This window comes from Hemiscyllium ocellatum, chromosome 3 (genome assembly GCF_020745735.1).
Source record: "Hemiscyllium ocellatum isolate sHemOce1 chromosome 3, sHemOce1.pat.X.cur, whole genome shotgun sequence".
Taxonomy (NCBI): Eukaryota; Metazoa; Chordata; class Chondrichthyes; order Orectolobiformes; family Hemiscylliidae; genus Hemiscyllium; species Hemiscyllium ocellatum.
This window is the reverse complement of record NC_083403.1, coordinates 79859158-80003336: the sequence shown is the minus strand read 5'-3', so window position 1 is coordinate 80003336 and position 144179 is coordinate 79859158. Positions and strand designations below refer to the sequence as shown.

At 40.4% G+C, this 144179-nt stretch overlaps 3 protein-coding genes and 1 pseudogene across 3 annotated transcripts; all 4 read left to right on the top strand.

The window, feature by feature from the left end:
• Positions 1-10541: 10541 nt before the first annotated feature.
• Positions 10542-11573, top strand: LOC132835669 (trace amine-associated receptor 1-like). The gene has a single exon (XM_060854841.1). The coding sequence runs from the start codon at positions 10542-10544 to the stop codon at positions 11571-11573; it is 1032 nt and encodes a 343-aa protein (XP_060710824.1).
• A 52063-nt stretch (positions 11574-63636) lies between these two features.
• LOC132835653 (trace amine-associated receptor 1-like) lies at positions 63637-64572 on the top strand. Its single transcript, XM_060854840.1, has 2 exons — positions 63637-63847; positions 63920-64572. Exons 1-2 carry the CDS (start codon positions 63637-63639, stop codon positions 64570-64572), a joined length of 864 nt encoding a protein of 287 aa, XP_060710823.1.
• Positions 64573-82821: 18249 nt separating this feature from the next.
• LOC132835637 (trace amine-associated receptor 4-like) lies at positions 82822-122307 on the top strand (annotated as a pseudogene).
• A 17391-nt stretch (positions 122308-139698) lies between these two features.
• LOC132835621 (trace amine-associated receptor 3-like) lies at positions 139699-142317 on the top strand. Its single transcript, XM_060854839.1, has 2 exons — positions 139699-140257; positions 142262-142317. Exons 1-2 carry the CDS (start codon positions 139699-139701, stop codon positions 142315-142317), a joined length of 615 nt encoding a protein of 204 aa, XP_060710822.1.
• The last annotated feature ends 1862 nt before the right edge of the window (positions 142318-144179 follow it).

Below are 144179 nucleotides of genomic sequence, written 5' to 3'. Positions count from 1 at the left end.
GGCTCTCAGTTCATTCCTTGCTTTGTATGGGCTTACTTGTTCTTGGTCAAGGCATCTTCAATCAGCCTGAGTCTAAAGAGAGAGGAAGGGGAAACATAACTCAATACCAGTAATCATGTGACTTGTACAAAAGAACTGAAATATTAAATGCAAAATTGGGATTTTGCACTTTGGTGTGAACCTTGTCAGTCTAGGTATTTTCAGGGTGTATCATAGCATATATGATTTTCCAACTATCATAAACACTCATTACTGCCATACACTGATAGTAGGGTGGGGGGGGGGGGGGGGGGGGGATGGTGAGGGCATAGATATTTCTCTCAACTGGACTGAGGAATAAAATACTTCAAAGTAAAATCAAACCTTGCTAAAAGAGCAGCTGTAGCTTACGTTTTGCGTTAAAACAATCAATTGGGTTGAGATGCATTTTGTACATTAAAAACAAGAACAGAAATACTGTGTGCAATTCTGGTCTCCCTCCCAGAGGAAAGATATTGTGAAACTTGAAAGAGTTCAGAAAAGATTTACTAGGATTTTGCCAGGGTTGGACAGCTTGAGTTATAGGGAGAGGTTGGGATTGTTTTCACTGGAGTGTTAGAGGCTGAGGGGTAACCTTATACAGGTTTATAAAATCATGAGAGGCATGGATAGAGTAAATCAGCAGGGTCTTTTCCCTGGGTGGGGGATTCCAGAACTAGAGGGCATAGGTTTAAGGTGAGAGGGAAGGATTTCAAAGGGATCTAAGGAGCACTTTTTTCATGCAGATGCTGGTGCATGTCTGCAATGCGCTGCCAAGGGAAGTGGTGGAGGCTGGTACAATTACAACATTTAAAAGGCATCTGGATGGGTATATAAATAGGAAGAGTTTAGAGGGATATGGGCCAAATGCAGGCAAATGGGACTAGAATAATTTAGGATATCTGGTCGACATGGACGAATTTGATAGAAGGGTCTATTTCTGTGCTGTACATCTCAAGGATTCTATGACTCTAAATATGTAAAAAAAAGTTGTACAGAAAATAATTGCAGATGCTGGAAATTAGAAACAAAAACAGAAATTGCTGGAAAAGTTCAGCAGGTCTGGCAGCATCTGTGGAGAGAAAACAGAGTTAATGTTTTCTCTCCACAAAGCTCAAAGGGATTAAGTTGTTTAACTTAATATCTCTTCATAATCGTGTACGGTTGACAAACACGAGTTAGCTCTGTAAGCGTCAAACAGGGCGTTCATTTCTCATAAGCACCAATCCATGATTTTTATTTGACAGTGATGATAGATCATGGAGCTTTCACAGCAGACAAAGGGGCCCTTCGGCCCATTAGGTCTATGACTGTTATTAAGCATCTATCTCCTCTCATCACATTTTTCAGAACTTACTCCGTAACCTTGGACGTTATTGTAATATCGAATATGATGAGATTAGATTCCCTACAGACCCTTTGGCCCAACAAGTCCACACTGATTCTGGGAAGAGCAACCCACCCAGACCCATTTTCCTCTCTCTAATGCACCTAACACGATGGGCAATTGAACATGGCCAATTCACCTGAGGAAGGAAACCTGAGCACCCGGAGGAAACCCACAGGGAGAATGTGCTAACTCCACACAGACAGACACCCGAGGCTGGAACCGAACCTGGTGCCGTGAGGCAGCAGAGCTAACCACTGAGCCATCGCGCCGCCCGAGTTTAGTTTGTTTCTTCCTTCAGTTCACGGAACAAAAATGAACTTCGAGCTCTGAATGAAAGTTGATGTACTGGAAAAAAACAACGCATAAATTGCAAGTAGACCAGTTTTGAAGAAAGGCTACGCAGGTTCCCTAAGAATTTCCCTAAGAATTTAGGGAAATGAAATGTTCCCTAAGAATTTCCCATTTTGACTTGTGACAGTTGATTCGATTTACATTGTGAGCATTGTTAATAAGTATGTAAAACATTTCGAAAGAATAGTAAAACTGATTGCATTTCGCATATGCACAAATTTAAAGAATAATGCAAAACATTGCACAACTTATTTGTACTCCTAGTTCCTACAAATTCAACACAATATTTTGTGGATCGCTTTATTAAGCTGCGACGAAGCTCTTTTAAGGGCATCATTAACTTACCGATGATTTTAGAACATTTTAACAGAGGCTCCTTTCATAGCAATACCTCACCACACACCAAACACGACCAATCTTCTGTCACCGAGCTGCCCACCAGTTGTTAGGCTGCTGAATTCTTTTTTATTACTTCCTGGTAAAGTTGACTAGTGCCTTTCTATTTGCATGTTTATCTCCAGACCATTAATTTTCCCGTCCTAAGGATTGGGCGGGATCATTGAATAAATTGAATTTGAATTGCGATTCTGGGTCATTATTCGTGATGGCAGCTCTGGAGTAGATCTCAGTAATTAGCAATGTCAGTAACTATTTCTGCTTTATACAGTTTCGGAATGTCTTGGATTTGTGATAGTTAGTGAGAAAGCTGCTTAATTTTTGAACCATATTCTGGGTTCGTAGGGAAACAATAAACTGTTCACAAAACACTGGTCATTAGTTTTGGGCGATAACCGATCCAGGAAACAGCAACTGCCACCGTAAGTTTCTTTTTGCTTTTTCATTTCGGTGTTGAACAAATTCTTTGGATTCTGGTTCACGTGTTAAAGCCCAAATCACCTTTTTTTGTCGTTGATGCGGTGCACGAATTGTTCGTCTTTGTTTGGAAAGCATTCATATCGCAGACAGATTTGAGTGTGAAAGCTCAATACAAACAGAAAGCACCGTGACTTGTGTTCTGTCTTGATAGCGTTTCACATCCTCGTAAGCAGAGGGTAACATAGAATCGACCTTTACCAACCCAAAACGCAACAGACGTTTATTTGCACCATTATTCCTTTCATGTCGATTTTATCTCCCAGGAAAGTACTTTTCTACACTTACCTTATGATTCTTTTGTGCTCCACGTTTCCCGTTTGGTAGCTCCGATCCATTTCGTTCATTTGGAAGGAATTTTTTTGTTGCCTTGGAGTTCTTCCAACCTTGACATCTCTATTAGCAGTTTGCTGTCTCAATTTTTGTGCCCCATTTAACTGATCTTCAAACATAGGGAAAATAGCCCTTTGTCAGTAATTTATTGTAAACACTTTTAGAGCACTTAATTTGGCGGCAGCAGGCTATATAAGATAAAGTTGAAAATAATTCTGGATTTTAGTAAGTTTGGTAGTAGGAGGGATTGAGACATTTGGTGGCTGAGGTAACATTTATGTTTGGCAATGTTTAATCGAGATCTAGACAATATGACTTTGATTGTCCCTATACTTGTTAGCTCTTGTATCAGAAATGATTATACTAACCATTCGCTAGAATATAAGTTGCTCTGGCAATGTTGATTTGATCCTTCATCACTCAAAGATGACCATTCATCCTGATGTTTCCAATTATATCTGATACTAATATCATAATTTCAATTCCTATATTATTGCACACAGTTGGGTTAGACTTAACTGGAAAACATTTGCCATTAAGTGTTGAATGTTGTTGCAATGACTCTTATTTATGACAAACCAGAGGGGATGGTAATAACCTTTTCTGTTTATTTTCCAGGCTGAAAAAAAATCACCCCTGGGTAAGAGTACACAAGCAGTGGGCCCTAACATGCTGTCTATTATCAAGTTCAGGATGCTGAGTGATGTCCCCAGTGCAGAGATGATAATCTTTAATCCCTGCTGTAGCTGTGCTTGGAGCTAGAATCTTAGTTATCATAATTGGTCGACTGATGAGACCATTCAAATTTACTATATAAATAGCTGGTGAAAATCACGAAGAGGCAATTAGTGTTAGTGAAGGTGTGAGACAGAAATGCTGGTGTTGATGGTGAGTGCTCTGTTCTGATATTATCAGAAGCAACAATGAAACCCTAACAGTTTTATATTTTGCATGTCTGATTTCCTAACTGAAACTTCAGATTAATTGAAAGATTTATTTTCACTGCTGTAATCACTTGAACCATGATGAAAGGCAGTAACCAAGAAATTAAGATTAAGCATTCTATTTGAAGATAATTTAAGTATATATTCTAGTATAAGTAAGAATATGTTTTGTGTAAATTTAACTTTCCCAGCAGAAATGCTGAACATCAGTGAACAGTTTAAAGTCTTCTAATCTTTTAAACGACTTTTCTTCTTTCAGATGTTGTTTTTTTTCTCTCATTTTGGTTTTGGTACATTAACAAAAAGGTACTAAGATGTTAATATTTTTACTCAGTGTATTTCCCAGCAAGCTCCTGCCCAATTAATAGCTTCAGTGAATCAGAAAGAGAGAAAATGCGCAAGTCATAGAACCTCCAACTTTTACAGGGAATTGGAGTTTTAAATTATTGAGTTAGATACGGAATGTTTTATACTCAATTTTAATACTATTCTACCATTCAGAACTATAGAATCTATACAGTGCAGAAAATGGCCGTTCGGTCTAGGAAGTCTGCCCTAACCCTCTGAACAGCCTTCCATCTCTGCTTTTATCTTGGTTAACCCACCTAACTCACAGATCCCTGGACACAATGGGGCAATATGTTTTAACATGGCCAATTCATGAAACCCGCACATTTTTGGACAGTGGAAGGAAACTGGAGCACTCGGAGGAAACCCATACAGTCACAAGGAGAACATGCACACTCCACACAGACAGTCGCTCAAAGCTAGAATCGAACCTGGGTTCCTATGAGACAGAAATGCTAACCACTAAGCCACCATGCTGCCTCTTGTCACAATGAATGTTATAATTAAATAGATAAAATTATAATGTGCACCATATATGCTCCCGTAAAAGTCAAATTTTTCAGACTATTCTTTAGAGTTAAATTTATGGGGTTGACTATGACAGGGATACTACTTTTGGGGGGGCTGAATTCATTCTACAATCCAAAATACCTACCATTAACAGAAGCCTAATTGATCTCTAAATGAATATAGAAAAAAAACCACAAGGAATTACAATAATTCCATGAGTGCAACATGGAAACTGAACTCAGCTGAACTACACACAAAGGGAGGTTATCACCTGACTCTGACCTGATGGATCTTAAACTTTCATGCCAAATTCTTCCATTCCCTTCCATTTTCTCTCATCTACTATTGTTTTAGTTTTTCAAACTAACATTTTAAGCTTTTATTTCTGATAAAAAATTTCAGACGTTTGACTCTCATACAATCACGAGAAATCATCAACAGCTACATGGTAATTATAGTGAAGTAAATGCATACAGGCCTATTTCATATAGGAAATGATGTTGTGATAAACTTTGTATTACACCACTTACACTATTTATAGTGCTCATTCAACAATGAACTTAAGGTCTAATGTTGGCATGTATTGTACATTAAAACACATCATAGCATGAAAACATTCATGAACAGAATAGTACATTGACTCACAAATGTTGATCTGTTATCTGTGAAGAATTAGGGTTGACCATTATGCAAGATATACGAAACATTCCAGAAAACTTGGCCAAAAATATGTGGGCGGTTTTTACATGAGAACGACTTGTATTCGAGTATATTTGGTAGTTATAGAATAGTTGTGCCCTGTTGACACACTTAAATATTGGCTGATCTACTGATAATAACTGTGAATGTGCCAGTATTGTCTGGCATATAATGGGCAATGTCTAATGTGCCTTTCCAACTTAGTCTTCAATCTGCTTTCTGCTGCTCACTCCAGCAACAATTGTTCGAACACTCAATTTTTCTAACCTACAATTAAAGTGATCACGACTATGTGACCGAAGCTGTATATTTTCCATGGTAAATGACTTTGTAGGAATTTTGATCTTAATGGAATGGAGGCTTGAAGTATTCACCATCATTAAAAACCATTGAACAATCCATAAAATTTGCCTCACCTATGGCTCATGAGTTTAAAAAAAAACGAATATGGATTTTCTTAGCAGTTGTTATGTCGATTGATCACCTAACTTCAGAGTGAATGGATGGAGATGGAGTTGAATGAAAGTGAGGACTGCAGATGCTGGATATCAGAGACAAGATTAGAGTGGTGCTGGAAAAGCACAGCAGGTCAGGCAGCATCTGAGGAGCAGGAAAATCAACATTTCGGACAGGAGCCCTTCATCAGGAGCTGAGAGCATTGTGAAAGGTGTGGTTAAACAAGTGGTTATGTGTGGGGTAAGCCAAGACAGGACAGAAGAAAGCTGATAATGAGAGCTAAGGGTAGTCCATGCTGAAGGCAAACCACCCAATGTGATAATAGGTCCGAGAGTGGGTGAAAAAGCGTTAGCTTTACCACATCGTAACAAGACTAAGTGTGGGGGTGGGGGAAAAACAGAGAAGGATGGAATCAGGATCTAAAGTTATTGTAGTAATGTTGAGTCCTAGAAGTTGCAGGGTCCCCAAGCAGAAAATGAGATGTTGTTCTTTGAGCTTGTGCTGAGACTTGCTGGAAAACTACAGCAGGCCTGTGGCAGAAATGCTGACTAGGGAAATGGTGGTGAGTTGATATGGCAGGCGATTGGAAGTTCTAAGTCGTTATCAGTTATTCAGCTTCTCTTTTGTGCTGGTCTGCCATCCATAATCCCCTCATTTATTTATGCCTTTCATTTTGCCTCCATCTTCCTCTATTCATTCAGCTCTCCTCCCACCCCTCATTTATCCAACAACCCCCTCCCTCCCCACTCCACTGACAAGTTCATCCTCAGCATAAACACCAGTTTTACTAGCTGCTATTAGTTCTGATGAAGGGTCACCAGATTCAAAATGTTAACTCTGCTTTCTTCTTGCAGATGCAGCCAGACCACTTGAGTTTCACCAGCAATTACTGTTTTTGTTTCAGTTCTCCAGCATCTGCAGATCTTTGTTTTAGTTGAGGTTGGGGTCCATTTGGCCTTGACCTTAATGAATGTCAGGGCAGGTTTAAGGAGCAGATTGGCCTACTCCTGTTCTTATTTCTTAAGTCCCTGCATTTTATCTATTACTCTGAATGCATGCATTCTAGCAATTAACCATAATTAGTCTGAATTGTTAAATTGATGCAGTTTAACTCGATAGGAGATATCAAGCTCCTAATGCCTTCTGGTAACTACACAAAACAGGATCGCTTTCTCTTATGTGTGCACAAAGTAATTTTAGTTTAAACATTGAACTATCAAACTGACAGATCTACAGACAGTTTAGAAATGGGAATAATTTCAGGTGGAGTCTGCCAATTCAATATCATCATTATGCACCACCCTAAACCAATTGCACGGCAACCATTTACTGGGTGCACTTTTCCAAATGAACCCATTCAGAGATATTATTGTACACCTCTGGAGGTGATGAAACTCAAACCAAGGCCTCTTGGCATAGACTAATCTGACTCCTACTGTACATCTGATCTATTTTTTGCATTCCATTTAATTGCTGACCCCATAGTGGTAGATAATTGTCAATGTTCAAACCATTGAAAAGGAGAAAAGTTATAGTATTTAGAGGAGACCTTTCAGGCAGTGCAAACACAATGGGCTAAATAAATTAGCCACCCATTCTAATCCCACTTGCCAGCACATGGTCCATAGTCTTGCAGGTTAAAGTGATTTCAGCACAGATCAAGGTTCATTTTACATGAGTTGAAGATTCCAACCTCAATCACCAAATTGGACAATGAATTCCAACTATCCCCAATCCCTTGGATGACAAAGGTTTTTCCTCATGTACCCTGTAATCCTTCTGTCAGTAAAGGTGTCCTCACTGGTAATTAACCTCTCTACTACAGGAAACTGGTCTTCCCTGTCCACTCTGTCCAAGCTTCCCCTTAAGTGACCTTGATTAAGTCACCCATTAGCCTTCCCTTCTAAGAAAAAACAATCTTGATCTATTCAATCTTTCCTCATCCTGCAAAATTCACACCCTGGCAGTATTCTTCTAAGTCTCCTCTCTATAGCAATTATCTTTCCATAATGTGGTGAGAAAGAGCTGGACACAAATTCCAGCTGTGCCCTGACCATCACCTTATAAGTACATTCCTGGTTTTTTTTAGATTAGATTAGATTCTCTATAGTGTGGAAACAGGCCATTTGGCCCAACATGTCCACACTGACCCTCCGAAGAGCAATCCACCCCCTCTGACTAACGCACCTAACAATAAGGACAATTTAGCTGGCCAATTCACCTGACTGGCACAGCTTTGGATTATGGGAGGAAGCCCATGCAGACACAGGGAGAACGTGCAAACTCCACACAGGCAGTTGGCTGAGGCTGGAATCAAACCTAGGACTCTGATGCTGTGAGGCAGCACTGCTAACCGCTGAGCTACCATGCCGTCATTTGGTATTCCATGCATTGCCTCATGAACAAAGGCATCCCATATATCATTTTCAGCAACTTACCTACTGGTTCTGTCACATTCAGGGGTCTGTGGACATGCCCTTGAGGGTTTCTCACGTGCTCTACTTCTCTCAGTACCCTCTTGTTTATTGTGTATTCCCTTGTTTTGTTTGCCCTCAATACATAATACATAATTCCATTTGCTACTTTTCAGCCTGCTCAGTTAAATTACTGATGTAAACCGTCCAAATTTTCCTGTAGTTAACAGCGTTCCTGTGTACTATAAAGTACGAGTCTACCTTTTCTGTTGAGTCATATGGAACACCTTTGAAAAACATCTGAGCAGTAAGCTATTGTGGCTATTTGAACTAATTGAATTTTCATCCCATCAATTTCAATGGAATGTACTTCAGGGTTATTTGACAATAGACATGCATTTTTTATGTTATTACTAGCCAGGTGACCCCTCCCCCCCCCCCCCCACCCCCCACCACTTTGTTGTATCTATATTTTTCAAAATACATTCTGAATGCCTTTAAAAATGTGCATATAAGGATGTAAAATTGACTTATTGTTGAGAATTGAAAAAATACAGCCAAGGAATTGGATCTGGTCCACAGAATATCTAATACACAATGCTAAATGATAGAGCTCCTAGGATAGATTGAAACAACTAGGGTGTTTTAATAGGTTAAATGCAGACTTTAAAGCAGACACAATTGCGATTTATAAAATTATAATGAAGGCAATGGATTCCAAACTGATGGATAGTTTATTTGAATTTAATACAGGTGCAGATGAACATACCGACATATGAATAAGGAGCAGGGGAATGCCACCTGGCTCCTTAACCTTGCTCTGCCATTCAATAATTGATTATTCCATAATCTCACCTAACCTTGATAACATTTCATCCACTTGTTGATCAAAAATATTTAAACAGTAGAAGTATTCAAATACTCTGTTTCGGCCACCTTTTGAGAAAGAGAGTTCTGAAGAGTCATAGCCCACTGAGAAAAAAACAATTCCCCTCATCTTTGTTTTAAATCGGTGACCACTTATTTTTTATGCTTGGTTCTAGAATAAGCATAACCTGTCCAAACTTTCCACAAAGGACAGCACATCAACTCAACACAGCCACCCATTCATTTGATAAATTTTCTTTGAATTGTTTGCCTTTCCTTAGACTGATACTGTGCACAGTAATACCAGATGTTGTGTCATCAATGCTCTGCAGAGCTGAACCATAATCACCACCCTACTCCCATCTTTTACATTCAATTACTCAAAATAAATGATATCATTCTATTAACTTTTCTAAAGGATAGTTCTGAGTCGTGAATATAAAATTTGAAAAATGTCCCCTTTTTGACTGAGAATGTGGTAAACACAAGACCAGGAGGTGACAACGGCTCTTGGCAAGGTGCGACCACTGGGTTTCACTCATCTGATCATATTCTACTCTCCTGATGAAAACAACCTAGTAGTCAGCTGGAAGCAGGTCTTTGTAACAAATTGAGGATGGCACTGCTGCCTTACAGTACCAGTAACCTGGGTTCAATTCCAGGGTCAGGCTGTGTGAAGTTTGCACATTTTCCTCGGGTGTGCAAGGGTTTCTCCCTGGTGCTCCAGTTTCCTCCCACAGCCCAAAGGGCTGCAGGTTAGGTGGATTGGCCATGCTAAATCGCCCGTAATATCCAAGGATGTATGGGCTAGATGGGTTAGCAATGGGAAATGCAGGATTACAGGGATAGGGTGGGGGCTGGTTCTGGGTTTGGGTGGGATACTATTTGGAGGATCAGTAAGGACTCAATGGACTGAATAGCCTGCTTCTGATTGATTAGATGCATTTGCTAGTGACTGGGATGGTGTGGGGGGGGGATGTCTGAGATTTGCATGAGGAACATGTGGCACAAAATTATTCCTTGACACTATCCACTGATACAAAATGTATGTTCTGTAAAATAACACAAATAGAACAAATTTCTACACTTCTAAATGACACCTACACTTAAGAAAACAACATTGTGAAATGTTGGGATAGCTCTTATGTGAACTGAATCTGAAACAACTATTCCTCTTTGAAAACTTCGATATTCTCTGTTTGCAGATGGAAATGAAGGTTGTTGAAAAGGATGAATCAGTGATCTTCTGGAATTAGAAAAGACATTTAGGAAAGGATTTGCTGGTTTTTGAAGCTATAACGACAACACAAAGACCAAGCACCTTGAAAGAAAACTAAAATGAATTCTAGCCTCAGGAGCACAGAAACGGTTGAATATTGCTACAGTTTTGTGGACCAGTCTTGCATGAAAGCCAACCGATCAAATGGCCTCCGAGTATCCCTTTATCTGTTTGGTGTGGTGGCAATTCTGGTGACAGTAGTTGGTAATATGTTGGTGATCATTTCAATCTCGCATTTCAAAAAACTCCACACACCCACTAATTATCTAATTCTTTCGCTGGCAGTTGCGGATTTTCTGCTTGGATGTATGGTTATGCCGTACAGTTTGGTGAGATCTATAGAAAACTGTTGGTACTTAGGGGAAATGTTTTGCAAACTTCAATCAAGCTTTGATTTTATGCTTTGTGCAGCATCAATATTCCACCTGTGCTTTATCTCTATTGATCGATATTATGCAGTATGTGACCCGCTGAAATACAAGACCAGAATCACACTTCAAATTGTCCTCATGATGATCTTCACCAGTTGGATTCTTTCAGCATTTGTCGGTTTTGGCATGATATGTTTTGAACTGAATTTAATTGAAATTAGGGATTTCTATTACCGTCAAATTTATTGCTATGGTGGCTGTATATTGCTGATGGGGAAATTCTGTTCAGTGATTTATTCACTAATTTCTTTTTACCTCCCAGGATTTATAATGCTGTGTATTTATACAAAGATTTACTTTGTAGCTACAAAACAAGCTCGAGCCATTAATGACATTGCAAGGCAAACCCAAACTATCAAAGACAGTAAAAACATAAGTTCCCAGACAAGTGAAAGAAAAGCTGCAAAAACTCTTGGAATAGTGATGGGTGTATTTTTAATTTGCTGGTCTCCATATTTCACTTCTAATTTCATAGACCCTTTCATTGAACACTCAACCCCGCGCATTATGTTTGATCTCTTTTTTTGGTTTGGGTATTTAAATTCTGCATTTAACCCAGTGATCTATGCATTTTTTTATTCTTGGTTCAGAAAAGCCCTAAAAAATATGTTAACCTTTAAAATATTTACAACTGATTCCTCAAGAATAAATCTATTTTGAGTTAATTACATCAAAATAGTGTAAAGTTTGTGAAGCTAGAAAAGAAGGTGCTGCTTTTCTTAATATAGTTTCTTTTTACATTTCTATAATTTATTATTTTATGTCAATGTGCTTTGCAATTATATCTTTGAAACATATAAAATGAGTTGTTGCAATGAGCACCATCAAGTTCAATTGGTTATCAGCTGCAAGGATTTGTCAAATGTGATTCAAGTGTTTTAAAATAATATGAAAAGTGATTATGGTGTTGTATTATGATCTTCTACATGAATAAAAGTCTCCTTTAACCTCACACTGAAAGATATATGAAGTTTCCACTTGCATATTCAGCCATCAATCAGTTTGTTTGCACTGCTGTTCAAACATTGCTCAGTTGGCAAGGTTTTAATTTCTGTTTTTGAAGATGTGTTTTACATATAACCCATCACCTAAATATTAAATATCCCTCCAATCTTCTTGCAGTAACTTTGTTGGAAGTACTGTGGAAGTCCTGAAATAATTGAAACTCTCTCTCATCAGCTGAACATTTCATGTTTAACAGTAATCCGATGCTCCTAGAAGAGGAGGGACATTTATGATAGTTCAGTGTGGTCAGGTTCATTAATATATTTTAGGCAGGATTCCTAGTCACCTAAAGGGACTCCCTTCAAAGGCAAATTAAAGATTGGCTGTAACACATCTCTGGAACTCTAGCAATGATGAACGGACCAGCTTTCTTGGTGAAGCTTTATACAAAATTATCTTATTTTAAAAAAAATATTAATCCTAAACTTTAAATATATTAAAGTCTGTCCAACAATTGTAACATGCAGGACATCAGGGATAAATAGACATCCATCGTGCTCAGAGATATAATGACATAAATGATGGCAACTATATTTGATACATTTGACAGGTGCCATATGTTTGACCATAAAATGGGTAGACAATTTTTACAACCACAACAAAAACATTTTGAAATAATAAGTGAGAGTTTGGATTCAATAGGGAAACTCTGATTTGCTGTATATTCAGTTATATTGGAGGTTTGGCATAATATGGGCAGAAACTTAGCGATAAAATCTTGCCATGCACTTCAGTAAGAATGGAATATAGAAGTGCCACTGTTTGAGATATATTAAATCAAGTCTGTTCAGCTGGGCATTAAAAATCCCAACACATCTCACCATTCCTGTTGTCAGTACAAACTGCTGCACAGATAAAGCTGTCACTTCTCGATTTACACTGAGCCAAGGAAACTGGGATTGGACTCTTTTCAAGATTAGATTCCATACAATGTGGAAACAGACCCTTCAGCCCAACAAGTCCACATTGGCCCTCTCAAGAGCAGCCCACCCTGATCCATCTCCCTCTGATTAATGCACCTAACACTCCAGACAATTTAGCATGGCCAATCCACCTGACCTGTACATCTTTGGATTATGGGAGGAAAATCACACAGACACAGGGAGAATGTGCAAACTCCACACAGACAGCCGCCCAAGGCTAGAATCAAACCCGAGTTGCTGGCATTGCGAGGTTGCAGTGCTAACCACTGAGCCACCGTGCCAATTTGTTTAGCTAGAAGTAACGATGAAACAAAAGCTTGCTGTATGATTTCTGAAAGTAGCAACTAATTATTGAATGATTTTTTTAAAAGTTTTTTTTAGATTAGACTTACAGTGTGGAAACAGGCCCTTCGGCCCAACAAGTCCACACCGACCCGCCGAAGCGAAACCCACCCATACCCCTACATTACCCCTTACCTAACACTATGGGCAATTTAGCATGGCCAATTCACCTGACCCGCACATCTTTGGACTGTGGGAGGAAACCGGAGCACCCGGAGGAAACCCACGCAGACACGGGGAGAACGTGCAAACTCCACACAGTCAGTCGCCTGAGTCGGGAATTGAACCCAGGTCTTCAGGCGCTGTAAGGCAGCAGTGCTAACCACTGTGCCACCGTGCCGCCCAATTCTGTTCCATTCTGTTTACTGACAGAATTTCAGCCATGTTCTTGCTCTTGTAAAATTTTAGCCTGAACCTCCACTACAACAAAGCCAACAGCCTAAATGATTAATGCAATTCATTCAGTTTGTTGGTCTTCATTTTTCCCACGTGGAGTGCTGTAATGAACTCTATCACTTTTACATTAGGACACTTAGAAGTACTACATTCTTATTTCAAGGCCATTGCTTATCATATATGATGGTGTAACTAGTAGAGTGGGTGATTTACAGTTTCACTTACACAATTGGAAATTCACCACCTGTCTCATAAGCTCATTCATTTCTTTGATCTGTGAAGCAACAATATGCTTAAAATAGCAAAACGTCTTCCAAATTATTTTGATTCTAATGATTAATGACCTGTTAATTTTCAATATTCTATATAAGGTTGGGAAACTCCACATAAACTTTGGTGAGTCCACTATTTTTTAATTACTCAATGTAAGCACATATCCATTGGCAACTCGCACACTTATTCAATTCACATGAAATAGTTCGCATTCCTTTGCACCAGTTTGCAGATTATCTCACACTATTTATTGTTCAATTTTATGAAGTTATTACACAAGATAATTTTGATATTCCCTCAAATACATATCATAAATCTTCATTATGTCACTTAACCTTTACTAATATCTAAATTAATCTAAACTCACATATACTGTATGTGACTGCAATAACCAAAGAGAAAAGAAATTTCAATGAGTTGGAGTTTATATCCTGCAAAGGTATTATTTGTTCAATGAAGGAAACCGGATTCACATTGTTATTGATAAATATGACACCTCTCTGTTGCAAATAATGTTGTAAAGCAATCCTATGTAATAGGTTAATTGTCTGATAACTTTTTACTTATCTAGTTATCCACTAACAACAACAAGATTCATTATCCCCTCAAAGCATCTTATCCTAAATTAATCCACTTGGAGTGGAAGTAAAGTGATTCACTGGGAACTCATGTTCAGTTTGACTAGTTTCTTAAGAATAAACAACATAGCTGCCACTTCACATTACAACAATCATTCTTGATGATGGATATTATTTTTGTTTGCTATTGTGCAATACCCTGCATCTTACCTTTGTTGTTTTTACTCTCCCAATGGTTTACTTTTCAGTCTCTCTTCATCTTTTGGTTTTGTTCTATTTGCAAACACTAAGTTTTAAAACTTTACCTTACAACAGAAGATAATGTTTCTTGGAATATAATTAGATTCACAGTTTACATTTTTCCATGAATTTTTTTTCAGCTGATTTCCAGCAAATAAAGTGTTAATTGTTGCAAAGATGTTCCACATTTAAAAGGTGATAGCAATAGTAAACGCCAAAGTAAGGAAAGAATATTTTAGAAATATCACACTAATTACATAATAACTAAAATTAAATAAAAATCTTTATTGAGAAAAGGAAGAACTTGAGAAAATGGAAACAAAAAGACTTGATGTTTATATGATAATATAAAGTAGATGTTTAAACAAAGTTATATTTTGCTGTTTAATAGGTTAACTTATTTTTGATAAAGTAATATAATAGCTTGCATATTTCTATTTTATACTGCCTTCAAACTACAATGATGCTTATAAAGCAAAGTATTATGAAAAATCAAATGTACACTTACAGGCAACGTTTCTATATGTTAGCACCAACATGTAGATCTGAACAGCTGTTGCAGATTCTTCACTTCACTTTATTGTAGCTGTTGTACCAGTTGCAGTGTAGCTGACTACATTTCATTGCTGCTTTCCAATAACTGATATAGTTATTTGTTTTCTTTTTTACGTATTAATCACTAGAAAATCATTTTCCAATCCTGAAATCTCAAATTTCATTATTTATGATCGCTGCATTGAAGGAGATTGTGAAATACATCCAAAACGTCTACCGATGTATTACTTAGCTGAATTTGTTGGATTTGCGTCTCTTCTTATTTGCAGTACCATGAAGTACAAGTAACATTTGTTTTGTCCTGTTAAGTTACTCCCAGAAAACATTTTCCACAGTAACTTATTTTATCCACATCTGAAGCATTAATCAAGCTCTTAATTGAAGCTTCAAACCCACAGCAATTGACGTCAACTTAAAGACTAGAAATCAAACCATTGTTGATTTTATATTTGAACCATTTGTGCTGGATTAGGAAGTGCTAAGGATTGTTCAAGCCTAGTTTGACAAATGATATTATTTTTGTATTTGCATCTTGTATTTGCATAAGCTGGTTCACAATGAATTAATTGGTTACATACGCATTCAGTTTATTTTCATGGCTAGTTATGAATCAATGGTACAAAGATGAGGAACAGATTTTGTTGTGCTAGGAAATCAGGAAACTGTAAGTCATATTTACTCAATAGGTTTACACATTAGTCATGTAATATTTATCTTTTTTGTGTCTTTCATTCAGCTCATTGTCAGGAAATACCTCTCAGAATAATCCAGCCTTGTAATCAGCATGAGCATCTTACGGGCTATAGGCTTCAACTACATGTTTTACATTCCCAGTAATATACATGTTCAAGATCAAGCAGCATACAGTATCATAACAAATAAAATACTCGGAAAATATCTATCATATAGATATGATAGATATCGATATGCCGTGGGCGGCACGGTGGCACAGTGGTTAGCACTGCTGCCTCACAGCGCCTGAGGGTTCAATTCCCGACTCAGGCGATTGACTGTGTGGAGTTTGCACGTTCTCCCCGTGTCTGCATGGGTTTCCTCCGGGTGCTCCGATTTCCTCCCACAGTCCAAAGATGTGCGGGTCAGGTGAATTGGCCATGCTAAATTGCCCGTATTGTTAGGTAAGGGGTAAATGTAGGGGTACCGGCGGGTTGGTGTGGACTTGTTGGGCCGAAGGGCCTGTTTCCACACTGTAAGTAATCTAATCTAATCATATTTTTAAATGATTTCTCCTAATATCAACAAAAATAGGGATTTCAAAGTGCATTTAAGAATAAAAGAAAATAGCAGCACAGAGAGATAACATAATACATAAAGATCTCAACCAAACCATACTGGACAAGTAATAAATCAGTCAGGAACTCCTACAAAGTTCCTTGGGTTCATGATAGTGAAAGATTCAGATCAGCCAACTGCTGTTTCACCACCTATATCCTGCAATGCATGTCCCCTGCCCATGGACGATTGCTATTGACCACTCTTCCTCCTTCCATTTGACCTGCATGCAAAATAGCAGGCAGATTTTCATGCCATCCTTTCTCCAGTCTTGGTTCTTTCCCTGGACTCTCAATTTGGAAGGTTACTGTGAGTTCCAAGAGGATTGGGTCATTGCCCTTGGGAACGAAAGAAAAACATTGCAGTTTCATTTCATCCGAAGGGAATTTAAAAGGTTGGTAAAGTGCATGTAATTTAGTGCTGTCATGTATTTTTAATGGAGAAATAAAGATATTGAGTCATAGGGGGAGAAAAATTAGCGTGGTTTGCATGAAGTCATGTGGTTGATTTAAATGCCCAAGTCATTCAATTGTATCAAACTGTTACCAAGTCTGAGAAACAAAAGAGAATCCGGTGTACAATTCACTATTGATCACTGCATGAAAAATGACAATAGCAAATCCAGCCCTGTTGACCCTACCAAGCCCTTCTTACTAATTTTTGAGGGCTTGTGCAAACATTTGATCAACAATCCAATAGATAAGTCAAGCACATCCTGAAGTGGTCATGCACTTGACTTTCAAACCATACAGGAAATGTCCCATGCATTAGCATCAGAGTCCATGGGTATCTCCAGATACACCAGCAAGATAGAGAGATGAGGGAGTAGCTTTGGGGAGACTGGATGCGTTCTCGCAGAGTGCTTTACAGTACATCACTGGAACATAATCACCAATGAACCCCACCACCCCATGGCCAAACATTTCAACTCCCCTTCCCACTCTGCCGAGGACATGCAGGTCCTGAGCCTCTTCCATCACCGCTCACTCACCACCTGATGCCTGGAGGAAGAACGCCTCATCTTCCACCTCAGGACCCTTCAAACCCAGGGCATCAATGTGAACTTCACCACTTTCCTCATTTCCCCTCCCCCCACCTTACCCCAATTCCACCTGCCAGCTCAGCAATGTTTTCATGACCTGTCCCACCTGTAAATCTTCCCACCTATCTGCTCCACCCTCCTATCCGACCTATCACCTTTACCCCACCTCCATCCACCTATTGCAATCTCAGCTACCGCCCCAACCCATCCCATTTATCTCTCCACTCCCGAGGCTCCCAGACTCATTCCTGATGAAGGGCTCTGGCCCTAAACATCAATTTTCCTGTTCATCGGATGCTGCCTGACCCGCTGTGCTTTTCCAGCAACACACGCTCAACTCTTCTACCCTGACGTTGAGACCAACATCAGCACAAAGCAGTCAGCCAACTTCGAGGCCCTTTGATTTGAAACTAAGTCACCATTCTTCAGCATCATTTGTGATGAGATCAGTGTGGAATGGATGAGAGGCCAGGACCTGAGGAAAACTGTAGTAATGGAGTTCTGTAGGGGTAATTAGGTTAGATTAGATTACTTACAGTATGGAAACGGGCCCTTTGGCCCAACAAGTCCACCCCGACCCTCTGAAGAGCTACCCACCCAGACCCATTCCCCTACACTTACCCCTTCACCTAACACTACGGACAATTTAGCATGGCCAATTCACTTAACCTGCACATTGTTGTACAGTGGGAGGAAACCGGAGCACCCAGAGGAAACCCACGCGGACAGGGGGAGAATGTGCAAACTCCACACAGATAGACGCCTGAAGGTGGAATTGAACCTGGGTCCCTGGTGAGTTAGCAGTGCTACCCATTGTGCCACTGAGAATGTGATAGGCAAGCCCTTGGAGGGATGTGAGAACACGAGTAAACCATCAACCAATACAGGTTAGCTAGCATAGTGATAACAAATTTGGTTCATATTTATATTAGTTGGCAGAGGTCAATTTCAGGTCATCCAATGCCATGCATGCCACGATACCTTGAAGGCTTCTGATCAGATGTTGAAAAGAGCCTTCACATCTGTTTGGCACAAGAATTCTCAGCAAGCACCCATTTAGGTTTGCCACCTAGCCTAACAAGATTTCTGTCATTATACTTTCCAAACCTATATTTTTCTTTGCAGTTTAATTACTCAATTGATTTGTTCCTTCGATATTTTTCCAGAAGCAGACTTAATAGGAAATTTCTTAATGTTGAGACCTCATCTGCCATATGTGCCTGTTAATAATTGATTGTGTGTTGTATGTGTAGGAGCTGCTGATATCCCTGTACAGATCTATTTGCAGCTGTGGTTGTGAAACAAGTAGAAGACCTGCAGTGCCATTTCAGAGAAGCATTTTTACACCTTTGGCAATCAATTACACCCACCCTTATATTACTATTAATATTTACAGATTCAGGCAGTGGGACCCGGATATGGCCAAAAGAAGCTCACACAAAGATTATGGTTCCCCAGGAGCCAACCCCATTGGTTAGCTCCAACATGGAGATGGAGTAAGTAGCACAGCGTTCGGTTCCTGAGCACAGGAAGCTCAGCCACTTTTTCTTCATTTCTCTTTTCTTTTTCTGTTTCTTATTTACCTTCTTGTGGAAAACTCGGCATTGGTGGAGAGGTTTCCAGCATGTCAGAGGCAAGTTTGTCTTCGTGGTAGTGGTAGAGGGAGGTGTGTTTGGGCCCAGTGGCCTGTGTGGGACTTGACAGCATCAGCAGTGGCTGCGTCAGCATGGTGGGCCTAACGTCTGAGCCCATTTGGGATTCAACAACAACAATGGCAACTGCATTGCTTAGATTGGCCAAGCATGGACTCATTGTGGTGATGACATCAATGGTATCATTGGTGGATGACATCTCACATCCCTCCAAGGGCTTGCCTATCACATTCTCCATTACCCCTTCAGCCCAACAGAACTCCTTTACTACAGTTTTCCTCATCCATCCCACACTGATCTCATCACAAATGGTGACTGTGCTATCTGCTGAATAGACCCTAAGATCTGAAATTCCCTCAATAAGTCTTTTGTCTATCTCCTCTTTCAAGATTATTCTTTCATTTAATGTTAATATTTTGTCTGCTTGCACTTCTGTGAAACCTCTCGGGATGCTGTCTTAGATTAAAGACATTATATAAAAGCAAGTAGTGCCTTGTGGAAGTTTTGTAATATGTACAACTTGACAGCCAATAATCACTGGATTTTTCTATAAGACTATTTTGACTATAGGGGCAAGAATACAAATTGTGGATAAGCTTTAGAGTCATAGAGTCATAGAGATGCACAGCATGGAAACAGACACTTCAGTCCATGCCAACCAGATATCCCAAACTAATCTAGTCCCACCTACCAGCACCCGGCCCGTATCCCTCCAAACCCTTCCGATTCATATACCCATCCAAATGCCTCTTAAATGTTGCAATTGTACCAGCCCCCTCCACTTCCTCTGGCAATTAATTCAGTACACATACCACCCTCTGCATGAAAAAGTTGCCCCTTAGGTCTCTTTTATATCTTTCCCCTCTCACCCTAAACCTATGCCCTCTAGTTCTGGACTCCCTGACCCCAATTGTCTATTTATCCAATGCATGCCCCTCATAATTTTGTAAACCTCTATAAGGTCACCCCTCAGCCTCCAATGCTCCAGGGAAAACAGCCCCAGCCTGTTCGGCCTCTCCCTATAGCTCAGATCCTCCAACCCTGGCAACACTCTTGTAAATCTTTTCTGAACCCTTTCAGGTTTCACACCATCTTTCCGATAGGAAGAAGACCAGAATTGCACACAATAGTCAAACAGTGGCCTAAGCAATGTCCTGTACAGCCGCAACATGACCTTCCAACTCTTGTACTCAGTACTCTGACCAATAAAGAAAAGCATATCAAAAGCCTTCTTCACTATCCTATTTAACTGCAACTCCACTTTCAAGGAGCTGTGAACTTGCACTCCAAGGTCTCTTTGTTCAGCAACACACCCTAGGACCTTACCATCAAGTGTATAAGTCCTGCTAAGATTTACTTTCCCAAACTGCAGCACCTCTCATTTATCTAAATTAAACTCCATCTGCCACTTCTCAGCCCATTGGCCCATCTGGTCAAGATCCTGTTGTAATCTGAGATAACCTTCGCTGCCCACTACACCTCCAATTTTATTGACCATCTGGTTTTCAAAATGTGATGTAATTGGAGATAATGGGCTGAACTGATTGAACCATGGATTGAATGCTTGATTGCAGTGTGCTACCATCCCCATGGTGGTCAGCATTCCAACAGTAAGAATAAAAGTAGATTGAGGATAGACTGAAAATAGTTCCGTTAGAAGAATGTTAGACTGAAACTGTTAAGGTCCCTGCTTCAATCCCATTATTTAGCTGTGAATTAACTTTAGAGCCTGAGTAACATAGTGGTAGTGTCCTTATCTTTGGGCTATGGATGCTGTTCCCTGTTTTGTACAGTAACATCTCTAAACATCTCTAAACAGACTGATTTAAAAAATACAGACAAAAGTGGATTGATCAATGGGCCCTCTGGTACAGTGATAGCGTCTCTACCTTGTGGCAACAAGACCTGAGTTCAAGTCCCACCTAATCCACATGTGTGTTACAATCTGCCTGAACAGATTGGTTTAAAATATGTATAAAAGTGGATCCGTCGAGTGTCAGTGACTCAGGAGGAGTCACATCTCGAAGGCAGCAGAGTATGAGTCCACATTAAGTCCAAACATTTGAGCACACAGAAAAACACATCTCACCAACAACTCTCTGGGGCCCTTTTGGTACAATGGTAGTGTCCTTAGCTCTGAGCCAGGAAGCCTGGGTTCAAGTCTCATCTATTCCAGAGTTATGTCAAATCATTTCTGAGCAACTTAATGAAAAACATCTATAAGATGAGTTGATAAATAATGAATTCAAAATAAATAAAGATACTTTTATCTTTCCATTTCTATTTTGATTTAGCCTCCCTCGCTCCCCTACATCTTCACTTTTGATGATTTCCATTACCCTTACTGTAAATTAATCAGTTGGAAGACATGGATAATTTACTGGGGATGGTGAATAGTTGAAAAATATCCTGGTGATTTTGTGATGGGGAAAAGGAAATCAATTGTGTGTAAGAGAACCTCTGGATACAAAGAACAAAAAGAAAAGAGCAAAATGGGGCTCAATCAATGAGCGTTGTGGTACAGTGGTAATATCTCTGCCTCTGGGTTAGATGACCTGGGTTCAAGACTCATCTGCTCCAGAGGTATGTTTTAACATCCCAGACTAGGTTGTTTAGAAATAACTAGTAAAAGTGGATTGCACTTCCCGTGAATTACATGTAATTTGAATAATTGGAAATACAGGTAATTGTGATGCTGGTGGATATTAAATGAAAAGGACAATGGGGATTTGGTGATGGGAAGAACAAAGAAAATAATGGCACAGGAACAGGCCTGCGCTGACCCAGATCCTCTATCTAAACCTGTTGCCTATTTTTGAATGATCCGTATCCCTCCATTATCTGCCCATTCATGGATCTGTCTAGATACATCTTAAATGAAGCTATCATGCCCGCCTCTACCATCTTCACTGGCAACACGTTCCAAGCACCCACCACCCACTGCATAAAGAACTTTCCACTCATCTTAAACTTTTCTCCTCCCACCTTGAACTCGTGACCCCTAGTAATTGGGAAAAAGCTTTTTGCTCTCCACCCTGTCTATACCTTGCATAATTTTGTAGACCTCCATCAGCTCATCCCTCAACCTTCATTTTTCAAATGAAAATAATCCTAATCTACTCAACCTCTCTTCATAGCTAGTACCCTCAATACCAAGCAACATCCTGGTGAACCTCCTCTGCACCTTCTCCAAAGCATCCACATCCTTTTGGTAATGTGGTGACCAGAACTGTTCTCAGTATTGCAAATGTGGCCAAACCAAAGTCCTATACAACTGTAACATGACCTGCCAATTCTTCTACACGTCCGATGAAGGAAAGCATGCCATATGCCTCCTTGACCACTCTATCAACCTGCATTGCCACCTTCAGGGTACAATGGACCTGAACACACAGATCTCTCTGTGCATCAATTTTCCCCAGGACTTTTCCATTTACCATACAGTTCACTCCTCAGTTGGATCTTCCAAAATGCATCACCTCACATTTGCCTGGATTGAACTCCATCCGCTATTTCTCTGCGCAACTCTCCAATCTATCTATATTTTGCTGCATTCTCTGACAGTCCCCTTCATTATCTGCTACTCCACCAATCTTAGTGTCATCTGCAAACTTGCTAATCAGACCACCTATGCCTTCCTCCAGATCATTTACGTATATCACAAACAACAGTGGTCCCAAAATGGATCCCTGTGGGACACCATTGGTCACAGGTCTCCATTTTGAGAAACTCCCCTCCACTACTAATCTCTGTCTCCTGCTGCCCAGCCAGTTCTCTATCCATCTATTTAGTACACTCTGGACCCCATGCAACTTTACTTTCTTCTTCAGCCTACCATGGGGAACCTTATCAAACACCTTACTGAAGTCCATGTGTATGATATCTATGCAATCAACTTTGTCATTTTCTCAAATAATTCTATTAAGTTGGTAAGACATGACCTTACCTGCACAAAACCATGCTGCCTGTCCCTTATAAGTCCATTTTCTTCTAAATGTAAATAGATCCTATCCCTCAGTATCTTCTCCAGCAGCCTCCCTACCACTGACGTTAGGCTCATCGGTCTGTAATTACCTGGATTAGCCCTGCTACCCTTCTGAAACAAAGGGGCAACATTAGCAACTCCCCAGTCCTCCGGGACTTCACCCGTGTTCAAGGATGCTGCAAGATATCTCTTAAGGCCACAGCTATTTCTTCTCTCACTTCCTTCAGTAACCTGGGATAGATTCCATCCAAACCTGGGGACTTGTGCACCTTTATGCCTTTTAGAACACCCAACACTTCCTCCCTCCATATGCTGACTTGACCTAGAGTAATCAAACGTCTATCCCTAACCTCAACATTTGTCATGTCCCTCTCCTCAGAGTATACTGACACAAAGTACTCATTAAGAATCTCATTCATTTTCTCTGACTCCGCACATAACTTTCCTCTTTTGCCCTTGAGTGGACCAACTCTTTCTCTAGTTACCCTCTTGCTGTTTACGTATAGATAAAAAGCCTTGGGATTTTCCTTAACTCTGTTTGCTAAAGATATTTCATGACCCTTTCTGGCCCTCTTAATTCCTCATTTCAGATTGGTCCTACTTTCCCGATATTCTTCCAGAGCATTGTCTGTTTTCAGTCACCGAGACTTTATGCTTGCTTCCGTTTTCCTCTTAGCTCATCTCACAATTTCACCTATCATCCATTGTTCCCTAATCTTGCCATTTATAACCCTAATTTTCACAGGAACTTATCTGTCCTCCATTCTAATCAACCTCTCTTTAAAAGCCTCCCACATAATCAGATGTGGATTTATCCTCAAAACAGCTGCTCCCAATCCACATTCCCCAGTTCCTGCCAAATTTTGGTATAGCTGGCCTTCCCCTAATTTAGTACTCTTTCCTTAGAACCACTCTTGTCTTTGTCTATGAGTATTGTAAAACTTATGGAATTGTGATCACTATTCCCAAAGTAATCTTCTACTGAAATGTCAACCACCTGGCTGGGCTCATTCCCCAATTCCAGGTTTAGTATGGACCCTTCCCGAATTGGACTATTTACATACTGCTCTATAAAACCCACCTGGATGCTTGTTTCGAATTCTGCTCCATCCAAACCTCTAACACTAAGTGAATCCCAGTCAATGTTGGGAAAACTAAAATCTCCCATCACCACCACCCTGTTGCTCCTACATCTTTTCATAATCTGTTTACATATTTGTACCTCTATCTCAAGTCGCTGTTGGTAGGCCTCTAATATAGCCCCAACATTGTTACTGCACTCTTCCTATTTCTGAGCTCTGCCCATATTGCCTCACTGCTCGACTCCTCCATAGTGTCCTTCTTCAGCACAGCTGTGATATCCTCTCTGACCAGTAATGCAACTTCTACACCCCTTTTGCATCCCTCTCAATCCATTTATATCCTGAAATATTTAGCTTCCAATCTTGCCTTCCCTCAACCAAGTCTCAATAATAGCAATAACATCATACTCCTAGGTACTAATCCAAGCTCTAAGAAAGCCATTCAGTTGTGTGTAATAATACTTGGGTATTAGGGAAAAAAAACGTGAATCAGATGGCTCTTGTGGTGCAGTGGTAATGTCCCTACCTCAGAATCAGGAGGCTGGTGTGTAATTAACATCTCTGAACAGATTGATTAGAAATAACTAAAAAACAACTGTGGGTTGGAGTCTGATGACGGGAATGAGCAATATTTTTGAAAGAGATCCTCACCGTCAGTGAAGATAACCTGGATACAGGATTGGCATACATTTTTAATGCTGTTGGGTTTTAAAGTTAATATTTTCACAGTTAATGATATGGAGCTGCTGGTGTTGGACTGAGGTGGACAAAGTTAAAAATCACACAGCACCAGGTTATAGTCAAATAGGTTTATTTGGAAGCACTAGCTTTCAAAACGCTGCTCCTCCATCAGGTAGCTGTGGAGCAGGATCATAAGACACAGAATTTATAGCAAAAGATCACAGTGTCATGCAATTAACACAATATATTGAACAAACCTAGATTGCTATTATGTCTTTCATCTTTTAGAATGGATTGTAGGTTTGGTTCATTGATATGTAAATCCCAGAACTTCTTTCAAGTCACATTCTTGAGATAACTTAAGATTTTATAACAAAAGGTAACATCTCAGCTCAGACAATTAATGGAAGGTATAAGGTTAGAGTCTGTCTGTATCTTAATCTTGAGACAGACTGGTTCTATTTCCAAAGTAGGAATTTATAAAAAAAAATATGGATTGACTGCCTGCAGATTATGTTTTTTGACCAAAAATAGAATGCATCTGCATCTACAATTCTGCAAATGCAAATTCACTCATAGATGTATATGTGTGTGTGCATGTGAGGCAGAGAGAGAGAGAGTATGAGCATGTGCATGTGAATGTGTGCATATGAGTGCATGTTAGAGAGTATGTGTTTGCATGTATGCATGCTTGATAGAACGTGTGCGTGAATGTGATGGAGGATCAGCCTGTGTGAGAGTGTATGCATGAGTATGAATATGGGGTGTGTATGTGTGTGTCTGAGAGAGAGTGTGTGTATGGGAGAGAGTCTGCATGAATGTGTGAGTATGTATAAGTGTGTATGAGATTATATTGTGTAGTGGGATCACCTGTAGTGTGACAAGAACCCAAGGTCCTGGTTGAGGCCATTCCCATGGGTACCAAACTTGGCTATCAGCCTCTACTCAGCCACTCTGCGTTGTTGCATATCCTGAAGTCCACCTTGGAAGATGGTCACCCGAAGATCTGAGGATGAATGCCCCTAACCGCTGAAGTGTTCCCTGACTGAGAGGGAACATCCCTGCCTGGTGATTGTTGAGCGGTGTCCATTCCTCCGTTGTCTTAGCATCTGCTTGGTCTCGCTAGTGCACCATGCCTCGGGGCATCCTTGCCAGCAGAGTTATGAGATAGACAACGTTGGCCGACTCACATGAGTACCTGCTGTGTACATGGTGGGTGGTGTCCCCAAGTGTAATGGGGGTGGTATCCATGTTGACACTCTGACACATCTTGTAGTGGTTTTCATGACAGGGTTGTATGGTGTTGTAGTTGATGTTGTCCTGAAGGCTGGGCTGTTTTTTGAAAACAATGGTCTGTTTAATGCTTGACAGCTGTTTAAAGATGAGAAGTGAAGGTTTGGGAAAGGTTTTGGCGAGGTGCTTATCCTCATTGATAATATGGTGCAGGCTGCGAAGAACATGGCATAGTTTCTCTGGACGATAAAGGGTACCCTATTGGTTGCATCCTGTGTCTGGCTCCTGAGGAGATCACTACGGTTTCTCACTGTGGCACATTATAACTGGTGATTGATGAGTTCAGTATCATAGCCTGTTCTTATGAGGGCTTCCTACAGCACCTTCAGATGTCAATGCGGTGAGTTTGCATTTGCAGAATTGTAATTACAGATAAAGCTACTTTTGCTCAAAAAACACACAAACTGCAGGCAGTCAATGTGGGCAGTCAATCCATATAAGATTTTATAAATTCCTACTTTGGAAACAGAACCAGTCTGATTCAAGATTGGGATACAGATTGACTCTAAACTCACACCTTTAATACATTGTCTGAGTTGGGATGTCGTTTTTTTAATATATTATGAAACCTTAAGTCATCTCGAGAAGTTCTGGGATTTACATATTTATGAACCAAAACCTAGAACCCATTCTAAAAGATGAAAGACTTCACAACAAACTAGGTTTGTTCAATGTATTCTTTTAATTGCTTGACACTGTGATCTTTTGCTAAACATTCTGTGTCTTATGATCCTGCCCCACTCGTTAGCTGATGAGGGAGCATTTACCTGTTGGACTCTAACCTGGTGTTGTGCGCTTTTTAACTTCACAGTTATTGTTCTTGTTGCAATGGCTGCTGCGACAAATTTGCCACCTTCTCCAACCTGCCTTTTCTTTCCCCTTTTGTTCATAATATTTCCTCTGCTCTGTTTATGGGTGATAATGCAAGCTGAAACCAGTCAACCAGCTAGATTTCCTACTCTTGCTGCCGATAAGGATTAGGTTGCATTTTGGTGGCAAGTTACAAGACCTTTCATGAAAATGGTGCACAAACCAGGCTGACTACCTTGGGGAGGCATAACACTTAGGATATGTATCACCCAGCTGCCTGAAGAGAATGGACAAAGTTGGTTTGTTGAGAGTTTAATTTTATTTGGATTTCAGCTATCAAACATAATTATTTCTGATGAATCAGAGAACCTCTGCAGTGCAGAAAGAGGCCATTTGGCCCTTCATGACTGTACCAACCCACTGAAGATCATCCCATCTAGACCACCGTCTTATTCTATTCCTGCAACCCTCCATTTCCCATGGCCAATCCACCTAATTTGCACATCCAAGGACTCTGTGGGCAATTTAGCATGGCCAATCCAGCTAACCTGTAATTCTTTGGATTGTGAGAGGAACTCGGAGCACCCGAAGGAAACTCACGCAGTCACGGGGGAGAACATGCAAACTCCACACAGTCAGTCACCCAAGACTGGGATTAAGCCCGGACTGTGAGGCAGTAGTGTTGACCATTGAACCACCATGCCACCTGTGATGGCGAGTTGTTTATTTTTAAAAACCCTCTAAAAAACAGCTGCTACCTATTTCCAACATTCTATTTCTCATTCAGATTTCCAACATCCGCAGTATTCTGTTTTTACAATCTGCTGTCTTTTGTTTTGCCACTTTTAAACGTTGCAACACTATCAATTGGACACTGTGGGAAATTAGATTCACAGAAATTAAATGTTATCTGTCTTAAAGTGTTAATCATTAATCCATGCTAACATCTGTTGCATCAAATTTATCAAGATTACCTCTGTGCTCTGTAGAAACCTGTTTAATAAGTCTCAATTGCATGTTTTCACAAAGGCAAAAACATGGCTACCAGTTTGTGACAGTAATTGATTAGTCATAGATATATGTTTATTTTGTAAGTGGAATGACCAATTTTAATTGAAATTACTGAAAAGATTCAAAACTCAGACTCTCCAACACTTGTCAACATTCACTATGTCAAATAAAACTATCTGCCATATCCAATAGGTGAATCTGATTTATCAACCAAGATGGTTCAGTGAAAGTAAATTAAATTTTAATGGCTCCAATGATTTTAAAAATAATCCTTCTAATATATAAAATTATGTTTCAATATAATGTTGTGACAAAGGGTTATAATAGTTCTTTAAACAGTAACAAGATAGGTGTTAAAATCCATATCATCACGAACAACAGAATTGTTATCAGTATTATTTTCGTAAAAAAAATGAATCCAACTCTAACAAAACACACAAGACTAAAAGAAAGGCTGCTGCAAGTGATCTGATCAAATAGACACAAGTTTAATTGGATTGCAAAGAGAAGTGCTCTTATATGTAAAATGATTTGGAGATGCCGGTGTTGAACTGGGGTGTACAAAGTTAAAAATCACACAACACCAGGTTATAGTCCAACAGGTTTAATTGGAAGCACACTAGCTTTCAGAGCGACGCTCCTTCATCAGGTGGTAGTGGAGGGCTCAATCCTAACACACAGAATTTATAGCAAAAATTTACAGTGTGATGTAACTGAAATCACAAAACCTTTTTTTTAAAAGTTGCATTCTCAGGTTAGCTGTAATTGGTGTTAGCTAGACAATATGCTGAAGGTGTTTTGTGATTTACACATGAAAGAAGTGAAATTATCATGGTATTTGAACAGATGAAAGACTCAACAGACAATCAAGGTATTTTTCAATGTATAATTTCCGAAAGCTAGTGTGCTTCCAATTAAACCTGTTGGACTCTAACCTGGTGTTGTGTGATTTTTAACTTTATATGTAAAAGGTTCTCCAAATACCAGGAGTTTGCCAACAGACAATGGAGATTGAGAACTGTAACTTCAGAAAACAGCAAATGAGCAAAAGAACTTCCAAGTTACTCAGCCTAATTAACTTTTTTCCTTACTGGAATCCTTGATTACTCGAAATTAACATACAACTTTGGTTTTGAACTAGCTATGAGCAGCAAATCTGCAGAACCTCAAGATGTCTTTGAGAATCACCCTCGGTGAGGAGTTCTGACAAGGAGAAATTCTATCTTAAATCATTCCAGATGAAAACACCTCTACAGTTGGAGAAAGAGTGAGGAAGGAGGAGAAAGAGAAAGAGAAAAAGAAGTCTTAAAACAACCTTCTTTCTTTCTTTCTTCCTTTGTCTTTGTCTTTGTCTTTGTCTCTCTCTCTCTCTGTCTCTCTGTCTCTCTCTCTCTCTCTCTCTCGGGAAGTTTCAGTAATAATTAGTAATACACTATCTTTTAATCTGTTTCAACAAAAGCGTCACTGATCTGCATTTACTTGTAACATTACAAGATAAAAAGGAGATTAATCCACAACTCACTTAGTGAACACTTTCTGGTCATGTGATTTGTAGAGTGAGAGGAGGAAAGCTATAATAATTGTCATCCAGGGAAATTGAGAAGAAAATTGGCCATTGTTTTATCCTCTCAGTATACTTCAATAGGAAGCATTATTGTTCTCTTGTGCAGTAGTGGTAGTATCCCTAACCCTAGACCAGAAGGCCCTGGTTCAAGTCCCACCTGTTCTTTCCTCAACGTCAATGAACAGGTTGATTAGAAAAATAGGTTAATAAAAAATGTAGAAGGCATTGTTCACTAAAGATAAGATTAGACTTGACTCTGATGGTACCCATGATAGATTACCTGCTGATCATACATTAGGTAGTCATAGCAGTTTGGATGTGATACAAATGAGAAACAGGTATAGACAGAATCAAATCTCAGAAAGGAACCACCACTTTTCAGGTTAGGAGTGAAAGATTATGGGACAAACAGTGTTTTATGTTGACAATATAGACCTGATTAAAGTTTCACAGTTCACTGCCAGCACATATGTCTATCAAACAATAAACTAACTTTAACAAGGCTTTTTGCCCATTAACAAGAACAGGTATCTATGTTAGCCTTAAGTGATTTCACCCTCGTGACTGGGTCCCCTTTTTCGATGGCGTACAGCCTCTTAATTTCTTCCTTACTAAATTTCGATTTTTGTTCTGTATTTTGTGCCTCAGCATAATTAATGAGTAATAATTTGCTGCAACAGAGCATATAATTGTTGTAAATATGCTTTAAAATGGCGCTGGAGCAGGTCTTGGTAACCAGAGCTGTTTGTTGAACTATTTATATTAGCTTCAGAGAAGACTGTGTTGGAACAAGTCTGTGTACATACTGTCACATGATCCATGTTACTTCCTGTGATATAATCAGCTGACGTATCAATATCAGCTTCATACTACAGCTTCTCACAAGTACCCATCTGGTTCCTGAACGTTTACCCAGTCCCATTATTAATGTATTTACATTTTGCCCTCATTTACATTTCTACACTTGAATTTGTTAACCTGTTTACGTCTTTCTCATCATTGTTAACCTGTATCCTACTCGCCCTCCTAGCACATTTGTTGTAACGAGGCTCCTGTATTGATGTGTTCTTGATGTCCTGAAGGACAGAGAAAGGACAACCCTTTCTGTCCATGTGCTTCCTTCTTAAACACAAAAGATGAATATTGGCCAGTCTTGTTTCTTTGAGGACATTCTCCTTGATGGAAAGTCACAAACTACTCTTGCTGGTAGGATGAAACTTTTCTCATGTTCCATCAAATGTTGCTTGGCTAAATTTGACTGAGCTTCTTCCAGTCCACCTTGGGTTTGTGAAGCTATAGGGTCAGTTGTCTGGTAAGAGCTGGTTGAGGGCCATCTTCTCATCTGACAACCAAGGTATTGTGACCCAGTTCTCAGGGGAATTAATCGGTGTAACACCTCTGGAGATTGAAGGGATTGTTTCTGCCTGGCACATTCTCTGGTGTGTGTCTGCTGGTGAACTAGAAGGTCCTTCTGCTCCCTGTGAATTTGTTTATAGTTTTTTGGGAGCAAGTTTCTTTTGCAGGCTGAGGCCTTGTCTACTGGTGATCCCATCAATATCGTTGCTTGAAACTGGTTGAAAATATTCTCCTATCTTGTAGTCTGTTGCCTGCTACAATGGTTTTGCAGAAATTCTGTTGTTACTTATGTCAAGTTATTTTATGTCACATTGTGTGTTTGGATCAGTAACTGGACAGGAGTTGAATGCTGTCCTTCAAGGTTCCTCATTGGTTGTTGGCACATGGACAGGATCATTATGCAGGGGAAAGTGATGGCCTAATGGGATTACCACTAGCCTGTTAACCCAGACACCCTGGTAATTTCTGATTTATGGGTTTGAATTCAACCATAGTGGATGCTGAAATTTGTTTTCAATAAATGTTTGGAATTAGGAGTCTAGTGATGACTATGAAACAATTAGACAAAAGTGAGGACTGCAGATGCTGGAGATCAGAATCTAGATTAGAGTTGTGCTGGAAAAGTACAGCTGGTCAGGCAGCATCCAAGGAGCAAGAAAATCGATGTTTCAGGCAAAAGCCCTTCACAAGGGAGCCTCCAGGGTGGAGAGATAAATGGGGGTGGTGGGGGGGTGGGGCTGGGGCTGGGTAGAAGGTAGCCAAGAGTACAATAGGTGGATGAAGGTGGGAATGAAGGCGATAGGTCAGAGAGGAGGGTAGAGCAGATGGGTGGTTAGGAAGATTGGCAGATAGGACAGGTCATGAGGATGACGCTGAGCTGGAAGGTTGGAACTGGGATAAGGTGGGGGGAGGAGAAATGAGGAAACTGGTGAAGTCCACATTGATGCCCTGGGGTTGAAGTGTTCCAAGGCAGAAGATGAGGCATTCTTCCCCCAGGCGTCGGGTGGTGAGGAAGTGGCGGTGGAGGAAGCCCAGGACCTGCAAGTCTTCGGCAGAGTGGGAGGGGCAGTTGAAATATTGGGCCACGGGGCAGTGTGGTTGATTGGTGCGTGTGTCCCGGAGATGTTCCCTAAAGTGCGCTGCGAGAAGGCATCCAGTCTCCGCAGTGTAAAGGAGACCGCATCGGGAGCAACGGATACAATAAATGACATTGGTGGATGTGCAGGTGAAACTTTGATGGATGTGGAAGGTTCCTTTGGGACCTTGGATGGAGGTGAGGGAGGAGGTGTAGGTGCAAGTTTTGCAATTCCTGTGGTGGCAGGGGAAAGTGCCAGGACAGGTGGGTGGGTTGTTGGGGGGCGTGGACCTGACCAGGTAGTCATGGAGGGAACGGTCTTTGTGAAAAGTGGAAAGTGGTGGGGAGGGAAATATATCCCTGGTGGAGGGGTCTGTTTGGAGGTGGCGGAAATGTCGGTGGATGAAATGGATTATGCGAAGGTTGAAAGGGTGGAAGGTGAGGACCAGGGGGATCTGTCCTTGTTGTGGTTGGAGGGGTGGGGTTTGAGGGCAGATGTGCGGGACATGGATAAGATGCATTGGAGGGCATCTTCAACCACATGGGAAGGGAAATTGCAGTTTTTAAAAGAAGGGGGCCATCTGGTGTGTCCTGTGGTGGAAGTGGTCTTCCTGAAAGCAGATACGGTGCAGATGGAGAAATTGGGAATATGGGATTGCATTTTTGCAGGAGGTATTGTGGAAAGAGGTGTAATCCAGGTAGCTGTGGGAGTTGGTGGGTTTGGAAAAAATGTCAGTGTCAAGTCAGTCATCATTAATGGAGATGGAGAGGTCCAGGAAGGGGAGGGAGTTGTCAGAGATGGTCCAGGTGAATTTAAGGTCAGGGTGGAATGTGTTGGTGAAGTTGATGAACTGTTCAATCTCCTCGCGGGATCACGAGGTGGTGCCAATGCAGTCATTCATGTAACGGAGGAAGAGGTGGGGAGTAGTGCCGGTTTAACTACAGAAGATGGATTGTTCTATGTAGCCAACAAAGAGACAGATATAGCTGTGGCCCATACAGGTGCCCATGGCTACCCCTTTGGTCTGGAGGAAGTGGGAGGATTGGAAGGAGAAATTGTTAAGGGTGAGGACCAGTTCAGCCAAACAAATGAGAGTGTCAGTGGAAGGGTACTGTTGGGTACGTTGGGAGAAGAAGAAACAGAGGACTTGGAGGCCCTGGGTCATGGCGGATGGAGGTGTAGAGGGACTGGATGTCCATGGTGAAAATGAGGCATTGGGGGCTGGGGAAACGGAAGTCTTGGAGGAGGTGGAGGGCATGGGTGGTGTCTCAAACACATGTGGAGAGTTCCTGGACTAAGGGGGATAGGACAGTATCCAGGTAGGTAGAGATGAGTTCAGTGGGGAGGAGCATACTGAGACAATGGGTTGGCCAGGGTGGTCAGGCTTGTGGATCTTGGGAAGGAGGTAGAATCGGGTGGTGTGCGGTTCTCGGACTACGAGGTTGGAAGCTGTGGGTGGGAGATCTCCTGAGGTGATGAGGTTCTGTATGGTCTGAGAGAAGATGGTTTGGTGATGGGGGGTGGGGTCATGGTCGAGGGGGCGGTCGGAGGAGGTGTCTTCGAGTTGGCGTCTGGCTTCAGCGGTATAGAGGTCAGTGCGCCAAACTACCCCATACCCCCTTTACCTGCTGGTTTGATGGTGAGGTTGGGATTGAAGCAGAGGAAATGGAGGGCTGTGCGTTGTGAGGGCGAGAGGTTGGAGTGGGGGAGAGGGGGTAGACAAGTTGAGGCAGTTAATGTCTCAGTGGCAGTTGGAAATGAAGAGACCAAGGGCGGGTAATAGGCCAGCACGGGGTGTCCAGGTGGATGAAATGTGTTAGAGGTGAGTGAAGGAGTCCTTGGAACTTGGGCGGTGGTCCTGATTGTAAAAGTAAGCTCGTAGGCCAGGGAAGAATCCATTTGGTTAAATAAAGACCTTTAGAGAAGGAAATTGTTGTCCTTACTTGGTGCAGTTCACATGTAACTCCTGACCCACAGCAAAGTGGTTGACATTTACCTGCCCCTGGGTAATTAGGGATGGGCAATAAATGTTGGTCTAGCAAGTGATGCCCTTACACCATGAATGAATGAATAAATGATATTTGTGGTCTTCCTGAAGAGATAGTTGTTGCATCGGCTTGCGGCACTTCTTGGCAGTTGTCCATCCCCTTCTCAAAGAGCTGTGGAAAATCCAGAGTTTCTTCTTGGTCCTTGGTGGTTGTGAACTTCACTGTTTCCTTGAACAGCACAGCAAGGTTCAGAGTATCCAGCTCTGGCTGCTCATTGTAGTTGGCAGCTCTCAGTTCTGTATTTTCATCTACCAGTTCCCTGAAAGGCAACATACAGTTTGTGACATTTATCCATGACTGCCCGTGTGAAATATCATCACTAGCAGGTGTCATGATGTGATCTGGATTCAGTTGAGGTTTCCTTGCTATCAGTGAGTACAGAAACTATAGGCTGTACTTACTTCGCTGCTCAACAAACAGTACAGTTGATTTGATGGAACTTCAAGGGTTAAAGTTTGTGTCCGCTATGTTGGATTTTTGCAGCCATCTGGCCTACAATCCTCAGTGAGTTGACCCTGGGCTCATGGAACCATACAATGGAAGATTGGAGGAACTCTGGCATTAGCCTCTATGCTGCACCTGAAGGAAGGAGACAGCTTCTCACTTATTGAGCCTAAACCTGTCTCAAGTCCATTTACAAAGAGTGCCTGTGTTCCAGAAATCGTCCGATTTAAGCTACCTCTCCTAGAAAAGGCTCTTCCAAGAGATGGGAACCTTCTACTTCCTGTGTGCTATCAGATTTATGTAGCTCTGGTGGGGATCTGTGCCTTGGAGATGGAAGCTTTTTGCAGTGACACGTTGTGTTGAAATAGTCCCTTGTGCCATAACCATGACAATGGCAGTAGGTACGCTTTCAATCAGTGAGTACTTTTGACTCTACATCTGGAAGATGAGTGCCAGTGATGCTGCCTTCTGGTCAAGGATATGTAGTTGAAAGCACATTGAAGCCCCTTTGGTTAACAAACAGCAACATAAACTCAGCGGATGAATCTTGTTCTCCCGTAATTAGGGTGTATTCTGCTTTCACAGTTCCCACTGCCTAGCCAGATGCATTCATTTCAATTGCATAATGTTGTCTCTGCACTTCAGGGAGTGGTCATGGTCAAATAACAACGCTCATCAAAACCTTCACTACCTGGCCGGATGTTAAATCTTAACTGATCCCATCTCTTGTCAATATATCAACAGCATGGTTTGTGCTGACTTGTCATTCTACCAGTCACATTAACTGCTTGGAGATGGCTGCCCAACATTTTACTTACTGCTGTATTCTGCCTGGTCCACACTTGCTGGTTTCTTTCCCGAGTTCATTAGTCCTCACCCAAGATTGCTATGGCCTCCTTCACTTACCTTATTTGATCCTCCTGTTTTTTTCTCTCTCTCGTTTAACCTTACTGCAGCATTGCACTCTCATCCTGCTACAGTTGTTCAACTTCACTTTAAGATTTTGTGCCCGTGATGTGCATGATTCTTGCTTCTTATTCCTGATGACACTGTGTTGTAACTCCACTTAGGTAAATGTCGATCTACTGACAGCTGCTGCTTTATGTTACAGTAATGACATCTACCATTAGTTAAACTTGAGGCATTTATACTTCCTTCATGGCAAGATGTTGAAAGTATGAGCTGATGTTGCAGTAATAACATAGGGATATCTAGAACCTGAGTGAACAGGAAGTGAAATATTAAGAATTTAACTGTGTGTTTAGTGTGTTCAGTACAAGTAAAATGTATCTGTAATAATAAGGTTTATCAATAGTTGTAAGGTTTATTAAGTTGTAAGGATGGCATGCCAACTTCCTGATGCCATGGTTGAGAATATTATAGAGAAGCTAAAAGACATTCTTCCTGGAGAGTGTGAACAAAGAACCATAAGACAGAGGAGCACATCAAGTCCACTCCACCATTCAACGAGATTATGGTTGATCTAATAATCCTCAACTCCACATTCCTAAGTTTTCCCAATAATCCTCAAATCCCTTACTGATTAAAAAAAATCTGTATATCTCAGCCTTGAGTATATTTAAAAAGCCCTCTATGGTAAAGAATTCCATCAATTCATTACCCTCCGAGGCAAAATGTGTCCTCCTCTCTGTCTTATATGTGCAACTCCTTATCTTGAGATTAAACCATCTGGTTCTGGACTCTACCAGGAGGGGAAACAATCATTTCATGTCTACCCTGTCAAATCCCCTAAGAATCAAATATGTTTCAATAGGTTTGCCTGTCATTTTCTAAACTTCAATTAGTACAGTCTCAACCTACTCAACACCTCCTCATCAGAAAGCCCCTACATACCCAGGATCAAACTCATGAACCTTCCCTGGATTGCTTCTAGTTTAGCTTTCCTTAGATAACAGGCCCAAAACTGTTCACATTATTCCAGCTGTGGTCTAACCAGTGCTCTATATAGTTTTAACAAAATTTCAGTATTTTTATATTCACTGTCTTTGAAATAAAGGCCAACATTCCATTTGCCTTCCCAATACCTTCTGAAGTTGTTTGCTATGTTTTTAATGATTTATGAACATGGACTTGCAAATCCCTCTCTGCTGCAACATTCTGCAGTCTTTCTCCATTTAAAATAAAAGCTAATTCCTTTATTCTTCCTGCCAAAGCACATGACCTCACATTTTCCCACTGTATATCTGTCAATTTCTTTTTTTTGCCCACTCGTTTATCTGTCTACATTCTTGTGGGGGTTCTTTGTATTCCTAACCACTTGCCTTCATAAGAATTTGCAAGTGAGTATTAATAGGTTGAGCGAATTGGTTAAAACTTTGTCACAGAGGTTTAATATAGGGAAATAGCGAGGTCATGCATATTAGAAGGAAGAATCAAATGGCATACTTTACTTAAATGGAGAGTGAGACTTGAGAAAATGCAGCAGGGAGGGAATGGGGTTTTCTTGTGAATAAAACTCAAAATGTTAATACACAGATATAGCAAGTAATTAAGAAGGCAAGTTGAATTTTGGCCTTTATTGTTAAGGGTTCATAGCTTAAAAATTTGGAAGTCTTGTTACAACTGTGCAGGGTGTTGGTGAGGAAGCACCAGAGGCACTGCGTGCAATTTTGGACCTGATATGAGAATTACAATGGATTTTATTGTCACATATACTCAAGTACAGGGATAAAGGAGGACAATGAAATGTTTACAATATCATCATATACAGTACCATCCTAGGTACAAGATACTTAAGTACAAAATCTTAAATAAAATGTAGAAAAATAAAGACATAAGTTAAAACATTACAATTCTAGTTAATACAAAATAGTGTTAATAAGATGTGGGTGTACTTTAAGAGAGTTAAAAGCAGCAGAACTACCGTACACAGCACTGAGTGTTCTCAAGAAGGTAACAATGTAAAACTTGTTCAAATAATTCACTTAGCTTGTTGCCTGGAGACAAAAACAAATTCGAATTCAGCCATTCAGTTTAAATTGTACCCCAAAAAATAACAAACTCCAATCAAGTTTGAATTGAGTATATTGACAATCTTAAAGCCATTGACACAATTCACATGCTTTGGGGTTATAAGACCGGGAAAATTGCACAGTTGAGAGGAAAACTGACAAGCCCCAGCATGTAAACAAACTGCTTGAAAAATAGAAAAAAAGAGAGAAGAAAGGGAGAGAGAAAGAGAGAGGGAAGAAAGAGAAAAAGAGAGAGAATTTGAACTTGAGAAGTTGCAATTTAGTCAGCAAACTCAAGTAAACAGAATGGAGATTAAAAGGGAAGGTAGTGATCTATATAAACATGTCGAAACTCTGCCACATTTTGATGAGAAAGATATTGAAGCCTTCTTTATTTCATTCAAACAATTGGCTTGGCAGATGTAGTGGTGCAAGGATTTATAGGAAATACTAGTTCAGACTAAACTGGTAGGCAGAGCTAGTCAGGTATTTGCCGCGTTGTCAGATGAGGTGTCAAGACATTATGAAGAGGTTAAACAGACTATTTTAAGTGCTTATGAATTGGTACCAGAAGCATATAGAAAGTGGTTCAGAAACACAAAGGAAGAATCAGGGTCAGACTTGCGTTGAGTTCCGTGTGCTTTGAAAATAGATAGGATATTTGAGCTCTAAGTGGGATTATTCTGCTGGAGGAGTTTAAAAGCTCACTTCCAGAGACGGTAAGAATTCACGTGGAGAAACAGAAAGTTCAGGATTTGAGAAGGGCAGCAGAATTAGTGGATGAATATATGTTGGTGCGTAAGACAAACTTCAGGCCAGAATTTTGTTTTGTGATGGATAGAAGTTGGGAGAAGGGGAGATCCTGCACTACAAAACCAAGAGTAGAGAGCACTGGTAAGAATTTACTACAGGATAAAAAGAAGCCCAAGAGGGTGGAAAGGAGGTGAAAGGCCTCAGGTGTTTCCACTGTGGTAAAGTGGGACATGTAAAGTCACTCGTCTTTAATGACGTGCTCGTCATTAAAGAAAGGAACTGTGGGAAAAGATGTGGGAAAAGGAGCTAAGCCAGTGGCATTGGTGAAGGTCATAAAGGAGACCCCCAAGAAGAGCCAAGGAGCTGCACAGCCTAGGCAGGGGCTGGGTATGAAGTTAGTACCTGATCTCTACAAAGAATTTGCCTCTTTGGGTAAAGTTTACTCAGAAAGAACAGGGGGAGAAGGACAAGAAGTTATAATTTTGAGAGATTCAGGATCTAACCAGTTGCTGATAGTAAAGGATGAGCAAATGTGCACTCTTTCCGATCTGTTACTCTAGAGTGTGGTAACTTGCGGGATAGATGGACAGAAATTTAGCATTCCTAAGACCTGATCAGGTGTATCCAAGAACTCTGTGGGAAGCTAGAGAAGTGATTGCTGGGCCTCTTGCTGAGATATTTGTATCATCGATAGTCACAGGTGAGGTGCCGGAAGACTGGAGATTGGCTAACATGGTGCCACTGTTTAAGAAGGGTGCTAAGGACAAGCCAGGGAACTATAGACCTGTGAACCTGATGTCGGTGGTGGGCAAGTTGTTGGAGGGAATCCTGAGGGACAGGTTGTACATGTATTTGGAAAGGCAAGGACTGATTAGGGATAGCCAACATGGCTTTGTGCATGGGAAATCATGTTTCACAAGCTTGATTGAGTTTTTTGAAGAAGTAACAAAGACAATTGATGAGGGCAGAGTGGTAGATGTGATCTATCTGGACTTTAGTAAGGTGTTTGACAAAGTTCCCCATGGGTGACTGGTTAGCAAGGTTAGATCTCACAGAATACAGGGAGAACTAGCCATTTGGACACAGAACTGGTTCAAAAGGTAGAGGACAGAAGGTGGTGGTGAAGGGTTGTTTTTCAGACTGGAGGCCTGTGACCAGTGGAGTGGCACAAGGATCGGTGCTGGGCCCTCTACATTTTGTCAATAACATAAATGATTTGAATGTGAGAATAAAAGGTACAGTTAGTGAGTTTGCAGATGACATCAAAATTGGAGGTGTAGTGGACAGCAAAGAAGGTTACCTCAGATTGCAACAGAATCTTGATCAGATGAACCAATGGGCTGAGAAGTGGCAGATGGAATTTAATACAGATAAATGTGAGGTACTGCATTTTGGGAAAGCAAATCTTAGCAGGACTTATACACTTAATGGTAAGGCCCTGGGGAGTGTTGTTGAACAAAGAGACCTTGGAATGCAAATTCATAGCTCCTTGAAAGTGGAGTATCAGTTAGATACAATAGTGAAGAAGGCGTTTGGTATGCTTTCTTTTAATGGTCAGAGTTTTGAGTACAGGAATTGGGAGGTCATGTTGCAGCTGTAGAGGACGTTGGTTAGGCCACTGTTGGAATATTGCGTGCAATTCTGGTCTCCTTCCTATCAGAAAGATGTTGTTAAACTTGAAAAGGTTCAGAAAAGATTTACAAGGATGTTGCCAAAGTTGGAGGATTTAAGGTATAGGGAGAGGCCAAACAGGCTGGGACTGTTTTCCCTGGAGCGTTGGAGGCTGAGGTGTGACCTTATAGAGGTTTACAAAATTATGAGGGGTAATTATAGGATAAATAGACTTTTCCCTGAGATCTGGGAGTCCAGAACTGGAGGGCGTAAGTTTAGGGTGAGAGGGAAAAGATATAAAAGAGACCTATGTATCAACATTTTCACACAGAGGGAGTATGTGTATGGAATGAGCTGCCAGAGGAAGGGGTGGAGGCTGGTACAATTGCAACATTTAAGAGGCATTTGGATGGGTATATGAATAGGAAGGGTTTGGAGGGATATGGGCCAGGTGCTAGCAGGTGGGACTAGATTGGGTTGGGATATCTGGTTGGCATTGACAGGTTGGACCGAAGGGTCTGTTTCCATGTTGTACATCTCTATGACTCTATGTAAGATCAGGTTGGAGTGCCGACTTAAGACTGGGGATGTTACAATGAGAGTGATTGACAGAGTGTCAGTTCCAGGATTTCAGTTAGTTTTTGGGAATGACTGAGCAAGATCCAAGGTGGGAGTGACATGCCTTGTTGTGGAGAAGACCAAGGAAAACCAAGAAACTGAGGAGTTATAACAGAAATATCCTGGTATTTTCCCAGACTGTTTGGTAACCAGGTCCCACTATCATAAGTCACAGCACTCAATGAAAAGGAAAGAGAAAAATTGAAGGAGTCGAGGTTTAGTTAGCGGATCCCCTGTTTGACGTAATGGTGCAGGATAAACCTGAACAGGCTGAGGGTCAGATAGAAGTGTTTAATCCTAAAAGGCTAAGAGACTTGCAGCAGCAAGACAAGATGATTAAAAATCTTTATGTGGATGCGCACTCTGAAAAGAAGGCAGAGAATATTCTGGAGGGTTGTCATCTGAAAGATAGAATCCTAAGACGGAAATGGAGACCACGGCAGGTTAATGCAGAGGAGAAATGGGCTGAAGTGCACCAGATTGTGTTGTCGGTAGCATACAGACAGGAGGTGTTATGGGTAGCACATGAACTACCTTTAGGAGGTCACATAGGGGTATGAAAGACTCAGGCGAAGGTTAAGAAAAAAAATTGGCCTAGAATGTGCATGGATGTGGTTAACTTTTGCTGTATGTGACATACATACCAAATGGTAGGTAGGCCACAGATGCTAATAAAACCACCACCTTTGTTGCCAATTCCCGCATTTGAAGAACCTTTCACACGGGTTATAATTGTTTGTATAGGTCCCCTTCTGAGAATTAACAGTGGGAACTAATATTTGTAAACCATAATGGATGTGTCTACCAGATGTCCAAAGGCAATTCCGTTAAGGAGTATGAAGGCAAAAGGGGTAGTTGAGAAGTTAGTTGCTTTCTTCACATAGTATGGCCTACCCAGAGAGATTCAGTTGGACCAAGCATCAAGTTTTACTGTGAGTTTTAGAAGGGTGGCATCAGACCTTGAAGACCACATTGAGAGCATACTGTCAGGATTACCAGAATGATTGGAATAAAGGTATCCCATTCGTATTGTTTGCCATTAGAGATGCCCCAAACAAATCTTCTCAGTTTACTCCCTTTGAGTTAATATTTTGGCATGAAGTGAGAGTTCCTTTTAAATTAATTAATTAAAGAAAAATTGACAGGACCAAAGTCAGAGATCTCACACTTAGATTACGAATCAGAGACGAGGGAGAGACTAAACCGAGTCGGTGAGTTAGCTAAACAGCACCTAGAGAGGGCACAGTGTAAACTGAAGCAGGTGGCAGATAAAAGCTCTGAGACTTGGATGTTTTCCCAAGGGGATAACATGTTAGTACTGTTACCAGTGATGGGAAATCCCTTCAAGGCCAGGTTTAGTGTCCCTATCAAATTGAGAAAAAGTTGAGTCAGGTGAACTATCTAGTAAAGATTTTCGATAAAAAAAAGGTATCGGGTATGTCATGTGAACATATTGAAACCGTATTATACTAGAGAGAATGAACTGGAGAAACAGGTGTTAGTTACTGCCCTGCAGTGCGAGGAATCAAATCCAGATGATATGGGTTTTGAGGTGCCTCAAATAGATTTTAAAAATGAAGAAGTCCTTGAAGAGTGGGATAGGTTAGTAAGCCATCTGTCTCAGGAGCATAGAACACAGTTGAAAGATTTGTTACTGCAGTACAAGGACATATGTAAGAATCAGGTGGTGAAGACTAATACTATTGTACATGAAGTATACATGGGAAATACTGCTCCAATAAAACAACACCCCTATTGACTTAATCCTTTCAAAGCCAGACAGGTCCAGATAGAGGTGGAGGCCATGCTCGATGAGAACATCATTGAACCAAGCCAGAGCAAGTAGAGTTTACTGATCAACTTAGTAGGATGGGACTCGATGATTCCGCATGGATTATCGGAAGGTCAATGCCATTACAAAATCAGACTCATATCCAATTCCTAGATTGGAGGACTGTATTGAGAAAGTTGGACAAGCCAGTTACATCACCAAGTTGGAGTTAATGCGTGGTACTGGTAAGTACTTTTATCAAAGTTGGCAAGAGAAATTTCTGCATTTGTAACCCCAATGAGCTATATCAGTTTAAAGTGATGCCCTTTGGAATGAAGAAGGCACCTGCCACATTCCAAAGTCTTATGAAAATAGTTGTCGTTGGGTTAGTAAACTGTGCAGTCTCTTTGGACAATGTAGTGATCTTTAGTAAATCCTGGAAAGATCATATGGTACAGTTGACAGAGCTCTTTGAATGACTAAGAGAAGCAAAACTGGTGATAAACTTAAATAAAACTGAATTCGCAAAAGCAGATGTCATGTTCTTGGGACATAACATCGGTCATGGAAGGTTGACTCCATGGAACGCAAAGATGAAAGTCATTGAGGAATTTCTGTGACCAATCTTGAAGAAAAAGGTGCTTCAATTCTTAGGACTCAATGGATTGTATCAGAAGTTTGTTTCAAACTTCAGCAGTGTAGTGGCACCATTAACTAATTGGCTGAAGAAGAACACAATGTTCCAGTGGACAGAACCATGCCAGGAGACATTCAACCATTTGAAAGCCATATTAACCAGCAAAGCAGTTTTAGTCACACCAAACTTTTCAAAATCTTTTAAAGCTGCCATCGATGCTAGTGACATAGGAGTTGGAGCTGTACTCCTATAGGAAGATGAGGATGGGATTGAACTACCAGTTGGTTATTTTTTGAAGAAGACCAACATCCACCAGAGAAAATACTCCACAATTGAAATGGAACTATTGAGTTTGCTACTGGTCTTACAACATTTTAATGTGTATGTCACAAACAATGTGTCAGAGATGGTTGTGTACCACTGAGCACAATCCAGTTACATTGTTAGGACGTTTTAAAGATAAGAATATGAGACTATTCTGTTGGAGTCTTATGTTATGGATTTTTAACTTAAAAATCACACATGTTGTGGGTTGGAAGAATGTAATCGCAGATGCACTATCCTGGATTTAACCGATAGAGTATAGATGAGATTTGTCTCTATTTGACATTATACATATATAGGTACATGGGAAAAAGTTAAGGTGAACTTATATTAACATCTGTATGTTAGGGTAATGTGTTTTAAAAGTAGAGAAAAAAAAACGAAGCCATCTTTTCATTATGATGGTTCATTTTGTCTTAAAGTGGGAGGTGTTATGAACATGTAGGTATACTTTAGTTGAGTCAAAAGCAGCAGAACTACCTGACACAGCACCAAGTATTCTCAATAAGACACCATGTAGTACTTGGTCGAACAACTCAATTAGCTTGTTGCCTGAAGACAAAAACAAATTAGAATTCAGCCGATCAATTTAAATTATATCCAGAAAAATATCAAACTCCAATCTAGATTGAGTTTAGTATATTGAAAATCTTAAAAGCCAATGACACGATCTGATTGGCTTTGGGGGTATAAAACCAGGAGAATTGCCAAGCCCAGCATGTAAACAAACTGCTTGAAAAATAGCGTTCTTAAAAGGTAACCTTTCAATCAGTAACCTGTGATGCCAAAATTCCTAAGAACAAGAAAAGGAGACACAGGAAGATCCAATTAGAAGAATGAAAGCTGCCTGGTTTTAAGATAAAAAGTCTTGTCTTATAAATCTTAATTGGGAGTTTTATCAGACTACTATTATAGAAGGGAAGGTAACAGAGAGGTTAGAGTAAGGAATGGTAAATAATTGTTCATTAATTATACTCTGTTATACTTTGAGAAATAAAATTGTTTATTTTAATTTAAATAGTTCTTGGCCACTTGAATTTTTACAGATTACTGCATAGGGTGAATCTTTGCTGTGTTGCTGATTTTAAATTAAGCAGGAGGGTTTACCCTGTATCGTAACAAGAACAAATCTGGGTAGAGGTGTTCACTTCATACTCTGTGATACGGAAACAGGACATGACATTACAGGTGATTGTGATATTTTATCTTTGTGACTGAATCAGCAAAACTCAAGCCCAATGTGTTTCTTTTGGAACCAGAGTCTGTGCACAGGGCTGGCATAGCTGAAGTACATCATGGCTAAACACAGCAGGAAGATATTTAAACCTGGTGACTGGCAATTGACTACAATTTTTCTGGGTATGTCAAACTTTACAAAGAATCTAGAGAGCTCTGGAGACAGAATGTGATACCTCTTGTTACTCTGATTCAGTCAAACTTTGGGACTTCCAGTGAGAAGCAACATCATAGAGGGAGAGGACTGCAGATACAGGCAGCAGGCCAGCAACAAACTGGAATCCAACCCGAAGAGCTTCAGTCTCGGCATCACAATTAAAGCAAGATAAGGGGCGTGCAACTAACTTCCAGTGTGAGACAGTGAACTGTCTAAGAAGGATGAGTAACTATCATGTATTTTAAGGGACTGTCCCTTATTCTCACTTCACGTTTGTCCAACATCCTTCAGAGAACATCTTTTCTCCTATAATTCAAGAACCAGCTTACGGAGACTGAGTAGTCATATTTGAATGATTTGAGTGCGACTGCAATGTTAAGAGTTGGCCAGCCGATGATGTTCTGATTCCATAATATGAGATCAACATTTTGGCTATTTTAAGCATCTTCAATGTCCCTCTCACTTTCGGAAATCCAAAGTCCCTGTGCTTTTGCTCACCAGGAAGCTGCCGCTTCTTCCTAGTCACCTTTTTTTTAAAAAAAACTTGCACATGCATTGATTAGCCAGCATTTAAGGTATAGGTATTTTAGGTATTAATGCAGTCATGTTGCTGCAGAGACCACCTCTCCAAGGAGGCCACTACAATGCTGAACCTCCACAGATCCCCTGGAGAGATGTGTGGAATCTCTCAGTCTCCATTCATTGCTGCATCATTTTTATTACCAATATCATTATCAATTTGGTCAGCTAATAAATCAGCTTTTGTATTGGTTTGGAAACCTAACCTGAGAGAACAGTAGGATTTGGACCATCATTGGATTCACCTAGATGGATGGTGCCCTTGGCTGTGTACATATGAGCAGCAAGTTTCCTACAGATAATCCAGTACACTTCTTCAACAGGAAGGGTTTCCATATATTCACTGTCCTTTTATTCTGTGAGAACCTAAAGCAGCTTCTGGAGTCATATATGTGATCTCAGGAAGCAGCCATTATTGCTCCATATAAAGGCAGTCTGAGGCTCCACACCTTTTCAGACATTTTGCATGCTATTGAGGAAGGATACTAAGTGATAAGAACTAACCAAAGAAGATATGGCTACTGACACTTGTGAGAAATCCAAGTACAGATATAGAGGGGAAGCACAGTAATTATTACTCAGTCTGTGGGCCTTCTCAGATGGTCATACAGCAAGGAAACAGTCCCTTTGGTCCAACTCAAACATGCCGACCAATTTACCCAAACTAAACTAGTCCCATTTGTTTGCATTTAGCCCATTTCCATCTAGACCTTTCTTATTCATGTACCAGTCCAAATATCTTTTAAATGTTGTAATTTTATCTGTATTTACCACTTTCTCAGGCAGTGCAATCCACATATGAACCACACTTTGTGTGAAAACGTAGCTCCTCAGGTCCCTTTTAAATCTTTCTCCTCTCACCTTAAAAATATGATCTCTATTTTTGAAATCCCTTACCCTTGGGAAAAGACTTTTGCTATTCACTTTATCTATGCTTCTCATGATTTTATAAACCTCTGTAAAGTCACACCTCACCCTCCTACGCTCCAGTGAAAAGAGCTTAGCCAGCCTCTTCATTTAATTCAAACTCTCCATTCCCAACATCCTTGTAAATCTTTTCTGAACCCTCTCCAATTTAATAATATCCACCATATAGCAGGGCAACCAGAACTGTACACAGTGCTCCAAAAGTGGTTGCACTAAAATCCTGTACAACCACAACAAAACATTTCAACTCCTATACTCAATGGTCTGAGCAATGAAGACAAGCATGTTAAAATGCTTTCTTAACCAGTCTGTCTACCTGTGATGCAGATTTCAAAGAACTATGTACCTGAACCCCCTAGGTCTCTCTGTTTGACAATACTATCAGGGCAAACCATCGCAACTGTATAAGTTCTGCCCTTGTTCGTCTTACCAAAATACAGAACCTCGCTATTTATCCAAATTAAACTCCATCTGCCAGTCCTCAGCCCATTGGCTGAATTGATCCCTTTTTAATCTTAGACTACCTTTTTAGTATCTACTATACTACCATTTTTGATGTCATCTACAAACTTACTAATCATAGTTCCTAAATCCCTGTGGAACACTGCTGGTCACAGATCTCCAGTTCAAAAAATCCATCCTCCACCACCAACCTTTAGCTTTTTCATTCAAGCTAATTTTGTATCGAATTGGCAAGCTCTCTGTGAATCCTATGTTTTCTAACTTTACTCAGCAGTCTACCAAGCAAAACCTTGTCAAAGGCTTCACTAAAGTCCATGTAGACAATGTCTACCACTCTGTCCTCATCTATCCTTTTGGTCACATCCTTAAAAACATGCTTTCCCATGCACAAAGCCATGCTGACTTTCCCTAATCAGTCCTTTCCTCTCTAATTGCACATTAATCCTATCTTTCAGAAACCCCTCTAATAACTTACCCACCACTGATTTCAGACTCGCCAAACTTTCCTTATAGCTTTTCTTAAATAATGGTACAACATTGGCCACCTTCCAGTCCTCTGGTGCCTCACCTGTGGTTATAGATGATTCAAATATTTCCTCTAGGGCTCAACAATTTCTTCCCTATCCTCTTCCTTGTTGGTCTTTTGCTCTTAATATTCTTTTAGAATCTCTTTGGATTACCCTTACCAGATCTGCCAATGTTATATGTCCTTTTTTGCCCACCTGATTTCCCACATCACTTATGCACTTCAACTCACTTGATTCCACTTGTCTATATCTAATGCATGTTTCCTTCTTATTCTTGAACACAGCCTCAACATCTTTATTCATTCCTTCCCCCTAACAGGGACATAATGCTTCTGAATTCTCATCATCTCACTATTAAAAGCCTCCCACTTGCCAGTTATCCCTTTACTTGTGAACAGTTGACTCCAATCAACTTTTGAAAGTTCCTATTTCATATTGTCAAAATTGGCCTTACTCCAAATAAGAAATTTAACTTTTTACAAGGCTCATCTTTTTCTATCACTATTTTAAAACTAATAGAATTATGATCACTGGTATGGTCCCCAACTAACACTTCAGTCACTTGCCCTGCCTTACTTCCTAAAAGAAGGTCAATCTTTCCTCCTTCTCTAGTAGGTACATCTACATATTGATAAAGAACATGTGCTTGTACACATTTAACAAATTCCTCCCTATCCACAATGGCATTCCCAGTCTAGACATTGGACTGCTGTGTTGGGAATGCATAAACCTAACAATGCTGCCTCTCATTATAAGCTTTGAATGAGTCAAGATACTGTTGAAGGACCATGACCCATATCAAATGCAGCATTACACATTTACAGTGCAAAAAAGTTACCGGTAAGGATGGCATGAATTAATAGAACATCAATCACAAGCCACAAATGTAGCTACATATCATCTTACATCTTTAACTGTGTGCCTGTCTGGTATTGTAGTGAAGGTAAGCTCTTGACAGTGTTTCTCTGGCTTTGGATAAACTAGGTAGCAGTCATCTGACTGCATGAGGCCTGCAAGGCCCCAGAATCCTGTGTTGAGTCAGGGCCCTCCTCTATTGCTGTCACTACTGGAAGAATTGTTGTCAATTTCAGAAAGGCTAAAAAGTTTCTGTCCATACCTGGAGAACCTTGTATCGGGCTGTTGCCTTTCAACTGTTCCAGTTGCTACCTGTCACTCGAGCAGCCTGCAGATATGGCAATGTATCCAGTTTAAATAGAACCGTGCTATTGTAACTACTGTTGTTAACAAAAACATCTGGTTTGCTAGTATCCTTCAGGGAAGAAATCTGCCAAACTCACCTGGTCTGAACTATATGTGACTCTGGATTCACAACAATGCGTGGCATGGTGGCTCAGTGATTAGCACTGCTGTCTCATAGCATCAGGGACCTGGGTTCGATTCCACCCTCAGGCGAATATCTGTGTGGAGTTTGCACATTCCCCACTTAACTGTGGATTTTCTCTAGGTACTCCTGTTCTTCCCACAGTCCAAAGCTATGTAGGATGGATGGTTTGACCATGCGAAATTGCTTGTAGTGTTCAGGGATGAGTGGGTTAGCCATGGGTTTTACAGGGTTAAGATAAGGATGGGGTCTGGATGGGATGCTCTTTGGAAGGTCAATGTGGACTTAATGATCCAAATGGCCTGCTTCCACACTGTAGGGATTCTGTGTGGTTAACCCGAAACTACCCACTGGACAATTAGGGATAGGCAATAAAGTTTGGCCTCGCCAGCGATGCTCAAATAGCATGAACAATTCTTTTTAAAAAATCTATTGCTGTTCAAGAGTCATTGAGGCAAGGATGTCACAGCTCTGCATGCATCTCTGTCAGCCATTAGGTGGTTTGCTGGATCTGGCTGTCTATGAATTTCTCAAAAAGGAGCAGCCAAGTGCTCACAGTAAATAGTTCCCATGTATCTGATAGACAATACACTATGTGGCATTGGCAATAACTGGAAAGGCATCTTTATCTTAAGCATACATTCACCCATGGATACATGTAAATTGGTTCAAAAGCAATCTATAGTGCCCTCACCTTGACAGGTCACCTGAGGTCATCAGGGAGGAGAACATGCAGATTCTGGAGACCAGAGTCAGAAAGTGTGGTGCTTGCCAGGTAGCATCTGAGGAGCAGAAGAGTCAACATTTCGAGGGTAAGCTGATCCCTGATGAAGATCTTAAGCTCGAAACATTGACTCTTCTGCTCCTCAGATGCTGCCTGACCGGCTGTGCTTTTCCAGCGCTGAACTTTTTGACCTGAGGTCATCAGCCCACTTGCAACATTGCTGCCTGGTCAAGGGATGACTCTAGAACCACTGATTCTCTCAGGAATTTCTATCCAGATGACTGAGTTTGATAGGACAGATTCCTTCCACCATATTGAGGGAAGAAGGCATCACTCCTCACCTAAGCAATTTGGAGGACAACCTGCAGAGAGGCATTGCTGAATGCTGTGGCAACCATAGCTCTTCATGCTGCCAATTCTCCAAAAACCTCCTTCCAAAGGGCTTCTACACATTTTGTCTTTGTGGAAGGAACAGTTTGATAGAGTGTTGCCACTGAACTGCAATTACCATCAATCTTTCTATCTACCCAGCTTGATCCTGCCTCCAGCCGCAGCACTAGGGAGTTTGGACCTTGTAAAAATTCATCCTCAGAATTTTCAATCAAAACTTTAAAAACGTTTGGGTTTACCCATTTGAACCCAAATATCTAAATCCGACAATGGATGTAACAGTAATGGAAAAAGATAGTTTCAAAACAAGACGTACAAGACGATTGATTGTACTGGCCTTCCCCCCATTTCCCATTGTTTAGCATATCTGAAGTGGAAACCAAATTGTGTACTTCTCATGTGTGAGCTAGCGCTTTATGCCTCAGAGTTGGACAAATATTTAACTCTTCTGGATGAGAGGAAGGTAATAATAGACCTATGAACCCTATTGCCTAAGTAGGTGGAAGAAAGGTGACATATTTTATTACCCTTTATCTCTTCTATATAATTAACATTGATATAACATGTTCATATCAATAGTCTTAATTTTTTTCAAATGCGAAATTTAATAAAATTAAAGTATTTTATAAGTAATTAAAATAAATTACATTCTGATATTGTGAAATGCAGTTTTCGATAAAATCATATGTCAATAGAAGTTAATATTGGTATTTAATAGTGGGCCAAAGCAATTACTGTGAGAACCTTCGTTCCCTTAACAACCCATTCATTGATATTGTTTGCCATTAGCCTTATGTTTAATTGACATTTTCAATGTGTTTTGTCAAAAAGCTATTTCTGCTGGAGCATTTTGTAGTATAGGCAATAATGGCTAACTTCTTGCTCTAAGTAAATATTTGTGGAGCGCTAACAGTGTTATTCATAAATAGTGGAGAATGTTCTCTAATAACCAGTAGTAGTTGTTGAGCCCAGTTGTTTGTTCCTTGGAGAATCCTAATTGCCTCGTTTGTATTCAGTCTCTATCTTACAATGCTTGTGACTAAACTCTGATTCACAGAACAAATTGGTTCATTCTATTTAAACAATTAATAATTTTAAGGAGGTGGCCTTTGACCATGACAGGAGGTAATAACATTGGATATATCTATGGTAAGTGTTGAGTTTTATTTCTGACACGCAAAATTTAGTCATACATATTTAAATTTGCTAGAAATTATACACAAAATAAACTGAAGATGATTTTATTAGTATTGTAAGACTTCATAATTTTAATTTTCAAGTAGGTGTGTGCATCTACTGTACGATACGCATTGTTATTGCTATTCAGTATGGTTTTAATAAAATCAAACAGAAAGCAATTGCTTCTTATATTTAACATGAATCTTTGATATATTTCCACTTTTCCTCTAAATCAGAATAATTACATACACTTTGTGGTAATTAACGTGTTAATGCATTTATATGTATTTACTTTCCTCTTTATTGATTAAGCTTATTCACGCACTGAAATTATGGTAATTGAAAGTGTCATGTTATGTACGTCTCTATGCTTTTTGTGTTATTTTTCTTCTGTGTGTAGTTCATATTTATAAATGTGGAATATGTGGTTATTTATGAATGTGTGAATTAGGAGCAGAAATAGACCATTTGGCCCCTTGAGCTTGCTCCCCCAGCCACAAACAATGGCTGATCTGTTTGTGTTTTGAATTCCACTTTCCCATTCACACTATAAGCTTTTCATTCACTTGAACAAGATTCCTCTAACACAAATCTATCTATTTATTCAATGACTCTGCTTCCACCGCCTTCTGATGCAGACTGTTCCAAAGACACTGAGAGACAACATTTACAGCCATAGAGTCACAGAGCTGTACAGCATGGAAACAGACCTTTCAGTCTGAGTCGTCCATGCCAACCAGACATTCTAATCTGATCTAGTCCCACTTTCCAGCATTTGGCCCATAATCCCTTAAATCCTTTCTCTTTATCTGTGTCCTGAAAAGGCAACCCCTAATTTTTAACTGGTATCCCTTAGCTCTGGAGTTCAAAATTGGGGTGTACACCTAAGTAGTGTATAATCTGTATATTTGTGTATATGCCTGATATTACGGTGTATATGCACTGTGGATGTGTGAATGTGTGAGTGTCTGGTACATACGTAAACATCTATGCGTGTAGTGCATACAGAGCTGTATATTGTTTGTCTAAATACAGGTATGTGGTGTAAATATATGACCTCTAATAGGTTCAGCTACTCTGAACTTACGGTTCAAATTTTATTCATCTCCTATCCCAATACCTCACCTCCCAACATCCCTCATCATCCCCACTGTGGGCAGCAAAAATAGAACACTTCGAATTTACTCAAAGGGGAGTAGTGTCTTAGATAACAGATTAATGCTACACATACACAGGTGCATTTCAGGCGGCAAGAGTCTTGAGCCTCCCACATTGTAAATATCCATATCATTTTAGTCAGCCTTTCATGACTAATTAGGTCAGCTAGAAAAATCATAAGATATCCTATTGGAATTCACTTCACCAGTGACAATACTATGACTTTAAAATGATTTTTGTTTTGAAGAGAGATTTTAAGGCATAAGCACCAAGCTGTCTATTGAAGGCCTGTAAACAGCTTATAAGGCCTTTTTTTTAAGTAGGAACAATAGAAGCAGCCTGAATGGGTGGGGCAAGCTTTCACTGAATTGGGATTTTTAATTTTAGTTTTCAGTAGCAGTTGCTGAGGTCTTGAAGCTGGATGGAAGCTACAGTATATCTATCCCTGCTGCTCTCTCTCTCTCTCTCTCTCTCTCTCTCTGTCTCAGGGTTTTCTCTTAATGTTTCTCCTCCTGGACTGGAAAACTACTTGTGAGACTATTTATTTTTCTGAACTTGTCTTTGCCAGGGGTGCTTATGACATTTTACTACATTGGAATAAATAATTAGTTGTAAATAATATATCTACTATTTTGTTAAGCATTTTGATGGGGTTACTGTTAAGCCAATTTTGTCTGTACTTTAACTGTAGTGTAAACATTAAGTATGTTTCACTTAATGGTGAGAAGTTTGACCAATCTAATTGTATCCAGCATGCAACACCTTACACTTACCTTTGGAATAAGATAAACTTAGGGTCTAGGCTGTCTTCGTAATATATTTTAAGGGGGTTTGGTCTAGTCCATTACACCAATCCTGCAATTCTCAACTCATTGTTCTTCTATTCAGATTTTTTTTTCTTATGCAGACATTAATCTTGTATGTAGCATCCCCTTTCCCTATCTGAAAACTATTTAGTCAGTCTGCAAGACAATTAATTTCAGCTCATCACAGATCAAAATCATTTTCCCAGAATATGCTATGCTACAATGGGCAGCACATGCTTCAACAATACTTCAGTGTTGACCATTCTGTTCATTATTGTTAAAAATCAGCTCTGAGTACACAGAAGGATCAATTGAGTCTTAACTTCTTCACTCAATCTCTTTGTTATATCCAGTAATCAAGCTCCCTTCATTTTGCGCTGCTTCTGAAACTCATCAAAAACATTAAAATACAGGTTGATTTTGCAATTTTATTTATTTGCTTAAACAACTGATCCATATACATTTTTTTAATCTACATTCTCTGTGGTTGTAATTTTACATAAAATACAGATAAAACATATTGTATGAAATTTACCTTTACTGGGCCTTTCTGTTAATGATCTGTTCTGTGTTGAGTGATTCAGTCAGGTTTGTGATAGATGCAATCCAATTAATGTTTGTAGCTGGCTAATGAAAAAATAATTAATTATTCTATGGAATCATATCTGTAAAGGTGACAGTTTCTTCCATAAGAGAGGAGATAAAAAGCTTAGATATATTTGAGCTGCAGTTTTACACTGCAGTGCTAAAGAGGTACAGTACTGCTACAATGATTCCAATCTGACTATATAGGAAAACATATGAATCGCCAAGCACCATTTTTTGTGATATAGTTTGGTCATTCTAAACTCTTACCATTTCTCTTAACTATTTAACAGTAATAGGAGATTGATTTAGCATTTAAGGTTGACACCCCAATGCCTGCAGCCTACTTGACTGGCTCCTCTTTGACAAACATTCAATCTTATTACCGCAGCTCCTCAGTAGAATTACTGCAACACATCTACAGGATGCACTGCAGAAATTCACTAAGCCTCCTTAGTTAGCAACTTTCAAATCCATGACCACTTCCATCTCGAAGGACAAGGGCAACAAATATATGGAAACACCACAATTTGCATGTTCCCCTCCACTCACCATCCTGACTTTGGAAATTTATTGCCGATCCTTCAGTGTTACTGGATCAACATCCTGAACTCCCTGCTCATGTGATCCAAATATAAATTAAGAAATTCATAGGTTCATGCAAGTTAAACAGTGAGTTTGAGTAATTAAGATAAATCAACATCAAAATAACCATGTGCAATTATGTTGTACCTAATTTCTATTAGGTATTACTGATTGCTACATAACATGAACAGTTCAGTATTAGTTTTGAATAAAATCTTTGAAGGAAAACTGTATAATTAAAAGCTTCATGTAAACATTGAATTAATATTAATGTTTTCAACTCAACACAAGTTTACATTGCTCAACATGTGAGACCTCCATACCTCATATAATTCACACAACATTTTAATGAAAAAGTTTGTATGTTGAACTTAATCTAGGATTTTATAAATAATTTGACACTTAAGATGAAGGTGGAGACTAAGTGCAAGTATTCAAATTACCTTGAAAATAGAAGATTATTTACCACCCATTTCAATTCACCTAACCACTCCCTTTCCAACATAACCATCCTTGGACTTCTCCATTACCACAGCAAATCAAATCCCAGCTTGGAGGAACAACACCTCAGCTACCGCCTGGGCAGTTTACAGCCTGGGAGACTCAAGACTGAGTTCTCCAATTTGAAATAACCTCCCTACCCATCCCCCAACTCCCTTCCCAGCCCCTCCCCCACCCTGCCACTCGTCCCTGCCACCAAGCAGATTCATTCCGCCCATTGCCCAAACAAGTCGAACCCTCTACCTGTCTTCACCTATCCCACTTCACCACCCTGCCCCTGCCACGTCCTTTATCTGCAGCTCCCCTACACCCACACCCAGTTCTGAAGAAGGGTTACACCCGAAACATTGACTTCTCCACCTCCTGATGCTGTCTGGCTTGCTCTGTTCTTCTAGTCTCCTGCCTGTCTATTTTGCGTGTAACCAATTTGAGAAGTCGGCTACTAAAATATTTTCTGGCTAAGAAAATCAAAAATTGCAATTTAAATAATACAATGCATTAACTCAGTTTGTGAAGTAAACCTTATTTTAAAAATAATTAATCATTTATTATTGTGTAATAAATGTTGCTATATCAAACTGTACTTCAATGCAATGTTTTCTACAGATTATCAATATCACATACTGGGAGGATTAGAAATTAAACAATTGTTGATGTGTACTTCATAAAGAAAGAGGATTTCCACAAATACGTTTATAAACTAAAGATGTAAGTTAATTCACACACACACACTCTAACTAAACTTTTTTATGCAATTAAAAAATATCCTCAGCTGTTAAAATACAATTTTACAACTTGGATAATTAAATCTCTAATTTCTTCATTATTTCATGGGAAATGGGCATCATAGCTGAACCCAGCATTTGTTGCCATCTCTAAATGCCCTTGAACTGAAAGATTTGCACAGCCATTGCAAAGGGTTGGTGTTAGTCTGGAGTTACATGTTGGCCAACTGGGTAAGGATAACAGCTTTCCTTGTTTAAAGCTATCATGGTTGAGTTTTATATTCCAAGTTTATCAAATGAGTTTAAATTCCACCAGCTGCCATTGGTGGAATTGAGCACAATGTTCTTAGAACACTAGCCTCGGCCTCTGAATTACTAGTCCAGTGAAATACTCCTATACTGATAATTTACTTAGTTGCAGGACATCGATTTAGAGGTTCCAGAGCATATCATTTTATGCTGGAAAATCCTTAGCTTCTTTGTCAATCAACTTTGTCAAATAACGTTAGAGGATATTTGTTAATGATGCGGTGTAGAATGAATTTGTTCTGATTAGGAGCAGATTTTTATATGTGAAACACAGAAAAGTACAGCACAGAACAGGCCCTTTGGCCCACGATGTTGTGCCGAGGTTTAATTCTAATGTAAAATATAATAACTTAACCTACACACCCCTCAACTCACTGCTATCCATGTGCATGTCCAGCTGTCACTAAAATATCCTATGCTTCACTGAGTTGCTAGCGTTTTTTTGTAGCGATAACAGAAAGTGTTGATGAGGGTAATGTTAACTTTGGTGTACATGGACTTTTAAAAGGCTTTCAATACAGTGTCACATAACAGTTTCAGTAACACAGTTACAGGAAATAGAGCAGTTTTATAAATGGATATTTTTCCAGCCAAAGGAAAGTTTATAGCTGAGCATCCCAGAGGTCAGTATTGGGACTCTTGCATTCCTGATAAATATTAGTGATTTGAATCCTATAGTGCAGGGCTGAAAATGTGTTGCTGGTCAAAGCACAGAAGGTCGGGCAGCATCCAAGGAACAGGAAATTCGACGTTTCGGGCCAGAGCCCTTCATCAGGAATCCTGATGAAGGGCTCTGGCCCGAAACGTCGAATTTCCTGTTCCTTGGATGCTGCCTGACCTGCTGTGCTTTGACCAGCAACACATTTTCAGCTCTGATCTCCAGCATCTGCAGACCTCACTTTTTACTCTTATAGTGCAGGGGACAACTTAAAAGTTTGCAGATGATACAACATTTGGAAGCATTGTAAACTACAAAGAAAATAATGCTGAAGCACAAAAGAGCATAGACATATTGATTGAGTGGGCAGATAGCTGGAAGTTGAGTGGGCAAATAATGGAGAAGTGTGACACGATGTATTTTAAGGAATGCAGCACTTGGGAAAGTGCACTGATGTTCAAGCCTAACTGCTCCTGAAATTATCACAGGAATTAAAGTTTTCAATCAAATTACTCAAATCCCAAATTTTCCTGTCAGACTAACTCAGATGAAAAGAAAATACTAACCAACTTAACAAGTAACTACTACTCATTCCAAAGAAATCTATGTTAACTACAGGCAAACTAAATTAAATTCTCAACTTTGAATTCTCATAGCTGAAATGTCATGCTTCTTCTTAAACCCGTTTACAGACAAGCAAACATGGACTATGGGGGGGGGGGGCAGGGAAAGACCACTGGGGAAGCACATTTCAATAACACCAGTCCAAAACTGCTCAAAGAAGCAGCCTTTTTGCTTCCCAAGTCTTTTCAAGCTCCGAGCTTGTTATTCTATCAGAGTTCTTTACTGCAGACTAGTTGTACAGTTCCTTTGTCACTAGTTAAAGACAATACATTACAGTAAAAGGTGAGAGTGAATTGATAGACCTCTTTCAAGTTTCACTAACTTCACTTATTTCACTGAAGAAAGTAACAGACATTTCCTTTGTTGCAATCTGGAGGCTTCTGCTTCAGTATTATTGACATATTCTCTGTTCACCTGCTCAGGAACCAAAGAGGTGTTGACATGCTAATGACCACTGGCATCCACAACTGATCGTGATGCGTTTGTGCAATCAGCAGTCTGTCTCTGGTTGAAGTTTGCTCAGCACAAATTCATGGCAATATAACACTAGAGCTTCAACAAACCAAGAGGATAAACACAACTGCCAATGAATTCCAGTAACTTTTTTTCCCCAAAACTTCTGTCTGCAATCCTTGTTTTAAATCTGCTCTTTATCCATTTTTGTTTACAAAGTTTGTGAGAAGATTTGTAGCTCGGGTGCTCGTTGTTGTGGTTCTGTTCGCCAAGCTGGAAATTTGTGTTGCAGACGTTTCGTCCCCTGTCTAGGTGACATCCTCAGTGCTTGGGAGCCTCATGTGAAGCACTTCTGTGATCTTTCCTCCAGCATTTGTAGTGGTTTGAATCTGCCGCTTCCGGTTGTCAGTTCCAGCTGTACGTTGCAGTGGTCAGTATATTGGGTCCAGGTCAATGTGCTTATTGATTGAATCTGTGGGTGAGTGCCATGCCTCTAGGAATTCCCTGGCTGTTCTCTGTTTGGCTTGTCCTATAATAGTAGTGTTGTCCCAGTCAAATTCATGTTGCTTGTCATCTGCGTGTGTGGCTACGAAGGGTAGCTGGTCATGTCGTTTCGTGGCTAGTTGGTGTTCATGGATGCGGATCGTTAGCTGTCTTCCTGTTTGTCCTATGTAGTGTTTTGTGCATTTCTTGCATGGGATTTTGTACACTACATTGGTTTTGCTTATGCTGGGTATCTGGTCCTTTGTTCTGGTGAGTTGTCTGAGAGTGGCTGTTGGTTTGTGTGCTGCTTTGAGTCCTAGTGGTTGCAGTAGTCTGGCTGTCAGTTCGGAAATGCTCTTGATGTATGGTAGTGTGGCTAGTCCTTTGGGTTGCGGCATGTCCTCATTCTGTTGTCTTTTCCTTAGGCATCTGTTGATGAAATTGCGCGGTATCCGTTTTTGGCGAAAACAATGTATAGGTGTTCCTCTTCCTCTTGGTGTACCGTGGTGTGTTGTGGCCCTTTTGAATAGTGTTTTGATGCAACTGCTTTTGTGTGTGTTGGGCTGCTTGCTTTCGTAGTTCAGGACTTGGTCTCTGTGTGTGGCTTTCCTGTATACATTTATGCTGAATTCTCCATTAGGTTTTCTCCGTACCATCACGCCTAGGAATGGAAGTTGGTTGTCCTTTTCTTCCTCTCTCGTGAATCAGATTCCTGCGAGTGTGGCATTGATGATCTGGTGTGTGTTCTCTATTTCTGTGTTTGTAATGATTACAAAGGTGTCATCCACATATCTGACCCAGAGTTTGGGTTGAATTTGCGGTAAGACTGTTTGTTCTAATCTTTGCATTTCCACTTCTGCTATGAGTCCAGAGATGGGTGAGCCCATGGGTGTGCCGTTGATTTGTTCATATATTTGTTTGTTGAATGTGAAGTGTGTTGTGAGGCAAAGGTCCAGTAGTTTGAGTTGATAGGTTCAACGTCCTGTTGTCTGTTCTGTATGTCCATCAGGTTGGCTATTGTTTCTCTGGCTAGGGTTTTGTCAATTGAGGTGAGCAGTGCCATTACATCGAATGAGACCATGGTTTCTTCCTTGTCTATGTGTTTATTTCTGATGATGTCCAAGAATTCCTGTGTTGATTGTATAGAGCGTCTGGATCCGCTGATCAGGTGTTTCAGTTTCTGCTGTAGTTCTTTAGCCAGTTTGTGTGATGGTGTCCCTGGTAGTGATACTATGGGTCTGAGTGGGATGTCTGGTTTGTGCACTTTAGGTAGTCCATAGAATCTGGGGGTGTTGTTGCTTTCAGGTTTCATTCTTTGTAGGTCAGACCTGGTTATCTGTCTGTTTTTTGTAGGCTCCTCAGTGTGTTGTTTATCCTATTGGTGAGCTGTGGGGTGGGGTCAAACTCCCTTTTTTGTTAGGTGTTGGTATCTGCAAGTAGTTTTTGTGCTTTTTGGATATGGTCTGCTTTGTCCAGGATGACGTAATTTTGCCTTTGTCTGCGGGTAGTATTATTATGTTCTTATCGTTTCTTAGTGATTTTAGTGTTTCCCTCTCCTTGGTGTTGAGGTTATGTGTTTGTCTTTTCCTTATTATCAGAGGTATGATACTATGTCTCACTGTTTGTTGAGTCTCTTCTGCCAATCCATTGTTCCTGAGTGTGCATTCTAGTGCCGCTAGGAAGTCTGCTGTCTTGGCGTCCCTGTGGTTGTAGTTAAGTCCCTTGGCCAGTATTGTTCTTTCCGTGGCTGTGAGCTGTCTGTGGGAGAGGTTTCTAACCCAGGAGTGTGTTGTGGTGTCCTCACTGTTGTGTGTAAGTTTGGCAATTTTTTCTTTTAGTGCCGTTTTATTTGAGGTGTGGTCCTGTTCTATGGTCCGGGTCCATTCCTGCTTGGTAGTTTTTGAAATTAACGATTTTTGGTGCGCAATTTCTTGTCTGTATTTGTGAAGTCTGTTGTGAGCATCTGTAATCATTACCTGGATCATCCTGAATCCGCTCTGTCTGGCTGTGTCCCTGGCTTGTGGGTTGTTGACTGGTGGTCTATATCTGACACGTGGTGGAAGGATTCGATTCTTTTGGCATTCATGCAGGAACCGGAGTTGTTCGTATGTGGTGCTTAGGCGGTTGGCACAGGATTCCCATTTCCTGGCTTGTCTTAGCGTCTCTCGCCTGTAGGTGTTCAAAGTTTGGGAGAAGATTTGTAGCTCGGGTGCTCGTTGTTGTGGTTCTGTTCACCGAGCTGGGAATTTGTGTTGCAGACGTTTCATCCCCTGTCTACGTGACATCCTCAGTGCTTGGGAGCCTCCTGTGAAGCGCTTCTGTGATCTTTCCTCCGGCACTTATAGTGGTTTGAATCTGCCGCTTCCGGTTGTCAGTTCCAGCTGTCTGTTGCAGTGCTCGGTATATTGGGTCCAGGTCGATGTGCTTATTGATTGAATCTATGGATGAGTGCAATGTCTCTAGGAATTCGCTGGCTGTTCTCTGTTTGGCTTGTCCTATAATAGTAGTGTTGTCCCAGTCGAATTCATGTTGCTTGTCATCTGCGTGTGTGGTTCCTAAGGATAGCTGGTCATGTCATTTCGTGGCTAGTTGGATGCTGATCGTTAGCTGTCTTCCTGATCGTACTATGTAGTGTTTTGTGCAGTCCTTGCATGGGATTTTGTACACTACATTGGTTTTGCTAATGCTGGGTATCGGGTCCTTCGTTCTGGTGAGTTGTTGTCTGAGAGTGGCTGTTAGTTTGTGTGTTGTTATGAGTCCTAGTGTTTGCAGTAGTCTGGCTGTCAGTTTGGAAATGCTCTTGATGTACGGTAGTGTGGCTAGTCCTTTGGGTTGTGGCATGTCCTCATTCCGTTGTCTTTCTCTTAGGCATCTGTTGGTGAAATTGTGTGGGTATCCGTTTTTGGCGAACACATTGTATAGGTGTTCCTCTTCCTCTTTTTGCAGTTCTGGTGTACTGCAGTGTGCTGTGGCCCTTTTGAATAGCGTCTTGATGCAACTGCTTTTGTGTGTGTTGGGGCGGTTGCTTTCGTAGTTCAGGACTTGGTCTGTGTTTGTGGCTTTACTCTGTACTTTGTGTTGAATTCTCCGTTAGGTGTTCTCTCTACTATCACGTCTAGGAATGGGAGTTGGTTGTCCTTTTCTTCCTCTCTCGTGAATCGGATTCCTGTGAGTGTGGCGTTGATGATCCGGTGTGTGTTCTCTATTTCTGTGTTTTTAATGACTACAAAGGTGTCGTCCACATATCTGACCCAGAGTTTGGGTTGAATTTGCGGTAAGACTGTTTGTTCTAATCTTTGCATTACCAATTCTGCTATGAGTCCAGAGGTGGGTGAGCCCAGGGGTGTGCCGTTGATTTGTTCATATATTGGTTGTTGAATGTGAAGTGTGTTGTGAGGCACAGGTCCAGTAGTTTCAGTATGTCCTTGTGGTTGTAGTTGAGTCCCTTGCCAGTATTGTTCTTTCCGTGTCTGTGAGCTGTCTGTGGGAGAGGTTTCTAACCCAGGAGTGTGTTGTGGTGTCCTCACTGTTGTGTGTTAGTTTGGCAATTTTTAGTGCCGTTTTATTTGAGGTGTGGTCCTGTTCTGTCCTGTGGTGACAGCCTGTTCTATGGTTCGGGTCCATTTCTGATTGGTAGTTTTGAAATTAACTATTTTTGGTGCGCAATTTCTTGTCTGTATTTGTGAAGTCTGTTGTGAGCGTCTGTAATCATTACCTGGATCATCCTGAATCCGCTCTGTCTGGCTGTGTCCCTGGCTTGTGGGTTGTTGACTGGTGGTCTATATCTGACACATGGTGGATGGATTTGATTCTTTCGGCATTCATGCAGGAACCATGTTGTTCATATGTGGCGCTTAGGCGGTTGGCACAGGATTCCCATTTCCTGGCTTGTCTTAGCGTCTCTCGCCTGTAGGTGTTCAAAGTTTGGGAGAAGATTTGTACCTCGGGTGCTCGTTGTTGCGGTTCTGTTCACCGAGCTGGGAATTTGTGTTGCAGACGTTTTGTCCCCTGTCTAGGTGACATCCTCAGTGCTTGGGAGCCTCCTGTGAAGTGCTTCTGTGATCTTTCCTCCGCCATTTATAGTGGTTTGAATCTGCCGCTTCCGGTTGTCAGTTCCAGCTGTCTGTTGCAGTGGTCGGTATATTGGGTCCAGGTCGATGTGCTTATTGATTGAATCTGTGGATGAGTGCCATGTCTCTAGGAATTCGCTGGCTGTTCTCTGTTTGGCTTGTCCTATAATAGTAGTGTTGTCCCAGTCGAATTCATGTTGCTTGTCATCTGCGTGTGTGACTCATAGCAGAAGCGGTAATGCAAAGATTAGAACAAACAGTCTTACCACAAATTCAACCCAAACTCTGGGTCAGATATGTGGTTGACACCTTTGTATTCATTACAAACACAGTAATAGAGAACACACAACGGATCACTAACGCCACACTCACAGGAATCTGATTCACGAGAGAGGAAGAAAAGGACAACCAACTCCCATTCCTAGACGTGATGGTTCAGAGAACACCTAACGGAGAATTCAGCACAGAGGTATACAGGAAAGCCACACACACAGACCAAGTCCTGAACTACGAAAGCAACCATTCCAACACACACAAAAGCAGTTGCATCAAAACACTATTCAAAAGGGCCACAACACATTGCAGTACACCAGAACTGCAAAAAGAGGAAGAAGAACACCTATACAATGTATTTGTCAAAAATGAATACCCGCGCAATTTCATCAACAGATGCCTAAGGGAAAGACAACGGAATGAGGACATGCCGCAACCCAAAGGACTAGCCCAACTACCATACATCAAGAGCATTTCCAAACTGACAGCCAGACTACTGCAACCACTAGGACTCATAACAGCACAGAATACCAACAGCCACTCTCAGACAACAACTCACCAGAACGAATGACCCGATACCCAGCATGAGCAAAACCAATGTAGTGTACAAAATCCCATGCAAGAACTGCCCAAAACACTACATAGGACAAATAGGAAGACAGCTAACAATCCGCATCCGTGAACACCAACTAGCCACGAAACGACATGACAGCGATCATTCGTAGCCACACACGCAGATGACAAGCAACATAAATTTGAGTGGGACAACGCTACTATTATTGGACAAGCCAAACAGAGAACAGCCAGGGAATTCCTAGAGGCATGGCACTCACCCACAGATTCAATCAATAAGCACATTGACTGGACCCAATATACCGACCACTGCAACGGACAGCTGGAACTGACAACTGGAAGCGGCAGATTCAAACCACTACAAATGCCAGAGGAAAGATCACAGAAGCGCTTCACAGGAGGTTCCCAAGCACTGAGGATGTCACCTAGACAGGGGACGAAACGTCTGCAACATAAATTCCCAGCTCGGTGAACAAAACCACAACATTTTTGTTTGCAATACAAAATTAAGAAAAATAAGAAGAGTGAAGAAATTTCTTCTCATCCTAATCATAAATGGCTGACATCGAAGAACTATAAACACAACCAATTGTAATGTTGTACAAATTTCTTCATCAAACCAAATATTGATCTATTTTTAATATGAAAACAATAATTTAAGTAGAATTGATACACATTTAGCTATATAATCTTGAAATTTGTGTTCAAAATAAAATCAAACATATTTTGGAAAAGGTGACCCTTCAGATTGTCATATTTTACTTCCTAATCACAAAAGCATTTTTAATTTATATAAATTTGACATTTTGAACTTTACAGCATATTCGAAATAAAAAGCATGATTCTGTTTTGCGCCTAGGTTGAGTCATGAAGAACGGAACCAGCAAAGCATGGAATTCAATGAAGACTTCAAACTAGATTGAGAAGTCAAATATTGACGAACGTTTGAAAGGAAATACAATGGAAACAAATCTCTCCGTGGCAACAAGAACTATTCAATGCTGTTATGAATTTGTAAATGGTTCTTGCCCTAAAGTAGCCCGAACAAATGGCCTTCGATATACAATGTATATATTTATACTGCTAATAATTCTCTGTACTCTAATTGGTAACATGTTACTCATCGTTTCAATTTTGCACTTCAAACAGCTTCACATGCCCACCAATTACCTTATTCTGTCTTTGGCTACTGCTGATTTTCTATTGGGCTGTTTTGTTATGCCTTACAGCATGATGAGATCTGTAGAAATGTGTTGGTATTTTGGTCAATTGTTTTGTAAGATTCATTCTAGCTGTGATATAATGCTCAGCACAGCTTCACTATTACATTTGGGTTTTATCTCTGTTGACCGTTACTATGCAATGTGTGACCCACTGAGATATAAAATAAGAATTACCTTCTTCTCAGTGCAGATAATGATCATCGTTAGTTGGGCTGTTTCAGCTAGTTTTGCTTTTGTCTTAATATTTTTAAAATTAAATTTAAAAGGAATGGGAGAAGCTTACAATAATAACTTTGCTTGTTATGGAAGCTGCATACTTGTATTCAGTGAAATATCAGGAGTGGTTGCATCAACAGTTGCCTTTTACATCCCAGGAATTACCATGTTGTGTATTTATCTTAAGATTTATTTTGTAGCTAGAAAACAGGTCAAAAATATAAACAAAATAGCAAGTCAAGTTCAAAACATCAAAAATAGCAAAACTAGACTTGCACAAAGTAACGAAAGAAAAGCTGCCAAAACCCTAGGAATGGTTTTGGGTATATTTTTGATTTGTTGGTCTCCGTTTTTCATTAGCAATACAATAGATGGTTTTATCAATTATTCAATCCCTCCTGTCTTGTTAGATGCTTTTGTTTGGTTTGGTTACATGAATTCTATGTTTAATCCTTTAATCTATGGTTTCTTCTTTTCCTGGTTTAGAAAGGCTGTAAAAATCATTTGCAAGGGCCAAATATTTCAACCTGTTTCTTCAAGAATGGACTTGTATCGTGACTAAAGTACATATGAAAAGAAGATAGTGGGTACAGTAAGCAAGCTATTTGCCTATTTAACACGTTGCCACTGGTATTGTTTGAATACATGTGTAATTGCTATAAATATGAATTCAGGAGGATTGATACGGAAACATGTCCATTCTTGAACAAGTCAAAAATCTGAACTCTGTTCCAAGCTGTCAGTTAATTGCATCCAGTGTGTAGTCAAACCACTACAACATTCCGTCTTCACAAAAATGCAGTCAGATAACAAAAAGAATTCAGAAGATCTAATGACCAAAAAAAATCTCCTTAAGGACCATTGTTAATTCTGCTCAGCACCCAGTTAGAAATGTTGTGTTTTAAGTACACATTCCACACATTCATACTTACAAATTACATCCAGGTACAAAGTATACTTTAGAACCTAGATTTGCATACTTAGGTGGCTCCCACCAAAACAGATGCACCCAAAAGTTATGAAATAAGGTTATAAAAGTGGCCAGAAAAATAACAGCATATAAATTGGAGCAGGGAACAAGGAGTTCAGGGTTAAATGCTACACTGTCATTTTCAGACTGGTGCCATTCTGTCAATACCAGACTGCCTGAGTTAAAAATCATCAATCCCAACAAACTTCTAGATTTTATGGGCTTTTGAGTTTTCAGGGAATTTGTCCAATTCAGTTTATCATGTAAAACATTTTTGAGTCTTTGAATTTTTTTACTTTTGCGTGCCAGATAATTTATGTGACAATTTTGACTTTGAATATTGCTTCCCCTCCAAAAAAGTTGAATCAGTTCCATGTGAATACTAAAGCTCCCCATTCAGCTACAAAAATATATTGTAGCTTGCATTATCGAGAATGTATTCTTTATTGTCTTATTCTAAAATAAAACTGTGTTGGTATTAACAAAGGATCCATATTGCATACTTTTTTGTGTGAACAGACAAATGCTACCTGTTAAGACTGACATAAGCTACAATTGTTATTATATTTATAAGTTAAACAATTCCACATTTGAATCAGAAAATGTGTCTCACAAAACTAGTTAATAATGTATAAACAGGGCATGAAAATTAGCAGCCATCAACATAAGAATCGTGAACCAAAAAAAATCATAATTCCAAAATCTTGAGAGTTTGATTCCCATTATTTGTTATTGCTCTGATTTATTCATAAGATGTGGGTATTGTGGGATATGCAAATATTTATTGGTTATCCTAATTGTTCTTGAGAAGATGAACTGTCTTCATAAACAACTATAATCCATTCGTTGTATGCACTATTGGGGAAGGTCTTCAGGATTTTGACCCAGCAAGACTGAAGGAATGGCAATATATTTCCAAGTGGATGGTGGATGGTGACTTGAAGGGTGACTTACAGGTGGTGGTATTCCCAGTAATTGCTGTGCTTGTGCTTCTAGATAATAATGATTGTGATTTTGGAACATGCTGTCTAAAGACCCTTCAGCAGTGCATCTAAATTGTGTACACTGCTACTATTAAATGTTGGTGTTGGAGGAAGTGAATGTTTGTGGATGTGATGCCAATCAAGTGGGGTGTAATTCTTCACATGCCTGACTTGCGCCTTATACGTGGTGGACAGGCTTTGGAGAGTCAGGAGGAGAGTTAATTGCTGCAGTGTTTCTAGCCTCTGACCTGCTCTTGCAGCCATAGTATTTATCTGGCTAGACCAGCAACTGAATCTAGAAGAGTTTAGAAGACTGAGAGGGGATCTGATTGAGACATATAAGATTATGAACACTCTGGCAGCAGGAAACATGTTTCCGCTGATGGGTGAGTGCCGAACCAGAGGACACAGCTTAAAAATACGGGGTAGACCATTTAGAACAGAGATGAGGAGAAACTTCTTTACCCAGAGAGTGGTGGCTGTGTGGAATGTTCTGCCCCAGAGGGCAGTGGAGGCTCAGTCTCTGGATTCATTTAAGAAAGAGTTGGATAGAGCTCTCAAAGATAGTGGAATCAAGGGTTATGGAGATAAGGCAGGAAGAGGATACTAATTAGGAACGATCAGCCATGTTCATATAGAATGGTGGTGCAGGCTCGAAGGGCTGAATGGCCTACTCCTACACCTATTGTCTATTGTCCATTGTCTATTGAATTGGACTAGCCACATATTAGCTTACTGTTGTTGTGTGGAGATTTCGAGAAAATTTGGGATGCACTAATCTACGTTAGAAATGTAGGCAGAAATGGGTACTGCAGATGCTGGAGATTAGAGTCTAGATTAGAGTGATACTGGAAAAACATAGCAGGTCAGGCTGCATCTGAGGAGCGGGAAAAATTGACATTTTGGGCAAAAGCTCTTCATAAGGAATGAAGCTGGAAGCCTCAGGGGTGGAGAAATAAATGGGAGGAGGTGGGGCTGAGGAGAAGGTAGGTGAGAGTGCAATAGGTGGATGAGGTGGGGGTAAAGGTGATAGGTCAGGGGGAGAGTAGAGCGGAGAGGTGGGAAAGAAGTTTGACAGGTGGGACAGATCATGAGGACGGACTGAACTGGAAGGTTGGAACTGGGGTAAGGTGGGGGAGGGGAAATGAGGAAACTAATGAAGTCCACATTGATGCCATGGGTTGAAGGGTTCTGAAGCGGAAAATGAGGTGTTCTTCCTCCTGGCATCAGGTGGTGAAGGAGTTGCAGTGGAGGAGGCCCAGGACCTGCATGTCCTCAGCAGAGTGGGGGTGGGAGTTGAAATGTTCAGCCACGGGACGGTGTGGTTGACTGGTGCGGGTGTCCCAGAGATGTTCCCTAAAGCCCTCTATGAGAAGGCGTCCAATATAAAGGAGACCACATCGGGAAAAACGGATAGAATAAATAACATGTGTGGAAGTGCAGGTGAAACTTTGACGGGTGTGGAAAGCTCCTTTGGGGCCTTGGATGGAGGTGAGGGGTGGAGGTGTGTGCACAGGTTTTGCAATTCCTGAGGTGGCGGGGGAAGGTGCCAAGGGGACCGTGGGTTGTTGGGGGGGGAGCAGGGGGGAGCGTGGACTTGACCAGGTAGTCGTGGAGGGAACAGTCTTTGTGGAGATGTGGCTACTTTTAAAACTCATCATATGTGATGATGATGTTACCATTGACATCAATTATCTACATACTCAGGAGTTAACACTTTGTCCTACAAAATGAATTACCATGAAGTTACGTTTTAACAACACTTGATGTAAAATCACACTGAATTCCAAACCATTATTTTGTTGCTAAAATGCTACCTGATTCCCATGTACACATGTAAAGACACAAATCAGACTGGATGTCCCCTTGGTGAGGGCATTCTCGTCCATGCTGCTAACATCTGCTGAAATATGCAGAGCATATAGATTATGAAGTCAGTCAGCATGTAGTGCTGATTTAACACCAGTGGCTCCAATCTTGAAAGTCCACTCTTCAGCAAATGCCCCCTTTTAACCACAGAACTGACCATGAAGCAGGAAGGACACTACCCCTTTTGGCACTATTTAATGGTAATGGCAACTGTTTACAGATTAGTTGATGTTATGGTCCTAATAGCGTTTGGTGATTTTCCAAGTTAACAGGGAGAACTAAGGCAGGGACTGAAAGAGATTTGCTGACATCCGGACACAAGCTGCCTGGATTGTATCATGAGACAATCTCTTGGAGCATGTTTTGAAGGATGAACAGAGGTTACTCAGATTAGGACAAACTGCTGCAAGATGAAAGCAGCAATGGGAACAAAGGTTCTGAGAACCAAACCATATCCACCCAGAGCTTTTAAGGAGTTATCTAACGAGAAACAATGTGTGAGATGGCTGTACTTCATTCAGGATGACCTCACCGAAATCTGTCACCTGCTGCAGGAATGACCACAACCTCAAAGATAGGGTTCGGATGCCATTTCGAGTGACCATCATAAACAACTAATTTATTTGGTGGGTGGAATTTTGTATTGGAGAAAGGGGTCTTGATAAAGTGATGAGACAACTGTATAACATTTTTCTGGGAAGGTCTGTTAGTCTCACGTTAAGCAGGCAGGTTGACAGACCAACAGCAGGCTTTTCTTTAGACTCTCTTTCCCTCTGCCTCTTTCTCTCCCACTCTCTGTCTGGGTCAGGATGGGAGTGGTTTGGAAGAAGAATTGATTCTATCTTGTAAGATGAGCTTGAAGAAGCTGGCTAAGGAAGTTTGGTGAATTCCTGCAGAGTATCATGCATTTGGTACACACTGTTGCCATTGAGTGTGTGTTGACGGGGAGTGGATATTTGTGGATATGGTGCTGATCAAACAGTCTGCTTTGTCTTGGATGATGTGAAGCTTCTTATTATTGAAACTGTACTCATCCAGGCAAATGAGGAGTATCCCATCACATATTTGACTTATACCTTATGAATAAATGACAGGCTTTGGGAGGTAGGAGGGGAAATATTCATTGCAGGATTTCTAACTTCTGATCTGCTCTTGTAGCCTCTGTATTTATATGGCAAGTCCTGTTTAATTTTTGATCAATGGTAAACCCCAGAATGAGGTTAGTGGGGAATTCAGTGATGGCAATGCCATTTAATGTTAAGGGGTGATGGTCAGATTTTTTTCAAGTTGGAGATTGTCATTGCTGACATTTGTATGGCATGAACGTTACTTGCAATTTGTCAGCCCAAGCCTGAATATTGTCCAGGTCTTGTTGTATTTGAACATGGACTGCTCCAGTATCTGAAGAGTTATGAATGCTGCTGATCATTGTGCAATCATTGGTGAACATCCCCATTCCTGAACTTGTGGTGGAAGAAAAGTATGACTCCAACCACAGGATCTTTTACCTCTGATTCCCATTGACTCCATTTTTGCTGAGCTCTTTGATGCCACCCTTGGTAACATACAACCTTGATGTGAAGGGCTATCACTCTGACCCCACCTTTGGAATTTAGCTCCTTTGTGTTTGAATCAAGGCTATAATACAGTCAAGAATTGAACGGCCCTGGCAGAGCTTAAACTAGGTGTCAGTGAGTTTATTACTAAACTTGATTTCACAGTTGATGACTCCTATCGCTTTACTGATAATCGAGAGTTGACTGTTGGGATGTAATTAGCTGAGTTGGATTTGTCCTGTGTTTTGTGTGCTTTGCTGCCACATGTAGACCAAAACAGGGCAAGGGGCATCAGTGAACCAGATAGATTGTTAACTTTTTTAAAAAAAATCTGAAATTGAGTTTGAATTCCTCTATTTGCTTTGGTAGGATTCAAATCCAGTTCATCAGAATATTACTTGGGTCTGCGGATTAATAGTCTCGTGATAATCCCACAAGGCCATCATTACCCCTGTACCTGACCTCAAGGCACAAATCAGGAATGTGATGGAATATTCCCTACTTATCTGGATGATTTTCACCATTGTTAGATAAATTCCAGTGTTGTCACTGTGCTGGAATACCTTGTTTAGGAGTATGACAGGTCTGGAGCCCATGTATTTGATACTATTGCTGGATTATTGGCTGAGTCCACAGCCTTTGTAGTATCCAATGCATCCAACCTTTTCTTGATATAATTTGGAGTTAACCAAATTGGTTGAAGACTGGTTTCTGTGATGCTGGGGACCTCAGGAGGTAGTTTGGATGAATCATCCATTTGGCCCTTTTGGCTGAAGATCGTTGCAAATATTTCAACCTTTATGCTGAGTCCCCCACTATTAAGGATGGGGATATTTGTGTGGCCTCCTCCTCCAGAGGGCTATTCCATTGTCCACCACCATTCACAACTGGATGTGGCAGGACTACAAAACTAAGATCTGATCCATTGGTTGTGGAATTGCTTGCTGTGTCGATCACTGGTTGGTTTTGCTGTTCGGTACATTGGTCCTTCATCAGGGTGGCACTTCATTTTTAGGTATGTACCTGAATGCAAGCTTGCCCTCTTCTTATTTTTATTGAACCAGGGTTCATCCCCTGGCTTGATCATAGATTGAGAATATCCTGGACCATGAAATTGCAGTTTGTGTAAGAGTATAATTCTGCTGCTGTTGGCCCTGAGCACCTCACTGATGCCTAGTCTTGAACTGCGTGATCTGTTTGAAGTCTGTCCCATTTAGCTATATATAGTGGTGCATATCACTGTGTATTCTCAATGTGGAAGAGGTACTACATTTCCATAAGGATTGTGTGATTGGCATTCTTACCAATACTATCATGGTTAGATGCATCTGTAGCAAGCAGATTGATGAGAACAAGATTGTCTCCTCTTGTTGGTTCCCTCACCACCTGCCACAGACCCAGTCTAGCAATATTGTTCTTTAGGACTCAACCAGCTTGATTGAGGGTAGTGCTGCTGTGCCAGTCTTGGTGATGGACATCAAAATCCTCCACCCAGAGTACATGCTGCACCTGAGCCACCATCAGTGCTTCCCGCAAGTATTATTCAACATGGAGATGCACGGACTCATTTGCTGAGCAAGGATGGTAAGTGGTAATTAGCCGGAGGTTTCCTTGCTCGTATTTGACCTGGGTCATAAGGCTTCATAGTATCTGAAGCCATTATTAAGGAAACCTATAACAACTTCCAACTGTATATCACTGTGCTGCCAGTGATAGAAATTTCTGGAACACTGTCTATGATTCTATGAGTATGGCTATGTCAGGCTGTTGCTTGCCAAGTCTGAGAGACTATCCCCGATGAGTTAGTGAAGAGGACTCTGCAGGGTAGACGGGGCTGTGTTTACCATTGTCGTATCTGGTTCTAGTGTCAGGTGATCTATCTGGTTTCATTCTTTCCTTGAGCCATTCTAGCAAATGTTACAGTGGTTTACCCAGCCATTTCAGAGGGCAGTTAATGGTCAACCACATTGCTGTCACATGTAGACCAAACAGGGCAAGTTCATCCTGCAAATAGCAGTAGTGAACCAGATAGATTGTTAATTTTTTTTAAAATCTGGAATTGAGTTTGAATTTCTCCATTTGCTTTGGTAGGATTCAAATCCAGTTTATCAGAATATTACTTACCTGCATATCCACTAATATCATTTATTGTATCCGTTGCTCCCAATGCGGTCTCCTCTACATTGGGGAGACTGGATGCCTCATGGCATGGCGCTTTAGGGAACATCTCTGGGACACCCGCACCAATCAACCACACCGCCCCGTGGCCCAACATTTCAACTCCCCCTCCCACTCTGCCGAGGACATGGACGTTCTGGGCCACCTTCATTGCCGCTCCCTCACCACCATATGCCTGGAGGAATAACACCTCATCTTCCGCCTCAGAACACTTCAACCCCAGGGCATCAATGTGGACTTCAACAGCTTCCTCATTTCCTCTTCCCCTACCTCATCCTAGTTCAAACTTCCAGTTCAGCACTGTCCCCATGACTTGTCTGACCTGCCTAGCTCCTTTTCCACCTATCCACTCCACCCTCTCCTCCCTGACCTATCACCTTCATCTTCTCCCCCACTCACCCATTGTACTCTATGCTACTCTCTTCCCACCCCCACCCTCCCCTAACTTATCTCTTTATGCTTTCAGGCTCACTGCCTTCATTCCTGATGAAGGGCTTTTGCCCGAAACGTCGATTTCACTGCTCGTTGGATGCTGCCTGAACTGCTGTGCTCTTTCAGCACCACTGATCCAGAATATTACTTGGGTCTGTGGATTAATAGTCTCATGATAATCCCACAAGGCTATCATTGCTCCTGCACCTGATCTCAAAACACAAATCAGAAATATGCTTTTTGTCATTTACATAAATGATTTGAATGTGAGCATAAGAGGTATCGTTAGTAAGTTTGCAGATGACACCAAAATTGGAGGTGTAGTGGACAGCGAAAAAGGTTATCTCGGATTACAACAGGATTGTGATCAGATGTGCCAATGGGCTGAAGAGTGGCAAATGGAGTTTAATTTAGATAAATGTGAGGAGCTGCATTTTTGGGAAAGCAAATCTTAGCAGGACTTATACACTTAATGGTAAGATCCTGGGGAGTGTTGCTGAACAAAGAGATCTTGGAGTTCAGGTTCATAGTTCCTTGAAAATAGAGTCACAGGTAGATAGGATAGTGAAGTAGGTAAAGTGGGTACTGCAGATGCTGGACATTAGACCTAAGATTACATTAGTGCTGGAAAAGCACAGCAGGTCAGGCAGCATCTGAGGAGCAGGAAAATCGACGTTTCAGGCAAAGGCCCTTCATCAGGAATGAGTAATTAGTGAAGAAGGCATTTGGTATGCTTTCCTTTATTGGTCAGAGTATTGAGTACAGGAGTTGGGAGGTCATGTTGCGGCTGTACAGGACATTGGTTAGGCCACTGTTGGAATATTGCATGCAATTCTGGTCTCCTTCCGATCAGAAGGATGTTGTGAAACTTGAAAGCGTCCAGAAAAGATTTACAAGGATATTGCCAGGGTTGGAGGATTTGAGCTATAGGGAGAGGCTGAACAGGCTGGGGCTGTTTTCCCTGGAGTGTCAGAGGCTGAGAAGTGACCTCATAGAGGTTTATAAAATCATGAGTGGCATGGATAGGATAAATAGATAAAGTCTTTTCCCTGGGGTGGAGGAGCCCAGAACTAGACGGCATAGGTTTAGGCTGAGAGGGGAAAGATATAAAAGAGACCTAAGGGGCAACTTTTTCACGCAGAGGGTGGTATGTGTATAGAATGAGCTGCCAGAGGAAGTGATGAAGGCTAGTACAATTGCAACATTTAAAAGGCATCTAGATGTGTATATGAATAGGAAGGGTTTGGAAGGATATGGGCCGGGTGCTGGCAGGTGGGACTAGATTGAGTTGGGATATCTGGTCGGCATGGATGGGTTGGACTGAAGAGTCTGTTTCCTTGCTGTACATTTCTTTGATTCTATGACTCTATGATGGAATATTCTCCACTTATCTAGATGAGTGCCATTTCAACAAAACTTAAGAAGCTAAACACACCAGGACAAATGTAATTGCATGATTTGCACCACAGCCATAAACATTCAGTCCCTCCCTCAGTAGCAGCAATGTGGATAGTCTACAAGATGCACAGCAGAAATTCACCAAATGATCCTTAGACAGCACTTTCCAAACCCTTGAACATTATCACCTAGGACAAGGGCAGCAAATATTTGGAAACGTCACCACCTGCAAGTTCTCCTCCATTCCACACACTATGGATATAGTTTGCCATTCCTTTAGTGTTTCTGGGTGAAAATCCCAGAACTACAACTCCAACAGCATTAACAGTATTAACATTCAGAGTCCGATATGGTTGTTCTTTAGAACTGAAAACTTGTGAAGAGTTAAATCAGACTTTCAACGTACAGAATTAAAAGCTTGGCAAATTCAGGGAAAATCCAAAGATTCAGTCTTCCTCTTGGTCTTAATAAATTAAGGAAAGAGTTGAATTTCTCAGAGATGTTCAAGGCAACTTGCACGTGGATGAACAAGTTGTCGTCTGAGTACTTTGTACTGGGTATTTAATGAGCACTTTGTTTCTGTCCTCACAAAGCACAGAGTCAATGCAGACATCCTAATTAAAGAGAAGGGTAAATGTAAAATATTAGATAAAATAAGCAAAATGAGAGACAAATTTTAGGGACTGATCTCCTTGAAGATGGATAAATCATCAGAACTGGATGAACTATATCCAAAGTTGTTAAAGGAGGTCAAGACAAAATCATGGATGTTATGGTTACTATTTTCAAATTTTCACTAGGTACAGGTGAAGTACTGGAGGATTGATGGTCTGTAAATATTGTGTGGTTATTCAAAGAGGGATGCGATGGCTAGGCCAAATAATTGTAGACTAGTCAATACAATCTCAATGGTGGGAAGATTACCAGAATCAATATTTAGAGATAGAATTAATTGTTTCTTAGAAAGGCATGGACTGATCAGAGATAGTCAGCATGGCTGCATTAAGGGTATATTGTAACTAATTAAATTGTTTTTTTTGAGGAAGGAACCAGAGGATTATAAGATTAGAACAGTGAATTTATCTACGTAGATTTCAGTCAGGCACTTCACAAAGTACAACAAGGTAGACTGGGTTAGAAAAATTAAAGCCGAGAGTATGTAGAGGAATTTGGCAATTTGGGTCCAAAATTGAATCAGCATTAGAAAACAAAGGGCAATGGTCAATGGAGGTCTTTGCAAATATAAAGCAGTTTCCAATGGTGTTTTACAGGTCTCAGTGTCAGGTTCCTCACTGTTTATGTATATATTAATGACTTAAATTAAACCCCACATGTCTCTGAAAATGGCAGGGTAGACAGATAAGGTAGTAAAAAAATTATATGGAATGGGTGCCTTCATTGGTTGAGGCATTGAATTCAAAAGCAGGATGTAATGCTGAAACTATATGGTGGGGTTACAGCTGGAATTGCGTTTGCACTTCTGGTCATATAATTGTTCTCGAGAGAATCTTAAAGGAAATTTACAAGAACAGTGCCTGCCTTGAAATTTGAGCCAAGTGGGAAGATTGGATAGGCTCAGGTTGTTTGAATTGAGGTGTACAGACTGATTAGGAGCTTGGATGGAGTGGACAGGGAAGGCTTATTTTCTTTAGCACAGTGGTCAATTACCAGTGCACAGAGTTAAAGTGATTGGCAGAAAGTTTGGAGGGGACATGAGATGAAACTTTTTATCCAGAGGATTGTGAGTGTCTCAAAGTAATGTCCAATTTTGTGGTTGAGGCAGAAATCCTCACCTAATTCAAAAAGAATCTGGATCGACACCTGAACTGCTATAACATGCAAGGGCTAAGGGCCAAGTCCTGGAAAGTGGGATTAGAGCAGGTGACCAGTTTCTTCAGCCAATTCAGACACAATGGGCTGGATTGCCTCTGTGGGTCAAAACCTTGCTATGGTTCTACATATTGTGTTGGTTATGGACAACACCTTGCCTCAATCCCCCCTTTAATACATAATTCTTATTTTTTTTCTGTTTTGATCTGTTTTCTTTTTGCTGTTTTGACTTTTAATTCAGCAACGGTTGACATCACTACAGATAAGGACTGTCATGGTATTACTCTTAATAGGGGTGTTATCTTTTGGTTATTGACTGATCACATGAGGATGAATTGCTTGCCAGAGGAAATTACATGAAAGTAATTTGGTGATAATTACATCCAGCAGCTATGATGCTGCTTTAAACAACTTTATTTATTGCTGACAAAATAAATAACAAAATGGTAAAGAAAATAAATCAAACATGGAAAAATAAAATTAAATTGTAATAACAGTCATGAGAAAGCATGCATTAATATTTCTATTAAATATTGCCAATTCAATTTGGTTCATATTTTATTAAATTTTTCAATTTAATGTTGACTATTTATCAAAACTGTAGATTTTTTAAAACACATCTGTCTGCACCAAAAGTCAGGGTAATTGTATAAAGTTTCATTTAGTGAATTAGATTTTATTGCGATGTGTACTCAAGTACAAAGATACAGGAGTACAGTGAAAAGTGCACAACGTTGCCATTCCCTGCGCCATCTTAAATGCAACGGTAGCTGGGTACAAATCTTCAGCATAACGTAGAAAATAAAGAAATAAATTAAGTTCAAAGTTACCGTCCTTCTGAAGTCCTTAGCTGTGGGCCTGGATCCACCCAGATGCTGAGACCAACACCAGCAGGAGGCAGTCAGCCAGCCTGGAGTCCCTTTGCTGTGCTCGTTGAAATGAGTTGCAGCTCTTCAGCGCCATCTTGCCCATACCAAGATTGTCATAGCCATGAGACCCCATTGAGCCGATCATGGCAACGCAGCCACCGCTGAAGCAGCTGAATCCCTCATCAGGCCCTGAGCTGAAAACTCCCCTCCCTCTGCCATTGCTGCCACGAGGAGCACAAACTCTTTTCCATTCATTTCCGTCGCCGTGGAGAAACCTGTGTCAGACATGTTAGTCCACAGAAGGTAGGTAAGAAAAAATAAGACTAGTGAATGAAGAAAAAAAAAGTAAAAGTGAATGCAGCAGATGAGCTCCAAGCAGGAGCCCAGGCACACTGTGTTGCTACCCCATCACCATCTCCCAGTTGTGTGATTTGTGATTGGTTCCTTAAGCAATGAAATCGATTTGTTGTTAGAACTGAACAGAATGCCTTTATCTTGATAACAGTTTAATGTGTCTTTTAAAAACTACTTTGAACAAAAAGTATTTGATTAACTCACCTACTTAAGCCCTACGATGATTTCATGAGCCACACTTCGCTTTTCAATGTCGACACAATAAAAACATGAAATAAATCCAGCTTCATATTGAGTTTCCCTGGAATCTTTGTTTTAGTTCAAATGAAACAATTTAATCAAAGCATGGATGGAAGAAATAGTGCCCTATAATTGCTCTGGTAAAGTCACTGCCTCGTTCTTCATGGATGCAACTCATCACCATGTTGCTAAAAGACATTTTAAAAAGGTATGTTCTAAAAGGTGTGTTAATTTTTAAAAAAATGTTTAGCCTGTTTTTCTCATGAATCTATTCAAAGATGTTGTTACACATCTCTGAAGCAGGTGGGAATGAACCTGAGGTAGGGAGACTACTACTGCATTATTAAAAGGTACATTACTCAGAGTCTTACAGTATGGAAACAGACCCTTCAGTCCAACTCATCCATGCCAACCAAAATGCCCAAACCAAACTAGTTCCACTTGCCTGCATTTAGCCCATATTCTTCGAAACCTTTCCTATACAAAGAACTGTAAAATGTCTTTTAAATGTTGTAACTGTGCCTGCATCTATCACTTCCTCTGGCGGTTCATTCCACATAAAAACAATCCTCTGTGTGAAACTGTTGCCCCTCAGGTCTTTTTCAAATCTAAAACCTTTCACTTTAAAACTATGCCTTTTAGTTTGAACTCCCCCACCTTATAAAAAAGACCTTTGCTATTCACCTTATATTTGACCGTCAAAAGATGTCCCAGCATATCCTGCATCTCCCTATACCTCAACCCCTCCAGGCCTAGCAACATCTTGATCAATATTTTTTGAACTCACTCAAATTTAATAATATTTTTCCTATAGCAGGGGGAGCCAGAACAGTAAAAAGTACTCCAAAAGAGGCCTCACCAATGACCTATACAATTTCAACATGATGTCCCAACTCCTATACTCAATGGTCTGAGCAATTAAGTCAAGTGTGCTAACTGCCTTCTTCACTACCCCATCTATCTGAGTCTCAACTTTCAAAGAACTGTATACCTAAACCCCTAGACCTCTTTGTTTGACAACACTACCCAGGGTCCTACCATGAATTGAATAAGTTCTGCCCTTGTTCATTTTACCAAACCTCAATATGTCACATTTATCCAAATTAAACTCCATCTGCTAGTCTTCAGCCCATTAACCTAATTGATCAAGATCTCTTTGTAATCTTGGACAACCTACTTGACTGTCGGCTACACCACCAACTTTGGTGTCATCCACAAACTTACTAACCATACCTCCTACATTCTCATCCAAGTCAATTACGCAAATGACAAACAATGAATCCCAACATTGATCCATGCAGAACATCGCTGGTCACAGGCCTCCAGGCACCCACTTCCACCCTTTATATCAAATTGGCAAGCTCTCCGTGAATCCCATGTAATCTAACTTTACTAATCACGCTACCATGCAGAACCTTGTCAAAAGCTTTACTGAGTCCGTGTAAGTCAACATTTAACAATCTGCCCTCAATCTTTTTGGTTACATCCTCAAAAAACTCAATCAAGTTTGTGAGCCACAGCTTCCCATTGACAAAGCCATGCCGATAATACCTAATCAGTCCCCTCCAAATGCACGTTAAAGCTTCCTCAGGATATGGGCATTGCTGGCTTGAACAACAAATATTGCCTGTCCCTAGTTGTCCCTGAGAGATGATGAGCTGCCTTCTTGAATCGCTGCAGTCCATGTGTTGTTGATAGACCCACAGTTCTCTTAAGGAGAGAATTCCAGAATTTTAACTCAGTGACAGCAAAGAATCAGCAAAATATTTCCAAATCAGGTGAGAGGCTTAGAGGGGAACTTGCAGATAGTTCCCATATGTCTGTTGTCTTTTAGATGCAAGTGTCATGGGTTTGAAGGCATATCTAAGTAACTTGAATTGAATTGAATTGCATTTATTGTCACGTGTACCAAGGCACAGTGAAAAGCTTTGTCTTACGAACAATACAAGCAGATCACAGAGACAAGTAGCATAGATAAGTAAATAATAGGCAACAGCAGCAAAAACAAAAACACAGGTACAGGCGAATGTTTTGGTGACTTTCTGCATGTTGAAGATAGTACACAGTGCTACTACTAAGTATTTGAGATGGAGGGAGTGTGGTTATGGTGCCAGTTAAGCGGGCTGCTTTATCAAGAGTGGTATCATGCTTCTTGAGTGTTGTTGGAGGTGCACTTATCCAGACAAGTGGGGAGTGTTCCATTACACTCCTGACTTGTGCTTTGTGGACAGCATTTGAGGAGTCAGGAAATGAGTTAATTGCTGCTGTATTTTTGGCCTGCTCATGCAGCCACTGTAAGTATATCGTCATTCCAGTTGAGTTTCTGGTCAATGGTAACCCCAGGATGTTAATAGTGAGAGATGGTAACTGTTGCGACTGTAACAAGGTTAGCAAAGTGAGCCTCATAGAATATGTATTCCCGAATTTGGGGTTGTTAATCTGGTCCAGTCAGGGAATTCTGGCTGACAGAAAATATCAGGAATGTCAGGCATTCTGTTCAGTCTGAGATCTGGTTCAGAGGGAGCAAGATCAGTGTTAAGGACTCTTCACATGTAAATAAATGACTTGGTGACACGATAATGGCCTCTGTAGAGTTGCTACAGTGGCGACGAGAGAAAAACATGCTCCTGAAAAAAATCACTCGCAACAGTCACTTTTGAGGTGGCATCATACCATTATTTGGGAAGCTTGGCTCATTCAATCCTGCAATCAAAGACTGAGCCCAGTATGTGGAAAGAATGCATGTTTTTTTTTCCTGGGAGAATGACATTGGGGCAGATGAAAAGCAATGAGTCATTTTCCTGTCAGCTTGTACACCCACAGCTTTCTCAGTTACTGGGAGCATGACTTTGCCAGAGGTACCAGATACTAGAACCTTTCAAGAGTTGACACATTTAGTTAATGAATATTACAACCCCACCCTTTTAATTCTGAGACACTATTACTCATCAATCTGAGAGCCTGGGGAATCTACATCAGGAGTTTAAAGAGGTTAAGGTGACTGGAGAGGCATGTGACTTGGTTTAACTCTTAATGAGATGCTGAGAGAGCGTTTGGTAGGTGGAATTAATGATGTAATTATGCAAAAGCATGTACTAGCTGAAGCCCAACTGGACTTTAAACTGGTACTACAACTGGCATTATCATTGAAAATTGGCATTATTATTGGAAAATGCAGCAAGTGGAGCATATGAGTTGCAGAATTATCTGATGAAAGTGGACACACTTGCCAGTCTGACTGAGCTTGGGGAACACCATTTGAGTAAAGGCAATTGCAGAGCCTCACTCAGGACATTTCCTGAACAAAGGGACTCAGGTCAGCGCACAGCAAAACCCCAAAACAAAGCCAAGATGTGGCCAAGCAGTTAAAATTTTCTTCAGGATCTGGACTGGCAATTCATTATATTTGCTGCTGGTATACAGACCCAAGATAGCAAAGGAGTGCCACTAGACTTACATTGAGTAAGAGATCTCATTGGCCATTATCCAGGAGAGTGCACAGCCTTGAAAGTGCACCTATAGCTGGTTTGGAACAGTTAAATTACTTAGCAACATCTCAATCAGAACCAATCAAAACAAACATCTGTCTAAATGCTCATCCAGTTCTAATGGAGGTCGAGACTGCATTGGCCATTTCAGCGATCGCAGAACAAGTTTTCAACAAAATTTGCACTGGGTTCCAACCCTGAAATTTGCATAAGACCTCAGCTGCACTGAGAACCTATACCAGGGAACCTTTACTAATGAATGGTACAACTCTGTTTCTAGTCTCTGGTGAGAAGCAGCTGGTTCAGGTATCACTACTTGTAGTAAAGGCTCCAGCACAAGCTTGATGGTGCGAAATTGGTTGAGGAAGATTCACCTTGAGTGGCTCAACATCCTTTATTAGAAATGGTCGCCTGAGTGAAGTCCTAATTAAATACCTGGATGTTTTTCAGGAAGGTCTGGGAGCTTACTGAGCCAAGGCCGTCTTGCATGTTGACCAGGAAAGCAATTCTGCAATTCTGCAAAGCTCGCACTGTTCCATTTGCGTTTCGGGCAAAAAGTAGAGGCAGAAATCAGGAGGCTGGAAAGTAAAGGAATTAACAAACCAGCCCAGTTTGCAGGAAGGGCAGCATCAGTCATACTGACTAGAACATAGAACAGTATAGCACAGTACAGGCCCTTCAGTGTTCAATGTTGTGCTGGCCTTTTGTCCTCTCTAAGATCAGACTAATCAACATACCCTTCATTGTACTATCTTTCATATGTCTAAGAGTCGCTTAAATGTCCCTAATATATCTGACTATGCTACCACTGCTGGCATTGCAATCCAGGCACACACCACTCTCTGTGTAAAGAACCTACCTCTGACATCTTCCTTAAACTTTCCTCCAATTACCTTAAAATTATGCCCCTTGTGGTAGCTATTTCTGCCATGGGAAAAAGTCTGTCTATCCACTCTATCTCTGCCTCTCATCATCCTGTATACCTGTATCCTCGTCAGTTCAGGGATTTTAAGCAAATGGTAAACTATTTTTTGCAGCTGGATAAATACCCAACCCCTCGCATAAAGGATTTATATGCAAACCTGTCAGGGAATCTGTCCTTCACAAAGCTGGACTGAGCCATGTGTACTTGCAATTGCAGTTAGATGAAGATTTCCAGTAGTATGCTACAATGAATACTCATAAGGGTTTGTAACAACATACTAAGACTGCCATCTGGGGTATCGTCAATCTGTGCAATTTTTCAGTAGATGACGGAAAACATTTTACAAGGTCTACCCCAGGTCACCATTTATCCATAGGACAGGGAAGACTAATAAGAAGCACCTAGAGAACTTGGACACAGTTCTTAGACATTTCTCCCAGGTGGGTGTATGCCTTCGATGGGAAAAGATGTGTTCCAGGCATCCCAAGTGTAAAAAGCAGTGATCATCCTCTAAGGTGTTGGCACACTATGATCCCAAGCAAGATCTGGTGTTGATATGCAACATCTCCCCACATGGTCTTTGGGTAGCATTAGGTCATAGGTGGCCCAATGAAGAGAAACACTCAACAGTGTATGCATCCAGGATTTTGGCTAATGCAGAGCGTAATTACACCCAGATTGTGAAGTAAGGTTTAGCAGTCATATTTGAAGTCAGGAAGTTCCACCAATACATTTGCAGATGTAAATTTATAATGATAACATATTACAAATCCCTATTGGGTCTACATAAAGAGGACAAGGCCGTGCCATCCATATCTTCGGGCAGGATTCAGCTATGGATTCTAATATTAAGTGTGAATAATTTCAAGTTGGGAGGTCAAGTAGCAAATGCAGACGCATTGTGCTGCCTCCCGCTAGCAGAAACACTATCAGTGATAACATCACTGAAAGAGTCCCTAACAGTTTTAAATTTTCTGGACACATTTCCAGTCACAGCTGACAACATCAGACTTTGGACACAGAAAAATCTGGACCTGGCAAAACTGAAACAGCTGGTGGTGATGGGGGAACTAAGGCCTGTCACAACCTGAATTACAATCTTTTTTGAACCTGGAGAGTCCAGAACACAGTAGAGGACAGCATTTTGTTATGGGGAATACGAGTGATTATCCGAAGCAAAGATCGCCACCAGATACTGGCTGAACTCACCAGGGTCATCCAGGGGTTTCTAAAATAAACATGTTGCTGAGAAGTTGTTCTTGGCAGCCAGGATTGGATGCTGATATAATCACATTGGTGGGGCAGTGCCCAGAGTGCCAACATGATAGATAAGAACAGGAGTGTCAGACATTCGGTTCATTCTGGGAACGAGATGTGAGGGATCAGGATCGTGTCAGGAGCTCTCCTCCTCCACATGTAAATAAAGGTTGACTTGGTATTGGGATACCGGCCTCTGTGGAGCTATTTCAGTGAATGTCATGGGACAGTGGTTATATTGTCTCTTATTGCTTAATTAATTAAATAATACAATATTACAAAATTACAAGAAAGCAGAATAAACTTAATGGAATTTGAGCAGGTAGAAAATAAATATTAGAAAAAGAACTGAAGACAATGGTGAAGGAGGATGCCTGAGCTGGGGCTCATCTGCTGCAATTGCCTTTCTTTTTTTTTCTTTTTACTAACTTGTCGTCCTGAGCTGGGAATGTATCAGCGAAGATGAGGAATCCCAGCACAGACTTGAGTGGACCCAGTGAGGACCTCTCGGCAGCAGTAAGTGAGCCTCTACTTGCTTTTACGGGTTTAATACAAGATCAGGCATTGGAATTGACAGCTTTTATGTCGATGGAAGTGACATCAATGAGGTAGGCCCAGTGGTGAAAGATGATGCCTGAGGATTGGCAACTTGATCATTGGTTGATTCCTGCGCTGACACAGGTAAAGCAGTGGCGGAAGGGATCACAGGGACATCGATGAGGTGGACCCAGCAGCAAGAGATGCAATTCTGATGTTGGTGGGTCTGGGGACAGGCAGCAGTGGCAGAGAAATAATGGTGGAAGATGGCACCTAAAGAGTGGCGACTTCAATGTTATTGGGTCTGGTGTAGATAGCAGCAAGGTGGTGAAGGAGAGATGGCGGCGCAGGTGTCATTGTCGATGAGCTAGCTCAGCACTGTTGGACTCTCCTTAAGCTTCATCTTTCTATTTTATTTCTAATCCTTAAACCTATTCAAAATGGCACCAGATTGTGATGACAGTGGAAAGCTTTTCACTGTATTTTACTGTTTTTCTCACCACAAAAGACATGAGGTGGTAATATCATTGTTTCATTCAATATGGGTTATCTGATTGACAGCCAGTGTCTTTAGGAAATATCAGAATTACATTGAGTTTAACAGTATTAGCCTAACAGCTGTTGTCCTGTTTTCATTTTTTTCTATTATTTCATAGATTTTTCAGATGGTTGCACAAGTAAATTATTTGGAGATGCCTGACTGTTGCCAGTTTGAACAAAACTTGTGTTTCTTCAAAGGGTATTCTGCAACAAGATGTACAACCATTGATGTCTACACTGAGATGATGAAGCTGCACACTATAAAGGCTAATGTCTCCTTATTTCTGCTTGATAGTGGTCGCATTTCCTGTCTCAGGCTATTAACATGGTCTGGGGCTATTTCAATACATAACCATTCCTTTGTAATGATTGTAGCACCTGGAAAAGATAAAGGAAATTTGAGCCCAATGCTGGACTATGCAGCTCTGGTCACAACTCTATAGTAAAGACGTGTTTCCACTGGAAGGGATGCAGAGGTGATTCAGCAGGATATTGCCTGGGTTGGAGCATTTTAGCTCTGAAGAGAAGCTGGATAAGCTGGGGTTATTTTCTTAATGAGTCAGATTTGCTGTCAGAAGACCAGGTTAAACTTCCAGAAGTGGAATAATGAACAGCCTGTATGTCTTTGTGTCTTTTGCCTTTCCAATAACTACAGATACCCTTTAACCAGCAGAACCGAAGTCCAACGTAGTGTAATATATCACTGAGGCACCCAAAAGAATGTTCCACCTCATAAGGTTTTGCCCCTTCCCTAAATGGAATGCTAACTCTGTTCTCCCTCCCCAGGATTTAAGAGTGAAAAGGAGCAAGGAGATACAAAACAACAGATCTGCATCTTTTTCCATACTTTTGCACAATAGAAAATGAACATTCAGTCAATAGTATTCATGAAACACGATACTTCCACATATACTGCAATATTAAAACCATTACATTCCTCTTGAATAATCCTTTATGATAGGAGTATACTATCTTCCTCCTGGTGCCATAGCAGTGTATAATTGCCTTTAAGTTTGCAGATAAATACAAATATGGTTAACAGTAATTTTATTTTGGTTTTTCCTTAATCTGTTTTACCTGCGCTGTAATCTTGTACAGCATAAGGTAATTAAGATAAGTCTTCCTTAGGACGAAGTGTTTTATATGCAATTCAAAGTTTAATCCACAAACAACAAAATAATCAAAAATGTTGTTCTTCCTGTTTGCAGATCTCCCTTTATAACTTTGAATTGAGTAAAGACTGAAACCACCGGAGGGCACATGTGGCTTACTTTCTTAACCAGTAACAATGATTTAATTATATACTGTGATATTTTCATCCGGCGAATTTCCTAACACAATATTTATAAAATATACTCAGTCAACATTGTATCCTCTTATTTTTACACAGCATACATTGCTATGTTACAATAAGTTTAATTTGAGGCATATCCTTTCATTAAGTGTGTTCAAATATTGGATTGAAGATGGTTTTGCATAAGTATATTTACAGGAAAATGTTTACAATATATAATTGCATGGTCATACTGATCTTTGACATTGCTCAAATGAGACAAGGACTCAAAATTAGAATAAAAGTAAAATGCTGAGGATGCTGGAAATCTGGAGATAATCCTGGAGAATCTCAGCTGATCATGGAGTCATATTGCACAAGAAGAGGCCCTTCAGCCCATTGTGTCTGTGCCCACTTAGCTAAAATAATCCCACTTCCCCGCACATAGCTCATTGGCTTGAATGTTATGACTTCTCAAGTCCTCATCCACATTCCTAGAGGTGAGGTTTCCCACATCTACTACCCTCCCAGACAGTGCATTCCAGATTCCCACCAAGCTCTGGGTGAAACAAAAATTCCCTTTTAACCTCCTGCCTTTCACCTTAAATTTATGCCCCTTTGTTATTATTGACCCTTTAAACAAGGCGTTCAGCTGCTTCCTATCCATCCTGTGCACACTCCTCTTAATCTTATACATCTCAAAAAGGTCCTTCCTCAGTCTTCTCTGTTTGAAATAAAATAACCCGAGCTTATCCAGCTTCTCTGAAATGCTCCAACCCAGGCAATATCCTGGTGAATCACTTCTGCATCCCTTCCAGTGTAAACACATCTCTACTATGGAGTGGTGACTGCATACCCCAGCTGTGGCCTAACCAAGGTCTGGTATAGCTCCAACATAACCTTCCTGCTCATAATCTATGTCACGATTATAAATACAAATGTCCCGTATGCCTTCTAATTTTCCAATCAATCTGTCTTGCCATCTTCAGGAATCCGTGGACATACTTCTCTGATCCTCTGAGGTACCTCGTGTCTTACTATTTATGGATTACTTCCTAGTCTTGTTACCTCTTCAAAACTGTGTTACTTCATTTTTCAGGCTTTAAATTCCAACTGCAACTGATCTGCCCATCTGACCAGCCCATCTTCCTCAGAATTAACCAACCAGTCAATCTTTATGTCATCTGCAAACTTACTTACCATTCCATCCAACAATAAGGGACTCAGCAATGATCCTTTCGGTTTGCAGCAGGACACTGACCTCCAGTCACACAAACATCCTGCTACCACCATCCTTTGTCTCTGATCACTTGACCAATTTTGGATCCAACTTACCAGGTTGCCCCACATCCCATATGCTTTTAGCTTCTTTATCAGTCTTCCATGTTCTGTAGTACCCTGTAAAAGGCTTTACTGAAATCCATATAACCCTCATCAACTGTACTACCCTCAACTACACACTTGATCAGTTCCTCAAAAAATTCAAGCAAATTTGTCAGGACTGATGTCCCTCTGACATGCTGTGTATCTCCAATCAAACTTATCTCTTCAAGTGGAGATTAAGAACTTTCAGAACTTTCTCCAATAGTTTTCCTATTGTGAGACTTGCTGATTGTAATTCTCTGGTTTATCCCTACCTTCTTGAAAAGTGGAATCCCAAAAGCTGATCTCCAGTCCTCTGGCACCTCCCCAGTGGCCAGAGAGGAATTAAAAATTGTCATTGGGCTCCTGTAATTTCCTAGGTGAAAGTGAGGACTGCAGATGCTGGAGATCAGAGTCAAGATTAGAGTGGTGCTGGAAAAGCACAGCAGGTCAGGCAGTATCCGAGAAGCAGGAAAATCAGCATTTCGGGCAGGAGCCCTTCGTCAGGGATGAAGTCCTGATAAAATGCTCCTGCCCGAAACATTGATTTTCCTGCTCCTTGGATGCTGCCTGACCTGCTGTGCTTTTCCTGTAATTTCTTCCCTAGTCTCCCACAGAAAACTGGGATACACTCATTCGGATTTGTCCACTTTAAAGCCTACCAAAGCCTTCAATACCTCTTCACTCCTTATGTCAATCTGCTCCAGGACTTCAGGACCCTTCCTCCCAAATGCTGTACCTACAGCCTCCTTCTCTGGAATGAAGATGGATGTGAAGTATTTGTCACTGTACCAAATGTCCTTGGGCTTCACACACAATTTGTTTCTTTGACCCCTAATGGGCTCTACTCTTGCCTGGTTATCATCTTCCACTTACCATCGTTATAGAATACTTTTGGGAGTCTCCCTAATTTTACCAGCTTTGTACAGTATTTTCATGCTACCTTACTTGCTGTCCTAATTGGTTTCTTACTCTCCCTCTCTTGTGAGGTTGGGCTGGAGCGGAGGGAGTGGAGGGCTGTGCATTTTCTAAATTTCACTAAGTAGCCATTGGTTTGCTCCCTTTGCACCTGCTAAAAGCAGTCATTTTCCTTTACATCCGGTCCTGAATATTCCTAGATATCCAGGATTCTATGTTTGTTGTTCCTACATGCCACCTAAAGGGAACATATCAGGCCTGCATTCTCACCAATTAGATTTTGAATGTCCCCACTGTTCTGTTGTAAATTTACCCATACATAGCTCTTCCCAGTCTACTTTGGCCAGATCCTGCCTTATTTTAATAAACTCTGTCTTTCCCAATTCAAGACCTTTTCTTGCAAGTCATCCCTTTTTGTTTTCGTAAATTTAAATCATATGACGTTGTGGTCACTATCACTAAACTAATTCCCTTCCCTCATCCCCATGCCAAATCAACCACCTGCCTGGCTTCATTCCTTAGAATTAGATGCAGGACTATATCCCCCCTTGGTGGACCTTCTATGTGTTAACATAAAAAGCTCTCCTGAATGTATTTCAAGAAATCTTACCCCACTAAACCCTTTACACTATAACTAGCCCAATTAGTATTAGGGTCATTGAAATCCCCTAATATAAATATCCCACTACACCTTGGTAAATTATCTACATTTGCTTCTGTATTGCTTGCTAAATGCTTGGGGCCTATAATACACTCCCAGCAATCTAAGTGCCCCCTTTCCCCCCGCTTAGTCTCATTATGAAGATTCTTCCCAGGGTAATACCCCTCCTTATAATAACCGACTCCTTAATTAATAATGTGACACCATCTTTTACATCCTCCCCCATCACAACAAAAGTTCCTCAACCCCAGAATTTTCAGTCCTGCCCCACCCTCACCCACTTCTTTGTGATGAAAATGTGTTGCTGGTTAAAGCACAGCACGTCAGGCAGCATCCAAGGAACAGGAAATTCGACGTTTCGGGCCGGAGCCCTTCATCAGGAAGGCTGATGAAGGGCTCCGGCCCGAAACGTCGAATTTCCTGTTCCTTGGATGCTGCCTGACCTGCTGTGCTTTAACCAGCAACACATTTTCAGCTCTGATCTCCAGCATCTGCAGACCTCACTTTTTACTCACTTCTTTGTGATGGCAACATTATCATAATTTTACATATCAATCAGGCCCTTAATTCATTTGTTTTACCTAAAATACTCTTAGCATTAAAATAGAGGTTATCCAGCCTCACCTTATTCAGCTGAATTGCAACATAGCTGATCTCTCTCTGTCCTCACTCCTTTACTTTGTTGTGCCATGTGGGTACTGTGCTAATGCTCTGTATCCCCTCCCACTACTGAAATAGTTTAAACTCCTTCCAACAGCACCAGCAAACTCACCTGTTCTGATTCAGCTGCAGATCATCCTGTTATTGTCTTTCTTACTTAATGCAAAAATGGTCACAGTTATCCAAAATCCTCCCTCCTCCATTAACTTCTGAGCTACACATTCATTGCCCTGTACTCCTATTTCTGTACTCATTAATGCATGGTACTGGAAATAATCCAAAGACTACAGTTTTAGTGGTCCTGTATTTTGATCTATTGCCTAGTTCCCTGAATTCTTGATGCAAGTTTTCATTCATAATCCTACTTAAATCATGGATACCAAAATGTACCAGAACCTCAAACGTATCACCCTCCACATTCAGGATGTCCTGCAATTCTCCAGTGATGTCCTGGCCCAAAGCAGGCAACATACAATCCTAAAGTCACATCTGCAGTCGCAGGAATACCTATCTCCACCCCTCACAATCAAATCCCCTATCATTATTTGTCGTAGACTCTTATTCCCACCTGGCTCATTTTCAGCTGAGCCACCCATAGTGCTATGTTCCCCAGAGGAACCTTCACTGACATAATTTTCCAAAACAGTTAGATTGGGATGCCTTCTGGGGTATTCCTGTCTGTCTGTCCCACCCCTTTCCTCCAGGTGAAAATTAGAACTGCAGATCAGAGTCAAGATTAGAGTGGTGCTGGAAAAGCACAGCAGCTCAGGCAGCATCTTAGGAGCAAGAAAATCGAATTCCTGATAAAGGGCTTTTTTCTGCTCCTTGGATGCTGCCTGAGGTCAGTTGGTTTGATGGTGAGGTTGGGTTGGAGCGGAGGGAGTGGAGGGCTGTGCATTGTGAGGGCAAGAGGTTGGAGTGAGTGAAGTGGTTTGACAGGTTGAGGCAGTTGTTGTCACGGCGGCAGTTTGAAATGAAGAGGTCAACGGCGTGTAGCAGGCCAGCAAGGTGTGTCCAGCTGGATGGGGTGTGTTGGAGGTGGGAGAACTGGTCCTCGATGGGAGGGTGGGTGCCTTGGTTGTAAAAGTAGGCATAGAGGCGGAGGCCGGCAAAAGAAACGTTCAAGGTCGCAGCATGTGTCGAACTCATTAACTGTGGAGGGATAAAGGTGAGGCCTTTACTGAGGACTAAGCGTTCACCTTCAGTGAGGGGGAGATCTGTGGGGAATAGTGAAGACGCGGCAGGGATGGGACCTAGGACCTGGAATGGGGCTGGAGTTCGAGGTGGATTTCTTGAGGAAGAGTCATGCTTAACCAATTTGCTGAAATTTTTTGAAAAGCGAACAGAGAGAATTGATAACAGTAATGTTATTGATAGGATATAAGAACTTCCAAAAAACTTTGATACAGTGCCACAGAACAGACTTGTGAAAGTAACTTAAACACTAAATGTAAGTTGCCAAATATTTTTCATTTTGGACAAGACTGGAAAGGGAATTGGGCGATGCTATATAACTAAAATACCAGGGAAGTTTGCAAGTTGAAACATCAAATGCAATTGTGTGGTAGATTTGCAGCTATCTAAGACTATGTTGATTTTGGATCAGTGACACTGCAACATGATTCAGAATCAATGGCACCAGGAGTTTTTAATGGAAAAACTGCCTGATAACAACCTTCAGATTAGTTGAATTGAAGTTTGTTACTAACTTATGAGAGCAGTGCTACCAGAAACTTGCAGCATTTGTAAACAGAAAACAATTTTCTCCCCTCTCTGTCCATAAGTGAAAAGGCAAAAAAAGTTAAAAGAAAGAATTCTAATGCAAGAAAAGGCATTAGTCCACGCAACAACTATAGAATTGAAGAATAACCATTGTTCTACAGACAATACTGTGTCAGCATTGTTAATATGAAAAGAACTGAGAGTCAGTTTCACTTACCTTTGTGGTTTGTACCTGGTCTAAAGAAATCATTTTTGCTACTAGATTCTTGCACTCAATGTGTATTAAGGATTGTCTTTTTTGTCTTATGGATGTGTGCTTGGGTAATAAACATGCATAATTTAAGTTGCATTGTAGCAAAGTAGTGATCTTTTATTTTCTCTGCTATTTGTTAAAGAATAAGTTTGTTTACAATTGCTAGTTATTTTCTTGTTAATGAGGAAACCTGATGTGAATTGCATTAGTCCTAAAAAGTGGTCAATTGGACAAATTGATCATCAAGAGTCATAGAAGTTTTAAAGAGGCCCTTTGACCCAATGTGTCCAGTGTTAGTCATCAAACAACCGTTTATTCTAATCTTATTTTCAGCTCGTAGCCAGTAGCCTTATTTGCTATGGTGTTTCAAGTGCTCATCTAAATAGTTTTTTTAAAATTTCTTAAGGGCTCCCACCTGTATCACCCTTTCAAATACAAAACAAAGTGAAATTTATTTGCCCAAATCCCCTCCAAATCTCCTGATCTTTACCTTAAAACTGTGACCCCTGGTTATTGACCTCACTAAGGGAAAAATAGTTTCTCTTTATTCACCTTGTCTATACAAATGATAAAATGTTGTCCACCTCAAATTAGGTTCAATCCCCCCAACTGTCTTCTCAGCTCGGAGGAAAACAACCTCAGTCTATCTGATCTCTCTTCATAGCTTGAATTGCTTCAGTCCAAGAAACATTCTGGTGAATCTCTTCTACACCTTCGCCAGTACAATCACATCCTTCCTACAGAAGACTATCAAGACTGCACACAGTACTTCAGTGATGTTCTCTCTAATATTGTTATAACTCCCTATAACCCCCTTGTTCCTTTATTCAATGCCTTGACGAAAAAAGGCAAGTAACCAATACACCTTCCTAACAATCCTATCTTTCCTGTTATATTAAAGAGTCAATGGACATGCCCACTAAGGTCCTTCTGATCTTCTGTACTTCCTAGGCTCCTACATTTAATGTGTACTCACCCGTCTTTATAGTCCTCCCAAATAAAAACTCACTTTTCAGGATTAAATTCCATTTACCACTGTTTAGTTCATCTGACCAACCTGTCTATAATCATCCTGTACTCTAAGCATTTCCTCTTTGCTATTCCCATGTAATCTGTAAACCTATTTTCAAACCTCTTATTTTTATGTCTAGATCATTAATGTACACAACAGCAAGTGACACAGCTCTGAATCCTTTGACATTTCAGTCACAAAAGCACCCTTCAATCATCACCCTCTGATTCTTCCACTGAGCCAATTTTGGATCTAACTTTGTTAAATTGCCCTGGATACATGGGCTCTTAGCGTCTTAACCAGTCAGTCACGTGACACCTTGTCAAGAGCATTACTGAAGTCCATGTAGGCTAGATCAACTACATTACCCTCATTAAATATGTAATCACCTCCTCAAAGTTCAATCAATTTTTTAGACATCATCTCTCCCTTACAAAGCAATGCTGGCTATTCTTGATTAATCCTTCACTTTAAGTGGAGATTGATATGGTCAATTAGAATTTTTCTAACAATTTCCAGAGACATTAGACTCACTGGGATGTAGTTTCCTTGTTTATATCTACCATTTTTCTTGAATCACAATATCACATTAGCTTTTCGCCAGTCCTCCAGCACTACTTTGTAGCTAGAAAGGATTTGAAAATTCGTATCAGAGTCCTTACAATTTTTTCACTTCCATCCCACAATAGCCTTAGATAGGTTTTATTTGGCATTGGTTTTTATCCACTTTCAAGCCCACTAAAACGGCAAATACCTCCCCCTTCTCAATGTTAATTCATATAAATATATCAGTCTCCTTTCTCCAATTTCTAGATATATGATGTCCTTCCCTATTGTGATTACAAATGCAGAGTATGAATTTAAAATCTCAATTATGTCTCCTGCCTCCACACACAGATTGCCACTTTGGTTGCCAATGGGCCCTACTCTTTCCCTGGTATTCTTTTGCCCCTAATATACCTAATGAATGCATTTGGATTCTCCTTAGTGTTACCTGCCAGTGTTTCTCATATACCATCTTCATTCTCCTGTTTTCTTCTTTAAGCAAACCCCTGCTCTTTCCACACTCCTCTAAGGCATTGACAATTTGGAGCCTTCTATATCCATGATGTACTTTCCTTTTTATCGTAACCAATCGTGTATATTCATTGACATCCAGAGCTCTCTGCATTCATCACCTTTACAGGAACATGTTAGTCTGTGCTCCAACTATTACTCTTTTGAATGTCTTCCACTGATCTAATATGGATTTTCCAATCAATAAAAGCTCCCAGACCACTTCAGTCAAATCCTCCATTACCTTATCAAAATCAGCCTCCCCACAGTTCAGAGCCTTTTATTTCTGGTCCATTTTTGTCCTCATCAATAACAACCTGAAATTTTATTGAAACATGGAGACTATCACCAAATATCATCAAAATGCTTCCCTACTGCTATATATATCATTTGCCAATCTTTCCTAAAACTAGAACCTAGACTGTAGCTTTAGGGTGTAGGACTGGAGTGTAGGGAGGTTAGGAACGTGGCATCAATCTCGAAGGAGGGTGCCTGTAGACAGGAAAGTGGCTTGAAGTGTGTATACTTCAATGCGAGAAGTATACGAAATAAGGTAGGTGAACTTGTAGCATGGGTTGGTACCTGGGATTTCGATGTTGTGGCTATTACGGAGACATGGGTAGAACAGGGTCAGGATTGGCTGTTGCAGGTTCCAGGGTTTAAATGTTTTAGTAGGGTCAGAGGTGGGGATAAAAGAGGGGGAGGTGTGGCATTGCTTTTCAAGGATAGTATTACAGCGGTGGAAAGGACGATGGGTGAGGACTCGCCATCTGAGGTAGTTTGGGCTGAGGTTAGAAATAGGAAAGGTGAGGTCACCCTGTTAGGAGTTTTCTACAGGCCTCTTAATAGTCCTAGAGATGTAGAAGAAAGGATTGCGAGGATGATTCAGGAGAAGGGTGAAAGTAATAGGGTGGTTGTTATGGGGGACTTTAACTTTCCAGATATTGACTGGGAAAGCTATAGCTTGAGTACGTTAGATGGGTCGGTGTTTGTCCAATGTGTGCAGGAGAGTTTCCTGACACAATATGTGGCCAGGCCAACAAGAGGTGAGGCCATACTGGATTTGGTTCTGGATAACGAACCAGGCCAGGTGTTAGAATTGGAGGTAGGTGAGCACTTTGGGGACAGTGACCACAATTCGGTGACTTTTACTCTAGTGATGGAGAGGGATAAGTGTGCACTGCAGGGCAAGAGTTATAGCTGGGGGCAGGGAAATTATGATGCGGTAAGGTGTGACTTAGGATGCGTGGCTTGGAAAAGTAGGCTTCAAGGGAAGGGCACAATCGATATGTGGAGCTTGTTCAAGGAGCAACTATTGAGTGTCCTTGATAAGTATGTACCTGTCAGGCAGGGAGGAAAGGGTCGTGTGACGGAGCCATGGTTTAATAAGGAATTGGAATCCCTTGTGAAAGGGAAGACGGTGGCCTATGTAAAGATGAGGCGTGAAGGTTCAATTGGGGCGATTGAGAGTTATAAGGTAGCCAGGAAGGATCTAAAGAGAGAGCTAAGAGCAGCAAGGAGGGGTCATGAAAAGCCCTTGGTAGGATTAGGGAAAACCCAAAGGCTTTCTATAGGTACGTCAGGAATAAAAGAATTACTAGGGTAGGAATAGGTCCAGTCAAGGATAGTCGTGGGAAGTTGCGCGTGGAGGCTGAAGAGATTGGGGAGACACTGAATGAATACTTTTCGTCAGTATTCACTCAGGAACAGGACATTGTTGCCGATGTGAATATTGAGTCACAATTAATTAGAATGGATGGCTTTGAGGTATGTAGGGAAGAGGTGTTGGAAATTCTGTAAAGGGTGAAAATAGATAAGTCCCCTGGGCCTGATGGCATTTATCCTAGGATTCTCTGGGAAGCAAGGGAGGAGATTGCAGAGCCATTGGCCTTGATTTTTATGTCCTCGTTGTCTCCAGGATTAGTGCCATAAGACTGGAGGATAGCAAATGTGATTCCCTTGTTCAAGAAGGGGAGTAGGGATAACCCTAGTAACTATAGGCCGGTGAGTCTCACTTCTGTTGTGGGCAAAGTCTTAGAGAGAATTGTAATGGATAGGATTTATGAACACCTGGATAGGAATAATGTGATCAAGGATAGTCAGCATGGTTTTGTGAAGGGCAGGTCATGCCTCACAAACCCTACTGAATTCTTTGAGAAGGTGACTAAGGAGGTGGATGAGGGTAAAACGGTAGATGTGGTGTATATGGATTTTAGTAAAGCATTTGATAAGGTCCCCCATGGTAAGCTCCTGCAAAAAATACGGAGGTATGGCATTGAGGGTGCGTTGGAGGTTTGGATTAGGAATTGGCTGGCTGGAAGAAGACAGAGGGTAGTAGTTGATGGTAAAGGTTCATCTTGGAGTGCAGTTACTAGCGGTGTTCTGCAAGGATCTGTTTTGGGACCATTGCTGTTTGTCATTTTTATTAATGACCTGGAGGGGGGGCTAGAAGGTTGGGTGAGCAAGATTGCGGATGATACGAAAGCCGGTGGAGTTGTTGACAGTGAGGAAGGATGTGGCAGGTTACAGCGGGATATAGATAAGCTGCAGAGCTGGGCAGAAAGGTGGCAAATGGAGTTCAATGTAGGTAAGTGTGAAGTGATTCACTTTGGTAAGAGTAACAAGAAGATGGGGTACTGGGCTAATGGTCGGATACTTGGTAGTGTGGATGAGCAGAGGGATCTTGGTGTCCATGTACACAGATCTCTGAAAGTTGCCACCCAGGTAATTAGTGCTGTGAAGAAGGCATATGATACTGGCTTTTATTGGTAGAGGAATTGAGTTCCGGAGTCCTGAGGTCATGTTGCAGTTGTATAAGACTCTGGTGCGGCCGCATCTGGAGTATTGTGTGCAGTTTTGGTAGCCATACTATTGGAAGGATGTGGAGGCACTGGAATAGGTGCAGAGGACATTTACCAGGATGTTGCCTGGTATGGTAGGAAGATCGTATGAGGAAAGGCTGAGGTACTTGGGGCTGTTTTCATTGGAGAAAAGAAGGTTTAGGGCTGACTTGATAGAGGTGTACAAGATGATTAAGGGTTTAGATAGGGTTGACAATGAGAACCTTTTTCCAAGTATGGAGTCAGCTATTATGAGGGGCCATAGCTTTAAATTAAGGAGTGGTAGGTATAGGACAGATGTTAGGGGTAGATTCTTTACTCAACGAATCGTGAGTTCATGGAATGCCCTGCCAGTAGCAGTGGTGGACTCTCCCTCTTTATGGGCATTTAAGCGGGCATTAGGTAGGCATATGGGGGAGAGTGGGCTAGTGTAGGTTAGGTGGGCTTGAATCGGTGCAACATCGAGGGCCAAAGGGCCTGTACTGCGCTGTATTTTTCTATGTTCTATGTTCTAATATCTAAAATGAGTTATCAAGTAACTTTAAAAAAACATAGGTCATCTTAAAGAAAGACTGCTGTTTTAAAACATTATAAGATAATTTAGCATGGATTACAAATCTCTCCAGAAGTCTGGAATTTGATAATTGGCAATAGTTAAATTGGAAAATTGGAGATGAAATAATTAGGGATGGAGAGCACTGTCAGAAGAAAAACAGATTAGAATAACTAGTTAAAATGGCAATTGAAGTCAACACGCATTGTAGTGGAAAGGAAGTTTAGGTGAGAGTATTAAATTGATAGCATTCTCTTGATGTTTGTGTCCTTGTCTTTCCTTTAAAAAACTTGAATTGGGAGATCGAGCCACTACCCGAGGCATTGGGATTATGCATGGAAAGATAAGCAAACTCCCATGGATCTTTCAATCAGAATGGCCTCATTCCACAATGTAAGAATTCTATGATTCTATGAATGTTGATGCATTTTTCCCAACTAATGCATAACACATGAAATAAATGGAACAATAACAACATGGACCCTGAACTGGCTGAGGTTTAGGAAGAAAAGCGTAATAATTAAATTAATATTTTTTGGGCTGGAGGAAAGTAGGCACTGATGAACCCAGAAATTTCCTTTTGTGATAAACATTCATGATCTGCTTTCCAGTGTGCAGAGAACTACTTCCAAGTTTCTGAATGATACAAAATTTGGAATCATTGCAAAGTGTGAAAAAGTGTTGTGACAAAGCTGCTCCTTTAACAAGGTTAGGTTGTCCTTGATTGTCTCTTTGGGAGATCATAAAAACACAGGTTCTGAAAGTCTGGGTTTGGATGGGCTTTAGGACGAATTTGTTTAAAGCTAACAGACTCTGCCTCAGGAAGAAGGCTTTCAAGTTTTAAAAAAAATGTATAATGAAAGAGGCCAGTTGTCCCACCTCAGCTTTTCTCTGGTTTGGTTTTTTTGGCAGTAGTTGTGTGGAAAAGCTGCTGGAATTCAGAAGCAAGCTCAGACTGGTTCTCTCTCTTTGTCTCCTGTCCTGTAAGAATTTGTGTTTGATTTTACCTTTTGTGCCAAGAGGTGTTTATGGGGTATGTTGCAAGTATTTTGGGACAGCATCATAAAGTGGGATGATCTGTTGGGTTTTCGGATAAGATAGGTTATTCGCTATTCTGTTTTTTGTGTTTCATTTGCTAATCTTGTAAGTAAATTCTGTTTTGTTTAAAACTAAGTGGTTTGATGAGCAGCCTCTCTCCTGGAGTATCTGTATTAGATTACTTACAGTGTGGAAACAAGCCCTTCGGTCCAACAAGTCCACACCAACGCGCAACCCACTCAGACCCATTCCCCTACATCATGGGCAATTTAGCATGGCCAATTCACCTGATCTGCACATTTTTGGACTTTGGGAGGAAACCCACGCAGACACGGGAAGAATGTGAAAACTCCACACAGTCAGTCACCTGAGGCGGGAATTGAACCTGGGTCTCTGGCGCTGTGAGGCAGCAGTGCTAACCACTGTGCCACCGTGCCACACTTGCTTAAAACAAAAAGCAAAGTGTAGGTCTGGGCTACCTTCTTGAAATGTTTTGAAAGGGTCTGGCCTGGTCCATAACAGTCTGCGAGCTCTTTGCAGGATTTGTTCTGTAGTTCCAGATTGGAATTAGAGCTTTTGGACTCTATGGCAGTGAGTGGTAGGTGTGAGTGTCTTTTCTTCCGGGTGTTGATTTGGTTGATTTAAACTGTGCTTGGGATAGCAATGGCTCTTTCAGTCACCAAGAGTTTTCTGGGGGTGGAAGAAGTGACTTTGGGAGTTTTACAAAAAGTGATTAAGGCCTAACTGTGGGAATTAACAGACAAACTGGAGTTGGAGCTGTCCCCTCTGTGAGGAAAGCAGAAATAATTACAGCAGTAGCTCAGCATTTAAATTTGCTGGAAACATCATCAGAATCTTTAAAAATGGCTAACGTTCAATTGAAAATGAAGCAGCTTGAGTTAGAAGCAAAATACAAGGAAAGTGCAACAGAAATGGAACAGTTTGAATTACAATCAAAAGCAGAAGAGAAAAAGAATATTTGAACTTCAGAAATTGGCACTTACACAGGAAAGTCAGCTTGAAAGGATGGACATGAAGGCTAAAGGTAAACTTAGTGAGGATGAGCAAATCCATGGTAGCCAAAGGCCTGGTGAGAAACTGTTTAAATATATTCAAGCATTGCCTAAATTTGATGAGAAGGATGTGGAAGCCTTTTTCATCTCAATTGAAAAAGTGGCTGAACAAATGCAGTGGCCAGTGACCATGGGGTTTTGCTGATCCAAACAAAACTTGTAGGTAGAGCCAGTGAGGTATTCGCATCACCATCAGAGGAGATAACTGGGGAGTGTGAATAGGTGAAGAAAGCCATCTTAAATGCATATGAGCTTGTGTCAGAAGCCCACAGACAATGTTTCAGGAACTTAGAAGGGACCCTAGTCAAACCTACATGAAGTTTGATAAGATTAGATTAGAGTAGATTCCCTACAGTATGGAAACAGGCTCTTCAGCCCAACAAGCTCAAACCAACCCTCTGAGGAGTGATACACCCAGACCCATTCCCCTACCCTATATTCATCCCTGACTAATGCACTTAACGCTATGGTTAATTCACTTAACCTGAACTTCTTTGGATTGTTACCTGCTCTTAGAGAGACAATTATTTTGGAGGAATTCAAAAATTCATTTCTCGAAGTAGTGAAAACTCATGTGGAAGAACAGAAAGTTAAGATGGGAAGATTAGCAGCTGAAATGACTGATGATTATGAGTTGGTCCACAAAGCAATGTTTGGCTTCCAAAATCAATTTCAATCCATGAGGAATAGAAATTTGGGAAAAGATAAATCCTCACGTGGAAAGGGAAAGCTAGGTCTCGGTGAAGATCATAAGGATAACTTAGCACAGGGTAAAAAGGAAACCCTTGAAGGGGTTAAAAAGTTCAGGTGTTTCACTGTGATAAAGTAGGCCTCATGAGATCACAGTGTTGGTGGACTAGGAAAAGCACCGGGAAGCCAGATGTAGGAAAACACGATAAGCCAGTGCGTTTTGTTGCAGGAAAACACAGTGGAGGCTAGAAAGTTGCACCAGAATGTACAAGCTGGTTGGAGGTTGGTTAAGGAGGAAGTGCCAGAGCATATTAAACCATACACCTGTGAAGGTAAAGTTTATTCACACAGGCCAGGAGCAGCAGGTAAAAAGGTTACAACAGTAAGAGACACAGGATCTTCCCAGTCTGTAATGCTGAAAGATGAGGAGATGTGTACCTCTGAAGGACTATTGCCAGAAAAGGTACCAGTAATGGGAATTCAGTAAGACAAAAAGAACTCAATTATGTAAAATGAGGGTAGAGTGTCCAGTGAAGAGTGGAGAATTCATGATAGGAGTACTAGACAAGCTCTCAGCTCCGGGAATACAATTTGTCCTTGCTAATGATACAGGTGATTCATAGGTAGGAGTGCTGTCTACTGTGGTTGAAAAGCCAGTGGAAACTCAGGCAACTGAACAATGCAGAATACATATCCTGAAAACACATATCCTGCCTGTGTGGTAACAAGGTCACCAAGTCGCCAGCTGAAACAGGAGAGATCAAAGCACATAGATAAAAAAGATGAAGTGGAATTCGCAGAGACCCCATTTGATCAGATAATTGAGACCAAGCAGAAGCAGATAGATGACCATGCAGGCATCTTTAGCGCAGATAAATTAACTGAGTTACAGTAGAACGGTGAAAATTTAAAGCAATTGTATCAAAAGGCATACACAGACAAGGAATTTGAATGTTTCCCTGACTGTTATTACCTTAAAAATGATGTCTTAATGAGAAAATGGAGACCATCACATATTCAGGCAGAAGAGAAATGGGCAAATCGTATTACCAATGGGGTGAGGTAAGGAGGTGTTGTGAGTGGCGCATGAGCTATCACTTGGGGCTCATTTAGGAGTGAGGGGAAAACACAAGCTGAGATACAAAAAGCTTTTTACTGGCCTGGACTGCACAAGAATGCAGTTGAATTATGCCTGACGTGTCATACATGTCAGGTAATTGGAAAACCACAGGCAGTAATAAAACCCACGCCTTTATTACCTATTCCTGCATTTGACGAACCTTTCACAAGTCTTAATTGATTGCGTGGGTCCCCTACCTCAAACAAAATGTGGGAATCAATAATTGTTAACAATAATGGATGTATTGGCTGGTTTTCCAGAGGCTGTCTCATAACCCAAAATCACAACTAAAAGGATTGTAGAGGAATTACTCAATTTTTTTACTAGATACTGACTACCAACAGAGTTGCAATCAGATCAGATCAACATCACATCAAAATTATTTAAGGAAGTTATGGACAACTTAGGAATAAAACAAATCTATTGCATACCATCCAGAAACAGGGAGCAATAGAAAGGTGGCATCAGACATTAAAGACCATCTTGAGGGCTTATAGTCAGGACTATCCAGATGATTGAGATAAGGGAATTCTGTTTGTGCTTTTTGTAATCATAGATGCACCAAATGAATCGACCAAATTCAGTCCATTGGAATTAGATTTTGGGCATGAATTGAGAGGACTGTTAAAATTGATTAAGGGGAAATTGGTAAGTCAGGAAACAATTAAATAGAGTTGGGAAGTTGGTTAGACAACAGCATGCAATAAAGCAAGAAGCAGACAGGAATCAAAAATTTGCACTTCTGCTATCGGGAATAGTGTTATTTCCAGTAATTGAGGACCTTTAAAAGCAAGGTTTAGTGGACCTCATCAAGTCAAAAGGAAATTGAGTGAGGTGAACTACTTGATAAGGACTCCAGACAGAAAGAAGTCTCACAGGTAATATTGAATACAATACAGAGGGAAGAACCTGAATTGGACATTCTTTAAAGTAAATTGGACAATGAGGATGTTGTCAATAATTGGGATAAATTATTGAGTTACCTTTCTGAGGAAAATCAAAATGACCTGAAAGAAGGATTGTTATCACCTGGGGAGATTTGTGGAAATAAGCTGAGAAATAAACCTAATTATGATGATGCAGATATAGGAAATGCTGTTTCAATTAAGCAACATCCTTATAGACATAACCCTATAAAGTTGGCACAGGTTCAAAAGAAGATTGAACGCATGCTCCAAGACGACATAATCGAAGTGAGTTACAGTGACTGGAGCTCAACCATAGTAGTGGCGCCAAAACCAGATACCCAATGGTTACGTGTTGACTGTCATAAAGTCAATGCAGTTACAAAGATGGATGCATGTCTGATTCTACGGTTCGAAGATTGTGTTGAGAAGGTGGGACTAGCAACTTATTCCTAAGTTGGTCTTGCTCAGAGGATACTGGCAGGTACCTTTGTCAGAAAGCCCAAAAGCAATTTCAGCTTTTGTAATGCTGAATGGATTGTATCAGTTTAAAGTCATGCCATTTGACATGAAAAATGCACAGGCCACACTTCAGAGAATAAGCAATATGGTCATTGCCAGATTACCCAACTGGCATTCCTCATTCCTAAAGAAGGGCTCATGCCCGAAAAGTCGATTCTCGTGCTCCTTGGATGCTGCCTGACCTGCTGCGCTTTTCCAGCAACACATTTTCAGCTCTGATCTCCAGCATCTGCAGTCCTCACTTTCTCCTAGAAGATTTTAAACCACCCCACCAACTTCCATATACATTGTATTATCTGTTGACATTTCCGCCACCTCCAAACGGACCCCACCACCAGGGATATATTTCCCTCCCCTCCCCTATCAGCATTCCAAAAAGACCACTCCCTCCGTGACTCCCTCATCAGGTCCACACCCCCCACCAACCCAACCTCCACTCCCGGCACCTTCCCCTGCAACCGCAAGAAATGCAAAACTTGTGCCCACACCTCCCCCCTCACTTCCCTCCAAGGCCCCAAGGAATCCTTCCATATCCACCACAAATGCACCTGCACCTCCACACACATCATTTACTGTATATGCTGCACCCGATGTGGCCTCCTCTATATTGGGGAGACAGGCCGCCTACTTGCGGAACGTTTCAGAGAACACCTCTGGGACACCCGGACCAACCAACCCAACCACCCTGTGACACAACACTTGAACTCCCCCTCCCACTCCACCAAGGACATGCAGGTCCTTGGACTCCTCCATTGCCAGACCATAGCAACACGACGGCTGGAGGAAGAGCGCCTCATCTTCCGCCTAGGAACTCTCCAACCACAAGGGATGAACTCAGATTTCTCCAGTTTCCTCATTTCCCCTCCCCCCACCTTGTCTCAGTCCCAACCCTCGAACTCAGCACCAGCTTCCCAACCTGCAATCTTCTTCCTGATCTCTCCGGCCCACCCCCACTCTGGCCTATCACCCTCACCTTATCACCCTCACCTTAACCTCCTTCCACCTACTGCATTTCCAACACCCCTGCCCCAACTCCCTCCTCCCTACCTTTTATCTTAGCCTGCTTGGCACACTTTCCTCATTCCTGAAAAAGGGCTCATGCCCGAAATGTAGATTCTCCTGCTTCTTGGATGCTGCCTGACCTGCTGTGCTTTACCAGCAACACATTTTTAAGCTCAGATTACTCAACTGTGTCATTTGCATAGATAATTTGGGGATTTTTAGTCACACATGGAAGGAACATTTACAACATTTATCAAACTTATTTGATCGACTTTGGAAGGTGGACTTAGTGGTAAACCTGGCTAAAAGTGAATTTGCCAAAGCCCAAATCACCTTCCTGGGCCATGTTATTAGATATGGACAAATGGCCCCATGGGATGCAAACACAAAGGTAATTGGGGAATTTCCCTTACCATCAACAAAAAGAGCAGTACAACGGTTCCTGGGATTGCGTGGATTTTATCAAAAATTTGTACCAAATTTTAGCAGTGTGACTGCTCCACTCACTGAATTGCTAAAGAAAGGCATGAAGTTTCAGTGGACAGAGGACTGTCAGGAGATATTTGACAGCCTGAAAGCTATGTAAGCAACTACCCCACTATTAGCCACACCTAATTATAGAAAGCCATTCAAGGTGGTTATTGGTGTAAGTGATGTGGGTGTCAGTGCTGTGCTCTTCAAGAAGACAACAAGAACATAGAAAGACCTATCGGATATTTCTCCAGGAAGTTGAATATTCATCAGCAGAAATAGTCGACGGTTAAGAAGGAGATTTTGTGCTTTGTGTTGATATTACAACATTTTAGTATTTATGCTACCAGTAACGTATCTGAGACAATCATATATACTGATCATAAGCCATTGAAGTTTGTGGAGAAATTTAAGGACAAAAATGCAAGACTGTTTAGATGGAGCTTGTTGTTACAGCCATTCGATTTGAACATTGTGCATGTGGCAGAATGATAAAACATGATTGCCAACATATTGTCGAGGCTTGAATGAGAAATGGAGGCATTTAGTGGCAGGAGTACAACAGACTGAGGAAGAATGAAGAGAAGCACGGCAGGTCAGGCAGCATCTGAGGAGCAGTAGAATCAATGATTCAGGCATAAGCCCTTCATTCCTGATGAAGGGCTAATGCCTGACACGTCAATTCTCCTGCTCCTCAGATGTTGCCTGACCTGTGTGCTTTTTCAGCACCACACTCTCGACTCTGATCTCCAGCATCTGTAGTCCACATTTTCTTCTGAGGTGGAATGTAGTTGTGCATGTCTATATGTTTGTAGTCAGTATAATGTATATGTGTGTTTTAGAATACTAACCACTTTTTTTAAGGGGTTTTAAAATGAAGCCTTCATTTTTTTAAGATGGGAGGTGTGACAAAGCTGCTTCTTTAACAAGCTTAGGTTGTCTTTGGTTTTCTCTTCAGGAGATCGTAAAAACACAGGTTCTGAAAATCTGAGTTTGGATGGGTTTAGGGCCAATTTGTTTTCAGGTAACAGACTCTGCCTCAGGAAGAAGGCTTTCAAGTTTAAAAAAAACTTTTATACAGAAAGGGGAGTGGCCAGTTCTCCCAGCTCAGCTTTCCCTGGTTTGGCTTTTTAAATGGCAGTAGTTGTGTGGAAACACTGCTGGAATTCAGAAACAAGCTCAGGCTGGTTCTCTCTCTTTGACTCCTATCTTGTAAGAATTTGTGTTTGATTTTACCTTTTGTGCCAAGAGGTGTTCATGGGGTATGTTGGAAGTATTTTGGAACAGCATCATTAAGTGGGATTTTGGATAGGATAAGTCATTCGGTAATTTGTTTTCTGTTCTTTGTGTTTCATTTGGTAATTTGTAAATGAATTCTGTTTTGTTTAAAACTAAGTGGTTTGACCAGCAGCATCCCTCCTGGAATACCCACTTTACACCTTTAATAAAACAACTACCAAAGGGTTACCTTCTTGGAAGGTTTTGAAGGGCCTGGCCTTGTCCAAAACAGTGTAAAGCCACAAAAAGACAGTGACAACTTTAAGGAGTAGGCAGTCAGGTAGCAGATGATATTTAATGAGAAGTGTAAGGTATTGCATTTTGATAGGAAGAGTAAAGTGATGCAGTATAAAATGAAACTTACTATCCTCAAGAGAGAACAGAGTGACCCAAGTGTATATGTGCATAAGTCACTAAAGGTGGCAAGATAGGTAGAGCATGTAATTAATAAATTATACAGTGGTCTAGGATCTAATAATTTGTCAAGAGGGCATTTAGCATAGAGGAGCAAGGAAGTTATATGAACTTATATTAAAAGCTAACATTTTTTTCCATTCATGGAATGAGGGCATTGCTGGCAAGGCCACCAGTTGTTGCCCATCTGTAATTGCTCGTGAACTAATAACAGTTAGTACCAACAAAAATTGCTACGGATCATCATATATAGGTTAAACCAAGTGAAGATAGCAGAGTTCCTTCCTTAAAAGAACATGTGAGAAAAGATTAAACATTTTTAATGACAATTATAGCTGTCAATGCTACTCTTACTTAATAGCTTGATAATCCAGGTTTATTAACTGAACTTAAATTTCACGCGTTACCTTGGTAAGTCACTGTTGAGAGCTACATTCACCAAAATGCCCTGCAGTTATCTTAATGAATGATAACAGACTAAGTGACAATGAGCTACTTAACATTCTTAACACAAATTTTAGCTCCTTGACAAAGATGTCATTTTTGAGGTAAACATAGGCTATATTCTTGCTTCTACATAAGACTATATTAGGCTGACTTAGAGGCCTCGGTCTGAAGAATCCAGGAAAACTCACCCCTGTTACTGGTGCATTCATTGTTTTTTTCATATTTGTAGAACTTTCCTACATTTTCTTACATTGTAATGTGCTAAAAATTGACTGAAGTGCTTTGGGATAATTTGAGGATGTGAAAGATGCTGCTCTATCATGATTCTTTCATTTTGTTGTTCTGAGCTCACATTTATTATACATGGTTAACATTTGTTGCAATTCTAACAACAAACTTGACACTGGAAGTCAAATTGCTTTTGAACACAATGTGATAGAATAATGAGGCAAACACAGATCACCACTGACAACATTAAAATCCTTTGCCCATGTATTTTGACTGACTTTTCAAATTAAAATGATTTTAAATTAAAGAAAGAAAAACTAACTGATTTTTTAACTATGATCAGTGCTAATCATAACTAATCCATCTCTTACCTGAATCACTTCAGCCACTGCAGTGCAGCTTGTCATTTTTAATTTGTCAGATGAAATTATGCCACTCGTTAGGTCCCTCCTCATAAGCTGATTAATGCTTAATGTCAAGAATTATAATTCTGATAAGAAATTCAATAATCCAAGCACTGTATACAAATAAAGTAAAGAATAATTGATTTTTATGTTTTCCCAATAGAACAAGTCACTTAGCCTTTAATTTGTATCATTTCATTTATTGCTCACTAGTGGGCAGAAAAATCCATTGAAGTAAATCAATGCTTCTTCCGTCTAATAACATCAACAACTTTTCCACTCTGATAATTCTGCAATTTTGGACGCATTTTTAGATTTTGTAACTCTTTCAGTGCTGAAGTGAGCCAATACTTCCAGTGGATTCCAGTTTATAAACCTCTGATGAAATAGGTAGTCAAGTGTTTTGAGGAACAAAACACATTATATGTATGATGGACTTATTCAGTTGCAGCAAGCCTGCTATGCCAAAACTTCCCAGTACTGTAAATCTAACAAAAACAGCAATTTTGAAGATTAGATTCCCTACAGTGAGGAAATAGGCCATTTAGCCCAACAAGTCCACACTGACTATTTGAAGAGTAACACAACCAGACCCATTCCCCTACCCTTTATTTACCCCTGACCAATGCACCTAACACGATGAGCACAGCCAATTCACTTAACCTGCACATCTTTGAACTGTGGGAGGAAACCAGAGCAAACACACGCAGACATGGGGAGAATGTGAAAACTCCACACAGACAGTCGTCCAAGGTGGGAATCAAGCCCAGGTTTCTGGCACTGTGAGGCAGCAATGCTAACCACTGAGCCATTGTGTCACCAAGTTATAGATCAGACAATAAAACACATGATACAGCAAAATAAACTAGAAAACTAAAAAGAGTAAGCAAAAGGATACCAGCAATTGTCACAGAATGTTTTAATCAGTCATGATAACATTTGAACAACCACTAAGCACATCTCTCTCGGACTCCCATCAACCTTGTCAATATTGCAGTGCACAATTTGGGGCACTGCCTTGGAAATTCTGCCCTGGAGTTTTTAGCAAACATTGAGTGGAATATTGTTTAGGCCATAATGCCCTTTAGAGAACAAAATCTGCCATCCTTACCTAGTCTGACTAGCTTGTGACTCCAAATCCACAACAATGTGATTGACTCTTAACTGGCCTCTGAAATGGATTAGTGAGCCATTCAGGCCAAGGGCAATTAGGAATGGGTAAAGTCCTGGCCTTGCTAGCAACACCCACATCTGATGAAAGAATAAACATTGAAAGGGTGTCATTGGTCCCATCAATCAGCTAGAGAGTTGAGGAGACACCCATGGTAACTCTTGCAGGGAAGGCTCAAAGAAACATATCCCAATCTGGCAAGGCTATTGGCGGGATTTCTTCTGAAGTCACGGCACAAGGGCCGACAACCTTCCCAGAGACTGCTTCCAGCCGCTAATTGGCTAAATGTTCTTGATTTTAACAGTGCCACAGTGGAGGCGATGGCTATTTATAGAAAAGCACTCCCAGAGTCTGAGGACCAAGAGAACTGATGACAAAGGTAAGTGATGTTGCTGGGGATTGGGGAAGTGTTGAGAAGGGACTCAAGGGGAGAGGGGTGGGGGTAGGGTTCTTGGGAGCAAAGTTGGGGGTTAATCCCAGCTCTGGTATACCACTGCCCAATTTCAGTCCCTTGACTGATTGCCTTTGATTGACACAAATGTCCCTCACTCCCCCAAGGTGAGATAGCAAAATGCTAATGGGAATGCTGCACAGTGACAGGTTCACCTGTTGCTGGTTAATCCCAGCAGTGTAAACTAAGGTCCTTAAGTGGTTCTTAATTGGCACCTTTAAATGTACTCTATGCTGTTATAGCTTGATTATTTGTATTCAGTGAATAAACAAAAAAGGTATGTTACTGCTTGAATTATTATAAATTATTGATTACTCTCACAGTGACCAAAATGATAGTCATACAACATTTCTTGCCTTAGTAGCAACTTGAAGATTTTTTCATTCTTGTTTTTAGGTACTGTCAAAAGCTCAACTCAAACACTTAATTTAAACATCTCAAATATTTTAATGTACCACTTATGCAATTGGCTAAAAGAATCACCACAGTGCCTTTAAAATAATTTCCAATTTGCAGAACTCTTTGAAACCTTAAGGTTTTGGCTCCAACAGAACTGCTCACTTAATTTGATATATCACATTTTGCCCTAGTTTTGGCTGCGTGTTTGTTTTTGGCTAAGACGCCCATGAGAATTTTGACATAAATCTAAATGAGAAATAAGAACCAACTGGTGATAAGACTTTTTGGTTTGCATGGCACATGATTATAAATATCACAATACATTAATTAGATGATAATGTTTACACTGTTGTTTAGAGCCCCACTCCAAGTTTATTGTTCAAGTAGCAAGTGATTTACACCATATTAGTGTCAGGCAGCAAGTGAAGCATGTAATTTAGGATTTTGCTCATGCTTATAAATAAGGATGTTGTTTATAACATGCTTATGAACAGTTCATGTTCAAATGACATCAGTTGTGCAAAATTTAACACCAGTACAAATCTGAACACAACATTTCTCTCTAACTAGTTCAATATTAGAACAATATAAATAGTCCGAATGCAGCCTTATACAGTAAAGACTGCTTTTGCATCTTCAGCTGTAAATGCTTGTGAAAGCAAATGCACTACCTTTAATTCTACAGCTATTCAAACTCAGTATCTATTAGAATATATTTGTTCCAAAACGATCCTGATGAACACTGAAAACTTTTGAATAGTATCCCAAACCAACATGCGAGAGATATTTAGAGTAAACATATCAGTTTATAATGGAGAAGGAGTAGGCCATTCAGTCCACTAATCTGCTCCACCATTCTAATCCACCATTTGATATGATCATGGCTAATCTCATCTCAGCCTCAGTTTCATTGTTTTGGCTGCTCTCCATAATCTTTTAACACATAAATAATTACAAATCTGTCTATCTCATCCTTAAATTCACTCAATCTCCTGACATTCATCACACTCTGGGTTAGTGAATTCCACAGATTCATCATCTTTTGAGTAAAGTAATTTCTCCATACCTGTTTTAAATCTGCTACCCTTTATCCTAAAACTATGACCTCTCATATGGAGATTGTCCACATTGGAAACATTCTGTCCATATTTACCAGCTCTACTATGTCAGCTATGTTTATACTAACTGATTTGCTGCAAAGTGGGGTTTGATTGAACCATCTTCAATCAAACTGCATGAGACCATCTCAAAAACATGTCTCATTGTTTCAAGTATAACTGCAACAATATTACAAAAGCTTAAAAAAAGTCTTCACATAACTCCATTAGATCTGATTTTTACAGAGATAACTATCCTGCTGGACCTTTGCTTACAGTAAAATTGGATTAACATTTGAACATGAATTTTAAAATGTATTTTGATCAAAGGTTGTCCTTGCATAGAGTGGAATGTAGAGCCAGCCAACACATTTTGATTCAGCTCTCTGTATCACTGTAAGCTTGTCTTGGTCTTAAACTCTTACCAATTGCATAACACTCTGATTTTCTGTTGTGAAATTCGAGGCCTGTGTACTTTTCCTTGTACCTCTTGCTAATTCGTTGATTTTAGGAGTTCATGATTGCAGAAACCCATTATAAATAGTCGACTATTTATAGCAAACAGCAGTTTAAGATTAGATTAGATTAGAATAGATTAGATTACTTACAGTGTGGAAACAGGCCCTTCGGCCCAACAAGTCCACACCGACCCGCCGAAGCGCAACCCACCCATACCCCTACATTTGCCCCCTACCTAACACTACGGGCAATTTAGCATGGCCAATTCACCTGACCCGCACATCCTTGGACTGTGGAAGGAAACCGGAGCACCCGGAGGAAACCCATGCAGTCGCGGGGAGAACGTGCAAACTCCACACAGTCAATCGCCTGAGGCGGGAAAGATATGGTACATTAATTAATTAGTGTAAAGGAAGGTGTATAATTGTGACAATTGGTTGTCAATTGTTCATTGATTCAAGCGTAGGAATGGGCTGTTGGCACGGAGCAGTTAGAAATGTTTGCCCGGGTTTTCTTCCACTTCTTCTGGTCTGTCTTCCATCTGTCTGATGAGGACTATTCTCTGGGGGCCACCTGATGAGGACTGCTGCCTACAAGGTCTGTTTGACGGGAACTCCTCTTGGCCCCTGAACATTTATTGTTATGTCATATTTCTAGGGACAGTTTATTTTCTCCATGTTAATCAACTGTCTGAACCCTTCTGGCCAATAACCATGTGGCAGCTGCTGATGATGTTGGATGGCCATTGCCCCCTTGGCCATGTTGTGGGTAAATCACCACAAGCTACCTTTATTTCAGCTACTTAAGAAATGTCACAACAATCAAGTACTGAAACGATGGTTTAAACTTATTGCATGTAGCAAGTAAAATAAGACCCATCATGTAAGCAAATTAAGCCTCACAACTCAATTTGGCTATTACCTGATTAATGGTGGAATTTAGCTATGATTCCACCAACACTATCTGTCTTTGGAAGTGTCCAGGGTTCTATTTTTGTGCAGTGTTGTTCGTTGAAGATCTGCCAAAGAAGAATTCTGGGTTGGATACATATACACGTTTTCATCTTTCAGGTCTGTGATGTGATATTATTGATGACTCTTTATATTCTTACATCCAAAATATTGCAAGTTTGCAGCTTGTCTTCTCATCAGAAGTAACTTCTATGCTCCTGGTTACATTTGGGCTTAACTGTCTGTATAAAAACACAGCCTTCCTGTGATTAACTCCTTAAATTCTTCAGAAGGCAATCAGTTGTCCTTGTGGCATAAGCAGCCAGTTATCAAGCAGATGTCAAAACATTGTTGTTCATGCAGCTTTGACTCCCTCTTATTCCAAACATGGATAATTGTTTTGTATAAGTTTGTTCTTGTCTTGTAATAGTTTATTCCAGACAAAACTATTGCTGTTTCTTTCCATGAGTAACAATTTATCTTTGTTGATTCTTTTAATCCATGAGTAGTTATTAAAATTCTAATGATTACATTATCACTGTCTCTCCTCTTTGTTAATTATTTTAATATGATGAACAAATACATATATAATTGGTCATTTTCCACCATATCTGGCTGTAGCCAAGTTGAATTGCTACATTATGCATAATCTTAAAATATACCATTTCATTATGTGGTACAGATATATGCAAACCAATAAATGAGTCACAGATTAATGATCAGTAAATAAGTCACAAACCAAAAATAGCGTAATAAACATGCATATAACAAAAACAGATTAATAAACATGTTGTATGCGTCACCCTTTCCAGCTTTAAGATTATCAGATTAGCAGAACTGCAAGATGTGAAATAATATGAACCCAAAATCCAGAGGTCATTCCACCAGGAATGTTCCATAATGTTTTTAATGTCTGACTCAATTCTCTGACTATTCTGCTGAACCTTAACACGTAACCTGTGTGCCTTTCTCAAAACTCACTTTTATTTCTTCCAAATGTCCTCAATGCAGGGTAATATGGACTTCATAATTGTTCCAGTAAGACATTGCCATTTCTCATTGGAAAGTTAATTACGGCTATAATACCTACTAAATGAAATCTCATGCTACACGACAAATATTAGAAAAATTCAATTTTAAGGGACCTCAATATCCAGCATTTTATAAAATGTATGCTGCCATTTTTACTCCAATTCACCTTTCATCATATAAAATAAGTTAAGTGATTTTCTTTCTAAATTTTTGCTGCCGATCAATTCATCAATTCTGTCAATGTTTACATTTTTTGCTCAATGCTTTCTAATACAGGGTGTGACAAAATTGACAAGGAGAAAGTGAGGATTGCAGATGCTAGAGATCAGAGCTTAAAAATGTGTTGCTGGAAAAGCGCAGCAGGTCAGGCAGCATACAAGGAGCAGGAGAATCGACTGTTCGGGCATAAGCCCTTCTTCAAGAATGAGGAGGGTGTGCCAAGCAGGCTAAGATAAAAGGTAGGGAGGAGGGACTTGGGGGAGGGGCATTGGGAATACGATAGGTGGAAGGAGGTTAAGGTGAGGGTGATAGGGCGAAGAGGGGATGGGGCGGAGAGGTCGGGAAAGAAGATTGCAGATCAAGAAGGCGGTGCTGAGTCTGAGGGTTGGGACTGAGAAAAGGTGGGGGGAGGGGAGATGAGGAAGCTGGAGAAATCTGCATTCATCCCTTGTGGTTGGAGGGTTCCTAGGCAGAAGATGAGGCGCTTTTCCTCCAGGCATCATGTTGCCATGGTCTGGCAATGGAGGAGGCCAAGGACCTGTATGTCCTTGGCGGAGTGGGAGGGGGAGTTAAAGTGTTCAGCCACGGGGCGGTTGGGTTGGTTGGTGCGGGTGTCCCAGAGGTGTTCTCTGAAACATTCTGCAAGTAGGCGGCCTGTTTCCCCAATGTATCGGAGGCCACATCAGGTGCAGCAGATGCAGTAAATGATGTGTGTGGAGGTGCAGGTGAATTTCTGATGCATATGGAAGGATCCTTGGGGCCTTGGAGGGAAGTGAGGGGGAGGTTTGGGCACAAGTTTTGCATTTCTTGCGGTCGCAGGGTAAGGTGCCGGGGGTGGAGGTTGGGTTGGTGGGGGGTGTGGATCTAACGAGGGAGTCGCAGAGGGAGTGGTCTTTCCAGAACACTGATAGGGGTGGGGAGGGAAATATATCCTTGGTGTTGGGGTCTGTTTGGAGGTGGCGGAAATGACGAAGGATGATACGATGTATCTGGAGGTCGGTGAGGTGGGAGGTGAGGACCAGTGGGTTCTGTCCTGGTGGTGATTGGAGGGGCGGGGTTCAAGGGCGGAGGACCGGGAAGTGGAGGAGATGCGGTGGAGAGCATCGTCAACCATATCTGAGGGGAAATTGAGGTCTTTGAATAAGGAGGCCATCTCAGTTGTTCAGGATTGGAACTGGTCCTCCTCGAAGCAGATGTGGCAAAGGTGAAGGAATTGGGAATATGGGATGGCGTTTTTACAGGGGGCAGGGTGGGAGGAGGTGCAATCTAGGTAGCTGTGGGAGTCAGTTGGTTTATAGTAAACGTCCGTGTTGAGTCGGTCGTCCGAGATAGAAATGGAGAGGTCTAGGAAGGGGAGGGAGGAGTCTGAGACGGTCCAGGTAAATTTGAGGTTGGGGTGGAAGATGTTAGTAAAGTGGATGAACTGTTAGGAGCACGAGGTAGCGCTGAAACAGTCATCGATGTAGCGGAGGAAAAGGTGGGGGGTGGAGCCAGTGTAGCTGCAGAAGATGGATTGTTCCACATATCAAAATTGACAGCTGATCTTACCAAACATAAATAAAGGGATTGGATGTATTTTCTTTGTTGGGAGAATCCAGCACAAATGAAGTTGATCTTACAACCCAGAACTTGACCAGTGAGGTATGAATCACAAAGTACTTTTTGCACAGAAAGGAGTTCCGTTTAAAACAGTGTGCCCACAAGGGGGTGTTGATAATGAATCAATTGAAATTTTCATGATTGAGATTTATGTTAGACTGGGATATCAAGACATGTGGAACCAAGGTACATAAATGTGGTGAGATATGGAACTGCCATAATCTAATTGTGAACTCTGATGTAGAAGTGACTGTGCTTTTAGTGTGCCTACTATTGGTAAGTTGTTTATACTGAGCTTGTGAAGGATGCTATATAAGTACAAGTTATTTCTTTCTACCAGTGGTCAAACACTATAATATATTTTATTATAAAGGCTGAAGCTGTTCCTGGGCCATTTGTTGAGGTTTACCACAAACTGTACATTAACGTGTTTATTTTGCAGATGTGATTTGCACCTGCAAATGCACTGTGACCCACTGAATAAAAACTGTTCTTAAAAAGATGAAATATTCCCTTTTTTTGACAACCACATAAAATGGTCACTCCTTTGGGTTTGTAATTTATGTGAAGTTAGGGTATTGTCCCTTAATTACTTTATATTCAATAAGATAAATAATAGAAAATTGACTCATGAATTTATCGATTAAAAGCATTTCTGAATATAACTGCTTTAGGAGTTAAACATGGCATTAATATAAAAATATGTAGCAATTAGAAGTACATATTCTGTTACAAAATTATTAAAAGCTCAATTCTATCACATTTTATCCAGGGAATGTAGAAAATATGACTGCATACTTATTAATTACACAGGTTTAATCTGAAAGAACTTTGTCTTTCTGATTTTTTGTATGTTTTAGATTTATAATAGATTCCAGATAATATTTAAATAACATTATTCTCATTAAGGAATTCAGGGACACTATAAACCATGAGATGGAAATTCAACTAAATAATGTTTGACTGAATCACAAACATAATTAAAACTTTATATTTCTTATCATTTATCAAACTATAATTAAAAATGTTTTACAAATTTTGTTAAACATACACCAAACAATTTTCTTATAACATGAGATCGGATAAGAATGGAACTATTGTGTTATATCAGAACCAACTTTATAAAATAAATACGTAGAAGAGAGTGAAAATCATACTGACAATATTAATTCTATCATCGTTTTTATCAAGCTGCAGTATGTGTATGATGCTTGCACATGTGCACTCTTAAATGATGTACTCTTGATGATCGTCAGCTCCTTTATGGAGGCTTATGAGTGCGTAGGTCTCACCCCCTGAATATCTGCAAGGTGTAGGTCCTCCACCAACCTGACCTGGCTTTGTGGAGCATTTGCCAGTATCCCCAGCAGAGGCACTGACCACCTTTGATCAGCTGTGATGAGCTGGGTATGTTCGCATGACCACAAGACTCCCCAAGCAGGTGCTCTATTCCCGGTTTCAAAATGGCAGGCACGCCTCATGTGGAGAGAGGAAGTGCTTCAGTGAAAAAGAGATTTCTTCAGGGAACAATTTGTGGTAAAAATGTAATGCAGATTTATTGCAGTAGCTTCCGGTGGACAAAATTTATATTTATTCTTGTCAGTCTTGAGTTTTAAGGCAAATAAGTTTTTTTAAAAAAATGTAGTGAGTCATCAAGCATATTGTTTTTGCTTTAAGGAACAACTATACCAAAGCTTGGGTAGCTAAATCAAAACATCATATATTGTCATCAATTTTCTAATATTCCTCAGTACTAACATGCAAGTAAGTGAGTGGAATTTCATCATTCAAAAAGGGAGGGACGCAAAGTGGGAAACTAATGGCAGTTAGCTAATCATCTATTCAAATGAGAAAATGTCAGCAGTAGCTATTATTAAAGATGTCATAGCAGCTCAGTTAGAAAAAATTAATCAGGCAGAGTGGACATGATTTTTTTGAAGTGGTAATTTTTACGTTTAATCAATTTATTGGAATTCTTTTGAGAAATAGCTTGTGCTCTGGACAAAGGGAAACAAATGGACGCACAGTTCTGCAATATCCAGAAGGCATTTGATAAGGTGCTACATCAACAGATATTGCAGAAAATAAACATTCATGGCGTAGGTCATAATACATTATCATGGATATGGCCAGCTAACAGGATAACTGAGAGTAGGTGAAAATAAGTGTTTTTCTGGTTGCAACATGGTGTGCAACAAGGATCAATGATGGGCTCTTAGATATTTTTTATCATTCATATAACTGACCTGGATATAGGGAACAAAGGCATTGTTACTAAATTTGCTAATGACATAAAGACAAGCAAGAATTTAGTTGTGAAGAGGACGTATAGGGTCGACAAAGAGAAATAAATGGGGTAATTAAGTGGGGAAAGAATTGGCAAATAGAGCATTGTGTGGAAAAATATGAAATTGTATATTTTGGCAAGAACAGTAAAGTATAGCAAATATTGAATTGAATTGAGTTTATTGTCACATGTCCAGAGGCACAGTGAAAAGCTTTGTCTTGTGAGCAATACAGGCAGATCATATGGTTAAGTAGCATGGATAAGTAAATAATAGGTCAGCAGTGGCAAAAACAAAAACACGGGTGTAAGTGAATGTTAAGAGTTTGTGAGTCCATTCAGTATTCTAACAACAGTAGATTAGAAACTGTTTTGAAACCAGCTGGTGCATGTGTTCAGGCCTCTGTACCTTCTCTCCAATGATAGAGGTTGTGGAAAAACATTGCCAGAATGGGATGGATCTTTGAGAATGCTGGCAGCCTTTCCTTGACAGCGGGCCTGGTAGATGGATTCCAAAGGTGGAAGGTTGGCCTTTGTGATTGTCTAAGCCGAGTTCACCACTCTCTGTAACTGTCTCCAATCTTGAATGGTACAGTTGCCATACCAGGTAATGATACATCCAGACAGAATGCTCTCGATGGCGCACCTATAAAAGTTGGCAAGGGTATTCCCCATCATGCCAAATTTTCTCAGCTTCTTGAGGAAGACGAGATGTTGTTGGGCCTTTGTAACCAGTGAATCCGCATAAAGAGTCCAAGAAAGCTTGTTGTGGATGACCACTCCCAGAAGCTTGACATTCTCCACTCGTTCCACCTCTGTGCTGTTAATGTGTAGGGGGGCATGAGTAACATCTGCTGAAAGTCAACAATGAGTTCATTGGTTTTGTCACCATTGAGAGCTAGGTTGTTCTCAGTGCACCATTTTTCCAGGTCTTCCACCTCCCGTCTGTAGTTTGTTTCATCACCATCCGAGATTCGACCGACTATGGTGGTGTCATCAGTGAACTTGTAAATGGCATTAGTCTGGTATTTGGCGACGCAGTAATGGGTATACAGTGAGTACAGTAGGGGGCTGAGTGCACACCTCTGGGGGGCTCCAATTGAGTGTTAGTGAGGATGAAATACTGTCCCCAATCTTCACTGATTGTGGCCTGTGGGTCAAGAATCTGAGGATCACGTTGCAGAGTGTGGGGCTTAGTCCAAGATCACTAAGCTTAGTAATCAGTCTCAACGGGTTAATAGTGTTGAAGGCTGAACTGTAGTCAATGAGTAGGATTCTTATGTAGCTGTTCTTGGTGTCAAGGTGTTCTAGGGAGGAGTGAAGGGCACGTGATATAGCATAACATGGTCCGATAGGCAAATTGGAGTGGGTCAAGAGTAATGGGAGGCTGGAGCTGATTAATGCCATGACCAGCCTTTCAGAGCATTTCATGACCACTGACATTAGGGACACTAGGTGGTAGTCATTGAGACATGCTGCATGAGCCTTCTCAGGCACAGGGATGATGTTGGCCCTCTTGAAACAGGCAGGGACAGTGGCCTGATTAGATTAGATTCCCCACAGTATGGAAACAAGCCCTTCAGCTAACAAGTCCACACTGACCCTTTGAAGAAGAACCCACCCAGACCCATTCCCCTACCCTGTTTTAACCCCTGACCGATGCTCCTAACACGATGGGCAATTATCATGACCAATTCACCTAATCTGCACATCATTGGATTGTGGGAGTAAACCAGAGCACCCGGAGGAAATCCATGCAAACATGGGAAGAATGTGCAAACTTCACACACAGACAGTCTCCCGAGGCTGGAATCGAACTCAGCCACAATGCTGATGTCTGAGAAGATCTCTGCCAGTTGATCTGCGCATGCTCTGAGTGCACGGCCTGGTACTCCATCTGGTCCCATCGCTTTCCTTGGATTCACATGAAGGAAAACTGATCTGATCTCTGATGCAGTGACTGTTGGGATAGGTTTGTCAGGACTTGTTGGAAAAGGTGTTACCTCTCTACCAAAATTCTGCTCAAAGCGAGCACAAAAGGCGTTGAGACGATCTGGGAGGGATATGTCATCATCTGCTATCTTGCACTGTCTCTTTTTAGAACCTGTGATGTCATTCAGCCCTTGCTATAGTCTCTGGGTGTCTGTCTGGGTCTCTAATTTGATTCGGTATTGGTCCTTGACTGTCTTAATGGCTCTGCGAAAGCCATACTTGGATTCCATATATTTGAGTGGGTCTCCTGATTGAAGGCTTCATGCCTTCAATGAGATTCTGTATGACCTGATTCATCCAGGGTTTCCTGTTGGGGAACACCCAGATTGACTTCCTCAGTATGCAGTCCTCTACACACTGGCTAATAAAGTCTCTGACGGTGGTGGCGTACTCATCCAAGATGCCTGCGGCTGTTTGAATATGGCCCAATCAGCCGATTCCAGACAGCTCTGGAGTTGATCCTCTGCCTCCTCCAACCGGCACTGGACCTGTATCTGCGAGGGGGTTTCTTTTGCCTGGAAGCCGGGAGAAGAAAAACAGCACTGTGGTTGGAGTTCCCAAAATGAGGCGTCTTTCACAGTGCACAGTGGTGTAGTAGTGGTTTAAAATGTTTGGGCCCCTGATGGGGCAGGTAATGTTCTGGTAGAACTTGGGCAACGCCTTCCTTAGATTGGCTTGGTTGAAGTCACCAATTACAATAAACAGGGCCTGGGGGTGTTCCGACTCCAGGGTGTTAGTGGCAGAGTACAGCACATCCAGAGCTTCCTGAACCTTTGCTTGTGGTGGTATGTACACAGCAGTTAGTATAGGAGTGGTAAATTCCTGTGGTATTTAGAAGGGGTGGCATTTGACGATGAGGAAGTCAACATTTGGGGAGCAAATAAATGCCAATTGTGAGAGAGATTGCAGAGCTCTGAGGAATCTGGGTGCCCTAAAGCATGAATCGTAAATGACTAAAGTGCAGATATAGCAAGTTGGAATGTTGGTGATTAATGTGAAGAGAATTGAATACTAAAGTAGGGAGGTTTTGTTCCAGTTGTGCAGAGCTCTGGTGACACCATTTCTGGAGTACTGTGTGCAATATTATTCCCCTTATTTAAGGAAAGAGTGCCAGAAGCAGTATAGGGAAGGGTTATCAGACTAATAACTGAACTGGTTAGGTTGTTTGATGAGGAATATTTGGACACCCTACCTTTTAAGAGTGACTAAATTGAAATAAATCCCTGAGGGATCTTTACATGATAAATGTGAAGAGGATGTCTCCTCTTGTGGGAAAACCTAGAACCAGGAGTAATTATTTAAGAATAAAGTGTTACCCACTCATGGGACAAAGGTGAAGCAAAAAAAAGTTCTCTCAAGTCATATTTCTTTGAAATGTTCTTCCTCAAAAAACAGTGAAAGTAAAATCTTTGAATATTTGTAAGGCAGAGATGGAAAGATATTTGATGAACAAAGGATGAAAATTTATTGAGAGTAGTCATGGATGTGGAAGATTATATCAGTCATGATGATATTAAATGATGGTGCTATATTGATAAGCCAAATGGACAATTCCTTCTCCTTGTTCATATGTTTAGATGTTGTTGCATTATACAAGTTTTCAATCTGCCTTGGTGGTTCTTTTGAGCATAGCTGTTTAGAAATATGCTGATATAAACCAACATCTAAGTATATGACAGCTGACCCTGAGTTTAACCTTGAGATATAATAATGTGTTCTGGACCATCCTTCACGTGTGATTTGAAGTGTGTTTCTACAATCTTTGAAAATAAAAGGTTCAGCATAAATTATTCAGCTACTTTGTCTCACAGGTAGTAAGTGAATTGAACAGTGATTATCCAGTGAGAAGTGAGCACTGGGGCAATAAGAATTGGCATGAAACTCGCTTTTCATGTGGTCTTGAGTTTTAAGCTGTTCTACTGAGGAGTGGGAAACCAGCAAGGTCCTTCTTTAAACAAACTAGACCCCCGACTAACTTTTTAAAAAATCAAGTATTATGTTAACCGAAGGGATACTGTATATTTCCTGTCAAGAGAAATATTCAGTAAGTATTATTGGAGTTGAAAGTAATCAAAAAGTTTGCTTTTAACATTCGTTTGTTTGTTTGTTTCTGTGTGGAGTGGGTTTATGAAGCCAGCTAAGAAATTGAGAAACAAGTAGATGTTATAATGATTAGGTGATCAGTTCTACTAATTTGCCACCCGACAAGCAGTAAAAATAAAAATGACTCTCCATGTTTATTGACAGTGGTCTGAATATTTGACTTCTTCTTGAACATTCACAAGTTGACCTTCCTGCAACTCGTTTCCTTAATACTGTACAATTCAATTATGTTCTAAAACACAGCCTGAATGTGACTCAATTCCACAATCCTTTCAGGAAGGATTCATAGTTCTGTTGCAATAATACTATTTTAATATAATTTGTTTACAAAAAGATTAAATTCATGGTAATTTATTTGATACTAAATAAACTGTAGTTAAATTTGGTGTCTTGATTTGGGCAAAACAAAAACCAAACTTGTTCCAGATTTCTCTGGTTTATAAATGGAGGTATAAAATACAAAAGCCAGAAAGTTGAGCTCAACCTATGTATAACGCTAGTTCAGATCTAGCTGGAGTATCATGTCCATTTCTGGCACTTTGTGAAAGGCACAATTGTTTTTGAGACCGTACAAAATAATTTTTTTCTTGACTGGTTCCAGAGTTGAGAATTATGGTAATGTCTGTAAATTGAAGGAGGTGAGGTTGTTCTCCTCAAAGCAAAAAAGGCTAAGAGTAGAGTTGGTAAGAATTATTTTGATTGAATAAATAAACAAGCTATATTTCTAAATGTTGCTGGGCTAATACAATGTGTAAATTTAAAGGAATTTACACAGGAAAGAAAGGCGGCATTAGGAAAAGAACACACAATTAGTGGCTTGGAATTTGAATTCACAGTCGGTACAGAATTCGACTTTAAAAGGGAATGATTGAAATACTTGAAAGATAAAATATTGCATGGATTGCGACTTCACTGACTCAATGGGCTCAATTGCTTCATGTGCAGTTGACCTACATTGAAAGTGTTGGAGTGAAGAATTTGATTGCAGACAGAATTTTGGCTGTAATGTCCTTGTTAAAGTAATATCTGCATGATCATCATTCAGGCTTACATATGAAGATTAGAGTGGTGCTGGAAAAGCACAGCAGGTCAGGCAGCATCCGAGGAGCAGGAGAATCATCATTTCGGGCAAAAGCCCTTCATCAGGAATGAAGGCTGGGAGCCTCCGAGGTGGAGAGATAAATGAGAAGGGGGTGGGGCTGGGGAGAAGGTAGCCAAGAGAACAATAGGTGGATGGAGGTGGGGTGAAGGTGATAGGTCAGAGAGGAGGGTGGAGCAGATGGGTGGGAAGGAAGACAGATAGGTGGAACAGGTCATGAGGATGGTGCTGAGCTGGAAGGTTGAAACTGGGGTAAGGTGACAGGAGGGGAAATGAGGAAACTGGTGAAGTCCACATTGATGCCATGGGTTTGCAGGGTTCCAAGGCTGAAGATGAGGTGTTAATCCTCCAGGCATTAGGTGGTGAGAGAGTGATGATGGAGAAGGGCCAGGACCTGCATGTCATCGGCAGAGTTGGAGGGGGAATTGAAATGTTTAGTCACAGGGTGGTATGGTTGATTGATGCGGGTGTCCCGGAGATGTTTTCTGAAGTGCTCTGAGAGTAGGCATCCAGTCTCCCCAGTGTAGAGTAGACCACATCACAACCAATGAATACAGTGCCATCACCCAATGCCTGGAGGAGAATGCCTCATATTCCGCCTTGGGACCCTGTAACCTCATGCCATCGATGTGGACTTCACCAGTTTCCTCATTTCCCCTCCCCCCATCTCACTCCAGTTTAAACCTCCCAAGTCAGCACCATCCTCATGACCTGTCCCATCTTCAATCTTCCTTCCCACGTATCTGCTCCACCCTCTCCCCTGACCTATCACCTTTACCCCTTCCTCCATCCACCTCTTGCATTCTCAGCTATCTTCCCCACAGCCCCATCTCCTTCCCATTTATCTCTCCACCCCTGAGGCTCCCAGCCTCATTCCTGACGAAGGGCTTTTGTCCAAAATGTCAATTCTCTTGCTCCTCAGATGCTGCCTGACCTGCTGAGCTGTTCCAGCACCACTCTAATATTGACTCTAATCTCCACTTTCGCCTTACATATGAAGGTGGCTATTTATTGATATATAAAGTTCTAAATATCAAAATGTGACATTTTAGTACAAGTTTGTGTTGGTGTGGGTAGAAGGAAGATACTTGCACTTAATGTAATTTTTGGAACAGTATACAATCTGTTCCATGTAGTTTACCACACAGGATACAATGGAATTCGACTGATAAAATGAACAAAATAGAGTTACAATGTATAGCATCAATACATATGCAAGTTCTAAACATTTCAAAGTATGTTTTTCAAACAGTATAAATGTACTGAACATTTATGATTTTTCTAGAACTTCCAGTTAACAACTCCTTTACCATAAGAATTTGCAAAAAAAATGTTCAGTAGAACTGATTTGTAAATCTTTAGCAGAAAGTAAGATGAAAAACTCAGCATCTGTTGCACCTGTGGAAAATCTGCAGTACTGTTTTGAATGTCAATGATTCTTGCCCCAGAACTGTCAGGTTAACAGCAACAGTGATTGTATCCCCAGTGAATTCCAAGTGACACTGTGCGTTGTTCTGATAACATTGATATTGATCACAGTGTTTGGAAGCTTAATGATTATCATTTCAATCTCACACTTCAGGCAGCTCCAGACACCCACTAATTATTATATACTTGCCTTGGCTGTTGCAGATTTTCTTGTGCACTTCTTGGTCATGCCATACAGTTTGGTGAGAGCCATTGAAACATATTGGTACTTCGGGAGTACATTTTGAAAAGTCTGCTCAAGCTTAGATGTTATGATCTATTTTCCATTTGTGTTTTATTGTAATTGATTGCTATTATACTGTGTGTGACTCTTTACTTGACCTGACAAAAATTACACCTCTTGTAATTGCTGTTTTTATCACAGCAACTTGGGTAATTCCTGCATTATTTGCATTGGTGTAGTCTTCTGGAATGGATCTGCAGGGTATTTTGGGTGTATTGTTTCCAGTTCTTGTGTAGGTAGTTGTGTTCATATATTCAATGACTTGTGGGGAATATTAGCTCCAACAAATACCTTTTTTATTCCAGAAGTCATAATATTGGATACTTATAACAACATCTATTTTATGGCAAGAAAATATGCCAAAAAAGTAGAGAGGGCAGGACTGCAAAAACATTCAGGATAGTGATAGGAATCTGCTGAACTTGTTGGATTGGAGGTGTTCAAAAGGACAGTTACCATCAGCTTCTCCAGAGCAAATTAAGTTTGATATCTACATCCCACAAACAACCAATGCCAATAATGGCTGCATCCCATGACTGATCAAAAAATTCTGATAAATATTTCATTTTAAAATAATTGACTGGAGCAAAATTAGTTCATGGTCAATTTGGTGGCTATTATTGAAGCATATATCTATCATGCAATGAAAACAAAGGGAAAGGCTGAAGTGTAATGGAAATCAATCCTCAGGCCTTATGGTAATAAGAATTGGGAACACAAGAGGATCTGATACATTTCCACTATCCAACCTCTGGGTCAAAATGTTAGAACTTACCAAATGGCATTGTGGGTATATCTACACCAAATGGACTGTAGCAATTAAATAAGTTAGCTCACCATCACCTTCTCAAGGGTAATTAGGGATGGACCATAAGTGCTAGCCTGGTCAGCAAAGCTCACATCCACTGAATGAATACAAATCTTGGAGTTTTTGTCTCTCTGTCAGTAACTGTCAAGTAAGTCTTAGGAGAGATAAGAAAAATGGGAAGGGGATTGGGTACTAATCATTGCCATAATCAGGAATACCATCAGCCTGAAGGGAGAACTCCTGACTCAAGAACATAGAGGTGACACTTTTGGTGGCAGATATTAATGGCTGCTCTGCTCTGCTGTGCGTTATTGGATTTTGTATCCTGGATAGGTACTAGCACTGTCATTTACATAGGATTCACACAGGAACCTGGGAAAATCATAATATGGCAGCCCCTGTGCCAAAAGTGCTGATCACATGTGGAATATTGTGCCCCAAAAATTGTATAATTTATTTTATATCTGCAAAAAGTACACTAGTATCTGACCAGATTTTTTTGTATTAGTAGAGGTGGTTGAGGGACAAATATTAGCATGTATTCCTCTCTTGGTTTCCTATAAATAGTATCATGAGCACAGATGGTGCCTTGGAAAGTAGAATCTTTAAAATGAAGCATCAACTGAGCTTATGCACACAAAATCTTTTGACTGATAATAGTTTGTATTCAAAAACATGAATACTTTTATTGAGATGAGGTTGCCACTTAATAAAATGCTAAGCAGACTTGATAAAGTAGACATCCATCTTAATTATGTGATGAATAATTAATATTTTTTGGTTTTTTGTGACTATTTTATCAATGATGTAATGATATAATGTTGAATCAATCACAGCACATCCTTCAAAAGACTGTGAAGGTTATTCAGGTCTCTTATGGATCATAAAAATACCATTGGCTCTGCTATTAGGATTGGGACATAAGACAAATACCTTAATCTCCTTAAAGTACTTCTATCTGGAGTTGAATATTTGCATATGCACATTCAGAGATAGGACACACAATTACCAGTGAGAACATAAAATTCACATTTGAATCGGTATTAATAAAATCTGGTTATGTAGTTCTGAATCTGAGAGCATTCTCCAGGATGATGTCCATGATGATAACGTCAAGAAAGTTTCAGGTGATTTTATAATTAACATTTATAGAAAGGTAAGATTTTTAACCACTTAACATTTTACTTCTTTAATACTGATTTATTGTACAGAAAGTTAAAATGTATATTAAAATATTTCAAACCTTCCTCTTATATCTTTATTTCTCATGAAACATTGGTACATAATTACACACTTTGAAAAATGTTTCAGTAAATGATTGATAAACTGAAAAAATCTTTGTTAGATTTTTGAGAGACTGCTTTGGTCTTCAGTCATTTCAAAACATATAGGAAAATAACAAAGCAATATGTGTAACATTTCATCCATAAGATCAATAATAAATCAGCTCAGGAAATCCTACTTAAATATGGTAAAATACTACATCTATAAAGATAGCAATATACATCTATTTAGACATTAGCTCCTTAAATTAATAGAAAACATTTTTCTTCAAATATATTTATGTTCTATATGCTAAAAGTTACCAAGAATGTCTGAAAAATGTTAATCATGTACAATGCTATTTTACTGAAATTCATGTAAATACTTCCACATTTTATCATAATAGCAAGAAAAAAAAATCAATGGAAAAAATGTAATAAGCTTGCTTTGCAATATAAACATCAATGTTCTTCAAATGTACATTAAATCATTGTTACATAAATCTATATGAAGGAATATCTTCAATATAGTGAGCAATAATTTGAATTGATAAGCATCATTTACATGTATCAATCAGATATTGAAATACAAACCAATGTAATTTGTTGCATTGATATTTGCTATGTAAACTTTACAAACAGGAACTTCAATCTTAAAATGATATCGTTTATCTGTAGCTGTTCCCATGTATCATGTGTGCTGTAATTGAAGTCCAATATTAAATGACCAGCAATGATTAAATGACAGACTGCAAGGTGGTGTTATATGTTATTCTTGCTACAAATAATTTTAACAATGAACACATCTGTTAATTTTTTCCGGAGTAATGAAAACTCTAATGTGCAAAATATGGTTTCAAGTCAGATTTTATAAAGTCAAAATAATTGTGTATTTTACAACAACGTATATATAAATTGATCGATTCAATTATCTGGCTTGATCTGCTTCGGTTTTGCTTTAATCATGATTTCATATTACCTTTAATTTAAAAACCTCAATCCCTCCATATCCTTGGGATTGACTTGATCCTTATGACCATTAGTTGAACCCAGCTTATACAATTTTGTGAATACACATTGTACCTAATGTCTCAGGTACATTGGCAATATTTAATCAGCTGTAGAGCTGGAACATTTTCTTCAACTTATTGACCATTAATTGCAAAAATAACATTGAGCATAAAAAAAATCATTCAACTCAACCAGTATCATTTATGCAGCATTTGAACCTTCTCTCACTCATCCTCTTCTATCAGCATTAGCTTCTCTCCCTCTTTCCCTCATGTGCTTATTTAGCTGAGTTTTAAATACACTTGTAAAATTCGTCTCAGCTACACCTTTTGGAAGCAAGTTCCATATTATCACCACCCTCTGGATAAGGAAATTTCTTTTGAATTCTCTACTAAATTCTTGGTGACTATTTGTGGCCTCTAGTTTTGCTCTTACTCACACCACCCTTGTAAATATTCACTTCTTCAACATCCTTTGTGTTATATAATAACCAAAAATGCACCAGATACTTTGTATGGTCTAGTTAAGATTGGTCACAGGTTTAACAAAATTTATCAATACTAACCCTAAAGTATAAGCTTGATTTATTTTGTTTATGCTCTATTTCATTTATGATTTGAGTGATTCATGTAGTTTATATATTTACGAATTAATTTGAAGAACACTGTTCTTTCCTCCTGCTTATGACCAGAAAGGAATCAGAAAGAGTTGTGCATGTGCACTTACCTCTTCATGACATACCCCAGTCCTGGGTCCCCCACAATCCTGAGGCTCCTGTTTGCTGCCATTGCTGCCTCTGTGGTCCTGGTGCACACAAGTGCTGTTGGCCTCTCATTAGTTGGGATCTCTGGGTGAGGCTTTTATCCCTGGGGTCAAAGTAAAAATGTACTGTTGGCCTAACTTTGCCTGAATGGTATGTCATTCAGTGGGCTTCCCTTGGAAATGGTAATATTCTATTAGCTTTCCTGATTACTTGCAGTACTTACACACTAACATTTTGTGAATCATACACCAAGCCAGCCAGATCCATTTGTATTTCAGAGTTCTGCAATCTCTCAGCATTGAGATAACATGCTTCTTTATTATCCTTCCTGCCAAAATGAACAATTTTACAATTAATCACTTTTTATTCCATTTGCCAATCTATTCTCACTCAATTAACCTATCTATAGATTTTTGTAGATGCCTTATGTCTTCTTCTTAACTTACTTAACTATCTATCTGACTACCATCAGCAAACCTGGCAATTTTACCTTACACCCCTTCATCAAAGTCATTCAATACATTGTAAGCAGTTAAGATCCCAGTGCTGATCCGTGTAACACACCATTCGTTAAACCTTGTCAACTTGAAAAAGGTCAATTTGTACTCCTCCTCAGCTATACATTAGGCAGGAATATTCTATCTACGTTAAGAATGCTACTACCTTTCTAACAATTCGCCTAATAATTTTTCATGTGTATTTTTCAAAAGGTCAGAGCACTTGGCAACATTGCCTTTGGTTCCCTCATCCAGGTTATTTATATATATTGTGAATACCTGGGGCCCAAGCACTGATCTTTGCTGATCACTATTACCACTCGAAGAAAAGACCTAGTTATTCCCACTTTCTGTTTCCTGTACGTCAACCAATTCTCAATCCACACCAATACATTCCCTACTATCCCATGTGCTTTAACTGTCTCATTAATATCTTATGAGGAATCTTATCAAAATCCTTCTAAAAATCCAAAAATACCACATCCACGGATTCTCCCTTATCTATTCTACTTGTTACATCCTCAAAAAAACCTCTGGCAGATTTGTTAAGTATAATCTGCCTTCCATAAACCCATACAGGCCTTGTCAATCATATTATTGTTTTCCAAATGTTCCGTTATCTGTTGGACAAATACTTACTTTGTTAATTTTTTTTCCCAGATACATAAAATTCGGCTATCTGTTCTTAAATTTCTGGCAAGCTTTTTCATGTTATCTAATTTTTATCCTTTTTTAACTCAGTATTTGTTTTTTTTTAATATTCTGACATCCCATGTATCTTTGCACAATTGTATAATATTTTTCTTTTGGTTTGATTTTTACCTTTACTAATGAAACATGGATAGTGGATTTGGCCCTGGAATTACTCTTAATCACTGAGTACAGAACTGCAATGAGACCTGGGTGTCCTTGTACACCAGTCACTGACAGTAAGCTTACAGGTGCAGCATGTGTGAAAAAGACAAATGGTATATTGGCCTTCATAGTGGGAGTCTTCAAGTACAGGAACAGTGATATCTTGCAGTGACTGCACAGAGCCTTGTAAGGCCGAACGTGGAGTATTGTGTGCATTTTGGTCTCCTTATCTGAGCAGAGATATTCTGGCTATGGAAGGAGTGCAATGGAGGTTTACCAGACTGATTCTTGGAATGGCAGGGCTGATGTATGAAGAGAGAGTGGATTGGTTAAAGTTAAAAATCACACAACACCATGTTATAGTCCAACAATTTTATTTGGTAGCACTAGCTTTCGGACCAACGCTCCTTCATCAGGATGAAGCTAGTGCTTCCAAAGGAACATGTTGGACTATAACCTGGTGTTGCGTGATTTTTAACTTTGTCCACCCCAGTCCAACACCGGCACCTCCAAGTCACGGATCGATTAAAACAATATACATGGTGTTTAGAAGAATGAATGCGAATCTTACTAAAACTTATAAAATTCTAATAGGGTTATACAGGGTGAAAGCAGGAAGCATTTCCCAAAGACCGTGGAGTCCAGAACTAGGCATCACAGTCTCAGGGTTCAGGGCAGGCCTGTTAGGACTGGGATGAGGAGAAATTTCTTCAGCCAGAGAGTAGTCAGCCGAAAGCAGCTGAGGCCAAAACATTAATATTTTCAGGAGTTAGATATATTTTTTTTGGGATAACAAGATAATAAGGTACAAGGAGAAATTGGAAAAGGGATACTGACTTGGATGATGATATTGAATGATACCCCGGGCTTGAAAGTTTGAATGGCCAATTCCTGCTCCTATTTTCTATTCTGAAATATCTCCTTATGTATCAGCCATTACATCTCTGTTGATCTGTTGTTTAACATAATTTATCAATTCATTTTAGCCAGCTGTGCTTTAAGGCCTTCATGATTGCTCTGATTTAAGTTTTTAAAAAATTTCTCAGGCCCTTTTTGGTCTCAATTAAATAGAATGTGAAATTCAAATGTATTATCGTCCCTGTTACTTATGGATATATTCACAATGAGAACATGAATTAATCAAATCTCTTTACATTGTATGAGGTCCAGTATAGAACTGATCTCTGCTTGATTCAAGGACTTTGTCACTTCCCCGACCACTGACCAAATCAAAAACTAAATTTCATGCATATGTGTTTCTTTTTATTTGTCCATGGGATGTGGGCTTCATTGGCAGAGTCAGCATTCATTACAAATCCTTAGTTGCCCTTGAGAAGTTGGTGAGCTGCATTCTTGAACCATTGCAATGCATGTGGACACCCAGTGCCATCAGGAAGTTTCATGATTTTGACTCAGCAACTCTGAAGGAATGATGATATATTTCCAAGCCAGCATGGTGAGTGGCTTGGAAGGGAATATGCAGGTTTTGGTGTCCTTGGCCTTGTAAACATAGTGGTCATGGGTTGAGAAGATGCTGTCTAAGGAATCTTGGAAAATTTCTGCAATTCACATTGTAAATACTACACATCACTGTTACTGAGTGTCAGTGGTGGAAGGAGAGAAGGTTTGTGGTAGTGTTGCCAATCAAACGGGCTGCTTTGCCTCAGTGGTGTCAAGCTTTTTGTCTGTTGTTGCAGCTGTACTGCAGGTAAGGGGGAGTATTCCATCTCCACCCTGAGCCATGCTTTGTAGATGGTGTTTAGGCTTTTGGAAATATTCCACCACACATAAGCATAGGAGGTATGATCAGTAATTTGCAGATGATGTAAAATTTGTAGACGTGGTAAATTGTGAGGAGGAAAGCCTTATAGTACAGGAGAATAAGAATGAAATGGCCATATAAGCTGAACAATAACAAATGGAATTTCGACCTGAAATGTGTCAAATTATGCATTTTGGGAGGACTAAAAGGGGGCAAGGGAGTACACATTGATTGGTAGAATCCTGGGAAGTTTGGAGGATTGGAGCAACCTTGGTGTGTATTTCCATTTATCCTTGAAAGTAAATTGCCACATAATCCTACCATCTCGCACAACCAAATCAGGAAAAGAGGGGGTGCAATGGATGCTGAAGAACTGGGAGAGTGACAGTAGTCTTCCAAGGAAAGAGATGAGTACATTCAGCAGGAGGAACATCTTCTTCACCACATGAGAGTGCTGAAGTGTCAGGAGCAACAAGCCATACAGCAGGTCATTGACACCCACTTCCAACACATTGGAGCTGGGTGAAGTGATCAGGCACTTGATTGTGGCTGATATGTTTCTCAACCCCTATTCTCCTCATAACCCATGCTCCTGATGATCCTGGAATTCCCTCCTTAAGGGCATTTTGGGGTAACCTACAACAATCTGCTCAAGAGCAATTACGGATGGGCAATAAATGCTGGCCAGCCAGCGATGCCCATGTCCAATGAGTGAAATTTTAAAAATCAAGAATCTATCTGTTTCTGTCTTAAATACACTCAAAGGCATGGTTTTTACATCCCTCCAGGACAATGAGTTCCACAGATTCACCAATGTCTGGCTGAAAAAAATTCCTCCTTCATCTGTGTGCAGAAGAATGCAGAAGAGATTTACAAGACTGTTGCCTGGACTCAATGGTCTGAGTTAAAGGACAAGCTGGGACTTTATTTTAGAGCATAGGAGACAGAGGGAGGATATTATAGAGGTGAATAAAATCATGAGAAGCATGCATATGGTGAAAGCACTCAGTCTTTTTCCCATTGTTGGGGAATCAAGGGCTAGACAGCATCAGTTTGAGGTTAGAGGGGAAAGAATAAAAAGGAACCTTAAGGGCAACTTTTTTACACAGAGAGTGATACACATATGGGTTGAGCTGCCAGTGGAAGTAGTTGAGGTGGAAACACGAAGAACACTTAAAAGGCATTTGGAGAGATTCCTGGATAGGAAAGGATTAAAAGGACATGGGCCAAGTGCAGGGAAATTGAATTAGCATGGACGGACATTTTCATTGGTGTGGACCAGTTTGGGTCAAAGGGTTTGTCTCTGTTCCATAGGATCTATGACTTATATGACAAGCCCTTCATCCCTGGGATTACAAAGTTAAAAATCACACAACACCAGGTTATAGACCAACAGGTTTAATTGGAAGCACACTAGCTTTCGGAGGGTCGCTCCTTCATCAGGTGGTAATGGAAGGCTCAATCCTAACACATAGAATATATAGCAGAAATTGACAGTGTGATGTAACTGAAATTATACATTGAAAAATTGATTGTCTGTTAAGCCTTTCATCTGTTAGAATACAGTGATAGTTTCACTTCTTTCTTGTGTAAATCACAAAACCTATTTTTACAAAGTTGCATTCTCGGGTTAGCTGTTAACAATGGTGATAGGGTGCATGAGGGACTGTGGGTGTGTGGGTGTCTGTAAGGGGGTGTGTGGGTGTCTGTGTGCACGTCTGTGTATATGTGTGTCCGTGTGTATGTGTATATAGGAGTGTGCGTGTGTGTACGTGTGAGTAGGAGTATCTGTGTGTGTGTGTGTGTGTGTGTGTGTGTGTGTGTGTGTGTATAGTGCAATGGTGGTCACCTGTAATGTGACATGAACCCAAGGTCCCGGTTGAGGCCCTCCCTATGGGTACCGAACTTAGCTATCAGCATCTGCTCGGCCACTTTTCACTGCTGCCTGTCCCGACTTTTCAATTTTTCAATGTATAATTTCAGTTACATCACACTGTAAATTTTTGCTATAAATTCTGTGTGCTAGGATTGAGCCCTCCACTACCACCTGATGAAGGAGCGACGCTCTGAAAGCTAGTGTACTTCCAATTAAATCTGTTGGACTATAACCTGGTGTTGTGTGATTTTTAACTTTGTACACCCCAATCCAACACCGGCATCTCCAAATCACCTCTGGGATTATTCTGATCAACCTCCTCTGGGCCCCCTCCAATGCCAGCCGATCTTTCCTTTAATGTGGGACCCAAAAGCGGCTCACAGTATTCCAAGTGCAGTCTGACCAGTTCCTTATACAACGCAGCAGTACATTTCTGCTCTTGTTTTCTAGTCCTCAGGCAATGAATGCTAACATTGCATTTGCCTTCCTAACTGCCAAATGAACTTGCAATGTTTATCTTAAGAGAATCCTGAACAATTTCCCCACTTATAATTAAACCTCTATACTTCCTACCAAAATGCATAACCTCATACTTTCCCACATTGTATTCCTTCTGCCATTTTCCCAGCCTGTCCAAGTCCTGCTGCAGCCTTCAACCTCCTCAACACTACCTGTCTCTCTAACTTTGTAACAACTGCAAACTTAGCAATAGTACCAATAGCTCATCAACATATAATGTGAATAGTTATGGTCCCAACGCTGACACCTGCAGAATTCCACTAGTCACTGGCTGCCATCTTGAAAAAACTCTCTGCCATTTGTCATCTGCTAATCTTCTATCCATGCCAGTACCTTGCCTCTAACACCATGGACTCTCATTTTTTTCACAAGCCTCCTGTGTGGTATATTTTCAAAGGCCTCTTGGAAATTCAAATGGATCATGTCCACTGACTCTCTTTTGTCTAACTTGCTCATGACTTCCTCAAAGAATTCCAACAGATTTTTAAGGTATGACCTCCCCTTGATGAAGCTGGACTGACTCATCCCTAATTTACAATGCACTTCCATGTACTCTGCAATCCCATCTTAACAATGGACTCTAAACTTTACCAACAACTGCAACCAGGCTAACTGGCTTATAGTTTCCAGTCTTCTGTCAACATCCCTTCTTAAATAACATTGTTACATTAGCCATTTTCTAGTGCTCTGGCACCTGCCCTAACTCCAGTGATTTCTAAAAGATCACCACCAATGCCTCTACAGTCTTCTTAGTTATCTCCTTCAGAACCCTGGGTTGTAGTCCATCTAGTGCAGGTGATTTATCCACTTTCGGACTTTTCAGCTTCCCTTGCATTTTCTCCTCAGTGATGGCCATCACACTCACCTCTGCCTCCTGACTGACTTGAGGTTCTGGTATGCTGCTGGTATCTTTCACTGTGAAAATTGATCTAAAGTACCTTTTCCATTCCTCCAGTTTTTCTTTTTTCCCTATTATTACTTCTCAAACTTCATTTCTCAGTGGTCCAATGTTCTTGCCTTTTTTATATATTTTCTATATTGAAACAACTCCTGCAATCTTCTTTTATATTAGTAGCTAGCTAACTATCATATTTTATCAACAACCCCCACCTCTCTGATTGTTTCTTTGGTTATCCTCTATTGGTTTTTAAACACTTTCTAATCCTCTGCTTCCCATTAATATTCACTACATTGTATGCTTTTTATTTTGCTTTTATGCTGTGCCTAGCTTCCCTTGTCAGCCATGGTTGTTTTGTCCTTCCCCTACTATGTTTCTTCTTCCTTGGGATGGATTTCTGCTCTGCCTCCTGAATTATCCTTAGAAACTATTTCATTACAACTGCATCGCCTTCCCTGCTAGGCTCCCCTTCCAGTCAACTCTGGACAGTTCCTCCCTCATGTCTTCGAAGTTATCTTTACTCAACTGTAATACTGTTACATCTGATTTCAAACTGCACAGCGAATTTTGTCATTCTATCGTCACCTCCCTGCTAGGGGTTCCTTCACTTTAAGCTCCCTAATCAAACCTGCCTCATTACACGTCACCAAATCAAGAATTGCCTGTTGCCTAGTGGTGTCAAGAGGGTGACGCTGGAAAAGTACAGCAGGTCAGGCAGCATCTGAGGAACAGGAGAATTAATGTTTCAGGCAAAAGTTCTTCCACAAATGTCATTTACTGTATCCGTTGCTCCCGATGTGGAGAGACAGGACGTCTACTTGCAGAAAGCTGCAGAGAATATCTCTGACAAAGGCCTGTTGCCTAGTGGGCTGTAACACAAGCTGCTCCAAAAAAAAATCTTGTAGTATTCAACAACTTTATTTAGTAAATAAATTATTGTAGTATTCCTTTACTTTAAATCTGCTACCAACTTGCTTTACCCTGTCCACTGAAGTCTCCCATGATTATTGTAATAGTGCCTTTTTAAATTCGTTTGTAGGATGTAAGCATCACTGGCTGGCCAGCATTTATTACCTGTCCCTAGCTGCCTTTAAGAAGATGGTGGTGAGCTGTCTTCTTGACCTGCTGCAGTCCATCTTCTGTGACTTGACCCACAATGCCCTTAGGGAGGGAATTCAGGATTTTAATCCAGTGACAGTGAAGGAACGGCGATATATTTCCAAGTCAGGATGGTGAGTGGCTTGGAAGTGTTCCCATGTATCTGCTTCCTTTGTCCATTTAGATGGAAGTGAGTTCAGAAGGTAGATTTCTAAGTGCATTTTATCGCTAGTACACATTGCTGCTACTGAGCATCAGTGGTAGAGGGAGTGGATACTCATGGATGTAGTGCCAATCAAGCAGGCTGCTTTGTCCTGGATGGTGTCAAACTTCTTGCATGTTGTTGGTGCTGTATGCAGCCAGGCAATGTGGGGAACATTCCATCACATTGCTGAGTTGTATCTTGTTGAGGTTACATAGGCTTTGGATGTTCAGGAGGTGAGTTACTCACCACTTTATTCCATGCCTCTGACCTGCTCATATAACCACTGTGTTTATGTTATGAGTCCGGTTGAGTTTCTGGTCAATGATGACCTCCAGGATGTTGATATGGGGGATTCAGTCATGGTAACACCATTGAATGTCAAGTGATGATGATTAGATTGTATCTTATTTAGTTTTAAAGCCCACAATTATACAATTCACCAGGAGTCTGGTCCCAGCATGTTTCAGGTGGAGCCTATCCCATTGAAACAGCTCCCTCCATATTGGTGCCAATATCCCATGAATTTGAACCCATTTCATCCATACCAATCATTGAGCCACATTTACAGGTAAACATTTACCTGTTTAATCTTGTTGACCCTGTGCCAATTTGCTCATGGATCAGGTAGTAATCCAGAGATTACAGGGTGATCCTCATTTACGCGGAATCGTTTCCTACGGTTTCAGTTACCTGTGGTTTAATGCGGCCAGAATATGTTATAGGGAACGTTCTGGAACCAGGAACCAGGAGGCTGCCAGGAAGGTACATTTCCCATTTAATTGAATGGGATCTGTGGTTTCGGGCTTCCGCAGTAGGTCGTGGAATGTATCCCCCATGAGTACAGTGGGACTACTGTGGTATCTTTTTGGTCGTGTTTTTTAAATTAGCCCCTGCTGGATCATATTCCCTCAGCAGAATCTCTTTCTTCTTTCTACCTATGCCGTTACTACCTACGTGGACCACTACAACTGGATTTTTCCCTTCCCACTCAAAAGTCCCCTGCAGCCCAGATGAGATATCCTGGACCTGAGTGCCAAGCAGGCAAACTCAGGACTCTCAATCCTGGCTACAGAGAACAGTGTCTATTCTCCTCATTCCCTATAATCTATCCCTGATTATAACAACATTCCTCTTTTCTCCCTAATCTTGAATTATTCCCTATACCACGGTGCTAAGGTCAGTTTGCCCATCCTCCCTGGAGTGCCAACTCTCTTCTAGATAGGGAGCAAGAACCTCAAACTTGTTAGCCCAGTCCAGTGGCTAAGGCTCCTTTAGCACTATCTCCTAGTTCCCTCTACCTGCCTTATTATAAGTCACACACGTCCCTGTCCCTGACTACTGACTGACTTCAAGGTACTTAATCTAAGGTATGCAACTGCCTCCTGAAACACAGTGTCCATGTAACTCTCCCCTCCTGGTGTGTCATAGCACTTGAAGTTCAGATTCCAAATCATCAACACTCAGCTAGAGTTCTTCAAGCAGCCAACACTTACTACAAGTGCATAATCCTATATCCGAAATGCTCAGGATCAGCTGGTTTTTGGAATTCAGAATTTTTTGAATGTCAGAATAAGTGATAGTTTGATGGTGAAATTTTAAAAAATCTTACCAGAGGAGCAGACTCACTGAGTAAACAGGTCTTGAGAGAGAATTGAGGCCTGCCAGTGCTGGGCAATACCCCCTTCCCATCACGTCTGAGTGGCACTCATCGAATAGGTTTCGACTTGTTTTAACTGTTTGCACGCCAAACAACCTTGTTAATGAGAAAAAAAACTTCACAAAAAAACCTTGGGACTCTAAAGCTTTTCGGATTTCGGGATTTCAGATAAAGGGTTGTCTACCTATACCAATGTGGTTACTATGAGCAACAGTGGAGACCACTAGCTCGCACATTGTACAAGTATAACTCATCACCTGGCCCTGCATCTCTTATTTTATTTATTTAGTTCTTTTATTATTTCCTACTGGTCTTTTAGATTGTAACCTATACAAATTTCTTGTTTTTAACCGTCAATCTGAAAGTAAGGTATAACAGATAGTCAAAGTAGCAGTAATTACCAGCCAATGAACTTACAGTTTTTCTGTGATGTCACTCTCTTTTGTGTTTGCTCCCTGATCATGGGTTTTATTTTATCCTGTTAAGTAAAAATCTGACAAACTATGAACTAAAACAATTAAGTAAAAGCACCTATTTGCCTCTGCACTGAATTCCCACACTGCCTATAAATTCCCTGAACCATATAGTCACTTGGATTGTGTTTCCCTCCAAATGTAATCTCTCCTCCCTGACCATGTTCAGCTTACTTTGCTTTGGTTTTGGTTTCCTTTTTGTTGTTCAATAAAGGTTCCAGTTTTCAACTGTTTAAACACTTTCAAAATGTTATACTCCAACATGGAACAATGTTACGATCATAGAATCCCTATAATGTGGAAACAGACCATTTGGCCCAACAAGTTTCCACCAACCCTCCAAAGAGTAACCTACCCAGACCCATTCCCCTACCCTATTACTCTACATTTGCCCCGACTAAGTCATCTAACTTACACATCCCTGAACACTATGAGTAATTTAGCATGGCCAATTCACCTAACCTGCTCATCCTTGGAATGTGGGCAGAAACCGAAACACCTGGAGGACACGGGGAGAATGTGCAAACTCCACACAGACAGTTGCCCAAGTCTGGAATCAAACCCGGGTCCCTGCTGGTGCTGTAAGGCAGCAGTGCTAACCACTGAGTCACTAAGTTGTTGTGCTATGCTAAGTGTTAGGGAAAGTGTAACTCTTCCTTAAACAGAATTCTAACCTGGCATGGTGATAACAATGAGTAGTCTATGTGCAATCATTCTTACATCTACAGTTACATTTACAGTGGATCGGATATCTGAGAATCTAAACTAACAATATATTTACAGCTATAGTCTTCTGTTTGCAAATAATTGTAACCCGGATCAATGGCCCCAGGTAGGTTGTGTTTTTCTCATTCACTACAAGCATTATGACAGGTTTGGGTATGCTTGGCAGCACATGGCCCTGTACACAGCTAGATTTTAAATATGAAGCAGAAACCCCAATAGACCCTGGCAGAACCAAGTACATCTGTCACTGGTGAGTGCACAATTGCATAAGTGAGGTGCCATAGATGAATGGTACATACATATTGAAGTGAATAGTGGAGGTACTTCTGCAATAACTCACTAGAGATCATTGACAGAAACCCTTGTGGAAATCCCAAATTGACATTTAATTGATTTGTGATAAAATTCAGGCTCATCCATGTCACCTTATCCAAGCCCAAAACCCTTCAAATTTGGATCTCTTGTGAACTGTTGATCACTTTGAGGCATTGACTTAAGCTGGAATTCCTACCCTAAATCCTTTCAACTCTCCACCTCTCTCTCTCTTTATCTCTCTTTCCTCCTTTGAGTTTCGGTTAAAGCCTACAATTTGGCCAAGTTTTTGGTTACCAAACTTAATGTCACCTCTTTTGTTTTGATGTCAGTTTCTGCCCCATTTTAGTGAAATATCTTGGATATTTTACAATGTTAAAGGGTCTACAGAGGAACCTCAATTATCCAAAGGACACAGGCAGGGAGTATTTCGGTCAGTTAATCAAATTCTGGACAACCAAATGCCGGATAACATAGCTTAGCTGAGCATTGGGACCTTGTGATCTTGCTGGATAATCTGATATTTGGATAATCGAATTCCAGAAAGTCAAGATTCCTCTGTGTATGGAAGTAAATTGCTGTTTTTGTTGTTAATATATTTTTATTGGGTAATTGTTTCAAGAGATATGGAAAGGTTGTGGGCTAATAGAATTCTGGTACAGATTAGCCATAATCTATTGAATAGCAAAACAGCAACGAAGGCTGGCCACTTCCTCTTTCTGTATTTCAAGTTAACTGAAATTCTCTGTCCAAGTGCAAAGGAGTAGATGTGCTGAACAAGGGTTAGCTTTATAGATTTTGTAGGTTAACTCAGAAGTCTCCCCACATTTCCCCAGATAAGGTCTGAAATTGCTTTCCAATCTAATTGGAGAGCAGAAGAAATGGTTCCTCCATCCAAGGTAGGGGGTAAAATGCAAGGAGGGGAAAGTTAGTAATATTGAATTCTGCCACATTTTTGCCATGAATTGTCATGCAGGTTTACAATGCAAATGGAATTTCTACCTGAGGATGCCTTTCCTCATATGATTTGAGTTTATTTTACAAAAGAACCCAAAAGTTTAATTTTGAAATGTAGAACAAAAGAACTTTTCTCGTTAATAATCAAAATTCTAATTACAGTCATCAGCATAAAATCACAGAACTACTGCAGTGCAGAAGGAAAATATTCAGCCTTTGTATCTGCACCATGTCTCTGAAAATTTTAACCTAATGCCAATCTTCTGCCTTGTCCTTTATCCCTGCACATTGTTTCTATTTAAATTATCATCTGATGGCCTCTTGAAAGCTGCAATTAGACCTGCCCTCACCACACTTCCATTCCATCCATGCAGTACCTGCCAGACTCACTGAGTAAGAAAGTTTCTTCTTACCTCACATTTGCTTCTTTAAAATTGTGCTCTCAGCATCTCTATCCTTTTGCAAGTGTGCACAGTTTCTCCCTAGTCCTCTTATGATTTTGCATATTGAGTCTCCTCTAAGCCCTCTCCTCTTCAAGAAAAACAACTCCAACTTCTCCAAATCTTCCTTTTAGCTGAAGTGTCTTAATTCTGGAACAATTGTAAACCTCCTCTGCAGTCTCCCCTATGTGTTCACATTATTTCTATGGGTGGTGCCTAGAGAGTACACAATCCAGCTAAGGTTTAATCACTGTCTTATATAGTTAATCCTAACATCCTTGCTCTTGTATTCTACATGCCTATTTATGAACTTTGAACTCAGCATGCTTTATTAACAGCTCTCTCTAACTATATTTAATGCCTAGCATACATATACACTTAGGTCTCTATGCTCCTGCATACCCTTTAAAATAATACGCTTTATTTTATAGTGTCTGTTCATGTTCTTTGTACCAAAATGTATCACTTCCCATTTCTCCACATTGAACTTCATGGCAGATTTAGAGGCAATGGCATGTTCAGATAGGAAGATGTGTGGATGCAGTCACAAATAAAGAAAAATGCAGACAGAAACCATGCATTTTATTTTTAAACAAATGAAGAAGTTTAATTTTAGGAAGGAAAAAAGAACTGTTGAGTGAAATTGATATGAGGGTAAAGGTATTTCTGTTCACTGACCTCATAGCATAAGCTGAGATAAATGTCATTGGAGTGGATCAGATACCAATGCAATGCCTACTTAATAGTTGCACCTGATTAATTCAAACAGCATATTGATGAAAAGGAAATTATGTAGCAAAAAAATTAGCATATAAATCATTTATTTTTAAAAATATATAAAATGAATAAAGACAAAATATATGTTAACTCATATCAAAGCATGGCTATTCATAATTGATCTTAATTAATGTTAGAGTATATCCAAGCATGACATTTTAGATTTTATGGCCTTAAGTGATCAGGTCAACAGAAGAAACATTGGATCAGAACATTGGATAAGACCTTTTCTGAGGAAGGGTCAGTTGACCTGAAACGTTAACTCTGATTCCTCTCCACAGATGCTGCCAGACCTGCTGAGCTTTTCCAACAATATCTGCTTCAGTTTGTGAGCAGAAACATTGGGTTCATTTAAGTTTTTTTTGCAATATTGTAAAATGTTACATTGATAATCTAAATGACCTTTTGAATTCAATGGAAATTATCACTTTTTCTGTCATTCAATTCAAATTCTGAAATATTTTATTTATTTAGGAAGATATTTTTGTGGTGATTTCAAATTATGCTGGTTAAAACAACTGATGAGGATTCATGATAAAATAGTACATAAGTAAATGCAAAGCTATTACAAATGATGTGTTGTCTTGTTAAATTAAAGCTTCTATATTGTGTCTTTTCTTTAATGGGACATTTCCAGCTTCTGGGATTTCAATTCTTCAGAACCTAGGTTCCTCTACTCTAAAATATATCTGACCATTAAAAATCATTTCCTGCTTATTGAACATGTACTTCCCCTGTTTCAAATATGCCACTAACGATAGGATATTTTTACAGAAACCACAGATTAACTACAAATGAAGAAAATCATATTCTTGATAAAGATACCTTCAATCAATAATTTTGAAATAACAACTTTGTTGTCTCACCGTGATCAAGGAATTCATCAATGTGAAAGAAAATGAATTTAACAGACCATGAGAATTCAGAAAATATGCAATATTGTTTTGAATTTGTCAACACATCCTGTCCTAGAGTCACCAGGTCAATTGCTATTAATGTAGTACTCTATATTTTTATTACAATTTCAATACTCATTACTTTATTTGGAAACCTAGTGGTGATCATTTCCGTTTTACATTTCAAACAACTACAAACACCCACCAATTTTCTTCTCTTGTCTTTGGCTGTTGTAGACTTTCTGGTTGGCTTTATTGTATTGCCATATAGTATGGTTAGGTCAGTGGAAACATGCTGGTATTTTGGAGAAGTGTTCTGTAAAATTCACTCAATTATAGAAATTGTGCTAACCGTTGTTTCAATTTATACTTTATGTTTTATTGCCATTGATCGTTATTATGCTATGTGCGACCCTTTGTTCTACACTGTAAAGATCACTCTGCCTCTAACAGTTATGATAATTGTACTGATTTGGCTGTTTGCTGTCTTTTATGGACTTAGTGTGTTTTTATTAGACTTTAGTAAAAAGTCTGTAGATGATTATGTGGCTGTTAGGTCCTGTGAGGGCAGCTGTATTGCATATCACAAGTTTGAGGGGCATATAGATGCATTGATTGTATTTTTTATACCAATTTTTATTATTTTAGGAATATATGTGAAGATATTTTTTGTGGCAAGGTGCAAACATTGTAGAAAAGTTGCAAATATGCCAAATGAAAGCCACCATACTGAAGAAAACAATGTCACACTTATGCATAAAAAGGACCAAATAGTTGTTCGAAAGCAAGACATTTTAATTGGAATTTTTACATTCTCCTGGCTGCCTTTCTATGTAAATAGCATTCTTAATCCATATTTTGATTTCTTAATCCCACCAGTTTTAGATAGTGTATTTGCGTGGTTTGGATTCTTTAATTCCACTTTAAACCCTTTGCTTTATGCTTTTTTGTATCCATGGTTTCGCAAATCACTAAAACTTATACTTTCTTGTCAGATATTTAACTGCGATCCTTCTACAGTTAATATTCTTTCCAAGTAACCAAATACAGAAATGATGCAGAAAAATCAAAGAAATGTAACCAATAAATATTTAAAATATGTTGTGTTGGAAAGTGTTTCATTGCCTTTAATCCAGTCATGGTTCATTTATAGCATTCTTGCCTCTGAAGAGCATGTAGAAGTGCTCCTGAAAAGGACACGACAGGTTTCATGTTACGAACTAATGTATCTGTTACATTCCCTATTGCACAAATCTGTAGAAGGACTTCTACATGTTGTCTTTTGGAATGGGAGGAGAAAGTGAGGACTGCAGATGCTGGAGATCAGAGGTGAAAATGTGTTGCTGGAAAAGCGCAGCAGGTCAGGCAGCATCCAAAGAGCAGGAGAATCGACATTTCGGGCATAAGCCCTTCTTCAGGAATCTGAAGAAGGGCTTATGCCCGAAACGTCGATTCTCTTGCTCTTTGGATGCTGCCTGACCTGCTGCGCTTTTCCAGCAACACATTTTCAGCTTTGGAGTGCGAGGCCTGATAAATAGTTACTGTGGTTTCAATTACCAGGTGAGATTGACGACAAGGCTGCAACATTTCATTCACCTTCATAGTTATCTGCTGGTCTATTGTTGCAGGGTTTTGTTGTGATAGGACCCATTAAGAGGTTGCCCACAACTCTCTACCTCACTGTATCTTAAGCACCCTGCCACTATGATTCATGGCTGCTTATTTGACAGAAGTGGTCTTGATTATTTTTCACTGACATCCATATCTGGAGGTTGCATCAGCTATCTATCACCCTTCGATGGTTATGTTGGCGGCTGCTTCTCATTCCAGCTCTACTGGAGCAGATCTTGTGATCTGAAAGAGTGAGTGGCCATCCTATTTGAGTACTATCAAGCTGACAGATGCACTAAATGTTTCTTTTACTGACTGGGAATCCTGTGTGGGATTGTTCAAATCTCAACACACAAATATATCAAGTCTGTTATTAATGCAGTTTATGCCAGATCAAAGAACGAAGATCAGTAGAGCACAGGAACAGGCGCTGTATTTCCTCTATTTCCAGCTTATTCATATATCTGTCAAGATGCTTCTTAAACATTGATATTGTGTTCACTCCACCAGCTCCTCAGACAGTGCATTCTAGATACTTATCACCCCCTTTGTAAAAAAAACTTGCCATCACATGTCCTTTAAACTTACCCCTTTTTACCTTAAACCTGTGCTCTCAAGTAATTGACATTTGTACTCTTGGGGAAAAAGATTCAGACTATCTATTCTATCCATGCCTCTCACAATTTTGTAAACTTCTATCAATTCATCTCTCAGCCTTCAACATTCAAGTGAAAACAAACCAAGTTTATTCAATTTCTCCTCATGGCTAATACCTTCAAACCAGACAATATACTTTTCTGTAACCTCTCCAAAGACTCTGCCTCCTTCATGTAGTATGGCAAACAGAATTATACACAATATTCCAAATATCACCTAACTAAAATTTTATACAGCTGCAACATGACTTGCCAATTGTTGTGCTCTATGCTTATATATCTTCCTAACCACCTTATCTACTTGTGTTGTCAGTTTCAGAAAACTGTGGATCTATGTACCTAGATCCTTTGTAAGCTGCTAAGGATTTTCCCATTTACTGCATACTTCCCTCCTGCATGAGGTCTTCTAAAATGCATCACTTCACAATTGTCTGGATTAGACTCCATCTACCATTTCTCTGCCCAGGTCTCCAGCCTATTCTGTATCCTCTGACTATCTTCCTCATTATCTGCAGCTACCCCAATCTTTATGTTGTCCACAAACTTTCTAATCTGGCTACCTGCATTCTCCTCCAGATCATTTATAACAGTCCCAGCACTCATCCCTGCAGAACATCACTGATTAGACCTCCAATCTGAAAAATGCCCTTCTGCCACTGCTCTCTGTCTTCTATGACTATGCCAGTTCTGTATCCATTTTAGCAGCTCACTGCTGATCCCACGTTATTTTATGTTATGTATCAGCCTGCCATGAGGGACCTTGTCAAAGATCTTGCTAAAGTCCATGCAGACAACATCTACTGCCCTACCATCTTCAATCATCTTTGTTACTTCCACAAAAAACTCAATCAAGTTTGAGAGACACAGCCTTTCCCACACAAAACCATGTTGCCTATTGCTAATAAATTTAAATCCTTCCAAATGTGAGTAAGCCCTGTCCGTAAGAACCTTCTACAATAATTTCCATATCACTGATGTAAGGCTCATAGGCCTTTAATTTCTTGGATTATTCCTGTTGCTCTTCATAGACAAAGGAATAACATTAGCTATTCTCCAGATCTCTGGGGCCTCACTTGTGTTTAAAGAGAATATAAAAATTTCATACAAGGCCCCAGCAATTTCCTCGCCTGCCTCCCTCAGCCTTCTGGGATCCCTTAAGGTTCTGGGGATTTGACAACCTTAAAGCCTTTCGAAACACCCCGCACCTCCTCATTTTTTTATATTGACATGTCCTAGAATAGCAATACACTCCTCCCAAGACTCATCATCAACCATATCTTTGTCTTTGTGAATACTGATGTAAAGTATTCATTAAGAAGCTCACCCAGTTCCTCTGGCTCCAAGAAAAAAATTCCATTTTTTATCCTTGAATGGACTTACAATTTCCCTAGCTACCCTCTTCCTCCTTTTATATGTATAAACCTTGTGGAGATTTTGCTTAATCACACTGTTTCATCTTGTTTCATCAACAGCAACGTATTCTATTCAGGTCAATGTACAAGTCACTGCGATCATTACAGAGGTCCGCACCAGGTAACCTGGAAACTGCCATGCTGTCTATATCCTTGAAATCTTGTAGTTTCATTTCAAGTCTGAAGCATAACATTCTTACTTTTGTGTTCAGTTCCTTTTGTTATAACAATAGCATCCCATTAGGCTTCTTAATTGCCAAGTTCCTGTTTTCCGGATCTCAAGCATCCAGGATTCTAAATGCAACCAACATCCAAGATTCAATAAGGGAATTCTGGATGCTTGGAATCTGGATAATGAGGTCCTTACTGATATTGGCAGTTGGAAGAGAATAATGTATCTGATGTCAATTAGGCATATCTTGATTTCATCAGCATTCCAACTAATTTCTTTTATTTCATTAAAGTAAAGCGTATATTGCACCAGCAGTAAGAAGAGAAGCACAGAACAAAGAAAGAATGTAGGAGCATAGATTCCATAATTAAGTCTAGCTCAATACGCACCTTATCAATAAAGGCAGAATCACTCATCGCAGCCAGGTATACTGGTACTTATGAATGGTGATGGCCACTTGATTTTAAAACACATTCATTTGGTGGCAGTGATGAGTTGAGTTTTCCAAGCCACCAGTAATATTGTTCATGCAACCAGCAGATTCGGGTAACTGGCCCACTCCCATTCTCGTGCATATTGACAATCAGGGAGAAAACTGTATCTACTCCTTATGGCTCATATACCAGAACATC

Bases quoted from the DNA above. Each gene is read 5' to 3' on its own strand.
- LOC132835621 (XM_060854839.1), top strand. From the start codon at position 139,699: ATGAATTTAACAGACCATGAGAATTCAGAAAATATGCAATATTGTTTT. The intron at 140,258-142,261 runs GTGAGGGCAGCT...AACCACCTTATC, and splicing joins TTATGTGGCTGTTAGGTCCT to TACTTGTGTTGTCAGTTTCA.
- LOC132835653 (XM_060854840.1), top strand. From the start codon at position 63,637: ATGTATATATTTATACTGCTAATAATTCTCTGTACTCTAATTGGTAAC. The intron at 63,848-63,919 runs GTAAGATTCATT...TTATCTCTGTTG, and splicing joins GTATTTTGGTCAATTGTTTT to ACCGTTACTATGCAATGTGT.
- LOC132835669 (XM_060854841.1), top strand. From the start codon at position 10,542: ATGAATTCTAGCCTCAGGAGCACAGAAACGGTTGAATATTGCTACAGT.